At 41.8% G+C, this 144,179-nt stretch overlaps 1 protein-coding gene across 1 annotated transcript; it reads right to left on the reverse strand.

Moving 5' to 3' along the window:
* Window positions 1–9,395: 9,395 nt before the first annotated feature.
* Window positions 9,396–106,190, reverse strand: CLNK (cytokine-dependent hematopoietic cell linker). Its single transcript, XM_008573224.1, has 16 exons — window positions 106,091–106,190; window positions 87,289–87,326; window positions 78,438–78,579; window positions 77,170–77,276; window positions 71,595–71,640; window positions 51,490–51,515; window positions 51,235–51,254; window positions 50,096–50,206; window positions 42,011–42,038; window positions 38,322–38,340; window positions 36,190–36,271; window positions 32,283–32,323; window positions 27,287–27,420; window positions 25,067–25,144; window positions 21,051–21,206; window positions 9,396–9,539 (listed from the first exon to the last, which is right to left on the reverse strand). The coding sequence occupies exons 1-16, from the start codon at window positions 106,188–106,190 to the stop codon at window positions 9,396–9,398; spliced, it is 1,272 nt and encodes a 423-aa protein (XP_008571446.1).
* Between the last annotated feature and the right edge of the window lie 37,989 nt (window positions 106,191–144,179).

Genomic DNA, 144,179 nt, shown 5'->3' on the forward strand with positions numbered 1-144,179 from the left:
ACGCCTCGCTCAGCCAGTGAGCGGGAACCGGTCTGTATGTGGGATCCGAACCCTCGGCGGGAGCGCTGCCGCGCTTCCCAAGCGGTGCACTATAGCAGCAGTGCACCACCGGGCCGGCCCCTAACTTGATTCTCTTTTAAAAAAAACTTTTTGGCTCAGAGAATACAACCTATATATTTCTTTTTCAGTTCTTTATAATTTATTGAGACTTGTTTTAGGTTCCAGGAGATGGTCCTTTTTGGCAAATGTTCTATATGGACTAGGAAAAAGAAATGTGTATTCTTTATTTGTTTTAGAAAGTAGTTCATAAATGACACTTAGGTTTAGTTGGTTGATAATAATGTTAAAATTTTCTATATCCTTATTCTGTTTGCTTATGCTGTCAGTTTCTGAGGATTGTGTGTTAAAATTTCCAACTATCATTATGGTTTTTCCTATCTTTTCTTTGTAGTGCTCTCAATTTTTGCTTTTGAATATTTTTTATTTAAACAGCATTCTGTTTATATTATATGGATTTAATGTCTTATCTCTCTTACATAGTTTCTTCAGCATTCCATATTATATCTCTCCCTTGAGTTCTTTTTTTTTTTTCTTCTTCTGCTTTGTAGCTTTTGTTTAATATCATTATTATTAGGTTTCCTCCAGGGACTTGATTGTTTATATTTGAGTGAGGTGCAAAATTGCAGATTGATACTTGTATGTGTATAAATGGGGTTTTACTGTAGCATGACAGAGTTGGGATCTGGCTCTTGTTGTGGATTGACAACGTGGCAGTATTTGTAGCAGAATTGATCTGTTCCCTTGGTTTAGAGTTATAATTCTGTCTGTTCCTCCTGGAAGCCAAGTGTTTAGGAGGGATTACATTTCTCAACACTTGGAATGAAACTTCCACTTAAACCCCAATTTTCAGCACAGCACTCACCTCCTATTTTCAGGTTTATCGTATATGCCTAATTTAAAATATTTCCTGGAGGTGTATTCTCTGGGTGGCCACCAGAGTCAGGGAGAGAGAGCAGCCTGGCTAAGTAAACATCATCATAAGGAATTGTTATAATCACTGTCAATGAATGCCCCCCTTCCTGCCAGTCTCTTTACCAGCCTTTAAGAGTAAATAGTGACTCCGGTTTGTAAGCCTTTCCAGATTCTTGTAATGGGAATCAGCTTGTTTCTTGTTGAATTTCTTCCTACCAGGCTAATATTTTAGCTTTCTCTGTTTTATTGCTCATTTAATTTTCCTCAACCAAATTTTTGTCAACATCTCTCTTATTCCATTGCCTTTATCCTATGTTCTTGACTTTTCAATTACTTGATTGTGATTATAGTGGATTTTCCAGAGGGATCAAAGATAAGTTCATATTTATCCATATTTTAATTGGAGTCTTACTGCAGTGGGTGCATACATTTTATATTTTACTAAATACCATTATTTTGCTTTCCAAAGTGCTATACTGATTCATGTGCTAACTAGTAGTTGAAAATTTTTATTTCTTCACATCTTCACTAGTCCTCACCAGGTTTTGAGATTATCTGAATCTTTAAATTTGACCAATCTTATGGGTAAAAAGGGCTATGCAATTGTTGTTTAATTACCATTTGTTTGGCTACTGTTGTAGAAGTAGCTGTCACATAAGCACGAAGTCTGGTTATGCTGGCGGGGGATCCTTGGTAATTGTCCTTTACTCTTTCAAGCCTCTCAATAAGCACCAAGGAATGTTCTAGGGTTCATTTCCTCATTTTTCTTTCAGAGATGTTCCACTCCATCTCCTGCTCTGCTCCATTAGGCTCCACGTCATTTGTCCTTAGTGATAGCTCCACCCCCCTGACAGTCTCTTTTGGCATCCTCTGTTAATTCCATCACTGTCCAGCTGTGATAGCCACACAGATAACAAGGCTGAATGTCTTAACTTAAGGGCTGTAAGATTTGTGTGTGCGTGTGTATGTGAATTACTTGTTTACATCCTTTGCTCATACATATTCTGTTGTTTAATTGCCTTTTGACTTTGTCTAATCTTTGTAAACATTTACAATTTTGGTGTAATAAATCTATCCATCTTTCTCCTTATTATTTATGTTTTTGTCTTTTTAAAAACCTTTTCCAGTCCCAAAGTCATAAAAAATTATTAGGCAAAAATACAAGACTCAGTTTAAAGTTTGCTTCTTGTTTACAGCTGTTTGATTCATGTAGACTATATTTTTGTATATGATTCAAGGTGGAGACATAATTGTACTTTTCTTTTGGATGGCGAGTCAGTTTCCCCAGAAACTCTTAATAAATCATCAGTCCTTTCCCCACAGATGCCACCTCTATTGTATTCACTTACTCCTTCAACAGGTAGTCACTGTTTGATTCCCAATGGCCTCAACTAGTGCCCTTAAGACACGAGTACTCAAGGGCCGGCCCGGTGGTGCACTGCTACAGTGCGCCGCTTGGGAGCGTGGTGGCACTCCCACCGAGGGTTCGGATCCCACATACAGACCGGTTCCCGCTCACTGGCTGAGTGAGGCGCGGGAGCAACACCGAGGGTTGTGATACCGTTGCCGGTCCCGGTCCGGTACGGGCGCGACACTGACGGTTGCGATCCGTTGCCGGACACAAAAAAAGACAAAAAGGAAAAAAAAAATTAAGACACGAGTACTCAAAAATAGACTGACAAGTTACTTGTACTTCTAAAGCGTGTGTTCCAAGGGAATCTCTAAAGTCCCTGCCTGAGCATTTCTTCTGGGAAACTTTTCCTTACTACATATTCCCCTTTTCATCCCATTCTTACCTACCAATGTTGTGGTGGTACAAGGGAGAGGATGACCGAGTCCATTGTTCTGCGTTGCATGATTTTGATAACATGCAAATCTTCTTTTCTCAAAAATAGCTTCATTGAGGTATAATTGATATAGAAAAAAATGGACATATTTAATGGGTACAATCTGATGAGTTTGGAAATATGCATACACTTGTGAGACCACCACCATAATTAAGATAATAAACATACCCATCACTTCCAAAAGTTTCCCTCTGCCCCCTCTCCCCACCTTTTTGTGGTAAGAATACTTAGCATGAGATTTACCTTCTTAACAAATTTTTAGGTGTATAATACATTTTCGCTGACTATAGGCAGATCTCTAAAATGTATTCACCTAGTGTAACTAAAACTTTATACACACTGAACAACAGCTCCACATTTCCCCAACCTCCCAGTTCCTGGCAACCACTATTCTTTTTTCTGTTTATATGGGTTTGACTATTTTAGATACCTCATATAAGTGGGGTCATGCAGTATTTGTCCTTCTGTGTCTGGCTTATTTCTCTTAACATAATATCCTCCAGGTTTATACATGTCGTCTCATATAGCACGACTTCCTTCCTTATTAAGTCTGAAGAATATTCCGTTGTACGTATATAACACATTTTAATATATTGATTTGTTGATTTACACTTAGGTTGTTTTCATATCTTGGCTATTGTAAATAATGCCACAGTGAATATGACAGTGCAGATAATTCGAGATCCTGATTTCAGATATTTTGGATATGTACCCAAAAGTGGGATTGCTGAATATGGCAATCCTATTTTTAATTTTTGAAGAAACTAAACTGTTTTCCATAGTGGCTGCACCATTTGACATTCCCACCAAGAGTGTACAGGATTTCAATTGATCCACATCCTTGCCAACATTTATTATCTTTTTTTTTTTTTGATAATGGACAACAGGTATATGAAAGGGGCTCAGCATTACTAATCATCAGGGAAATGCAAACCAAAACCATGGTGAGATGTCATCCTACACCTGTTAAGATGGTTATTACATATATATCTTGACTCAGTCACGGGAATTGTGTCTTTTTAATCTTTATTCCCCAAATCTAGCATGGTGCTCATATGTGAATAACTGGTCTAGAAATGTTGTCCTAAAATTTGACCTAAATATGATTTCAAAAGGGCTTTAAGAATGATAAGGCATGAAACAAACAAAATTAAACTATGTTTTGAATTCCCTTCTTCAGTACTAAGTTACAGAGAAGAGTATATTTTAATTACATATTTGCTTTCACTTAAGTTAGGGTAGCTGTAAATCATGAATGTTCAAAATGAATGTTCATTCATGAATGCTCATGAATGTGCTTATCTAGAACAAATATTACTCTGGATAAAAAAATAGATACACAAATATAATGCTAATGGTATACAATATGGTCTATCATAAAATTTCTGTATGTTTACACATGCACATGATAATGGGCTACATTTGACAATGGGTTAAATTTGATTTCTCCATTAGAAACAATTAGTACAGAGTATTTAACTGATTATAGCTATAATGTCGTTATTCAAACACACACATAACACTTCCCCACTCCCCCAACACACACCAAGATGGGAAGTTTTCTATTAAGTAAGTTTGAGAAAATTTAAAATTTTCTGGTTCAGGACTTTTCAGAGCCAACTCCAAGTAGCTTCATCAAAATATTTAATGTTGGTCCTACCCCACGAACCCTCAGTGATAAGAGATAAAATGGAAATATAACATGGTGATGGGAAACCAACTTAGATTATCTTATTTATTTGTACAATTATTTGTCATCTGTCTAACTTATTCACTGTTATATTTCCAACAGCTGCAATAGTGCTTACCGATGAATAAACATGCAGTATGCAAACAAGTGCTATTACAATATTTTATTAAAGGAGAGGGAGGTATATATTGATCCAGAATGGGAATTATTTAGTCCAAAATAAATGTCTTGAATGCATAGATGCTGTAATTGGATAAAGCTAAAATTCCACTACTCTATTGAGGCCAGGTATCAAGTGACACTTTTTAAACTGAAAATGCGATTAAGAGTTGAAAAGGGATTTAAACACTTTGGAATTTGGGTATGCCAAGCCCAAATCATTGAATTTTTTATATACAGATCCAGTAAAGCAGATAGAAAATAGGAGAATTGTGAATAAGAACCATGGCTCTAGTTACAACTATGTCACTGTAATATATTAGCCAACGAGGCATGATTTTCTTACTTATAAATGCAATAAGAATATTTGCCCTTTCTTCATTACAGATTGTTGTAAGAATCGAATACAATTAAAATACATATATCCTTATTCTTTCTTTCTTTATTTTTATTATTATTATTATTATTTTTTGTCTTTTTCGTGACCGGTAAGGGGATCACAACCCTTGGCTTGGTGTCGCCCGCACCGCTCTCAGCCAGTGAGTGCACAGCCATTCCTATATAGGATCCGAACCCGCGGCGGGAGCATCGCTGCGCTCCCAGCGCCGCACTCTCCCGAGTGTGCCACGGGGTCGGCCCAATCCTTATTCTTTAATAATCTATTACAAGTAACATTTCCTTACTACAGTCAACATTGAAAACAGTGAAAACCAGAATGTCACGGTGGCAGGTGTGGAGCTGGGCCACTTGGGTCTCCCTTAAAAGAACTTGCTAACTAGCAAATTAGTAAACTGCTTCTAGCTGCAGCACCTTCTAGATATGCCCCAGCATTTGAAGGTCAGGTTTCTCTCCAGGGCAGCCTCAGGCAACGACTTAGCATGGTGGGGCACTGAAACCTGGCCATGTCTGACCAACGTGAGACTCTCCGGTATGGGCAATCTTTTCTCTGGATCTCACCGTGGGCTGGCCAAGACTCCCAGAGCTGCGTCTCAGTCTCATGCTTTCTCTACTTCTCCTCTTTCCCTCTGTCTTCTCACAGGTGGCAGTCTGAAAGCTCTCTCTGTCTACCTCTGTTCCTTCTCACCTTTATCTTTTTCAGGCATAAACCTCCAATCAGTGTTTTCACTTTCAACTCGGTCTTTTTTCATTTCTTTTAAAATTTATTTATTTATTAATACTACTATTTTTTTTTACTTTCTAAGATGTTGTGGAGCAGTTGGGGGGGATGGGGAGAGGGGAAGGAGGAGGAAAATAGGGGGGAGGAGGAGGAACAAGGGGGTTGTGGTTGAGGCCCTTGGCACCACACTTATTCTAACAGGGGAGACCAGGGGGCTTCTGGCAGTGGCTCAGTCATTGCTAGGCTGGATGCAGATGTCAGGGGAGTGTAGCCGAAGTCCCTGGCACCCCACCACCCCAGCTAGGGAGCCTGGGGCACTGCCAGTGGTGGCTCAGTGGTCACGGTTGGGCTGGTTGTGGATGTTGGGGATGTGTGGCTGAGGCCCTTGGCTCCCCACTGCCCCAGCTTGGGAGCCTGGGATGCTGTTGTCAGTGGCTCAGTGGTCATGGCCCAGCTGGTTGCTGGCATGGCAGAGCCTGTTGGCCCCATACAGCCTCAGCTCTGTAGCCCAGGGTGCTTCCAGCTTTGGCCTGTTGGTCATCACTGGGCTGGGTGTGGTCATCAGAAGGGTATGGTTGAGGACCGTGGCTGGAAGCCCCTGGACTTCCGGTCCTTCTAGGTTTTATAGGTGTTCTTTGGTGGTGTTAGACCTTTACTGGTTAACATCAAACTTTGTCTCTGATCTGTGGATATTTTGTTTTTTCTTTCAGTTCTCTGTTGGATTATTTACTGTTTCCACCACTTAAACTCTGCACTGGAACTAATTTGTTGTCCTTTGCTTACTTCTAAAATGGGGGAACTTCCTGTGGGGACCAGCACTTCAGCCCTGTAGTTGAGTTAAATTGTTGCTTTGCTGCTGATTCCCTGGAGAAGGCTTTATTTGCAGCTCAGGTTTTAATTGTTGACCTTGTATGTACTTCCAGGTCTTGTGAGTTCCAGTACACCTAGATTATGTGGAAACTCTGGTCTGGGCCTGAGTCTTTTCAGCAAACTGCACCCCCTGCAGTTCTGGATTCCTGAACAGTCTCCACTGAGTGGGCCTGTGCTGATTGGAGGGCAGATCAGCTGTCCTTGCTGTGCCCCAGTGTTCCCCTGGTGGGACCATCTCCCCCACTGCCCACACTCCAAACACTTCCCATGGGACAGGCCATGCACCAGTCTCTTGCTATGACTCACTGGCCTTTGAGCGGCTCCTATTTTCAGTTGTCTGTGGCTCCTTGCTCCTATGTGGGTACACGGGAACACTGTCAGTGGTCTTGCTGGCCTGGGGGCCACCAAGGCCCACCTCTCTCCTGCTGCTTCCAAGCAACTTCATGCTGTGGCTTTTGGCAGCTCTTGATCCATGTGTCACCACCTCAAGTCTTGAAGTGTCCAGGACTCAAAATGATGGGAGCAATCCTTTCTTTCTGTCATCGTGGCTTCGCCTGCCTTCATGAACTCTGTAGGTCTCCAGCTTGGCTGTTGTTGCTTTTTAATAGTTGTTTATTGGTTGATTAGTGGGAGAGAGGGACTCTGGGGACCACCTATTCCACCATCTTGACTGGAAGTCTCAACTCAGTCTGGGAGTCTGAGTTTCAGAAAACCCAAATAACATGGCCCCTCAAATCTCAATCATCTGAAATAACCCTTGTCAGTATTTTGAATTTCATGTTTCTTTTCAGAGATTTTCATGTGTGTAAGCATTGTGAGATTTTAATTTCAAGATGCTTGCTTTTTCTTTCTTTTTCTTGTTAGAACTACATCATGCATTTATGAAGAAGATGTGATAAAGAACCTCTTTGCTAACCACCACCTGACATTTATCTACTTTAACAACAGCAATACTTGAGGAGATTCAGAAACATTTCCTGAGGACACAACATTGAAGATTACAGTGCTGGTGAATTAGTGAATTGGGCAATCTCCCAATAGCTTTTTAGCATGAGGGTCAGATTCTTGCTGCACATGAACCTACAGCCTCTCTGTAGAGTCTGTGTGTCCACACTGGCCTGGACTTGCTGAAGTTCAGTTAAGAGTGACCAGCAACTCTATTACCTTCAGCTCCAACTAGCCTGCTCCTTAGTAGTCAAGCTCTAACTTAAACACTCTTGTTTCTTGGTTCCTATGTAATCCTGTGCAGGCGTACTTTAAGGTAGACTCGGTTGAGTATCAAGAGTTCCAACTTAACAAGGAGACTCTTTATCAACTGCTCCCAATCTAACTTAGAGGCATCACTTCACACTGACCTTGTGAAAAAAGAGCACCTGAACAGGTATTTAGTTGGCAGGTAGATGCTAAGAGCTCTTCCCAGAGAGCATATTGTTTGCTATTTTAGAGAATAGATAGTCCCAGGCATTGTTTATGTTATTTTCATTTGATTCTCTCTTGCCTTTTAATTCTATTTGGCTTCGTTTATACATTAAAGCTACAATTATATCAACCCCCATGAATTTCACACGTAGGCTTTGGTAACATTTGAAGTCATTGTCTACATTAATTTCAACAGTAGCTCTTTTTTTTCACCCTTAACTTACCCCACTACAAGAGTTTATTTATTTTAAGGCGGGTAAATCTGTATTTTCAAATTGTTTCTCTCTCTCTATGTTTTTAAATATAGCTTTTTAACTTGATTTTAAAATTCCACAGGCCAGGGAATGTACCTGGGAAGATGTGCCTGCAGGGGGCGAGGCAAAATAGACTACAATTGGGTTCCCTTATACTGAGTGAGATCAATAACTTCTTTGAGCCTCCACTTCCTCATCTATATTGTGAAATAGGAATAAAACTAAATCCTCTTAACTTTGAGAGGGGAGAATATCATGACATGTGCAATGCTACTGCAATTTGAGGACAGTTCTCTATCTTTGAATGGAAGTTCACAATTGGAATTGTTAAAAAAAACTACTTTCTCCCAGTTCTAAGCTTGCTTTAAGTCTGGAATAGGATATAATCTTCTGAGTTCCTTACTATGAATTTGCTAATTCCATGTGGCTTAAAGCTACGCTAAACAGAGAATGCTGGAGACTGGTTCTGTGGCCATTTCACATCCTAGCAAAAGTATTTCCAATTTCTGTCTCTAAGGTAATATTCACAAGGGCTCTTTCCTATTTTTCTTAATATTCACATTTCTTTCCTATAATTGAATTTCCAGGATTATAAATAAAACAGAGCTAATATTCACCAACGTATTTAGCATGAGGAATCATCCATATATTGCAAATGTGCAAATCCAAACAGTTCTGACATAAAGGCAGCACGGCATCTTGTAAAGGGCATAGACTTGGTAATCTCATATAAATGTGTCATGTGCTGGCTGCAAAAATTTAAGCAATAGCCTCTTGTAACCTTTGTTGCTCATCTATAACATGAACATAATGACCATGTTTATAGCTTTTCCTTTAGAAGATCCTTTTTGAAAGCTAGTTTTTGCTTTTGCATCTTATAAATATTTCCTCTGTGGTTTGGGCTTTCAAAACTATGATTGACTTTCCAGTTTCCATTATAAAATGTTTTTCTTTTCTACAGACTTGATTGTCATCCCTTGAAGCCACAAAAGATAACATTTTGAAATAAATGAAAAATGATAGAAGCATTGATTCACTGTACTGAGGATAAAACAAAGACCAGGCTATCACTGTGAGAAGCGTCTGGTGAGTGTGAGTGGCTGGGTCAGGTAGCACTGTTCCCTGTGCACTCCTGTTTTATCTTTCCCATCAATTAGTATAATAGGAAAATACTTGTAGTGTTCGATGATGTCTTCCACTGAATCAAACTTCTGGAACACAAAAATAAAAATAAAAATAAATAGTTAACGATTTTTTTTTTTTTTTTAAGATGACTGGTAAGGGGATCTCAACCCTTGGCTTGGTGTTGTCAGCACCACGCTCAGCCAGTGAGCAAACCGGCCATCCCTATATAGGATCCAAACCCGTGGCCTTGGTGTTATCAACACTGTACTCTCTCGAGTGAGCCACGGGCTGGCCCCAGATAGTTAATGATTTTTAAAAAATTTTTTGTGTGTCTGCAGGTTAAAGTACAGCTAAGATGCTTTGTTTTGCTTAGGCAAGAGGTGAACTCATTTAACAATTTTTTGTATTGTAAAGGAGTGTCAGAAAGAGTTTTTTTTTTTTCCTGAGGATGTGGCAAACAAGTTCTTAAAAGATGGGTGATAAGAATAAGATAACAAGGGAGAATAAAAGTGGTCCAGCAGACCAAAAGTGAACCCTACGACAGCTCTGTAAGTTTGCTACCCCCAGAGTTTTCCCCAGAATCAGATCACATTGGTCAAGCTCCACTCTGTTGTTGTCACAAATGGGTTAATTACACAGCTGTCAGTCCCGTGGGCTCTCTGTCTCCTCCCTGACCTTACCTCTAACTGTGACCAACCAAAGTGTAGAAGAGTCAGGCTTGAACTTAGTCAATCGGTTAGGTTAGAAGTGCCTGCAGTGAACTTTCCGTCCTGCAAACCTTCTTGTTTTAACAAATTGTAGTATACACAGAAAAAGCGGTGATGACCACAAGGTGGCTGGTAGTCCTTAGCCAATTTAGATTTCTTCCCTGAGCTTCCTGTGAAATAACAAGGTGACTACAGATCTCAATGTTTGTAGAGAAATACAGCTAAAATGCTATGGCAGTTTGATGGAGAGTAGGATTATTTCAGGTTTAGGGGAATCTGGAACGGCTTTGTCAAGGATATAGACTTGTACGTTATGGGTGCTTCTACATAAGTAGACAAGGAGGGTTTAGAGATATTAAAAGCAGAGGATGTACAGAACATGTACAAGGAAGGGTGTTTAGAAGACTGGAGCATATACAGTAATTCTGAGTAGAGGAGCCTGGGTGAGTTCCTGAAGGGGAATATTGAGAGATAACTAGGAAGAGCCTGCTCAACCTACCTCCCATGCCTTAGACAACTTTGATCCTCCTTACAAGCCTGTGATGTAGGCAGGGCAGGTGGAAATATCTTCTCTGAAGGGATAAAAGAATTTCAACGCAGAGAAGTGGACTGACTTGCTCAGAGGTACACAGCTAGAGGGCCAGGAGCAGGAGTGAAGCCACAGTTTTTTGGATGTGTGCTTGTTTTTTCCATTATACAACTTTGCCTATGGTGTGTGAGCTGTGGTGTTCAAAAGACCAGGTAGAGACGGCACAGCCTGAAGGAAGGCAGCCACTCTGGGAGCTACCTTGATTCTACTTGAATTTTGTCTATTCCCTCTGCCCAATGCATCCTAGGTATAGAAATGTTGGAAAGCCTCAGAGACATTCAACAGGTATGACATTGATGGGGTCTGTGTCCTCATGGAGCTTACATTCTGGGGGAGAGGGTGCAGACAGAAAATAACTTCCTATACAAATAATTTTATTTTGGAATAGATGATGTCGGAATTATCAATTCAGGGCTCAAGACTTCGCCAGATCACCCAGGGGTCTTCCCTTGAGGGACACATGTGGCTGCTAGGATGGAAGATTGTCTTTTATTAGAGGAGAACTAAGTTGAAATGGTGGACACCTGTAACCTCCATGGCCATGTGACAGTATCAAGAGCAAACAGGCACCATGCTGTGGGCAAAAATTGGGGGAAGGAAATGTAGGGTAACATTTCTTGACATTAACCAGTCCCTGGTTCTACTGCATTCCTGTCCTCTCTGATTACTTGAGTTAACAAATCTTCCCCTTCGCTCACCTGAGCTCATTTGAGTTGGGTTTTGTTTTTTCATACCAGGAGTCCTAATTAAATCTGTAAGTGACTCACCCCCTCTGAACCTTTTACTGAATTTGTTGCAGAGTTTTCAATGAGATAACCTATGTGTCAGCCTGTCTTAGTTTGTTTGGGCTGCCATAGGAAAATGCTATAAACTTGGTAGCTTATAAACAACAGAAATTTATTTTTCACAGTTCTGGAGGCTGGAAGGTCCAAGATCAAGGTGCCAACAGGTTCAGTGTCTGTGGAGGAACTGCTTCCTGGTTCATAGATGGCACTTTATCACTGAGTCCTCACATGGTGGAAAGGGCAAGGGCCTCTCTGAGTCTCTTTATAAGGGCACTAATCCCATTTGTGATGGCCCCACCCTCATGACCTCATCAGCTCCAAAGGCCCTACTTTCTAATACCATCACCTTGGGGTAGCATTTCAACATATGAATTTTTGGGGGACAGAAACATTTAGACTATAGCATGGTTTCTAAGAGGTTTACAATAAATGAGTTGCTACCTGATGCTAAGGTAAGGTAGTTTCCAATTGTCCAGTGGGGATCATAACTGTTGTACTACAGTAGGGGAGTCACAAAAAAAGGGCCTGTGGAGCCTCAGTGCCTGAGTCCAAGGCCCACGTCTTCCCTCCCAGCTTCTAGCTGTGTGACCTGGGGCAGGTTTCTTATCCTCTCTGTCTCAGTTCCTCTATCTGTGAACATGGCCAGGGACCACCTCTGAGGTTCACTGTGAGGATTATTCAAGCTGGTGCATATATAGCATTTAGAAGAAAGCCTGGTGCATGGCAAGTGCTCAGTAAATGCCAGGCATTGCTATGACTCCTTCTTTCTAGGTTTGCCAAGAACATCATGAAAAAGCAATGAAACCACCAGGAAACTTTATTGACTATTATCGCAAGCCTTTTAGGAAGAAAGGACGTTTCTGCATTTCATTTCCGGTCATGAACTAGGGATAGCATTTTCTTCCTCTTTCTTTGCACTTGGCAGAACAAAAAGTGATTAATAAAGAAACTTTTCATGTAGAACTCTTCTACAAAATTGGTTAAACCACATTGTTAAAAGGCAGTCTTCTTTCCTGGTATTAATTTTCAGAGGGAAAATATTTGCTTCATATCCTTATTCTTGTTTTCTTTAGGATTGTCCCCAAACAATAAATTCAGTATTAATTGTCTTATCAATCTACTACATGGATGACATTTTATATAAAATTGTAATTTTAACAGGCAGTGGGAAGTAAGGCAGGTATAGTTAATTATGATGTCATTTCTTATTTTTGGCTTTGGATGATGAGCCCACAAATGAAATATTGCCCTAAAGAGATTTTAAGAAAATATTATAATTAAGCTCTTACTATTCTATTAAGTTATTTTTTCAGGTGTACAGCAAATATAAGCCTAATATTAGATCTTAAAATCCATGTAAACCTTTTATGTTCATCCTATATACAAACTATAGGCAATGTTTCCTTACCAAAGTTAATACAGCTGTGTGGGTACACAGAAAGATGGGAGTGAGAGAAAGGGAAAAAAGATAGAGAGAGATGCCAAGACAGAGGGAGGAGAAAGAAGCAGACAGGGGACGTGAAGAATAAACCCATGGGTTGTTTGTCTCTGTCTCCTAGTCTTTAAAGTTTAATTAATCAAGTAAAAGTCTATCATAATTTTCAGAAACCTGTATACATTTTTAGAACAAGGAATGTTGTGGTAATCAAAATTGCTCCCTTCTCTGAGCTTTTACAGAGATGTTAGCAAAAATGACAGATAAAACTTAGATGGAGGGCTGATGTTAGGTAGCAGGTGGAGCTGTGTAGGTTGTAAAGGCAGGTGCCTGCCTGGCTGGCTGGGGCCGGTGTCCGACCATTCTCGCTCTTGCTTAGGTGCATGCACAGATGGGCACAGATTAACAGGGTATTTCACTGGGTGGCAGTGACTCCACCTGACTCCGTTCTGCATTCCCATAAGGAGCACTGAGTCTAGTGTAGTGTAGCCATAAAATGAATGACTGTCCAATAAATGAGTAAATGAGCAAAGGGGGCTGAATGCTGCCACCTCCCCCTACATGCCCCACCCCCAATACTTCCATGCTGTAATCCAAGAATCTGTGACTATTACCATACATGTTAAAAGAGTCAATATCATGCTACATCGCAAAGCATGGGATTAATTTAAGGATCATGACAGGCAGAGCTTATCCTAGGTTATCCTGGTTGGCCCCAGAAGCAATTGTGTGTGTCCTTATAAGACAGAAGTGTGAGAGATTATAATCAGAGGAGAAGGGGAGGCCATGGGACCACAGAGGCAGAATCTAGAGTGATGTGACCATAAGCTAAGGAAGCCAACGGTTGCCGACAGCCACCAGAAACTGAGAGAGGCGAGAGAGGCCCGGGAGCTGCCATGACCCCCACGTGCCCCAAGATGCCAGTGCATGCTGGAGCAGGTAGGTGCCGACACGGGACCACCCCAGCCCAGGCAAGTGCACGCTGCCAGAGAGGCCCCTGCAGAGAGGCCTGGGAGCTGCCACGATCACCACACATCCTGAGATGCCCATGCGTGAAAGCAGGTAGGTGCCACTTCTGGACTCCCATCTCAGTCCAGTCCCCATGGCCCAGAGAGGCCTGATCCTCCCACCCACAGGCACTGAGGCAGCTGTACTAAATTGGCAGTCCCAGCAGGATCCTAGCCAAACCATAGGGTTGAATGAATGGACCATGAAATCCCCTGCCACAATGACTAAATGCCAAAGGAAAGATACCAGAAATATGAAAAACCAAGGAAGTACACCACCAAATGGTAATAATAACTCTCAAGCCCTAGATCCCATAGAGCAAGAAGCTCTTGGAATGACTGACAAGGAATTTCGAGTGATAATTCTAAGGAAAGTAAATGAGATACAAGAAAACTCAGTTAAATAACATGATGAAATGAGGAAAAGTATACAGGACCTGAAAGAAGAAATGTACAAGGAAATCAATGCCCTGAAAAAGAATGTAGCAGAGCTTGTGGAGCTGAAGATTCATTCAATGAAATAAAAAACACAACTGAGAGTCTAACCAGCAGGCTTGAAGAAGCAGAGGAGAGAATTTCTGACCTTGAAGATCAGCTTTTTGAAATAACACAGGCAGACCAAAAAAAAAAAAAAAAAAAAAAAAAAAAAAAAAGAAAGAAAAAAGAAAAAAACAGAAAAAAGAATTTAAAACATTGAAAGAAAATCTAAGAGAGATATCAGACAACCTTAAGCCCTCAAATATCCGAATCATGGGTATTCCAGAGGGGAGGAAAAAGGAGATTGCATTGAAAACATATTCAACAAAATAATGGCAAAAAACTTCCAAGGTAGAGGGAAAGACACAGATCTTCAGAAGACACAGATCTTCAGATTCAGGAAGCTCAAAGATCCCCAAATATATTCAACCCAAAAAGATCCTCTCCAAGACATGTTATAGTCAAATTGGCAAAATTCAAAGACAAAGAGAGAATCTTAAAAACTGCAAGAGAAAAGCATCAAGTCACCAATAAGGGAGCCCCAATCAGACTAACATCAGACTTTTCACCACAAACCCTAAAAGCCAGAAAGGAATGGGATGACATATTCAAAATACTAAAAGACAGAGATCACCAGCCAAGAATACTCTACCCTGCAAGGCTATCCTTCCAAAATGAAGGGCAAATAGTATATTTCTCAGACAAACAAAAACTGCAGAAATTCACTGCCACATGACCACCCTTACAAGAAATTCTCAAGGGAGTACTGTGTTTGGTACCCAAAAAGTCACCACTGCCATAAAAACTCAAGAAAAACCACAACCAATTAGTAAAATAAAAATGCTAAAATGAAGAGAAAAAAAAAGTTTATCTATCACCCTAAGAAAGCAACAAATACAGAAGACAAACAGTAAATCAGAAAGAAAGGAACAAAAGACACTTAAGACACCCAAACAAAAATCAATAAAATTCTAGGAGTAAATCAACACTTTTCAACAATAACTCAATGTGAAAGGATTAAATTCCCCACTCAAAAGACACAGACGGACTGACTGGATTAAAGAGATGGACCCAACTATATGCTGCCTTCAAGAGACTCATCTCACCTATAAAGACACACATAGACTAAGAGTGAAAGGATGGAAAAAGATATAGCATGCAAATAGAAATGAAAAACGAGCTGGAGTAGCTATTCTTATATCTAATAAAATAGGCTTTAAACTAAAAACCATAAAAAGAGATAAAGAAGGCCACTATATAATGATAAAAGGACTTATCCATCAAGAAGACATAACAATCATAAATATATACACACAACGTTGGAGCAGCCAGATTTATAAAGCAAACACTATTAGACCTAAAGAAGGAGAGAGACACTAATACCATAATAACAGGGGACCTGAACACTCCACTATCAATATTGGACCGATCATCTAGGCAAAGAATTAGTAGAGAAACACAAGACGTAAACAATACTTTAGACCAATTGGACTTGGCAAATATCTACAGAACATTCCATCCAACAACCTCAGATCATTAGCACATGGAACATTCTCCAGGATAGATAACATGTTAGGTCACAAATCAAGTCTCAACAAATTCAAAAAAATTGGAATTATCCCATGTATTTTTTCAGATCACAGTGCAGATAGATCTACCATATGACCCAGCTATCCCACTGCTGGGAATATACCCAGAGGAATGGAAATCATCAAGTCGAAGGTATACCTGTTCTCCAGTGTTCATTGCAGCACTCTTTACAATAGCCAGGAGTTGGAACCAGCCCAAATGTCCATCATCAGATGAGTGGATAAGGAAAATGTGGTATATCTACACAATGGAATTCTACTCTGCTATAAAAAAGAATGAAATACTCCCATTTGGAACGACATGGATGGACTTAGAGAAAATTATATTAAGTGAAACAAGTCAGGCACAGAAAGAGAAATACCACATGTTCTCACTTATCTGTGGGAGCTAAAAATAATTAAATAAATATACAAACAAACTGGGTGGGGGACAGGATGAAGACCCAACCACAATTCCTTGAAGTTGTTAAGACAAGCGAACAGATATGAGGTTGATGGGAGGGAGCCGGTAGAGGGATGGGGGAGGGAGAATTTGGTAAAGGGATACAAAAATCAATCACATTGTATATTGATAAAATAAAATTAAATTTAAAAAAAAACATGAATCTGGAAGAGGCAAGGAAGGCTTCTCCCCTAGAGTCTCCAGGAGCAGTTTGGTTCTGCTGATACCTTAACTTTGGACTTCTGGACTCCAGAACTCTGAGAAAATAAAGTTCTGTTGTTTTAAGCCACCAAGTTTGTGGTAATTTATGATCACAGCCTTTGGAAACTAATACTATGTGTAATCCCTACATCTGAATTCAGACATGAATTTCTAGCCACATGGCTAACTGAATGACCCATGTACTTAATATACAGCAAAATGGAGCTTCCCAGGTTATTCTTTGCAGATGTGTGTGGGTTTTCTCGCCAGCTGTGCTGAGAGGGGTGCAGACATGCGTGCCTTCCCTGGGCCCCATCCAGGCTCCTCCTGGACTCTTCATGGTCCTGGTGTGAGCTTTCCTATGGTGGGTCACATGGCCCGAATGAAAGTTCTTTCAGGAATCATTTAAGATGAACCAATACTTATTAAGCAACTGCATCTATGTGTCTGTCACTGGATTTACATCTTGTCATCTTACACTCAAAATAACAACCATGCATCATCTGTGTGGTTAAATTGCTGAAATTCTCAGTTAGAAAGATAGCTAAAAAAACACATGAAATCAAAATCATCCTTGAGGGGCCGGCCAGGTGGCGCACTGCTACAGTGCGCCGCTTGGGAAGTGCGATGGCGCTCCCGCCGAGGGTTCGGATCCCACATACAGACCGGCCGCTCACTGGCTGAGCGAGGAGCAGGGGCAACACCGAGGGTTGCGATCCCGTGGCCAGTCCCGGTCCGGTATGGGTGCAACACTGAGGGTTGCGATCCGTTGCCGGTCACGAAAAAAGACAAAAAAAAAAAAAAAAGTTTATCCCAACATTATCCCAAATTATATCAGCATAGAACCCTTACTTCAAGAAGCACTTACTAATACATACAGTATATTATGGAACAAAACACAGTTTAGGAAATGCTGATATAGGGGAAAAGAGCATGGGCTCTGGAGTCTAAAGACACTGCACCACTTTACTAGCTGTGTGACTCTGGGAAAGTTGCTTAATTTCCCTGGGCCTCAGTTTTCTATCTGTAAAATTAAAATAACACCATCCACCTGAGTGCTTGGCACATAAAAGATGGTCAATAAATTATATAGCCCTTCTAATTTTTCATATAATGGTTTATATGTTGGCTTTGTGCCAGCAATGAAAGTTTTATTATATAAAATTTTATTTCTGTTAAAAGTTATATAAAATTCCTTATTTATATAAAATTTATTGTACAAATTTTTATTTACTTAAGTTTTATTATTATAATAAAATGTTTTTCCTCTGAGTGTGTGCAGATGCTGTTTCTTTATTTGAGCACCAGAAGAAGTGGCAGTAGCTGGTTTGCATTTAGCAAGATCTTCCTGTTATCAAATTCTTTTATCTTTGTTTAAAGACATGAGATTCTTCCTCTGCAAGGCAAGGGACTCAGGTGCGAAAGGCCTCTGCTCCTTCACAGGTAAGGCAGGAAAAACCACTTGCAGATTGTAATTTTTCACCCACTGCTTGGCACACAGTAAGCTCCATGTAAGTGGTAATTATCCTGCAACTATACTTCAATTTGCACTGTTCCAGGTTGCTTTCAAAATGCAGAGGATTATGTGCACTGGGTCATAATATTATCTGAGGCCGGATAAAGAAGCCAGTATTTTTGCAAAGTATATTGAATATTTTTGCAAAGTATACTAGATCCCAGCCTTGCCACTGACTAGCTGTGACCTTGGGCCAGTTACTTAACATCTCCGTGCCTCAGTTTCACTGTCTGTTAAATGGATATTGGCAGCACCCACCTCACAGGGTGGCTATGAAGACTGAATAGAAAATGTCAGTCACTAATTGTCAACTGCATAGAATACTGCCTGGGCATAGTGAACCTGTGTGAGTGTTTAACAAATACATGGAAAGGAAACTGTTGTTTGGGGGAGGCACAGGGGGAGGAAATTCCTGAAAAACTCCAAAAGGGGCTTCTTAAAACAGGCATTTGATTCCCCAAGGGGTTCTTGGTGACAGTAATTAGAGCAGGTCATCTGGAAGCTGAGTTGGATCTATGGGCTGCCGTGGGAGGCAGCTCCCTACTTGCCAAGGCAGCTGCTGGCAGTCTGATTCAATGCTGTTACGATGTCATTGCAGTCGCTCTGCTTCCTGCTTTTGTTAGCAGACCAAAGTATGGCATGTCGGGAAAGGAAGCCATAATCGTGCTACAGGTCTCAGTTTTCTCACCAGTGGAAAGGGTTCAATTATGTGTCCCTTCCAGAGCTGTTTCAAGGATCAAATGAGGGAGCAAATTAAAGAGCATCTGGCAGAGGGCCTGGCACATGCAAGGCCACACCATGTCCATTTCTTATATTCTCTGTGGAAGAGGAATCATTAAACCCGAGCATTTAAAAATCATACAGGGTTGCTCTTAAAAATGGGAAATTCTATGAGCTGGAAGAAGCTGTAGAAGCAAAAAGGGAATTGAGCTGGAAAGTCCATTAACCATACGTGTTTGGGGGAACTCTGTCCTAGTTATTAAGATGACTAGGTAATAAGGATGGACATATAATAACTAACATTGATCATGGGCTTCATACATCCCAGGCACTGTTCTGAGTGTTTTACATTAATTAACTTGCCAATCCTTACCACAAAATGAAGAATTGCCCATTTCTCTCTCTAGTGCTGACACAGCACTTAATGTGGTTGTAATTAGCAGATGTATGTGTTACCCTATTTATTCACCTATGCACACACTCATTCCCAAACATTCCTGGGCTGTAGTCAAGGCTGGTAACTGTACCCCCACTGCCCCATCACCTTGCCGGTGAAGACCTCTCCTCTCCACACCATGTGAGATTCCCAGGAAAGGGATCTGGGTCAGACACTGGACTGAAGCTGCAGTTTTATGCAGCCCGCTGATAGGATTTTCACATGTGTGCCTGCCTGAAGCATTTTGGTCTCTCTGGCAATATTCTCTATTTTGATATCTACTGAAAAACAATAGACACCTGTGTGAAAGATCTGGTTTTACACTATATCAGTTTGCTAGGGCTGCCATGCCTAACTACCACAGACTGAGCAGCTTAAACAATGGAAATTTGTTTCTTTTCAATTCTGGAGGCTGAAAGTCCAAGATCATGGTGTTGGAAGGTTTGGTTTCTCCTGAGGCCTCTCTCCTTGGCTTGTAGTTGGCCGTCTTCTCCCTGTGTCCTCACATGGTTTTCCCTCTGTTTGTGTCTGTGTCCTAATCTCCTCTTCTTTTTAAAAAAAACAGTCCTATTAGATTAGGACTCACCCTAGTGACCTCATTTGACCTTAATTACCTCTTCAAAGGCCCTGTCTCCAAATACAGTTACATTCTGAGGTCCTTCAAATGTGTGAATTTTGGGGAGGAGGGGCACAATTCAGGTCACAACACACACCAACAGATAAATTGAGGTCTGAAGATGCTAAATGGAATTAATGAATTATAGAAATCTAGACTTTAAAGAAACATTTACCTTTGAGGAAGTTAAAGCCCAGAGAAGTTGACTGGCCTGAGCTCAAGTCCTTAGTAAATAGTGACTCATAATTAACATTTCCTTCCTTCCTTCCTTCCTTCCTTCCTTCCTTCCTTCCTTCCTTCCTTCCTTCCTCCCCTTATCAAACAAAGAATTGAAAGAGCAGCCTCTCCTTAGCCTCTCATTACCTGTGTGTCTTTAGCCATTTACTTAATTTTTTGAGCCTCAGTTTCCCTACATCTAAGATAGGAACAATCATTATGTCAAATAATTTTTGAGGAATAAAATCACATTATGCAGATGACTAGGCCTGGCACATACATATTCAGTGATGATTTCTTCTTTCTCATTGACTTATTTATGCCATTATTAATGAGTGCTTCAATTGATTTAGTCTTTCACCTCACTGCCCATGAGCATACCTCTGCTGAGGACGGGCATGCTCAACATAGCACCGAATGCTATGATTGAGTTCACGTTATTTTGGGGGCACAATCCTGCATGTGATTAGGATAATTAATGCTAACAGACACTAGAAATGCCTGCAGCGGGAGTTCTGCGCTGAGAAGAAGGAATGTGGCATTAGCTTGGGCATTCATAGAGACTTCCTGGGAGGCAGAATTTAGATGCATTTTGGAGAATGAGTTTTCTTAAACAGGCAAAGCAGGGTGGGTGTGCATGGCATGGTGAGGATTGGCTGCTGGCCTGGTGGGCTGAAGTGTAAAATGTTTCTGGAAGGGGCTAAAAGGGTCAGGTTGCATCCTCCACCTGCAGGGTGACACTCTTTTCTCCTATTCAGTAGTCTGGGGAATATGGAGACAGGACTTGAGCAGTATCCTCCAAACTTTCCCTTTATGTTTTGCTTTTAGCCCGGAAAGGGGAAACAATTAATTTACACGCACCTCATCTCCTCTGAGTCCTGTTCCCAGGGCAAACTGCTGATTCCTCTCCAGGAAGCGGATTTTCACATTGTAGACTTTGTTCCCGTAAAACACCACCAACACGTAGGGTTCTGCTTTGGATTTTCTGGAACAATCTCGGACCAAGAAAGTACCATCCTGAAGCAAAACGATTAATGAGCATCGTCTACAGGCATGCCATTGTCCTGCCCTTCCAGGGGTGGCAACAATAATGTTGGCATGCTTGAGATTCCCACATGGGGTTAGTTTTTAGCAAAGCAGTTGTTTATTCAACTCAATTTATTAAGTTTTTATAGAGTGTCTGTAGTACAAGAGTTCTTGTTATTTTCTGAGATGTGTGCCAGTTGCATCATGACACTCCCTTATTCCAAATCTTCTATCATCCCCTACTGACCGTGCTGTAATGCCTACAACCTTGGCATGAGGTTCGTGGATAAAGGTACTAACCTGTCTTGTGGTTTGATCTCTCATCTCTAGTGCAGCCTCCTGCCTCTTGCTCCTGAGTCCTGGCTGCAGGCCAGCCACTATTTCCTGAAGGCACCATCTACTTTGTGGCTTCCAGCTTTTGTGTGAGCTACCCTTTCTGCATGAAACCCACCTCTTGCCCCTTTAGTGGCATGTTCCTCTTCAACCCTTGATGGTCACACTATTTCTTGTTCTGCCTGATGCTCAGGTATCATTCTAGAGATAGTGGGAGCCACCGCGGGCTTTGAACAGGAGAAGCGTTTAACCTAATAAGTTAGACTTCTCTGTGGAGAGGTGTTCATGTGGGACTAGGGTCCTTGAAAGAGGGGTGGGGCTTTGAAGTCACTGATATCAGAACGAGTGGAGAGACCCTATGAGGGGGGAGGAAATCTAGTCTGGGGTCAGACAAAGACAAGAGCAAGGAAGAAAGAGGAGACAGGAAAGGAATTAAAAAATCAGAGAGGAGGAGAATCAGAAGCTCCAGTGCTCCAGGAGCCAAAGAGCGGTGAGTGAGGTTTTCCAAAGGAAAGTCAACAGTGTCAAATAGTCCTAGGACCGAGAATGGGCCACAGATCAGAAATAATCAGGCGCACTCCGGGGAATAGCTCAGAATGAAGGTCCAGCTGTAAAAGGCTGAGAAATGGCACAATCCTCCTGAACATAAACACGCCTACAGGCTTAGTTTGTGGTTACTGTGTGTCATTTACATGATGAAAAATACTGATGAATTTGTAATTGTAATTGTATGAGTTGTTGCATAGATGGTTATAAGTGATCTATAAAGAACAGGGATTATAGATAATTTATATTTTAATAATTCTATATAATATCTCTATATAGATTATAATATCTATCATGTAGGTGCAGATTATATATAATATCTGTATATAGTTTTATATTATCTGTAATTAATATTTATAGATATATATAATAATGGTATAAACCTATATAACAGTACCTAGTAATACATAAATATACTAAATTTATAAGTGACACTATAGTGATGTTATGATGATGCTGGCAGCTAAGGTGCATTGAGAATTGCCAAGCATTTTACATACATTTGATCTTTACATAACTTTGAGGCAGGTATTTTATTCCCATTTTACAGATAAGGAAATTAGAGTCTAATATCTTAAGTGACTCCCCAAAAGCATAACAATTAGTAAATGAAATACCTACAAGTCAAACCCAGCCTTTCAATACACCAGCCTCTGAATATATCAAATGGGACTGAGGAATGTTCTGGCACTTGTTCTGCCTAAAATGCTCAGCCATACTTGAAGCCTTAATACTGAAGCATGAAACATTGCCACAGGTCAGAAAAGGAGACCAGGCCAAGACTCATGGCCAGTTTGGGGGTTTATCATCTTAAACTCTGCAATGAATTTGTTAAAATGAATCTGGGCAATCCTGCAATTTAAATTAAATTATCTTTTATAAATGGGAAACACATTTTTGACAAAACTAACCAGGACCCACAAAAAGGAAACTATGAAGTCTTTCAACCAAGACTTTGTTTGCTCAGTGCAAAAGGCAGAAACAGGCCCAGGGAAGGGAGAGGAAGGGAGCATTCACTGAGTGCCGAGACATCGCTGGAGGACATCAGGTGACATGCATGTTGCTCTTCCAGGACCATCCACACATAGCTCCTGAAAGCAGATCTTCTAAGAGCAGTTTTTTTGGTTGGAAACAGGGTCATTTGGCTCTGACTATCCAGGAAGAGGAGCCAAGGTTGAAGCCTACCACCCTGTGCTTGCCATTCTACCATGGCAGAGGCCAGCCACGGCTGGATCCCATGGAAAAGGCACAAGCCAGCCACCCATGGCTCCCCATCCCGTGTGGAAATAACCGTGATGGCTGTTAGAGGCCGCTGTGATTTTAAGAGCACTGATCTTGAATACAGGTTCTGCCACCTTCTCCACTTTGTGAACAAGACCTTGGCTTAGCCTCAGTTTCTTCATCTGGGTAATGGGATAATTTCATTTATTTCTTATATGTTTAACATACTTTGTTAGCAGCTATCTCAGTTTCCTACTGCTGCTATAACAAATTGTCATAAACTTAGTGGCTTAAAACGCAAATTTATTCTCTTACAGTTCTGGAGGTAAGAAGTCTAACAAGGATCTCACTGGGCTGACATCAATAGGGGAGAGTGTTTCCATGACTTTCTCAGTTTCTGGAGGCTACCGGAGTTGCTGGCTTGTGATCTCCCCCTCTCCAACCCCATCAGTCTGACCTCTACTTTTATTATCACATCTCCTTTTCTGACTCTGATCCTCCTGCTTTCCTCTTATAAGAACCATTCTGATTATATTGAACCCACACAGATAATCCAGGATAGCCTCCCCATCTCAAGACCCTTAATTTAATCACACCTACAAAGTCCCTTTTGCCATGTAATATGACATGTTCACAGGTTCTGAGTATTAGGGCATGAACATCTTTTGGGGGGCATTATTCTTTTTACTATAGCAAGTTACATATAATTTATTTTATTTAACTTTACAACATCAATTCTGAGAGCTAGGTTTTATTAAATTTATTAGTGACCTATCATTTATTCACCCATCCACTAACTCATTCATTCATTTATTTCTGTATTTTCTCACTTAATTGTAAACATTCTCCTGGTTAGTTAAAGATAAATTTGATATTGCATTACTTTTGAGAGACTTCCCATACCTTCTAAACAATCTAGAATAGTTCTCTGTACATAGTAGTTGCTTAATAATTGTTTGCTCTTTGTGGTGATGATTAGTTATTTGACTTGATCACAGTAGTCCAGTTATTCTCTCTTTTTGGTTATGTGGTAGGTTTGTATCTCCCCACCCCCTTTGAAGTTAGGTTTGGTGTGTGACTTACTTTTTTGATAGGGGAGCAGAGGTGACATAGGTTACTTCTGAGAGGATGTGTTAAGAGCCTTAGTTTGATGGCAGAGGAACACCATTGAGACAGAGCCTCCAGCAGCCTGGATCTACCCACCCAAGCTTGTCTTGAACATAGAGTGCAAGCAAGGAATAAAGCTTTGTTATGCTAAGCAGCTGAGACCTTGGGGTTGTTTATTACTGCAGCATAACCTATGATATGCTGACTATTACTGCATTCACAATCTCTGCTCCTTTCCTGAAGAACTAAGTCATGAAGACCCAACTGTATCTTGGGTAGACGTTTAGTAAGGGGATGAAACTTGAAGAAAGAAGTGAGCACCTTCCCTTGTGACCTCTATTCTCCAGCTTCCACATGTGACCTTCAAAATAGTTCCTTAGGGTTGATTTTACTGTTTTTCATTTTGTGAATAAAGAACCTACACATAAAGGAACTTAGGAACTTGAGAAAGCCAAATAGCTGGTAAGTGGTACAACCAAGCCTCAGAGCTGAAACTCTCCATTTTTAAATCTCCTTTTCAATTAAAACCTCCCCAACACTTAGAAATACAGGGTGATGCAGGAACCACTGCATCAAAGCACACAGCTTGTTATGTCCTATGACCTATGAGGAGAAAACCACCAGATGACTATAGAAGGCGTTACCTTGCTCTCCTTCATTAATGCCTCTTCTACGGCCTGGCGACTGTATTCTCCAATGTACCATTCGTTGTGCTGGACATCCTGCAGTACAGGTTCAATAGTGAATATTTTAGGGCCAAAGGGAAGTCCTAATTATTGATTAACTAATTCAAAATTTAGTTTTGTTTCAATGGTGTCCAATCATAGTTTAATTTGTAGTAGATATTCAGTACATCAAATTTAGTCCTTGAATCCGGAGAAGCCCACAGATGCTTACGGAAAATGAACACAGAAAAAAGTCACTGCAGCTGGAGAATTCTGAAGTTGTCATTGGAAGTAACCAGAAATGACAGTCCATCCACTGAAAAAGGTCCTTCGGCACTACCTTTAGAATAGATAATAAACCCTCCATCTATCAATGCTTTCTGAATCTACACCTGCCGAAAGTGGATGAATATTATTTGTAAAGCCTGTGCTGCCACAGTCCTCATGAGAACAGCAGGGAGGGAGAGACAGGTGCAGGCAGGAGCATCTTTATATCACTTGCCTGGAGTCAGATATGGCAGAGCTTGGATTTGAACCCTTGTCTGTCTGCCTTTCTCCTTGTGTCATGCTGCCTTATTCATACCAATGTTAAATGATTTTAAGTTCTTTTGATTACACAATCCACCATAACAGGGAGAAGAAAGGGAAGAGATGTACCATGGACCTGCGATGCCTGCCCAGGGTTCCAAAGATCATAAATAAATACCCCCCTACATGAGTTCAACAGCTACAAGGCCCTTCCTCATTCAGTATCTCAATACACCCCTATTGCTGTGAAGTAGGCATGTCAGATAGTGTTCACCCTAGTGACAAATGGACAGCAGAGGCTCAGGAAATCAAAATCTGTCACATGGTGGGCAAGAGTTAGAGATATGATGTCAGGTCTTTGGTCTCTTAATTAGATTCTCTGGTTCTCCCAGCATAAACCTACTCAGGTGTGGAATGCTGCAATTACTCTTAAGGCTACTTTCTGTCAATGGTACGTAATATTGTTTTTCTTTATTTGAAAGCAAAAACAGTCAACTTAAAAATATATCATTAAGTAAATATTATTATTGATAGTACATGAATATGTCACAAATCATAAAGATGTATTCAAATAGTTGAAGTTAGGGAAATCCTGATCTAGTCCAAATTGCGCTCATGCCTGTGAGGAGTCCCCAGCTCTGAGAAGGGCTGATCTTGGTAGACATCCAGTTAGAACCCAGGGGTCACGGTGTTCACGAAGAAGGTGGCAGAACTAAAGGAAGCCAGGTGCAAGGAAAAGCGCCATGAAAGAAGTATGTGCAAAGACTTTTCAGAGTCTAACTTAAATGTATGAGACGCCTTTTAGAAATTGGTAGAGATTGAAATAAATATAAAGAAAACAAAAGACTTTTAGGATACTGTAGGAATTATAAGGAATTGACTAGGGATATCCTATATGCTCTGCTTCCACTTGTAAACCTTTGCAAGCTCTGTAGCAGGACACTGTGTAATAGCAGGATACGGGATATAGACCCAGAAGCTGCATATCCTCCAGTGATTTATAATGACAGACTTTAATAAGTAATGTCCCAAGGTGATGGAGGGAAGAGCAAACAAGACACAATGGAAGATTTATCCTCCGATGTAGGTAAATGTAAGTACAAAATGGTCTAAGAAGAACTAATCATAGGGGTGGAGTGTAATGTACAAAGAGACCAGAAATTGATGAAAGACAAACAAGAAAACATCTGTCACATGTTTGCATTTCTCTGCTGTTTATGTCTCCTCTGGGGCAGGAACCATCACCTCTAGCACATTGTCTGGAGTGTAGCAAGTGCTCAATAAATGGTAATCAGACTGTCAACTGAAATGAGTATGTGACAGGTAGATCTTTACTTGGAAAAAGAATTGCAATATGTAAATCCTAGTTAGTTTCCCACAAGATTATTGACATCCCATAAATATAAAACACAGGAATAAATGTCTCTATTAAAAAAACAGAAATAAAATATTTTTTGGATTATTGGAAAAAAACCAATGAGAATCTGGAAATACACAAGTTAAAGAATCTGGTGAAAGAGCAATATAATACACAACAAAACACTCTAAAAAATATTAAAACCTTACAATATAGAGCCAAAAGGAAGACAAAAATAAAACCAAACATAATAATCTCCTTTTGGGCACTGTTCCATAAAGCTCTGTTTAGATAAGGAGAAGTGTCTGTTTTACCTTTTCATGAGACCTCGTGGGGGTAGGTTTTCTCCAGCTTGTATTTTTATAGGGTGGCATATTTTCATGACGGCTGTAGTTGGCTGGAGACTGGCATCTCTGAGGAGAATAGGACTGCATGCTTCTTTTATGATCTGGAAGAGTCAATTCACATTTAAATATGATTTTGTCTCAGATGGTCTCCCTCCGGCATGGAGTTGGTGCTGGTCCCTCCTGCCTGTGTCTGGGGTGACCTTCTGGGTCTGCACCACATCATCTCCCTCTGTGATTGAAGCCCCTCTTGCTTCAGCGTTAGTCGCTTCCCCTCTCTTTCCTAAGGGGACCCGGAGTAATCTTTCAAAATGTAACTCTGATTTTGCTACTCCCCCTGGTGAAAATCCTTCCAGGATTTTCTTTCCACCTGGAAGCAAACCTAAATGTTTTCGTTTTGTTCATAAGGCCTGGACTGGCCTGTCTCTTCTCATTTCTCCATCCTCATCCTTATCTGTTCCCCATCGTACACTCTGTTCAATTTCATGAATGTGCCAAGCTTGTTCCCAACTCAGAAAACGTCTTTTTTTTTTTAATATGAAGAATAACTTTTTAAAAAAAAAATGGAACGTCACTTTTTTAACCTGGAAGAATGACTGATAGGCAACCTATGGTTACTCACACTTGGATATTTGGCAGGTATTTCATAAAAAATGAACAAAGTGAGATTGTCGCTTCATGGAAAACAAGGGGCAGTATTCGTTGCAATTATAAAATTAGACTTTGTAAGTGCAAATTGGAATTTGGGAAAGCTTGCTTTGCCATGGTGACATAACAGCATCCCAACAGGCCGACTTTTCTTTTCTTTTGTCAATAATAGGTCGACTTTTCTAACGAGTTTGGTGATATTACTTGCAAATGTGATTTTTAAAGAATGTTTTATATTAGCATATGTTAATATTGGAATATCTGTTCAAGTCTGTGAACCATTATTTTCCAAGTGGCCAGTGCATGATGATAACAAAATTGTGCCTGGGTAAAATATTAATTCCAGTGCAAGACAGACCAATGGATTTTTAAGTAACAGAACACAAAATTTCATGATAGGGTTTTGATTTCACTTGGCATCTAAGCTTTAAGATACTACCACTTGTCAAATTTTGATATGGTATTTTCTGTATATGCTCCAACCAAAATAACATATTTCCACTGCATGCCTTTATAGTAAAAACTGATAAAAAATAATTTCATAACATTTAGACCATAAGGACAAATTGAATTTTAAGGAAGAATACCAAGCAAAGACATTTGTAAATATGTTGGTAATTTTAAGCAAGCTAACAGACCTAGACTAATGTAAAATAAAATTGACTTTAAAACTTTATTTTAAATTATAGTGAAGCAGTATGCCAAAGGTTATTACTTAAATAGGCATAACTCTATCTTTTCAACATGAATTGAAACAATAAAAACATCCCTTCGACAAGATAACAACCATTATCAGCATTTCCTGTCACTTAGTTTGTATTGCATACATAATAGTGTTCAGTGATTGTGACTTTTTCATGGTATTGTGGCAACTGATTTATTATTTTTTCAACCCTGAGTGCCTTGCTTGAATATTTAAAAAGTCCTACTTGAAAAAAGAGCGCTTGGAAACAGCTATGCTTTTGTAGTCCATTCACAGGAGTTAAATGAAACTAAACAAAACCAACAACTTTGCCATGCAATTTTCCCCTGAAGGCCTGCTTGGATCTTTGTTGAATGAAATTCTGGGCATGTAACCTGCTATAAGCATTTAATTGATTTTGTTCTAAAACAATGAAAGCAGCTAATCTTTGGAAAATTTTTCTTACATGAAATATTGAATTTGAGTTTTATAGCCCCATGAAATAGGACTTTTCTCCTTAGAGAATAGAGGAATGAGAAATAAAGAGATTGACACAGGCAAACAGAAGAACACTGGGGCCAGAACAGTGTAGGTGGTCAAAAACCCTGAAGCAGGGTAGCCTAATAAAAAAGACCTGGGTTGAAAAATCATACTGATATCAATAAGTACTACTATTTAAAAATTCTTATATGAGGAAGGGGAAGGGGAGAAACTGGATAAGGGGTGTAAAGAATAAGTATGATTTGTAACAATGAATATCTAATAAAAATAAATTTAAAAAATAATAAAAAAGATGAAAACGAGGGTCTTCATTGTTAAGACAAAAAATAATAATAAAAGTAAAAATTCTTACGTGGATAAAACTCTTAGCACAGTGCCTGATCCATACTAGCCACTCTGTAAATGCTAGCTGCCAGTGTTGCTAATATTATTAGAGAAAAATAGCTAGATCTAGACCTTTCAGTTGTTAAAATTTCAGAGTATTTTATTTTAAGCAAGTATCTCATACATTTTTATTCTAAAATTTTAATTTACTCTTACAATTAAAGAAATAATTTTATTAAAAAAAGGCATATATTTTAAAGAAAAAGAAAACATTAGCGGACAAAAACTAAAAACAAACTAAAAAGAAAACAAATCATTTATAATTCCAGACTTAGAGAATAATGCTGTTGCTGTTTTGGAGTATAACCAAACCTTTCTGGACCCTCTTCCAACACATAAAAATGTGCGTGTGTGTATATATATATCTATATATACATCCTGAGATCCATTTGCTTAGGCTCCTAATAGTTTAGCTTGAATTCATTTATCAGAAAATTGGAGCCAAGTCTGTTTCTAAAGTAGTAACTGAACTATCAAGAATAACTCATTCTTTTCTCATTTGTAAAGTAAGGATAATAATATTTGCATTCGTAGCGATGTAGATTTACTCTTGTACATGAATGCCCTCACCTGAGGCATTCAAGCCAAAACCAATAAGCTTCAGAGAGCCCATGAGACTTAGAATTCTATGAGCACAGAGGTGGTGTGTTGTTTTCTGTACACCCAATATCGCCAAGTTCTGGTGATCCAGAGATGAATTTTTACCCAATAGAAAAAATTCAAAAATTTTAAAAAGTTCAAAAAGTTGACAAAGGAATGTCAAAGGTGCTTCAGCACTGTTAGTAGAAGGGTGGGGCTGTCTTTATTCTGTATTTTTAGGGCCCAGCCCAATTTTGGGTAGACACCATGTGCTTAGTGGATGTTTGTTGGCTGAAAGAAGAATTAACATTTCCCCTGTCCATCCCAGGCTTCTTTACGCAGCCCTGCCTCCTCTGAAATGAACTGGGAACAATCTACAAGACCACAGTACAAATGATGTTCAACTGGACTCCCATCTGTGAAGGCCATCTTCTTCACTAGCACTTTTATTTCATTCTTTAATTGGTTCTTATTTTTGATTTGTGCATGATTTTGTCTGTCAAGTTAAGACTCTGGATTCCTCTCTAAGTTATAGTTCTACTTTATCATCCCTGCAGCATTAGTAAAATGCCCTTTCTGGACCCATTCAGCACCTGGACCTTCCACCTAGATGCTCCAAATCTTTCATCTTTGTACATGCAGATCTGATCATTAGGACTGTTATTTCTGACATTTGATTCCTAGGGATGGAGTCCATTGGATGAATCACAGACCTCTTTGGCCATCTTTTAATAAAAGCAGCCCTCTTCCAGGAAACTCCTATTGGCAATGTGTACATAGGGGAGATGAGTTTATCAAGCTGGTTTTCCAACCTCAGGCCCACATTGTACATGGCAGAAGGGAAATGAGAGCGTGGTGGAGGCTGTGGAAGCTGCCTTAGATCTACTGAGGTCAGCTGAGTAGGAAGAAGGAATGGGGGTGCAGGAAAGAAGGAAGGATAGAAAATGTATTAGTTGCCTACTAGGTGTCAAGCAGAGGGAGTGTGTGCATATGTATGTTATATTAATATTACTACGTGAGTTAATATTATTGTCATTTGAACATTACGGATGGTGGAGGGTGAAGCTCTATGAAGTAACTTGCGCAAGGCGATCCTCTTGTAGGAAAAGAGGCAGAATTGGGACCAAGGTCAGTAGAGCTCTCATCCTTTCCACTGTACCCCACATGTTTTGCTTCCTGCAGCCCTAAGCCCTCTTTTCTGGCTCAAGAGAGAGAGATGATGGGGCTAGACGAGAACACAGAACTTCCATGGCATATAGAGCAAAGAAAGAAAGACAAATGAACATGACAGATTTAATTTGGGCAAAATACTGTAATATGAATAGTGTCAAAACCCACCACTAACAGTAATATAATACTATATTTATATGCTGCTTTAGACCCTCTACAAATGTGGTAACCTTCTGATTTTTATTTTCACAATCAATTGGTAAGAGGGGTAAATTTTATCTTCTGCATTTCACATATTTCTCTTGAGATAAATCTATATTATACTCCATGAATTAGGAAAAACTAAGTTTGTCAGAAACAACTGCTGGAGAGGATGGGAAACAAGGGGGACTCATAAACTGTTGGTGAGACTAATTGGTGTGTGTACTTTGGAAAATACATCTAGGAAAACTAAAGACATGCAGATCCTAAGATGTAGCATTTCACTGTTAGAAAGAGATTATCATATTGTGTACATGGAAAAAAACTACAATAATGTTCCTAACACAATAATGTTTATAGCAAAATACACTAAAAACTAAGTGATCACATTAATTATGGATCAAAATTATGCCATATTAACATAGTGGAATACAGATTGAACATCTCTAATCTGAAAATCTGAAATCTGAAATGCTCCCAAACCTGAAACTTTTTGAGAACTTGACATGATGCTCAATGGAAATGCTAATTGGAGCATTTGGAATTTTGGAATTTGGAATTTGGAATGCTCAGCCAGTATGTATTTCTGCAAATATTCCCAAATCTGAAACACTTCTGGTCCCAAGCATTCTGGGTAAAGGATACTCAACCTGTACTATCTGTCAATGAAAATGAGCTAATTACATTTATACACATCAACTAAGTGACTTTGAGGTTCACAAAAATTAAGTCACAATGCAGAAATGTCACAGTATAATGACTTACATGTTTATTTATTATTCTCACTTAAAGGGCTCTTACCTCTGTGTTGAACACCGGGGTTGCTCGTCATGAATGAAGAGCTAAAGGAAATGCAAGAATTGAAAGAATGTTAGCATTTCCTTTGGTGGATAAAACTCTACTCCAAAGCAAGGTTAACGATAATGGCCTGAAGTTGCATTTATACAGCACTTTACATTTTACTGAGTACACTAAAAGAATCGTTTGTTGTGTAAGGCACTGGAAGGCTTGCCCTCCTCCTTTCTCAAAACTGGCAAATATTAGATGTGGAACAAATTGACCCCTGTAAGTTCTTTCCATGGCACTTCAGTGGGCACATGTCGTCATTTCAGTGAGCACATGTCATGATTCTTTACTTTTGGAAACCATGAGTTTAGACTTATGTTGTGGTTACAGTCACTATAGAAAATAACATTTGGCAGGTTGGGGCTCATATTCTATAGAAACTGTTTACTTATTGAAGAAGAGTCAGGCAAAGCAAGGAAGAAGAGTATAAAAATCACTTTATTCCTTCTTGAAATGTGAGTTGGGTGAGAAAACTTTGTGGAGGATTATAAGGAAATCCATAAATAAAAGGGATTATAAAAATGTAATATAAAACCATAAAAATAATGATATGCATTTCTAAACACAAAAATGATTTTACCAAGACTGTTATCAATGGCTTTACTTAGCACTTAGCTCAAATTTTCTGGATCATTTTGCATTGTGGTAAACATCTTCAGTATAAGCTCCAGGTGCTCTTACAGTTAAATCTAATTACACAGGACTTGCTGTATACCAAGGATTGTGCTATTGACTAAAGCCTCTGGGTTAATTAAATGAAATTGGACCCTTTCCTGGCACCAATAAAATCAACTGTGTATATGTGTTTTTTGTTATCTCCATGAAAGCCTGGGGTCTTACTGTTTGCTTTGTAGAAGAAAATACTGGCTGATCATCTAGTCACCACATTGTCCCAGCAACACTGGTTAGACTTCTACTGACATCCAGGCTTTTGACTCTTAAAACCAGGATCCCTGTACTAGAAGCCAGTGTACAATTTTGTTAAATGTCTGGGAAACAATAATGAAAAGCAAAATTTCTTTGCTGTCAATTTTCCAGATTTTTAGAAAATGTTGAAAGAACAGGCATAGCTTCTGAGGATATTCTAGGTCTAAAGTACACAATTTGTAAGGATAGAAGCAAAAAAGAAAGAAAAAAGAAAAAGAAAAAACACCCAAAACAACTAAAACTAAAATAAAAACGATGATCCGTTCATCCACCAAATAGGTGTTGAACACTTACTAGGTAGGTGGGATGTTCTGGGGAGGATAAAATGATTAACACATGGCCTCTGCCCTAATGAAGCTCAGGTTATGGAGGGAGGACACAGCTGTTCCATAACCATGATGTAAGGTAAAAGCCACTGTAAAGGTGTGCATAGCATAAGTTCCTGTGGTGGTAGAGCGTCACTTAACCCAGACAAAAATTCTTTGATTCTTGGAAAAGGCTTCCCAGGAGAAATGCTAACTGAGCTGAACCCTGAAGGAAGAATAGGAGAATGAATATGCTCCAGGCAGATGCGACAGCATGTGCAAAGGCTCCGAGGCCAGAAAACATGGCCTATTCTGCAAGAGACCAGAAAGTACTTCCTTCTGAGTACTTTCCTTAGAGCATAGAGATGATCAATATCATTAGATGGCTATTGCAGTAGTTGAGGCAAGTGGTGATGGCGGCTGGTCCGTGCTGAGTGCTGGGGAAATGGATGGATTCAAGACATGTTATGGAAGTACAATTTTTGGAATTGAAAATGGATTGCATAGGGCCGGCCCTGTGGCTCACTTGGGAGAGTGCGGTGCTGGTAGCGCCAAGGCCGCAGGTTCGGATCCTGTATAGGGATGGCCGGTGCACTCACTGGCTGAGCGTGGTGCAGACCACACTGTGCCGAGGGTTGCGATCCCCTTACTGGTCCAAAAAAAGAAAAAAGAAAAGAAAGAAAATGGATTGCATAGGAAATGTGAAGGTGAAAAAGAGATCTTATCATTTACTGAGGTGAGAAAGTTTGTGGGAGGATATGGTTGGTTTAGGAATGAGAGCAGAAACGAAAAGTTCAATTTTCTGCATTATGAGTGTGATGCCTATGGCTTAGCTAAAGGAAAACTGTCCACTGGGAGACTGCATATATGGGTCTGGAGCTGAGAGAGGTGGTTCGGGCAGAAGATGGAGATTTGGGAATTGTCAACATGGGGCTGACATTTGACACTAGGGATGGATATGATTGCCCTGGCCTTTAGTGATAGAAAAGAGGACCTCAGATGAACTCTGAGGAATCCTAACACTTAGAGGTCAGTTTGGGAATAAAATTTCAAAGAGTCTTATGAGAAGCAGGTAGTTAAGAGAGAAGGAAACATCAGAAGATATTGTTTAATAAATTAAACAAACAAGCTGAAATCACATCAAGCTACTACTACGGATATGAGTCCAACTGAAAAGCTCACTATCTTTCACTACAATCTTTCCATTTAGAGGATTGCATTAAGAAACAGTATTATATTGTGATACGGGGAAGAGTCTTGTACAGATCGGGTCTTAAGCAGAGGCCTAATAAGAGCTATGAAGCCACGGTCCTGATCCCCACGGGCCAAAGAGTAAGAACGAAGTTCCTCACGATGCAAAATAGAAAAACCAAGAAAGTGAGCAGGGAAAGGGAATGGGGATGGTGGCCGTGCCTCGATGTGCAGGGCCCAGCGACAGCAATGACAGCCAGCATGTGTTGGGCTCTTGCAGCATGTCTGGCTCTGCTCAAAGCTTCCAGTGTAAGAAAGTGACGTTGTCCAAGTCACACGGTTCATTGTGAAGAAGTCAGGCCGTCTGACTCCAGTAGGTCCTGCCTGACCACTATTCTGTTCTGCCACAAACATGGGGCATTCCCAGTAAATATTTATTGAGTAAATAAAAGGCAGCATTCTAGCCATGGGCAGGCACCAGAGAGAGTCAGGATTCATGTGCTGTGCTTTTAGAATAAAGTCATTATAGGCAGCGTGGGCTACTGAAAAGTGCTTGGGCTTTGAGGCTGGTCTTGACTTCAATGAAAAAGGACTCAGTCTCTCGGGTCTTTTTTTCCTCCTGGGGAATGGATACAAACTATCTCCTGGATTCAGCCTGGTTTTAAGCTAGGGTCTGATGAATGAGTAGGAGTTTTCCAAGTAGGGAGAGGAGCAGGTGTGGGGGAAGTGTTATAGCAGAGGAATAGCACATGCAAATGTCCTGCATTAAGTGACAACGTGGAAGCTGGGGCATCTGATGAGGCTGCCTGCGGAGAGTGAGGCAACAGTGGCGTGAACAAAGATTGGCTCCCACTGGCCTGAGTGGGATCACGAAGGCCTGATAGCACTAGTTTTGGAGGACCTGGCTTTTGCTCGAAGGAAGCCACTACTAACTTAAAGTGACCTTGCTCGGTGAATTACCTGCCTGAGCTTTAGCTCCTTCAGTTCTTCAGATGGGTTAACAGTTGTCATAGTAACCCGATCAAGCGGATATTTAATCAGATAATGTCACTTTCAGCACCTGGCCATCTATAAAATGCTGCTCAAAATTAACTATAAGCTTTGGTGTGGTCATCAACTGAGAATAGTTAGAAACAATGAACTTTTTCCTCCCAAATTGATTAGCATCTATTCCAGTTAATCCTATCCAGTTAATATTCAATTTTTAAAGTCCCCCAAACTTCTCTAACACTCAATCAATCACTTATAAGTTGCAGAAAGAGCCACATTACTCATATTAGACTCAACAACTGCTGTGAGTCACAAGTTTCCCTTGGTCTTCATCATCAGGCTTCAGAAACAAAGACCAAGGATTTTTCCTGTTTCTCAGGAAGTCCTGGTGATCATTATCTGAGACAGCATATGGCCCAGACCCCGGGCTGGAATTCCTGGCTCCTTACCTGGTCATGGCAAGTGGAATGTCTTGAGTATTTTGGTTTTGTGACAGGTGAGATGATTCAGGCTTCATCTGGTGATAAGGAACTGTGTGAAGGAGTGACATAATTTAGTCAGGTTACAAGAGAAAGATGATCAAGGGCCATTAGAAGTCCACTGAAGTACTATAATTTCATCCAAGTAATCTCTGATTATCAGGAAGAGGCTGTCGGTGGTCGGTGGAAACTGTAACCCACGTGTTCTACGACTGTCCAGGTTCCTGAGAATGACTTCTCCCTGAGGCTGTAAAAACTGCTTTCAACATTTACAGTCTTGAACACATCACTGAACTTTCCAGAAATACAGAATATTACTCTGGAAGGCATTTTAGGGATTATTCTAGACCAGCTAATTTAAAAAATTTTTTAGCTTCATTCTTATTCATTCGTACCATTCAATAAATATTTACTGAACACCTACTACAGGACTATCTCTGCCAGAATCTGGGGACACAGTGGAGAAGAAGGCAGACATGGTCCATACATTCTAATAAAAGGACACAGAACATAAGCATGCAAGAAGATTGATAAGAACATTTTAGACTGTAAAAGTGATATAAAGAAAATAAAGTGCTACTCTGAGATGCAGAGTGATTTATGTGTGGCTGAGGAAGGCCTTTCTGAGAGATGACATCGGAGCTGAGATCCCAACGAGGAGGAAGTTAAGCCACAGAACTGTTCTGGATGATGCAGGAGAGCACAGGGCTGGCCCATGCCACCTGCGTTCTCCTACCCTCCTGTGATAGGGCAGGGGGGCCCCAGGATTCTGATGCCAACCAGCAGTTCCCAGCCAGTTACAACCACAAATACATTTTCTCCATTCTTTTCCCTTGATCATCAAGTTTGAAAAGTTCTGCCAACCATACAAACTGGAGTTACTTAGTAATTACACATGCCATTGTCGTCACTGGTTTTTATTTCCTTTTCATCATGGGTAGATTTTAACCAGCTGTTCAGTATTACCAAGGGCACATAATAATACTATGTTATCAAATCCCATAAAACACTGTCTCAGTTGTGGTCATAAGTAATAAAGAAAAGACTGACATGTCTGAATTTTGGGTGTTACTCTGTGCTCTGTCCAAGATTGATCACTAACTGGACACCTTTGATTGGAAGACTGTGATTACTTGAAATGTGAGCCAGTGACTGGTCCATTAATCATTCATCCCATAAAATCATTTCATGTCATTTACCCACACTATCTGCTCCTCTTGAACTGAACAATGTCACATTGTTGCATTGATAATCACTGAAGCTGATGCAACACCACTGAACGTTTTACTTAGGATGTTGACCTTTATTGTGGGAAAGGGCATGATTTTCATTAGGCTTTAAAATTATTTAGAATTGCCAGCTAACCCCCACTCCTCCACCAGCGACCCTTGGGAATTCAAAAACCCATATTAGCCCCTCTTTAAGTTTAACTTCCTCAATATATAGAGAAGAGCAGACTTGAGACCCACAAAGAAAATGCAACTTGACCAAAACCACACAGTGAGTTGGTGGCAGGCCTCTGAGGTCCTGACCCAGTGTTGCTAGGTGAGCTATGCCGTCTCTTACCAAGTCTTTTGACTCTGGACATAATTCATCATTCTAAGTGGATGGAGAACAGTATTTCAGAGGTAGATGTGAAAGTACTACCTGTGTAGCATCCTGCTGTTTAGGATTTGAGTGAGTGTTGGATTGCATGCTTCTATGACAATGACACCAACAGCGTGCACATGTGTATGTGTGTGTGCATGTTCATGGGTGACATCAGAGGCAAAAAGACACCAAGAGCTTTTCGGGAGCAGTGGGTCAATGATGTCTTTTTCAAGGTGGTAGGGGGTGACGGTGTGTCTCCTTTCAATCAGTAGCCTGTGGCTAAAGAAAGACCTCTGGCCCATCCCTGATTTAAGTCACCTTGTTTAGACTAAAGGACTCTGGAATGGACTATGTGGTCCTGAATCAGGAGCACAGCATCATGCACACACACACCCATACATCCCAGGCTTCAACGCAATCAATCCTTTAAAATGATGACTAGCACTATGGATCTAGAAACAGAGCTTATTCCAGTGGCATTAGAATGGTAAGAAGACATGTAAAAAATTCACCTTTTTCTGCTCCAAGGACCTGTATTGAATAAGAAAAAAATAATAATGTTGAATAACTTCTGGTGATACAGAATTTAATAGAGGGCTATGTGTGTTTTTGGAGTATTTAGTAGAGATTAGGCAAAATTTTTGTTAGTATAGATTTTTTAAAAACCTACACACAATTCTCCAAAAGACCTAAGCAAAAATCAAACTTTTATACTGTTTATGTGATGTAACAGACAAGTATATAGTCTGCAGATTGGACTATAAATTGCTTTGGCTCTTCTGGGAAGCAATTCGACCATAGTTATCAAGAACCTTAGAAATACTTATTCTTACCCCAGTAATTCCATCGATGAGACTCTTTTTCTAAGAAACATCATGAAATCTGGACCAATTTCTTTTCAAAGACATTTAGCACATCATTATTTAGAATTTCAAGTCATTGGAAAAAATCTACATGCCCAGATAAGTGAGACTTATTAAGTTGACTTTGGTGCTATATTTGCCCATTGCAAGTATTTATGTAGAGAATGGAACAGATTATACTATAAATATGCCTCAAAGTTACATGAAAAGTTCAGGATAAAAACTGGGCCCATAATGTATGTACATGCTGGTATGTTTCATGTGTATGCATGTGTGTGTGCATATGCAGAAAAAAGGATTTGAAGTAATATGATAAAATATTAATAGAGATTGTGTTTAAGTGATGAGACTAATTTTTTCTTTATAGTTGTTCTAAAATTTTTATTTTATAAAGTGAACATAAAAATATTCACATTATTCTTTTTAAACACAGTCATTTATCTTCTCAAACATTTCATTCTTCATTATGAGAAACTACATGCTTATTAGACTTGCATCCTTGGGTCCCACTCAAGGGTAGAGTCCCTCGAAGAAGCAAAAAGCCTTACAGTGTTTGCTGAAGTGCCTATTTAACTGCAAATAATTTTATGAAGTCCGTCTCATACACTGTATCAGCTGGGGAAGACCTCAGGTATCATCTAGATAAAAACTTTAACCTGGGGGTGGAGGAGGTCATTGAATGGCCCCATGAATCTTATGAAAGAGAAAGCTAAATGTCTTTTTGTTCTCTACAAATACAGGTATTCTTTCCTGGGGTTAGGAGGGTTTATTATATTTTTCATCAAATTATCAAAGGTGTCTGAAGTCCATGAAATGTTGCAAACCATTGATTTACAGATGAGGTCCAGAGAGGTGATGCCATTACCTGGTTCCCACATTATCTTGTGGTGAAGCTGACCCTGAGCCTAGCTCTCCTGACTCCCATTTGCTTCAAAGGTGAGAAACCTTTAGCAACAATTGCTTGGAGAGGCATCGTATGTCTTGTCTGAAGCTAGCCCATAGACAAGGCCTTTTGTTTCAAAGACCTTGCATCCCCCAGGTTTCTGGAAAGAGGACGTATGTTTCATTATGAATAGCAAATCAAAGCAAATCTATAGGCTAAGTAGAAAGGGTAATGAATCCATTCTAATGCGTGGTTTGAAAGTCTCCCCACTGAGTCTTCCTCAGGACTTTGAACCTGGCAGTTCAAAGTGCTCAATCGGAGGCAGCAGCAGTTCTCAGGCTTGTCAAAGGAGCGGGAGGCAGAGCTGTAAATACTGCAGAGAAGCCTCTGGAAGAGCACTTGTTTTATTTCATTGAGACCCCGTCAATTTTTGGCTTGAGGGCTCTGAATTTAAAATCAAATGCAATTAGAAAAGTGCGGTGAACTCTCTCTAGTTTTTCTACCTTAACTTTTTTATTGTTAGAAAAGAAACATATTCAAGTTAAATAGTAATGCCTCCTTTATCATCTCCCTCGGTCCCTCCCTTTCCTCCTCCCTCCCTCCCCCTTCCCTCTCTCCCTCCCCCTCCCTCCCTCCCTCCCTCCTTATTATTTTAGCTCAGAGGTGTCTCTGTATTTTTAAGGCATAGCATCACGGCTGTGGGGAGTAGACCTGGACTTCGGGGTATAGGAGACTGGCCCTATCTTCAGCCAGCTATGGGAACTTTGACAAGTTTCCCACCTTTTTGAGTCTTTATTTTGCTCTTAGGACTTTGTGAGGAGGAGATGAGACCGTGAGTCTCTACTTTCTTTTGAAACTATGAAGTGCCATGTGAATTTGAGTTAGAGCAGGTAGCACATCACTTCTGCTGGAGCAGATTCTAGTCCACAATATAAAATTCAAGCACTTAACACACACACAAGCATGGCATTTGCCCTTTGGGCTTTTGTAATGAAGAAACAGCCTTGAATCTCAGCCAGGCAAACAATGGGGAAAAGACAAGGAGCGCAGATATGTTTTCCCACTAGACCTTGTTGTTCTTTAGATGATATTGACTCCTAGCAGAATGCCAACGAATGTTGCAAAGAGAACTAACCGTCCTGCACACTCCCTGCTGTCTAAAGCTGCCCCCCCCATTTTATTCTTTCTTGTGAGTGATTGGAAGGCATGTTGTCCCCTCAGACTGGCCAGTGAGTCATGGACTTGATGTCCACTTGAGTGGCAGCCAACTACTACTTGAGACACAAAAGCCCCACCCACAGGAAGAAAGGGGTGGAGTCCTGGGTTCTGGCACCTTAGATGTGTAGATTCCCCCAGCAGCTGAGCATCACCCCCACCCTGCTCCTTCCTGGTGGCTTTCAGGAGGTCCAAGAACTCCCAGAAGAGCGTGAGCCTGGTGAAGTCGTCTGCGGAACCAGAGCTGTTCCGTTCTTCCAGAAGTTATGTCTGTTATCCTTCTTGACATGATTGTCTTGTGGATTAGAGGGATTAGAGGTAATAAATGTCTTGTTTGAGTGGCAAGCTAGAAATGCCACTTTTGATTTTAGCAGTCTCATAAAGCCAACAAATAAAAAAGAAAGAAAGAAAAGAAACCAACCTCTGTGGTCTGGATGTAAGAGCATAGGTCAAATACGAAGACAAGAATTGAATCCCTTGGAATCTATTGTGCGTGAGGTGAGGCCATTGGTGGTGTTGGACAGAGACTTTTTGTCGGTCGCCAGTTCACCCACCATCTTCTTGAGGAATCTTCCCTTTTCGGGAAGTGAACACCCTGAGAAGTTCTGCGATAGCTTCATCTCATGTGCCTTTCATGCCATTTGTTGAATTTCTGCCAGTCACTTGGCTGACTGTGCATTTACTTTGACTTGCTTTGACTTTATCACAAAAACTTTGCAAAGAATTGTACCCATCCCTATTTTATGGCTGAGGGGACAGAAAGCGAGGCAGTGGGGGCACCTGCCGAAGTTCATAAAACTAGTAGGTGGTGAACAGGATTCAAACCCGGGTCTGTGTGACTCTGAATCTTGTATCCCTTCTACTCTGCACTCCTGTCTTTCCTGTGAAGAACAGACTCAATGTCAATTGTAGAAAACAATTTCCAACATTTTATTCCTGAAATGCTGGACATTGGAAGCTGTCAGTGGAGGCTTTGTGACTTTCATGTGGGACTAACACGGTCTTCACTGCACCAGTGAACACTGAATGGAGGTGGTGGAAGGTAAGATCTTGGCTTAAAATCTGGATCTTAAGTTGTTTTTAGTTTTCTCACCTTTAAAATAAGGATAATAATGCATTCTGAGCGTTCTATTGTGAGAATTAAGTGTGATAAAGTATCTGAAGCAAATAGAATCTTGCCCATCATAGACAATGCACAAACATCCCCTTCCTTGTTTCTCAGGACAAAATTGCTACTTACCTCACTTAATTCCTTTAAGCTCATCTGTCTGCAAGAAAAAGAAACACAATGTTACATACAATATAGTTCCTAACGACCAAGATAAAATCATTCTGAGCCCTTGCAAACCTTTGGTTACATTTTCATTGCCAGATTAACAGCCAGTAGTCCAGTGAGATATTTATCACTGTTGCATAAAACTAAAGCCAGGTTATTTTTCTCATAATTTTCTGAAGAAAAGAAGTTACGAATGAGTATGAAAGGTGGTGATAGAAGGGACATTAATAAACTTGCCTCTCATTTTAGGAGAATTTAAATGACATCGTCATTCCTCCTGGACATTTCACTTTCCATGTCAAGTTTCATTAGCACAGTCAGACTTATTATTAACTTGTTTTTAAAGCTCTTATTTCTTGCCATGAGAAAATGTAAAGAGATTTAAATATGAAGCTGGCAGGTACAATGGGATCCTAGGAAAGTGTGTGTAAAAGAAAGGATGCTGATAATAAAAGAAGATCTGAGACAGGAAAACCAAACCAAACCAAACCTTGAAACTGAATAGTGGGGAAAGAATTCAACATGAAATATGATAATGTGGATGTGGACAGGTCTCAGAATAAATGCTAAGCCTTTCATTATATTGACAAGTCAATTAACTCCTCTAAACCTCATTTTTTCTCATCTGCAAAACGGCAACAAGAAGTATTCATCTTGGAGGGTTATGGTGAGAATTGCTAGAGATAAAAATGAAAATGCTGAGCACTCAGTGGGCACCACTGTTAGAACGTCATCAAAGTCAGATAAGGAAACTCTGGAGGAAGTGGGGTGAGGGTGCACATTTCATCTACTCAAGTTTGTTGAAGAAAAGACTGGAACTGAAGAATGCCAGAGATTAAGACTGCAACACGAACCTCAGTTGAAGGCTGTTGATCTAGAGTTTTAAGGGTCTGTCTGGATCAGGCAGGATGATCCCAGAAGCTTATGCCACTCAGACAATGTATCCTGGTCTCTGATCTCCATGCAATAGGCAACTGAACCAGGGTTCCACAGTTTTTAACCTTTTACAGTCCATCCGAGATAATACATTTATACCTCCTCTTCCCCTTTTAGCTGGGCAAGTGAGACGACAATGAGATATAATTAGAGGGAATGAAGTAGAACAAACACCCAGAGTATTAATTATTTGAAGGTTAAATTGAGGCTAATCTCAGTGTGTTTAAAGTTTAAGAGACTCTGGTGTACAGGAGATACTGCAAGATTAGCTGTGTGGCTTCCATATAAATGTACAATTAATTTGAGACTTGTGGCTTTAAGTTACCAGAGTCAAGACATGTTCGACTTCATTTGTAAAGAGTTTAAACTGTTTAAGAGAACTTGAATGTTTCTATATTTATACATTCATTAGATTTACAAAAATTGTTCAAGAAAGTTTTACTGGCTAGGATTTAAACCTGCCTGTCAGCATTAGAAGTATTTTAAAATCTAATATGTTAAATGTATAAAAGTATTTCAAATGTTTAAGGAGTTGTAACTGAGTTTGAAAAATAAGCCTATTCTTTTTTTTTGTTTTTTTGTCTTTTTCGTGACTGGTAAGGGAATTGCAACCCTTGGCTTGGTGTCACTTGCACCGCGCTCAGCCAGTGAGCGCACTGGCCATTTCGAACCCGCGGCGGGAGCGTCGCTGCGCTCCCAGTGCTGCACTCTCCCGAGTGTGCCACGGGGCCGGCCCCCAAATAAGCCTATTCTTAACCTATCTAACTCGAGTTAGTAAAACATCTGTTGCAGAACAGGTAGAGTGATTATCTTTTTGTTTAGATAAAAATCACTTGATTTATGAATCAAGCAATATGCTTTATAGATTGAAGTTCGAGGCTTCAAGAAAGCTAGGTTTTGGAATTTGTAATCTTAATAAATTCAATTTTAAGTGAAAACCCAGGTGATTGTAAGAAGTCCTTTCTGTGCAGAGAAGGTTCAGGAACTCTGTTCTCCTTATGTTCAAGTCCCCCCTACAGTACCACATTGCCTCTTCAAGGACATCTTTGAACTTGTAAGTTTGACCACATCTGTCTGCTGGAGATGGCCAATAAAACATGGCCATTAATTGTGTAGAAAAACCTTTTTTCTGCACTTGGTATAAATTTAAGGATATTACCCTTTATCATCAATATAGGCCTTCTTGGGCATCCCTTTGTTTTTGTCTTAGTTTTAAATGAATTGGGTTTGAATTCTTGCTTTGTTGTCTACGGGCTCTGTCCCCTTTAATAAGTTAAATTTTTTTCTCTGAAGCATAGTTTTTCCACCTGTAAAATGGATAAATCCAGACAGTAATAAAGAGGACTGTTGAAATTTCTAAATGAAACAAAGATAAAAGAAAGGTATTTGGAATGAAATAACATTTTACATCTGCAGAACACTTTGATGCTCACACATCTTTTTAAATTAAACTTTTTGTCAGATGTGTATTTTGCAAATATTTTCTCCCACTCTGTTGGTTGTCTTTTAGCTCTGTTAATTGTTTCTTTTGCTGTGCAAAAGCTTTTTAGTTTGATATAGTCCCATTTGTTTATTTTTCCTTTGGTTGCCCGTGCTTTTGGGGTCATATTCATGAAGTCTGTGCCCAGCCCTATTTGCTGAAGGGTTTCTCCTATATTTTCTTTAATAAGTTTTATTGTTTCGGGGTGTATATTTAAATCCTTAATCCATTTTGAGTTGATTTTAGTACAAGGTGAGAGATATGGGTCTAGTTTCAATCTCCTGCAAATGGATAACCAGTTATCCCAGCACCCTTTGCTGAAGAGGGAGTCCCGACCCCAGTGAATAGACTTGATGCCTTTGTCGAAGATCAAATGGCAGTAAGTACGTGGGTTGATTTCTGGGTGCTCTATTCTATTCCATTGATCAGTGTCTCTGTTTTTATACCAGTACCATGCTGTTTTGGTTACTATGGCTTTGTAGTATAGTTTAAAGTCAGGTAGAGTAATACCTCCAGCTTTATTTTTTTTGCTCAGCGTTGCTTTGGCTATTCATGGTCTTTTGTTATTCCAGATAAATAACTGTATAGTTCTTTCCATTTCTGTGAGAAATGTCATAGGAATTTTGATGGGGATTGCATTAAATTTGTAGATAACTTTGGGTAGTATAGTCATTTAGGAAAAAACTTCCTCTTAACTAGAGAATTATTTACATTTCCAAGTGATTGAGAGGAAGATTTAACAACCTCTACTTTTTTTTTTTTTGAAGCTCTTACAACGAGAAAATGGAGGGGACACATCTGGGTGGGAGGGGGAGAGGGAGGAGGGAGGGAAGGGGGGGGGATGGGACACAATAACTAACTACATTGTATATTGACAAAATAAAAATAAAAATAAATTAAAAAAGTAAAAAATAAATAAATAAATAAATTAAACTTTTTATTCTGGGATAATTAGAGATTCCCATGCAGTTGTAAGAAATAGCACAGAGAGTTCCCATGTACCCTCTACCCAATTTCCCCCAATAGCAACATCTTGCAAAACTATAATAATGATAAAATTCACACTTTAAAATCTATAAATGTGAATTTGTATTATACCTTGCCTCTTTTTAAGGACCACCGTACCTTTCTCAGTACCTATATTTTTTTACTTCCCAAATCATCAGAGTATATATTTTTTTGTCACTAAGATTGCTTGAATTGATTGTGATGCCAGCATGGCTGGTTGAAAAGGGAAAGCCATAGTTAAGCCTTAGTTAGACAAATGGGTGTTTTTTTTTTTTGTTTGTTTTTTTAGATATCAGATGCTTTTCTTAAATTATATTTTGGCTGAATCTTGCATCTCGGGCCATTGAGTTTACTGAAGCTTAGTGGGCATATTATGTGCAATGCATACTTTGTATTTCCACATTCTCATCAGTAAATTGTGGATAATAATATCGCTTTCCTCACAGCACTGTTGTAGAACAGAATGTGCCAAACTCACAAAAAGACTCCAAACTGAGCCTGATTTGTAGTCAGAACTCAGAAAATGTTGACTACTCCTATTGTTACTCAGGATGATTTTATCTGGTGTATGGTCTGTGGTATTAAAATTGCAATACATACGTAGCTGGAAAGTTAGTTCCTTTTTAATTCTCTTTCAGATTACGTTAAGGAGAGAGTCTGAATGTGGTGGTTAGTGTATCTTAAACACCACTCTAACATTTTCTTATTTTTTCCTTGTATCAGAGAGAAAATTCCCCAGGCTTAAAGTTTTGGTCTGAAATTGTCTGTATTGAAGTTATTTATGGTAATGTATGTCTTTCTTTTCAGTAAATTTATTTAAGTAAAAAAAAAAAAATGAGCTGAGCAAAAACATATTAAAGACATGAATACTGTAAAAATCATAACAATGCTACATAAATGGTTGAGAATGTCCAAATGACATTCCCCAGACTTCAAAGTTGTCTTCTAGTTTTGAGTCAATGAATGATCTACATGACATTTTTCTTCGATTTGCTTCGATTCGGCGATTGTTTTGTGAAGCCAAGACTTAGCTTTAAAAAGAAGAATGGTGGAGCTGGCAGAGACAAATGTGGCTGAAACACAGCAACTGGAACCACAGCCGCCATCCAGGGTGAGCACAGCCACTGCCAAGGGCTGCAGCTGCCGCTGCCTGCAGTTGATGGAGCTGATTGCCAGATGAAGATCACAGCCTCCACGTCAGGGAGGGCCGTTCACCTCACAAGCCTTACTAGCCCCTGGCAGAAAGGCAGTGGGCACTCTTCTGCAGGGGTGCCCACGGAAGCTCAGTTCTCCAATGTTCCTTCTGTTTTCAGAGCAATAGCCTCATGAGGAATCTGACTATCCATGCAGGATGCACCAAGAGTGAATTTGGAAGCACGGCTCTCTTCCTAAAGCAATACTCTCTTATTTGTGGTGGTATTCCCAGCGTCTCCTACAGGGCTTGGCATGTTTTTGCCCCCTCGACAGTCATATACTAATCCTGTGACTTTGACTGAGTGACCTAACTTCTCTGAACCTTAGAGACATCTGGTCCCCAATGGGTAGGGAAATCATATTAACTGAGCACCATGTGTACCCACCAGGGTGGGTACTGTGCCCTTCTGAGCCTTAGAAAACCATAGGTTATGGGGCTGCTGGAAAGATTCAACATGATACAATGTAATTACACCCTGGAGATGTTTGCAGTGAAGAGATCCAGCATAATTCTCATCACATCTAAAATGATTAACATTAGCTGTAACTACAGAAACCCAGAGATACAAAATGCCAACTTCTAAAGACATTAACACCACTAAGATGGCAGCAGATGGTGACACAACAGGTTGGTGTGATCAGGGCCGTATCTGGCGGTCCAGGGAACACTGTGTTAGACACTGGAAACTTGGGCAAACTTCAGGGGCCTTTGAAGTGTTCATAGCAGATGTGCTCCCAGAACCTGGTTCTCTCCGTGTTCTCAGCCCGGCTGCACATTCAGTTCACCTGGGAGAGCTTTAAAAATACTGATGCCAGGTCCCACTTTGGAGCAATTAAAACAGACACTGGGGATATTACTCTTTAAAAGGCTTTCTAGTTATTTTCATGTAAAGTCAGGATGAGAAACACTGCACTGGAATAGATAGCTTTTATTTCAAGAAAAAACGGGGTTAGGTGTCTAATTCTGCTGGCTACAGACAGGAGGTGCCTGGTAAATGCTTGCCTTTTCTTTCTTCTTCCTTCCTCCCCCTTCCTTCCCTTCCTGCCTTCCTTCTGTCCGTCTTTCTTGTGCTGTGACAGACGTCATTATCCTAGGCACCTTATAGAAATGGCATACCTCCTCATTACAATTCTATCACACGGGGAGTGTTGCCTTCTTTTTCTAACTCAGGAAATCAGGACTCAGAACTGTTCAAGAGTTTCCTGAAACTGTACAGCCATACGTGGCTCAACTGAGATCCAAACCCAGTTCTGTTGCGTCCCAGGATTTTGTAGTTTCCAGCATGAAGAAACAGAAAGAAGATACAAATCTTTACTCTGCATTTAACAACGTCATCTCCTCTGATATGTTATTGGTCCTATTTTCTACTTCCTTACTTCTCTGCAGTTTGACCGGGTCTTAACAAGATAGGCCATTCGATCGGGACTTTAGGGACGGGGCATTTCATATTCCCAGTTCTGATGACACCACTTCATGGGTCTGATGGTCTATTATTATTATTGTGTCGCCTCCCAGTCCCTCACTCTTTGAAAATGGAAATCAAAACAGCACAAATCTGGTGACTCCTAGGCTGCTGAGGTTCTTTGGAAGCTGCAGAAGGAAATACATATTTATTGAGCATCTACGACATGTCAGGCACTGGCCAGGAAACAAAGATGCTGAAATGAGCTAGTTTCTCCTTTTGGGGTGAAAGAGCCAGATTTGCATCTCAGTATATTATACAGGGTGACAAAGGCACCACGGTAAAAAGAGTGTAGTAAGTGTTGGTTATGAACATGTGCCGGCTTGGCACTGTCACGCACTTTATGGGAATCATCTTGTTTAATTCGCACATTAGCCCATGAGGGAGGTGGTAGGTACTGATATTATCCTTACTTTACTGCTGAGAAAAACTTTGGGCTCAGAAAAGGCCAGAATTTTGCTGGGAATTCTAAGGCAGAGTTTCTCAGCCTCCACACTATTAACCTTTGAGCCTCCTTAATCTTTGTGGTGGGGCTCTCCTGTGCCGTGTAGGATGCTTTCGGCATCCCTGGCCTCTACTCTCTAGGTGCCAGGAGCATCCCTCACCTGAGCTGTCACAACGAGAAATGGCTCCAGGCATTGCTAACTGTCCCCTCGGAGGGAGGGGGCAAAGTCACCCCCAGTCGAGAAGCCTGCCCGAAATCTGCCAGTTCACAAGAAGTAGAGTCTAAATTTCAGTTTGAATCCAGACTTGAGAACCTTCCAACCCCAACGTTCCTTCCCAAGGCGTGTGCTGGTCGAGAGGGGGACAGACCAGGGAGGACATTCCCTGGCAGAGAGGAGGGAGAGCGTGCTTCTCAGAAGATGTACATTTGTGTGTGAGGCTGTAAAGGATGGAAAGATGAAGACATTCACCAGACAGTGTAGAGGGAGAAATGGCATTTTAGGCCATTTGATGTCCACCATCAGAGCCGTGATGAATGGGTTTCCCGTAGAACCTCAAAATGAGCCTGGTTTCCTGAATTTTCGTATCCATGAGAAATGCTTCCTGACTAAATAATGCCTGCACCCCGACCTGCTGGCTCCAGCTTGCATCAGGAAAGCACCATTCATTCTGAATAAGAAGGAAATGCTAATCTCTGCTCTGACTTCCAAAATAAGGTGATTTTGGAGATTCAATCTTTCTTGGGGTAAAAACAAATGCTCATTCGAGTTAGTCACATTTTGTGTTTACAGCTGGCTTCCAAATGTCCCACACGTTAAGGAGTGGGGATTCGTCATCAGCCCAATACCAGAGGGTTGCCTGTTAAATATTTATTTGTCAGCAAAGCAATAATGTTTTTGACAAAAGGGTTCTGAAGCATGGCTATATTTCTTCAGCCTGGGTGATGGGAAGCTGAGGATGATATTGATCCTAGAAAAATCTGAACCCTTTTTCATTTTTTATATAATGTCCTGATTCTCTTTTATGGCATTTAACATTTTCTTTAGTAACTACTTCAGGCCTCAAGTGAGCAATTCTTTCAATAACTCAGTTTATTACAAAGAAGCTGTATTTTCTGTAAAGAATCAAACCACAGGTTTCTTTTTTTTTTTTTTTTGTCTTTTTCCGTGTCCGGCAATGGATCACAACCCTCAGTGTCGCCCCTGTACCGGACCGGGACCGGCAACGGGATCGCAACCCTTGGTGTTGCTCCGGTGCCTCGCTCAGCCAGTGAGCGGGAACCGGTCTGTATGTGGGATCCGAACCCTCGGCGGGAGCGCCACCGCGCTTCCCAAGCAGCGCACTGTAGCAGTGCGCCACCGGGGGCAGCCCAAACCACAGGTTTCTAAGACTCTTTCCCCTGCAGGTATAATTGGCCCCACCAGGGGGCCTGTTCAGAGAGGTGACTTATCTGGCTTCCCTTGTCACCCACCCCGTCCCACCACTTCCCAGTCATTTCACTCACAGCCATCACAGATCTCTCACCTGGGCCCTCTCTGGGCTTCGGGAAAGGTGTGTCTCTGAGGGAAAGGTGGCCTGCTGCTCTCCGGCTCGGGGGGCAAGGGCTGGTACTTCTTCAGGAGGGTGACAGGAAGCCTGTGTGAAGAGTCACAGTGGGGCCTGAGATGAGCCGCATGCAGGAGGCTCCTCAGACCCTGGCCTCAGCATCCCCAGCTTTGGAGTGGACGCTTCTTCAGTTTTGGGGTGCTCACCACATTACAGAGCAGCCCAATTCATTGCAGACAGCTTCAAATGTGAGAATATTTATGCTTTTGAGCCTGAATCTATCTCCCTGCAGCTTGCTCTTCAGTCTGGAGCTGTTTTTGCAGAATGTCATATGCGTTTCAATACGCTTCCTGTTTTAGGAGGCCTGGGGAAGATTTGGTAACAGCCTTGTACTCATCCAGACTGGAAGACCTGAGTTGTTAAAACTCCCCAAAGAAATGTGAAAGTGTTTGGAAGTCAAGGAGTGCCTCAGTGGCCCACGTTATTCACCTGCTGACTCCCTCACCCACAAAGTGTGACGCAGAGAGGAAAAGGACAGTCGTTGGCTCGAGATGCTTCCCTCCGGGGGGGAAGAGAGAGAAGTGAAGGATGATCTTCAGAGAGTGTAACTACTGCTATGGCAGGACCCACAGCCTACTGAACTCACAGAAGTGCCCAGCTCAGAGCCTCGGCAGTCAAGTCTGCTATTTTTCCCTCCACATATGTGCATAAATAGAATATTTGTGTCTATATATGTATTGTGTACATATATGCACTTACATAAATATATATTTGTATATTATAAGTCTTTTGAGTACATATCCCAGTCCCAGATGAACCTGGGTATGACAGATATTTACCCATCTGGCAGGTTTCTGTCCTAAACACAGGGTGAGGGGGAAAAAAAAAAAAAAAAAAGGAATAGGGAAGAAATACATTCACCAAGAAATGATGAGTGAAGCTGTATTGAATGGATAACTACAGTGGAATGAATGATTAAATGGTTGAATGAAGCCTCGTTTAATCTTATTAACTCATATTTGTTTTTCAATGTCAAATATGTGTGTTTCTTTTTTTCAAGTGCTGGCACAAATCATCAAAGTATATAACAAAACAAAATAATGTTTTAAATGTCTTACCGAGGAGGTGGTAAAGGAATCTGCAAGAAAAAAGAGAATCAGAAATTAAGTTTATTGTTCTTTGAGCAGGGCCAATGCTCAACAATTTTTTTCTTTCTTTCTTTTTTTTTTTTGGTTTACAAATAGAAATTACAAATGCTGACCAGACTTCTAGGACATATTTTTCAAATGATATTTAAGCCTTTACATTGTCCCCATGTCTGTGCTTCTACAGGGAAGAGTGAGTAACAGGTGCATTTTAATGGCGTCTCTTACCTTGTTCCCCTGGATGAATTTTTCTCCTAAAACATAAGAGGGAACACCAGTGAATTTATGGAAAATGTCATTAAGCACCATTTCTACATATGCTGAAATGGAAACCATTCCTATTTTTAATAATATTGATGATAACGTCAGCTCACATTTGTTGAGATTTTGTTAGGTGCTCAGCATCATGCTAACTCTTTAGTTATGTGGTCTTATTACATCTTCACCCCTGTTCTGTTAATGAAGATACTGAGGCATGCAAAGTTATATACCTCACCTGCAGTCACCCAGCTAGCAAAGATTTCTTTGCATGAGGTGTGATTCCTAAGGTCCTATAGTAACCACTCATTCCTGTTTAGAATTTATGATTTATAAGGTCCGGCCCCGTGGCTCACTTGGGAGAGTGCAGCGCTGGGAGCGCCAAGGCCGTGGGTTCGGATCCTATATAGGGATGGCAGGTGCGCTCACTGGCTGAGCGTGGTGCAGACCACACCGTGCCGAGGGTTGTGATCCCCTTACTGGTCAAAAAAAAAAAAAAAGAATTTATGATATATAAATTACATAAATATTATAATATATATTATTATTAATCCAAGTTCCCGCCTAGTACCTTTATGAGATATCTCCCAGCAGAGGAAATAGCATCACAGATTTTTCCAGGTAAAAGGTTTTTGACAACTTCCCCAACGCTTTTACATCGTGGGTGACAAAACTAAGGACAAACTACATAGAACGATTTTTCAAGACCAAATAACCCTATAAAAAGTCCGAGTAGGTACTGGAACAGATGTTTTCTGAGTTCTACGCAGTTTTATTTCCACGATTCAGTTCAATTCAAAGGTAATTACTGAGCTGCTACTCTGAGCTAAGTATACTACCAGGCAGAGGGGGGGTAAAAAGACAAACACACACGATCCTTCCCCACAAAGGACTCTGCTTCGTTCCAGGATGGTCTGTTTATAAGCCAAGTTCTAGGCTCTGGGGATGTGATGGTGAAGATGACGGAGACTGTCTCTGTTGACATAGGGTTTATACCTAAGGGGTATACATGCATTGAAATCATTAAGAAAAATTTGATGAGATTTTCATGTAGAGAAGGGTATGGTATTAAAGGAATATGTGGGAGACTTAGTCCAGGGTGTCAGAAAAAGCCTCCTTGAGGAAGCAATGTTCACTTTTCTGTAGAAATGGGTGTGGTGTAATAAATGTTATTTTATAGGGTGGTGGGAAAAGTTAATGAGAGAACATGTCTGTTATTGAAGGAGATTCAAACTTCAAGTGAAAACTGGCAGGATGGCTACACACTGAGCATTGTCTCCTCATTTGTGGAACAGAGAGATTGGACTAAATCAGCGTTTTTTAACTATGTGTTGAAGAGCTCCCTGGCCTGCCCTTGGACACCTCGAGGAACATGGGGGCTGGGGGACCGGTGTCTGGCTCAACACCCCATGTCATGGCGGGGGGGGGGGCTTTGCTTCCATCTGCTTCTCATTGGATGTCCTTTTAAGATTTCTTGATGAAAAGTCCAGGGGGCCCCAAGCCACACAATAAAACACAATACAACCTGGGCTGGATGATTTCAACAGCTTTTCCAGGTCTAAAATAATTGCTTCACTGAATAAAATTACCATTCTCCCAGTTTGTTTTCATTTTTAAATGGGTAGCATAGACTTCTTTATATGCATCCATTCTGACTGCAAACAGAAATAATAAGCATTCCTGGCATTATAAAATCATGAGATATGACCCAGGACATAATTCAACAACAATGGCAATGTAGTTAATGTTAGATTTCTGGCTATTTAGATGATTTACCAAAATGCTGAGGCTACATGATGCTGCTGAAGGTACCAAATTAGAAAACATAGAATTAATTTCCCCTCATTTTATTGTTTATTGGCCTTCAGATTTCCCTGGTGGATTATCCTGCTGCTGCTGTTGATGAATTTCCCAGAGAAAATAGATGTCAGCTTTCCAGGAGGTCTTCTTTCATAGCTCCCACTATGTCTATTGGGAATCAATTCAATTCACTGGGGAAAAAATTCAGTGAAGATGCTGAGTTCCTGTAATTCAACAGGAACATTCCATTTATTGTTTCAGAGATATCTATCTGGTTTGCTTTAGTGACTGTGAGTTTGTAAAAAAACATCTATCTTTCTTTTATTCATTGACTTACAATTGAGCACAGAGTATGTGTCAGGCATGGATTCATTTTTAATATATTTATTGATGTAGGTGTTGGGGAATATAATACCAAAAAATAAAGTTGCTTTACCCATGTAACTTACATTCCAGTGGCAGGAGATAGAAAATAAATAGACAATCACAGGTGATGACAAGTGCTATAGAGAAAATGCAGCAGGTAAGGGGAATAGTGGGGAAAGAAGAGTGAGAGATGGGAGTGGGGCTACTAAGTTTTAGACGGGTTTGAGGAGGCATCTCTGGTTAGGTGATGAGATCAGAGGCCTGGGGAAAGGAAGGGAGCATGTTGTGTGGATACCTGGGGAAGAGGATTCCTGAAGGAAGGAATGACAAGTGCAAAGGTCCTGAGGCAGGATGAGCACGAGGGGACGTAGGGCCAGAGAGGTGATGGTGGAGGTGAGAGAGTGCCCAGATCACAAAGGATCTTGAACACGGTGATAAGAACATTGTCTTAACTGTGGTGAGGTTTTTTAAACCACTTTATTCAGGTGTGATTGACAAATATAGATCTTTACCTGTTTAGTGTATACATCTTGATGAATTTGGGGATAAGTATACACCTGTGAAACCATCACCACCATTGGGGCCATACACAAATCCATCACCTCCCTAAGTTTCCTCCTGCCCTCTTTATTATTATTATCATTGTTTTAATTTTTAAATTAATATTATTATTATTTAAATTGTGCATGCTTATGGGTGCAGAGCATTGTTTCAATATGTGCATATATTGTATAATGATCTACTCAGGGTAGGTAGCATAGCCATCACCTAAACATATCATTTATGTGTGGAGATGACGTTCAAGATTCTCTTTTCTAGCCATCTTGAAATACACAATACAGTTTTACTTGCAGTAGTCACCCTGGAGCACCAGAAGCTGTTCCTCCTGTCTCCCTGTGACTTTGCACCAGTGAGCCTCTTCTCCTCGTCCCCCTTTCCTCGCCCCTCCCCAGCCTCTGCTCACCACTATCCCACTCTCTTCTTCCATGTGGACACCTTTTGAGATTCCACTTATGAACGAGACTATGCAGTATTTGTCTTTCTGAGCCTGGCTTACTTCACACGCGCGCGCACACACACACACACACACACACACACACACACACACATTTTTCTTTTTGAAGAACACTTAACATGAAATCTACCTTCTTAGCAAATTTTAAGTATGCAGTACTGTATTGTTAGCTAAAGGCACTATGCTGTGTTTTAATTCTCCAGAACCTATTTATCTTGCATAACTAAAACATATCCTTTAACGTTCACCATCTCATTCCCCCCACTCCTAGCCCCTGGCAACCACCATTCCACTTACTGCTTCTATGAGTTTGACTATTTTAAATTCCACATGTGAGATCATGCACTATGTGTCATATTGAAAAGTGGGGCATGATTACTTAAACTTCATGGGAACTCATGTGTGGAATAAGAGAGTTAATGCACTTCAAGGCACAGTCCTTATTTACCTTAATGCACACCTGTAGTTACCACTATTGTTTTGTGATGGACAATTAGAGGAAAAATGAAAATTTACCTTCTTGATGAAATACATGAATATTCTCAAATGCTGTGGAAAGTTTCCTGTCTGCCAAGCGAGAGGTCCCAAGCAGTGGCTCTTCAAGGTCTTTCCCGTCTTAGAGTTTGAGGAAGAGTTTTTGACTTGGAGAAGGCTGGCACGATCGCCATCTGGTGGCCAAAAGTGTGATTGGCACCATCTGCCCAGAGACTGTCTTGCTTTCATTCATTCTTTTTTTAGTTTCTTTCATTTTTATCTCTCTCTCTCTCTCTCTCTCTCTCTATCATCTATCTATCTATCTATCTATCTATCTATCTATCTATCTATCTATCTATCTATCTATTATGTATATTCATGAGATACAAAGCTGATTATCACCCCTCATGCCCATGATGTGAGGTCCAGATCCATACTGGAAGCATACCCATTACCACAAATTGCATTTGTACCCCATGTCCCACACCCAATTATCTCCAACCTCCCTTTTCCTCCACCTTTCCCCCTCACTCCACTTTGTAGCCCAAAGAATGTTCTCTCTCTCTGCAAGACCTACACACTATTTCTTCCTTCTTTCTCTCTTAGCTCCCACATGTGAGTGAGCACATGCAGTATTTATCCCTCTGTGCTTTGCTTATTTTACTCAACATAAATTTCTCCAGACTCATCCATGTTGTTGAAAATGGGAGTATTTCATTCTTTCTTATGGAAGAGTAGTATTCTATGGTGTATATATACCACAGTTTCCTTATCCAATCCAATCATCCATTGATGGACATTGAGGTTGGTTCCATGTCTTGGCTATTGTACACAGAGCTGCGATGAACATGGGAGTGCAGGTATCCCTTTGACATGATGATTTCCATTCCTCTGGGTATATACCCATAAGTGGGATTGTTGGATCATATGGAAGATCTATCTGTAGTTGTTTGAGAAACCTCCATACTGTTTTCCATAGTGGTTGTACTAATTTACTGTCCCACCAACAGTGCAGAAGTGTTCCCTTGTCCCCACACCCTTGCCAGCATTTGTTATTCACCATCTTTTTGATTCTATCCAGTCTAACTGGGGTGATGTAGTATCTCAGTGTAGTTTTAATTTGCATTTCTCTGATGACTAGTGATGCTGAGAATTTTTTCATGTACCTGTTGGCCATTTGTAGTCTTCCTTTGAAAAATGTCTATTCAGCTCCTTTGCCCATTTTTTAATTGGGTTATTTGGTTTTTTACTGTATAATTGCTTGAGTTCCTTGTATATTCTGGATATTAATCCCTTGTCAGATGCATTATTAGCCAAAATTTTCTCCCACTCTGTAGGCTGTCATTTCACTCTGTTGATTGTTTCCTTTGCTGTGTATAAACTTTTCAGCTTAGTTTGATATAGTCCCATTTGTTTATTTTTTCTTTCATTGCTTGTGCTTTTGGAGTCATGTTCATAAAGCCCATTCCCAGACCTAGTCGCTGAAGTGTTTCACCTGTATTTTCCCTTAGTAGTTTTACAGTTTCAGGTCTTATACCTAAGTCTTTAATCCATTTTGAGTTGATTTTAGTGTATGGTGAGAGGTGCACATCTAGTTTCATTCTTCTGCATATGAATATCCAGTTTTCCCAGCACCACTTGTTGAAGAGCCAGTCTTTTCCCCAGTGTAGATTTTTGTTGCCTTTGTCCAATATCAGATGGCTGTAAGCCTGAGGGGTGATTTCTGGGTTCTTGATTCTACTCCACTTGTCTTAATGTCTATTTTTATACCAGTACCGTGCTGTTTTGTTTACAATAGCTTTGTAGTATAATTTGAAGTCAGGTAGTGTTATGCCTCCAGCTTTATTTTTTTTTCCCCCAGGATTGCTTTGGCTATTCAGGGTTTTGTTGTTCCGTATGAAAGGCAAGATTTTTTTTTTTCCATTTCTGTGAAGAATGTCACATTGGTATTTTGATGGGGATTGCATTGAATCTATTGATTGCTTTGGGTAGTATAGACATTTTCGCAATGTTAATTCTTCCAATCCAAGAGCATGGAATATCTTGCCATCTTTTTGCGTCTTTACTTTCCTCCAGAAGTACTTTGTAGTTCTCATTGTAGAGGTCTTTCACCTCCCTGGTTAAATCGATCCCTAGGTATTTCATTTTATTTTTGGGGGGACAATTGTAAATGGGCTTACCTTCTTTATTTCTCTTTCTGTTAATTCATTATTTGAGTATATAAATGCAATTGATTTGGGGTCATTTATTTTGTATCCTGCAACATTACTGAAGTTATTAACCAGCTCTAGGAGGTTTTTGATAGAGTCTTTATGTTTTTTTTATATATAGTATCATGTCATCTGCAAATAGAGAAAGTTTGACTTCATTTTTTCCAATCTGGATTCCCTTTATTTCTTTCTCTTGCCTGACTGCTCTGGCTAGTACTTCTATGTTTTAGTCCATTTTGTGTTGCTATAACAGAATACCTGAGATTGGGTAATTTATAATGAAGAGAGGTTTATTTGGCTTACGATTCTGGGACAGCTGCATCTGGCATGGGCCTCAGGCTGCTTCTACTCATGGTGGAAAGTGGCAGGGAGCTGGTGGGTACAAGCAGATCACATGGCGAGAGAGGAAGCAAGAGAGAGACAGAGAGGAGGTGCTAGGGTCCTATAAACAACAAGCTCTCGTGGGAATAGAGTAAGAACTCACTCATTAATCCCCCCTCTCCCAGGGAGAGCATTAATCCATTCATGAGGGATCTGCCCCCAGGGCTCAATCAGTTTCCAACACTGCCACATTGGAGATCAAATTTCCACATGAGTTTCAAGGGGACAACACATCCAAACTCCATCACTCTAGTACTGTGTTAAATAGAAGTGGTGAGAATGGACATTCTTGTCTTGTTCCTGTTCTTAAGGGAAAGGCCCTCAGTGGGCTTGTCATAAATGGCTTTTATTGTGTTGAGATATTTTCCTTTTATACCTAATTTGTTGAGAGTCTTTATCATGAAAGGATGTTGAATTTTGTCAAATGCTTTTTCAGCATCTATTGAGATAATTATATATTCTTTGTCCTTGAGTTTGTTGATTTGATGTATCATATTTATTGACTGTCATATGGTGAACCATCCTTGCATATCTGGGATGAATCCCACTTGATCATAGTGTATACTTTTTAAAATATGTTGCTGTATTCTGATTGCTAATATTTTGTTGAGGATTTTTGCATCTAGGTTTATCAAGAATATTGGCCTGTAATTTTCTCTTTTTGTTTTATCTTTATCTGGTTTTGGTATCAGAGTTATGCTGGCCTCATAGAATGAGTTTGGGAGAGTAGCGTCTATTTTAATTGTTTGGAATAGTTTGAGGAGAACTGGTATTAGCTCCTCTTTAAAAGTTTGATAGAATTCAGCTGTAAAACCATCTGGACCTGGACTTTTCTTAGTTGGAAGATTGCTAATTACCACTTCAATATCCTTGCTTGTTATTGATCTGTTCAGGTTTTCTATCTAGTCTTGGTAGTTTGTATGTGTCCAGAAACTTATCAAATCTTCCAGATTTTCATATTTGTTGTCATACTGTTGTTTGTAATAGTCTCTAATGATTCTTTGTATTTCCATGGTATTGGTAATATCTCCCTTTTCATTTCTAATTTTTGTTATTTGGGGCTTCTCTCTTTTTTTTTGTTAACCTAGGTAATGGTTTGTCTATTTTATTTATCTTCTCGAAAAATCAACTTTTGGTTGCATTGACCTTTTCTATTGTTTTTTAGATCTCTATTTCATTTAGTTCTGCTTTGATCTTAATTATTTCTTTCTGTCTACTACTTTTAGGTTTGGATTGTTGTTGTTTTTCAAGTTCTTTGAGGCATAGTGTTAAATTGTTTATTTGAAGTCTTTCTGTTCTCTTGATGTAAGCATTTATTGTAATACATTTGCCTCTTAGTATTGCTTTTCCAGTATCCCACAGATTTTGGTATGATGTAGCTTTATTTTCATTAGTTTCTAGAAATTTTTTGATTTCCTGTTTAATTTCTTCTTGGACCCATAGTTCATTCAAGGAGCCTATTATTTAGTTTCCATGTATTTTTATAGTTCCCAGAGTTTATCTTATTATTATTTTCCAGTTTTAATCCATTATGGTCTGAGAAGATACTTGGAATGATTTCAGTTTTATAAAATTTGCTGAGATTAGATTTGTGATCTAATATGTGGTCTATCATGGAGAATGTTCCATGAGCTGATGAGAAGAAAGTATATTCTTTAGTTGTTAGGTGAAATGTTCTGTATATATCTTCCAGATCTAGTTGGTACGAGGTATAGATTAAATCCTGTGTCTCTTTGTTGACTCATTGCCTGGAAGATCTGTCTCATATGGAGAGAGGGGTGTTCAAATCACCCACTATTAATGTATTAGGGCCTATTTCTTTCTTTAGTTCGGAGTGTTTGCTTTATATATCTGGGTGCTCGAGTGTTGGGTGCATACATGTTTATGATTGTTATGTCTTCTAGCTGTATAGATCCCTCTATCATTATATTGTGGCCTACTTTGTCTCTTTTTATGTTTTTTGGTTTAAACTCTACTTTGTCTGATATAAGGATAGCTACTCCTGCTCATTTTTGGTTTCCCTTTGCATGGTATATCTTTTTCCATCCCTTCCCTTTTAGTCTGTGTGTGTTTCTACAGGTGAGGTGGATCTCTTGGAGACAGCATATACTTGGGTCTAGCTTTTTAATCCAGTCAGTCAGTCTGTCTTTTGAATGGGGAGTTTAGTCCTTTCACATTTAGGGTAGTTATTGACAAGTGTACCTTAATTCCCCTCATTTAATTGCTTTGTGTTTAGATGGTTTAAATATCCTTTGATTATTATTTCCTCTTTTATTTCTCTTCTTCATTGTTAGTTGGAAATTTAAGGTGGGATTATTTAGCTTCTTTTTCTTGCTGGCATTTTTGTTTTAACAGTGGGTTTTGCTCTTTCTTGTATATTTGTGATAGTGATCACCATTATTCAGATTCCAGATGAATGACTCCCTTGAGAAATTCTTGCAGGGCTGGTCATGTAGAGGTGAACTACCACAACTTTTGTCTGTCTGGGAAATACACTATTTCTCCCTTATTTCTGAAGGAGAGCCTTGCTGGGTAAATAATTCTTGGCTGGCACTTTTTTTTTTTTTTTTTTTTAGTATTTTGAATATATCATTCCACTTTCTTCTGGCTTGTAGGGTTTTGGTTGAGAAGTCTGCTGTTAGTCTGATAGGGGTTTCCCTTATAAGTGACCTGACACTTTTCTCTTGCTGCTTGTAGAATTCTCTCTTTGTCTCTGAGCTTTGCAAATTTACTATAATGTGTCTTGGGGAGGATCTTTTTGGTTTGAATCTGTTTGGGGACCTTTGAGCTTCCTGGATCTGAAGGTCTGTATCTCTCCCTATACCTGGAAAGTTTTCTGTTACTATTTCCTTGAATAGATTTTCAATACTTTTTCCTTTCTCCCATTCAGATGTTAGAGCACTTTAGGTTGTCTGCTATCGCTCTTAGATTTTCCTCATTGTTTTTAATTCTTTTTTCCTTTTTTTATGTCTACCTGAGTTATTTCAAAAAGACCATCTTCAAGCTCTGAAATTCTTTCGTCTGCTTGCTCTAGCCTGCTGCTCAGCTTTCAGTTGTGTTTTTTTATTTCACTGAGTGAATCTTTCATTTCTAGGAGTTCTGCTACACTCTTCTTTTTTTCCTTTTTGTCTTTTTTTGTGTCCGGCAACGGATCACAACCCTCAGTGTCGCGCCCGTACCGGACTAGGACTGGCAACGGGAACGCAACCCTCGGTGTTGCCCCCGCACCTCGCTCAGCCAGTGAGTGGGAACCAGTCTGTATGTGGGATCCGAACCCTCGGCGGGAGCGCCACCGCGCTCCCAAGTGGTACACTGTAGCAGTGCGTCACCGGGCCGGCCCACTACACTCTTTTTTAAGGTGTTAATCTTTTTGCAGATTTCCTCCTTCATATTCTGGATATTTTTTCTTGTTTCATTGTGTTCTCTGATTGAGTCTTCCTTTATTTCTTTAAGTTTTCTTAAGATCATTGCTCAGAATTCTTTTTCAGACATTACAAGGATTCCCTGTTCCATGGAGTCTGACATTGGAGCATTATTGTATTCTTTCGGCGGTGTCATTTCTTCTTGTTTATTTGTAGTTCTAGTATTTTTTCACTGATGTTTGGTCATTTGGTAGAGGCTTTGCTTCTTCTATTACACTGAGGTTGGCTGTGGAGGGCCTTGGTTGTTACTGCAGTGGTGAATTGTCTTTGCTTGACAGTAGTTGTGGTGGTGGTTATGTTAAACCACCTTGGGTCCTGTTCCAGAATCTGTGGTCATAGAATGAGCCCCCAGCGCTATGCGGTTCTTCTGGGGTCACCTTGGTGGGTCAGGCCACATGGGGTGGCACTTCCCTCTGGGTCCAAGGAGTGGTGAGGGGTCACCTCTGTCACACGGTTCTGCTGGGCTCACCTTGGCGGGTCAGGCCACTGCTTTCATCCTTAAGACAAGATGGATCTCACATCAGCTGCTAAAGTTATTGCTTTGGGGGACATGAGGTAGTGAGATGAACATAGCATGGCTGCAGAATGTGACGAAGCCTGGTTTGACTACTTCTTTGACTACTTCCTCCACAAAACCATGAGGAAGTTGCCAACTTTATAGTGTTCTGTGATTTTAAAGCAAGGCCTCTTGGAGAAGGAGAAAGTATTAAGTATTAACTGTTTGTGGTGTGTTGGAGTGGGTTGCACCAACTTGCAAAAGCTGGTTCTTAAATTTTCAGAAATTGTGTAAGCCAGTTATTAAATACAGTCATTGTTACAAATAAATTATATAAATGTACACTTAGGTCAAAGTAAAGCCAATAAGTGCTCAAACAAATCACTTCCTAATTATTTTACTAATATTTCTTCTTATTTACCCCCATTGTACCTATGCGGAAATACTACAAAATGGTATCTCTTCCCAGCTCCATGTTCACTAATCACATTGGTGGCTTGAAACCTGCCAAGGTGGGAGTATTTACACCATGGAAATTGGCAAATGCTACAAATCAGTGTTTGACTTATTGTTTTGTTGATTGTCTAGACTTAAAGTTCTGGAGAAAATGCTAATAAAGCAGATTAAATTTAAAAGTGTGTTGTGTCTTTAGCCATTATTTTATAAAAAGTGAAAAACTGAGGAAATATACTTCCTGTATTGAAAAGCTATTATCCAACTCAGCTAAGAAGTTGTTCATGTCATTGTGTCAACTGTAGCCATAGTTTGGCTGCAGGTACAAGAATTTGGCCAAAATCAGCAAAAGCATTTTGTGAGAATAAATTGGTTGTATAGAATTACAATAAAGAATATCATGTCTTTTACTAATATTTTTAAATTGTGTGCTTCATGTCCTTTTATCAGTAAAATTTATAATAACCTTATAAACTATGCATATGCATACTTTTTGCAGTGCTACAGTTGTTAAACATTTATTACTGCTGTGGTCTAGTTTTGGTGCTACAACTATCAAGCTGAGTGACTTACTACAAATTGCTTGACCTCTCTGAGCTTTGGTATCTTGATCTGTGATTTAAAAGCATTGGAAAAGAAGACATGTAGGGGCCAAGAATTTGTTTTTCGACAGAAGGGACAATGACACAGTAGAGTGGTGACAAATGGGATCTTTGAAGTCATCAAGTTGGGTTCTAAGCCCACCTCTGTCACTTACTGAGTAACCTTGGACAAGTTGCTTAAATGCTGTGGGCTTAAGTTTCCATGTTTATAAAATGCAGATAAAACAATCTAGCTCCTTGGATTGTTATAATTAAATAAAATTGTCACGGATTGGATGCCTATCCCCCAACCTGACTGAGGCTTCATCCCCACTGTAACTGTTGAGGGTGGGAAATCCTATTATGGTAATTGCAAGGTGGAGCCTTGAAGAGGTGACTGGATTGTGGGACCTTGTAGTAGTGAATGGATTAATAATGGTTGTCAGGAGCATGGTTCTGAGGGCTTTAAAAAGAGAGTGAATGAGGAGGTTACTGTCTGCTCTACCTTCTTGCAATGTAATACCCTGCCATTACTGAAGTCACCACCAAAGAAAGCCTTCATCAGATATGTTCCCTGGACTTTGGACTTCCTAGCCTCAGAAACTATAAGCAATCAATTTTGTTTTCTTATAAATTACTCAGTTCTGTACATTTTGTTATAAGCAACAGAAATGAACTAATACAAAAAAGATATCTATTTTTCACTTAGCTATCATTCAATTTGTGCTAAATATGTGATACCCTTTATCTATGAAATACAATCATCAAAATCAACACTTTTAGAAACAGACCATTAAGGTAATGTTCTGTAATTAGAGAAATAGACTTTGGACAAAATTGGATAGAACTTGGCCTCAATCACAGTACTTATTGTGCCTAAGAATTTTATGATATATGAAAGCAAACCATTAGGATTTCATTTCTGATGACTAATTATGGAAAAGTACGTAGAAGCAACTTATGATCCAAGTAGCTAGTAATGTATATTTGGCAAGGTCTGTTTGAGAAACCTCTCCAAGTCTGTTGAAACTTTCAGAAATTAATTGCAGCAATAAATTGCTGAAGCCATTCTTTGGGTAGTGGTGGGGAGGGACTAAGTGAGGCAAAGCCAGGGATGTGGGAGGAACCTACCTGCTCTAACAGCTCCTCAAATAAGGTCAGAAAGTACCATTTCTTGGCAACATGTGCTTCAACAACTTTCATGTCAGAGTCAGTGAGGGATATGGGATAGAAACATGTTTCTAGAACAAGCCTCGAGGATCTTTTCTGCTGACCTTGGTGGACTAGGCAGGGTGAAGTGAAGGACAAAGACTGCAGGAGGGGGTGACAGGGACAGTGGGGTGGGTGGATTTCTTTGTATGACTCTTATCCATGGATTCACAAAATGCTGGAGACCATCGAGTTCTACTGTATTTCTACACTGTGATATTAAGGAGCAGCAAAAGAATACACTTTGCCTCAATTTAGAAGCAGAGACAGAGAAGGGGCCGGAAGCAGACTTCTTGACTTAGCCCTCCATTGGCCCCCACGTAATGGGAATGCGTGACCAAGGTCACACATTTGTCTAGAGTTGGTCCCATGACACCTAGCAGACAGGTAATGCTCACCTAATACACCATTAAAATGGGCTAAATTGTGGAATTAATAGATATTTGCCATGCATCTACCATGTACCTGTCATGGTGCTATGTGTTTACTGTAGGGAAAACAATGTTTCATAAACTGTGGTCTTTTTGATTGAGTCTTCTGGCTTATTTTTATACATTCATCTATAGCAGATTTATTTTGCATACTAAAGAACAAACTAGACAGAGCATGTGATGGTTTCAGCCTACAGAGAGAGTCAGGAAAACATTCCAGTGCTGGGAGGAGGGCAGAAGGTAAATGAGGAAGGGAAGAATTCTGAGAGCCATTAGTTCAGTTCCATATGCCTTTGCCAAGTGCCCACATACGTCCATAACTGTGCCATAGGTATTGTGTTGGTTGTCAGCTTCAAAGCAGACAAATACCTTATGATGTGGTTGCTTTTATATAGGTGTGGGCACTTAAACTTAGAGAGGTTAAGCTACTTGTTGTAGGTCTCATATCTGGGGACTGATAAATCTGTGATTTGAACCCAGAACTACTTGTCCCCAAGTCCAGCATTTATGCAACCACATGGCAGCTGCTTCTGAGTGTCAAAAATGAGTTTTCACTTCTGTGAAGTCGTGGTCTCACACCTTAGTCCCATGTCCCTTGCTCTGTGAGGTCGCCCTGGGAGATACAATTCTGTCCCCAAGGCAGACTTAAGAATGCTCTTTTTTGAGTTCTCATGATACTTTTTCTAAGACTCACCAGACTGTGGGCTCCTCCAGACCTAAGGACTTATGTGACTCAATACTAGCTCAGTGCCCTGGCACAAAGTAATTTAAAACAAATTTAAATTACCTTCCACTTCAGCAGCTATTATACAGCATTGTAACTGTTGGTAAACAGGATATGATCCTTCCCTTTTGGGGGACTTATTTTCTGGTTGGGGAAATAGACACATAAACAGAGTGCTTGCTATGGGATGTATGACTTATTGAACAACTAAATAGCCAGCCTTAGTGCTGAGCGCATAATAGGTGCTGAATACTATTGGTTGAATTATGATGAAATTAGGTATAGATGGGTCCCAGTTTACCATGGTTTGACTTCACGATGGTGTGAAAGCCACACGCATTCAGTAGAAACTATGCTTTGAGCACCCATACAGCCATTCCGTCATTCACTTTCAGTACAGTATTTAATAAACTGCATGAGATATTCAACACTTTATTATAAAATAGGCTCCTTGTTGGATGATTTTGCCCAAATGTAGGCTAATGTAAGTGTTCTGGCCATGTTTAAGGTTGGTAAGGCTAAGCTATGATAGTTAAGTGTATCGAATGCATTTTCGACTTCATGATATTTTTGACTTACAAAGAGTTTGTTGGTCATAACCCATCATCAGTTGAGGAGCATTTGTGTATTTTATCTATTTACCAGCTTTTCTCCTGCTTTAAAATCCTCTTTCCTCCCTTTCCATTCAAGCAATTTTTGACATGCCACTTGATGCTTACTACTAGTGGCTTTTATCAATATTGTGATGGAGGATATGGAATTAGAAAAAATAAGCATGGAGGGGAGAGGACAAGCTTGTCAGTCTCCACCATTCTCCAGGGACTGGCCAGGAGAGAAGGGGAGAATATGCAGGGATGGAGGCGAGTTATGTACACAAGGTTTCTGTATATGCGGCTTTCTTTTTTTTTTTTTTCGTGTCCGGCAACGGATCGCAACCCTCAGTGTCGCCCCCGTACCGGACTGGGACCAGCAACGGGATCGCAACCCTCAGTGTTGCACCCGCACCTCGCTCAGCCAGTGAGCGGGAACCGGTCTGTATGTGGTATCCGAACTCTCGGCAGGAGCGGTGCTGCGCTCCCAAGCGGTGTACTGTAGCAGTGCGCCACCGGGCCGGCCCAATGAAACAATTTAACACTGTAACTTTTTTTTTTTTTTTTTTTCTTTTTGTCTTTTTTCGTGACTGGCAACGGATCACAACCCTCAGTGTTGCGCCCGTACTGGACCGGGACCGGCAACGGGATCGCAACCCTCGGTGTTGCTCCTGCACCTCGCTCAGCCAGTGAGCGGCCGGTCTGTATGTGGGATCCGAACCCTCGGCGGGAGCGCCACCTATATGCGACTTTCATAGGTTGGGGACCATCTGCCCCAAAACATGGATCATTTATAACACCCAAAAAATGACTCTGAATGGAGCATGTACTGTGAGCCTAGACCTGAACATAATGCAGGAGTCAGTCTAGACTTTCCTGAAGGGAGTTCTAAGGAGCACAGCCCCAAGAACATGATGATCCGAGAAAGAGCAGGTTCCACGGACACTTGAGCTGTGATTTCTCCATGTCCTGTCCCCTCTTGGAGATCCACAGTGCTCTGAAAAGTTGGGCACAAAGGGATCTATTCACTTGTGTTTAACTCAGTGTTTCTCCAGGTTAGTGCATCCAGAGACCCCTTTTATTTAATATGACTCTCAACATCTTGCACAATTATTTAGTGTCACTGTAGTTTGCACTGCTTAGAGCAAGAAGCAATGGAAGAAGTTGCAGGAAGGAGAGCTGTTCCTTACAATGAGCTGACAGTGAACAGCTGGGTCTGTTCAAGGTGGGTGGGCTGCCTGCGAGAGCCCTAGGCCTGCTCAAGCACCTGTGAGAGATGCTGTGCCTCAGCTACAAGGCAGGGGCTGCAGGATGGAGATTCTGCTATTTTAAAACTCTCGATTAAATAAACAAAATATCCCTTCCATCCTGCTGGCGTGCATGGGAGACATGCAGGCACAGAAGTCGCAGTTTGCCCAGTTTTGAAAGTCCTGCCTCTCAGGACCTCTCAGTCCAGAGCAAACTTGAATGGTTGAGTCTAGTTAACATCTGGAATTACATAGAAAAAAAGGTTATTTTTATTATGCATACATATTAAGTGATTTTGAAATGATTTTGTGGGAAGGTGCATATTTTGTCTATGGAAAGACAGTTCTTGCACATTGAAATTGTTTTAGGAAATTGGGTCTTCATTGGGGACTTATTATTTGAAAGATAAGGATTTTCTTGAAATTCTTTTATCAAATACCTGGTTTTTAATTCTTCTCCTGTTTATGTCTGCCTTGTATTTCTTTATTGAAAAATGCATTTGTTACATCAAGTAGTTATCAGACGCCCTTCCTTTTCTCTGAACCTTATTATTTTCCCTGTGTGGTGGTGAGATAAAATACTGTTCTGTGGTCCCATTAATGAGTGATTTTACAAAGTGTATAGCATTAGCTTTGAATCCAGTATTATAGCAATACCTCTGTTGCTTTTGAGACATGGGTTGTGGCTGAAATAAATGTAAATCTAAAATAGTGAGGGAATAATCTGAAATTTATTTCTGATGAACTCTGTGACCTAAGGCTTGTTATTTTTGTTAATTAATCTGGAGGATACCAAATTCCAGTATTATTGTATGTTTTGCATTGCCATGTTCTGCCACTAGGGGCTAATATCACCTATGAATTCCTGTGTTTGGCACTTAACTGTGTTTGGATGAATGGGTTATCAGAGAACTAGAGGGGAATTTTCAGAATAAATTTTCTACACTAGCAAATACAGTAAAACCCTGGGAACATTAGCATAGCTGAATAAACACTGTCTCTGGTCTTGGCGCTGACTGCTTGCTGTCTGACCTCCAGCAAGCCACTCCCCTTGCTAAATCTTCTGTACAACGAGGGAGTTGAACTAGATTAACTCTAAACTTATTTCTGACTCTAATTTCTTTCTCATCTAAATTTGTCTAAAAGCAAATTACTATAAAGATCTTTTGATGGCATTTTGTGGAATTCTATTTTGCTTCTTTCCACCAAGCTTGTGTTTCTGTGTATACATATTCAGTCTTCTATGCATAATTCTTTTTTTTTTCTTGGATGGTTTATTGCATTTCTTTATAAATTCATTCTTGCACATGGTATGCTTGTCACCTCAAAGGAAATTGGTTTAGAGTTTGTGCTTGGTTCACATCTAGGACAAAGAAAAATGCATTTTAGCCTCCTTCACTGCCAGCTTTGGTTTCTCTAGGAAGCAAAACCACATCATATTTGAAAATTACAGCTATCCCCCCACCTGAAAACGAGATCATTTCTTCTGGATCTGTGGTTAATGCTAGTGGTTCATCACAAACAACTTACATTGTGAACACTTTGCCTCCAAATAAACTTTACCCACTTTTAGGACTGAAAAAGAAAAAAAAAAAAAAAAAAGCCAAGCTTCAGGGAAGATAAGTTTTTAAAATCTGACAGTTTCCAGATAATGTCAGAATATGATTGCAAGAAAAATTACATAAAATGTACATTAACATAAATCTATAACTGCTCAACTTGATGAAAAATATCACCATAAAATTCTGCCATTACTGAGCCAACCAGTATGTTTTTTCTATGACATTTTGTGAGAAGGAATAAATTATCTGAGAATGTGTTTGCATCAAAAATACAGAATTTTGTAATAAACACATAAATCATTCAAGCATTTTCCAGCAAGACGCCTGATCCTAAAAATGGGGGCATTCATATTAATTTCCTCCTTCCAGCCTCCTTCTCTGTGTAGCACCCTAGAGCTCTAGGTGCTGATGGAGAACCATCAATTATGGAAGGGTGGGAAAAAAAGATGTAAAGAAAACTACTCTTGGGCCGGCCCCATGATGCACTCGGGAGAGTGAGGCACTGGGAGTGCAGTGAAGCTCCCGCCGCGGGTTTGGATCCTAAATAGGAATGGCCGGTGCGCTCACTGGCTGAGCACGGTGCGGGTGACATCAAGCCAAGGGTTGCGATCCCCTTACCAGTCACGAAAAAGCCAAAAAAAAAAAAAAAAAGAAAACTACTCTTATTGGAGAAATCTTCCACGTACCTGTCCTCACTCCCAACAACGCTCAGCTCCTGTGAGCCTTGCTTTCACTGAGGTCCTCTCTGCAGTTATAGTCTCAGTTTAATGGGCCTACATTAAAAAACAGTCATATTTTTATAACTATGGTGCTCGTATATCAGCCAACATCTGCTATAAAATAAACAGCTCTAACTTAATCCTGAAAGATATGTCCTGTTGATTTCCCTGAGGAATTGGTTTGCTTTTTTATTATGGCAAATTAATATGACATAAAGGAACTTGCTATTTCTCTTTTATTTATTTATTTGGCAGCTTGCCTGTATGGGGATCCAAACCCATGACCTTGGTGTTACAAGGCTGCACTCTAACCAGCTGAACTAACCGGATGGCCCTCACATAAAGGAACTTGATTCTCTCTTTGCTTAGACTACCAGGAAGCTCACAGGCAAATTAGCAGTTTAATTTTAATAGAATTTAGTGATGTGTGTGCCTGAGGATCCTAAATTTTATTTTTATTTTGATTATGTCACCTATCTATATTTTCTTCTATTTTACTGTTCTAGTTTTTATTAGCTATTTCAGTTTTTTTCCGAACTGAGGCAAAGTGTAGATAAAATACAGATAGATGGATAAGAAGACATATCAATTTGTGGAATAATAGTCAACGAAGCTTCTGTAGTCAAAGAAGTGAGGGTGAATGTCCACAGTGAACTATAAAAAAGGCAGCAGTTGTGAAATCCATTTCTGGTTTCTCCCCAGGCCTCATTTCTCAACGGATGCTTACAAAGCATGCTTTTATGACATTTGTGTATCAAATGATCATGGTGTGGTCTGTGCTTTTGGCCCCCTTCTCTGCCAAGAGGAGGGAAAATACTTTCTCTACATGACCCACCTGGTGTTTCTAAGAAGTGGCATACATCCATTGGTGGAGAAGAGCCTTGTATTGAGTGCTGTGTCCATCAAAGGTATTGCCATTTTTAAGGACTAATGAGGCACTGATGTGACAGCTCCCCTGTGTCTTGGGGTTTAGGAGAGGGATGGAAGGAAGACAGACAGGAGGCCGTGAGGCTGTGCGGGATGCAGGTGAGCGAGAGACAGGGAGTGTTGTCCTTTCCATCCTCTCTCTGCTAATGCAGCTGAAGGAAGTAGACGTAAAGGCCTGCTCGCCCCATATGTTAAATGAGGAAAGCACAGCTCAGAAAGGTTGGGTGTCTCACTTAAGGTCCTGCAGCAAGGGCGTGGCAGAGCCTGGTTTTGCCTCCTCCTGGCTGCGCTTCCTGCTGTGGTTTCTTCCGTTGGCCTCCAGCCTTGTCCCGTGGCACTCTGCTCCCTGCCTCGGAGGCTGACCAGTATAGACGTGGACAGAAGGCTCTGCCGTCTTGTTCTGGTTTGGTCCAGCAATTGAGAAGCCCGAGCAGGAGGGAAGAGGAGGTTGGAGAGAGAGGTCAGGTATCGACTCCCTCAGCCCCCTTCCTTGTGAGGTCCGCCTGGGCTGGTGGTGTCCCTCGACCAATGGTCCAATGGTCACTGTTCCTGTTAAGGGGGCATGCTCCTCGGGGTTTTCAGTGACTGTCTTCTCATCCCTTTGGGTCTGCAGTGGTGACAGCCCTACTGCTGCTAGTGACAGTTCCTGTCTCATTCCTTGTTTGTGTCCAACAGCCCACACACTTCAGTAAATAGTTTCTTTGTGATAAACTTCCTTCAATTACTCTAATTTGAGTGTGCCATCTGTTTCTTGTTGGGACCCTAACTGTCGCACTTTCCCATTAAAGAAGAAGTGGTGTTAGTAATACATTATAGAATATAGCATTAGACAAATAAAGGGCGAATTTGTTATGTTTCAATTATTGGCAAGTGTAAATCATAGGATTGTCATATTTTCCAATTGGACATTGTAAGAGGAGATGGGGCACAGGGGGAAATGTGAGAAGCTATAATGGATGCGATCCAATTAAATTTCTTTGGCTGTCCTCCATTTATGCTTCTAGTGATAGTGAAATTGATTATTTGTTTTTAGGCTCATTCCTCTATTTTCATCTTCAAATTGAGTTGTTTTGCCTAAAGCTTTAAAACCTATTTTTATATTAATTAATCAACATTTTGAAATTAGATTTCTATCTTGTGATTTTTCTGGGGGTATGCTTAGAGAAATAACATAGTTATATAGTTAATGCCATCCGTATGTTTCACAACAATTCCTTTCCAAAATCACACAACTTGAAATACGCGTTTTTGATATCAATTTCTTCATCAATAAGGTAAAAGATCTGATAAAAAAGCATTAGGTGTGTGGGACTCTTTCTAAAATTAGGTAGTTATTTCCTGAGGGGTAATGCAATAGATCACCTTATTTAAGATAACCCATGACTACAAATAAAAACGCAAGAGGATCTTGGAAGCAAAGTAGGTTTTCTCATACTTGTATTTCCAGCTTTTTGTGACATCACTTTACCTTTAACATGTGGGCTTCTGATGTCCTTGGAAATGGGTTTGTCCACCTGTAGAAGACAATGTAGCACCATTACCTCTTAAATTGTGACTATGACACCATCTCACGTCTTGTCACTATCTATGGTTAGATCCCCAAGGATAAGGGCAAAAGTACCTGGACTCGCCATTCTTAGAGACTTCCATACACGTATGGGTGCAGTCAATGTACCCATAGGTGTACCACTGCCAGCAAAGGATGCAGTGGCCTAGGTGGTATTTGGCATAAAAATACTTGGGTTTGAGATCCAACTCTGCCTCTTATTTCTGTGAAACTTTGGAAAAGGCATTTAGCATATTATGAGCTTCAGATTTCTCATCTTTATAATAGAGAAAATATTCAGTCAATTCATTTCACTGGGTTATTATGAAGATCAACACACATGATCAGGTACATGAAAGTGATCAAACACTCAGATCAGAGTGTGGCCTCGTGTGAAACCTGGGTTGGGATTCCACCTCCATCATGCACTGGCTATGAGAACATGGCCATGGGACAAGGTCGCTCAATCTTGTGAGGCTCAAATTCCTCATGTGGGAAAGGGGGACACCTAGGACAAGGGGTGTCACCAATCATGCTGAATGCAGGTGTCATTCATTACTAATATTATTACAGACATTGTGAGCTACTAAGAGCTGTACAATTGGAAGACATGAAGGTGAGGAGATGATGATGTTATAAAGGTGCCCCATGTCTTTGAAAACCTTTAAGAAAGATGAGCAGCAGTCTAGGGCAAGATAGTTGCAACCGACATGAGGAGTCTAGATAATAACTGGTCTTTGTGAGGATTATTAAAGATCCATTTCACAGATAGTTTAATCGCAACATAAACATACAGAACTGATAAGAAGCAACTTGTGGTAATGATGTCCTAACAAAAAAGGATAATCTGCTTGCCATAAAAATCTGATTATTCAAACATTGATTACAAAAGTTAAACTCCCTCTCTATCTGAATTGAGGCCAAGTCCTTATTTAATTTATAAGACAATCTCCCTCCTGGCCAACACTTTGCTCAGGCCTTTCCTACCCTTTTTCTCACATGATTTTTCTGACGTGTAAAAGTTTTCAGAATCAAAATGCAATTGCTTATGATAAAAAACCCCTGACAAATAGAGCTGGGGAAGGCCACGAAGGGGGCCGTTCTCATGCACGCATGCCTGATAACAACAAATATCACCAAAAACTTTGCAAAGCCACAACCTTTCACAGAGCCATTGCAACCTTAATAAAAAAGTACTTTGCAAGGATATCTGCTCAGCAACGGCCTGTCCAAACTCAGACTGGCGTCACCCTTGTTATTCATTCCTGTAGCCAAGAATAATTATCTCCAAACTATTATGTAATTCTCCATTATTTTTTCTTCAAAACTCTTTGTCTTCCTTTTCCTCCCTGAATATGCACATAGTTCAGTACAGCATGTGTATTCTCACTGTAATGCCCTGTTCCCAAATAAATACCATTTTCTTGTAGAGAGCCTCTCTGTCTTTGTTATTTAGGTTGACAGACTTAAAATGTTGAGATTGTAGTTACAAACTCATCTAGCTAAGGAAGAAATTTGTTTTTAATAGGAAGCTACAAAGATAATGTGAAGGAATATAAAGAAATAAGAATGGAGGCTTAAGTTCTGGCGTAGTTGTTTTAGAAAAATCAAATGAGAATTATATTTCCTAAAAAAGAAAAAGGTTCTACTCATGAAGGCTTATCTACATATAAAGGAGGATTATCAGTGATTTTTAGGGAAAGGAAAGGTAAACTTCTTTGCTGAGGATTCTCTGCTCCTTTGTAACCACACCAGAAATTGTGTTTTCAGCCACTGGTCTAATCACTCTGAACTCTTTGTTGTTCCCTGAACGTGCTTTAGGCTCCAGTGATCAGGGTCCTGAAATGCTCCCCTCCCTGTCCAGTGTCCCCCTGTGGGGCTGCAGATTAGTAGCAAAGGAGAACTTTGAAGTCCAGCCTGCAAAAGTATTCTGTGTGAACAGAAATGAAACTGGGGAGAGACTGGGTCTCTTTTCCTATTAAATAGCTATTAATGTTTGAAGATTGAGCTCAAATTATTGAAAGTTTGTTCATTTCCATCCAGTTAACATCTATCAAGAACCTCTTACATAAGGCTCTGTGCTATGTACTGGGGCTAAAATAGTCCCTGTCTTCATAGAAATATTTACCGGCTGATCGCTTTGTGCTGGGCATGGTGCTCTCTGTGTATTATCACAACAGCAATGAGGTTTTCTAGGTAAGACAATGAAGGCTCAGAGAGAGTGACTAACTGACCCAAAGGCACAGAGCTTGTAAAATTGGAGCTATCAAAATGGGGATGATAATGTTTATCTTGCAAGGTTATTTTAAGGATTAAATATCATTCATTCTTTCAGTTCAATCTCTACCAAGAAAAGCTTTCTTAAAAAAATTTTAATTTTTAAGATTTTTTACATCCCTTATCCTGCTGTAATTAGTCTTTCAAAATACTTATCACTCGCCATATTGTCTATTATAATTGTTTATTATTGGTCTCCTTCCATGAGTCTGTAAATTTCATCAGAGGGCATTGGTTGTTGACTGATAAGTCCCCAGAGTGTGTAATTGTGCCTGATCCTGGCAGGCACAAAGACACAGCCCTTGAATGAATTTGTTGAGCCAATGATTGAAGTGTTTAGCTCAGTGCCTGTGTAAAGAGAAAGTGTTTGATATTTCATTTCTCATCTTGCTCCCTCAATTTCCATCAGATATATTCTGTGTAAATGGCATGGCTTGGTCAAATCTGTAGTGTCTTTCTCTTGTTCATATTAACCGAAGCCCTCAAGTTAAATAGATAGACAATATGAACATATAATACACAAGGAATAATGTGAATATTCAAAAGTATGTTTATTTACACTCCCTAACAAATGTGGTACAAACTGAAAAAAAAAAAAAAAAAAAAGACCAGTGAGCCCCTCCCCCCTTTTAAAAAAATTATGATTAAAAAAGTAATAGCCTGTTTTGGTGAGAGTTCTGTGAGGTGGACATTCCCATATAGGACTTCTGGGAGGGTAAATTGAAACAATTTTTTAGTTAGGAAATTTCACAATATATACCCAAAGCTCTTAAAATGTTTTTACTCAATGTTGTAGTACAATAATTAAAAATTCCATAATGGGGTATGCTGTATCTATAAAAAAGTATGCATATGAGTGTTTGTTTAATCACACAGAAAATTATTTTATAACCAGAACTTAATGTGAAAAGAAAAGAAAACCAGGTATATACCACACAACTAGACCTCCTTGGTATGACATATATCTGCACAGAAAATACTGATATGAAATGCACTAAAATGTTATGACTGATAACCCTGCAAACCCAGGAGTGAGTAATTTATATTTTAGGTATTTCTATATTAAGAAAATTAAATGTTGGCAATTGTTTTATTAAAAATAAAATTCTATATATATCTATAAAAATAAAATTCTACAAATATTTGCAAAATATGCATCCAACAAAGGATTACTATCCAGAATATATGATAAACTCAAACAACTTAATAGTAAAAATACAAGTGACCAGATTAAAAAATGGGCAAAGGAGCTGAACAGGCATTTCTCAAAGGAAGACATATGAATGGCCAACAGACACATGAAAAAATGCTCAACATCACTCAGCATCCAGGAAATGCAAATCAAAACCACACTGAGATAGTGTCTCACTCCAGTTATACAGGCTATTATCAGAAAGACAGAGAATGACAAATGCCGGTGAGGATGCAGAGAAAGTGGAACCTTCCTAGGCTGTTGGTGGGGCTGTAATTAGCACAGCCATTATGGAAAATGGTGTGGAGGTTCCTCAAACATCTACAGATAGAACTGCCATATGATCCAGCTATCCCACTGCTGGGTACATACCCAAAGGACTGGAAATTATCATGTTGAAGGGATACCTGTACTCCCATGTTTATTGCAGCTCTATTTACAATAGGCAAGAGTTGGCAGTAACCTAAATGCCCATCATCAGATGAGTGGATAAGGAAACTGTGGTACATCTACACAATGGAATACTACTCTGCTATAAAAAAGAATGAAATATTGCCCTTTGCAGCAACATGGATGAATTTAGAGGAAATTATGTTAAGTGAAATAACCCAGGCACAGAAAGAGAAATACTGCATGTCCTCACTTATATGTGGGAGCTGAAAGAAAGAAAGAAAGAAAGAAAGAAAGAAAGAAAGAAAGAAAGAAAGAAAGAAAGAAAGAAAGAAAGAAAGAAAGAAAGAAAGAAAGAAAAAGAAAGAAAGAAAGAAAAGAAATACAACAAACACAATAATACGTTGAACATTTTAAGAGATGCAAACAGAACTGAAGTTACTGGGGGTGGGAAAGGAGGAGAGAGAAGCGGGGAAAGGGAGGAATTGGTAAAGGGCCACAAAAATCGATTACATTACATAATGATGAATATACTAACTATCCTGATTTGAACATCACATACTGCATACTGTTATTGATATCCAATGCTGTACCCCACAGATATGTACAACCAACTATCTCCCAATAAAAAATAATAATAATTGTACTGGATTGAATTATGTACCCCCCAAACTCATTGAAGCTTGAATTATGTCCCCATGTTTTATGTATTAGAAACTTACCCCCACTGTGACTGTTAAAAGGGTGGGAAATCCTATTATGGTAATTGAAAGGTGGAGCCTTGAAGAGGTGATTGGATTGTAGGACTGTGCAGTAGTGAACGGGTTAAAAATGGTGGTCAAGGGTGTGGTTCTGAGGGCTTTAAAAGAAGCCCCTTCTCTTTCTCTCTAGCTCTCTCTGCTTCCACCATCTTGCAATGTGAGACCCCTGGGTCAAAGTTGCCACCACCAGATGGACTTTGAACTTCCCAGCCTCAGAAAGTGTAAGCAATAAATTGCATTTTTCTTTATAAATCACCCAGTTTCAGGCAGTGCGCCACCGGGCCGGCCCCCAATAATGATATTTTTTTAAAAAGTAGAATAAACTTAATGAAATAAAAAAATAAAATTCTATATAGAACATTTGCATTTATGAGGTATTTTTATAAAATTACCTTTTGTGGCCTCCAAACAGACTTTTGAAATAAGCATGGTAGGGATTTTTATTCCCCTTTTGTAAATGAAGTTACAAACAGGCTCAGAGAAGTTGTGTGAGTTACCTGTTATCACACAGTTAGCAGCTGGTAATGTTGGGCTGAGGATTTGGGCAAAATGATATATTACTATCAGCAAGATGTGAGTTCACATTCTGTCTCTGGAGAATACCACGAACATTAGGTGAGATGTGGGTGTGAATCTCCTTATCCTGATGCCTGGCTCACAGTAAATCTTCATCAAATTGTAATTCTCCTTCCTTCTAGATGCTTACTCCACAGGACCATGATCTTACCAGTCGTGTGAGTCAGTGCCCTGCATCTCACCAAGCTTGACCTGCTCTTTACCTAATGAGATGCCTCAGGGAACGAGAGACAGGGCAGCCCCCAGCTGGTTAGGAAGTGCCCTACGCATGTTTGGTTCACAGGGTCCAGCCTTCACTCACCTCTTTCAGCTTCATCCATGTGTTCCAGGTTTGCCCCTCAATGGGGCACAAGGTCTTGGTGTGTGATGGAGGGGGAGTGTCCATCACATCCTTGAAATAGCGTGTATCTGTGCAAGGGAAAAATATTAAAGTCATACCTCACATGGAATAAGCGCATTACAATCGTCACAATGTAGGTCCAAGGCAAGCAATTCTACTCTGTTAACAGACGAGGTTCAAAGAGGAGAAATTGCCTCTCTCAGTTCACACAAATAAATGCCAGCATCTGAACTTGAATATCCTTCGTTTTCTCATCCACCTGAGAAATCCTACTAATTCTTCAAGATTTAGGCTGTGCCATGCCCTTTAAAAGTCTCCCTAGATCCCACCTACCACGGCTCTCCTTTCCACATCATCCACTTACCATGCTCTGTCACATTTATCTGTTGATCTGTCTGTTTCTGCCACTAGACTGTGAAATTCCTGAGGGTGTGGGTTATGTTTTGTTTGTCTTTTGTGTCCCCTGACCGATCCTAACACGGTAACTGGCACAGAGTAGATGCTCAGTAAATGCTTGTGGGATAAATGAACAAAGGAACATCATCATTATTTACAAGGTGATTCTCCCCAGAGAAACTTCTATAGATGGATTTCAGTGGGTCAGGCCCTCAGAAATCATGAAGGCTTCCTCTTTTCCCTTCCAATGGTGTGTTTTATCTAAGGTTCAGAGAACATGCTGAAGCTGCCCAATATGCCCCAGTTAGAAAGAGAGATGGCTATGAAATTAGGTCTTCCCTAGTCCTAAGTAGTGTGGCTTTACCTCCATGCCCTAATATTACTCAGAGACTGGCTACCTGCAAAAATAAATCAACCAAGTTTAAATGTCTTCCCTTTTACTCGACTCCCCGCTATGCAAACTCCATCTTCACATTTCCCATGTGGCTCACATCCCTGCCTGCCCACCACTAAGACTCAAGAAGAGCATCATAAGGATGACAGTAGGTAAGGAGTTGTAGATCTCTGGCTCCGTGCCAGGTCCTCTGGTGAGAACTCAATGTGTGGCATTCATGTAATCTTCAAGACAACTCTCTGGGATAAATTCTATCATTATAAACCCAATTTTCAGATAGAGAAAGTGAGTTTTAGAGACTTGCTCAAAGCCACATAGCTAGTAAACTTTGGAGACAGTATTTTAACGTAGGTTTAATTCAAAATCCTCCCCTTTAATTACTATGCAATATTGCAGCATGAACATGCATCTTCAGATTTCAGCAGACCCTGAATGTTACCTGCATATTCAGATTCCTTTATAGGCCTGGCTGGTAAAATTTTCATAGGCTGCCACGCCTCTTCCATCTGAAGCTCAGGGTTTTCATAGTCATCATCACTGTGGCCTTTTGCACCATCCCGGACTGCAGGAAAGTCTCTTTCCTAAGTAGGTGGAACATTCAAGTGATTCAAAGGGCTGTGCAGTGTGGGCCAAGATTACAGCTACAGTGCTGGCTGGGGAAGTGATACAGATTCTCTTAGCGGGAGTTAAAGATTTAAGAGTCTGAGGCCTAGGGTTTTAAAAAGGGGTCTAATTCTTGTATTAGACAAAATTCTAAAGATGTCCCCCACATATCCCCTCCCCTGATTATGCAATCAAATACTAATCTAGGTACTGCTATGAAGGGACATAGCCCCTATAGATGTTACTGATTAGCTGACTTTAAAATAGGGAGATTTTCCTGGATTATCTGGGTGGGCCCAGTGTAGTCACATGAGTTCTTAAAATCAGAAAGAGGATGTATTTGCCTATGACATAATCTTATATATAGAAAAGTCTAAAGAATCCAATGAAAATTATTAGAATAAATGATTCAGCAAGGTGTCAGGATACATGGTCAATATATAAAATTCAGTTGTACAGGTGCACCTCCACTTACAATGGGGTGAGATCCTGGTGAGTCCATTGTAAATTGAAAATATCATAAATTGAAAGTGCATTTAATACACCTAACCTACCTCAGAGCTTAGCCTCATCTACCTTAAACATGTAGAATACTTACATCAGCCTACAGTTGGACAAAATTATCTAACAAAAGTTTATTTTATAATAGTGTTGGATATCTCATGTAATTTATTGAGTACTGTACGGAAAGGGAAAAACAGAACAGTTGTATGGTACTTGAAGTACTACTGAATTCACTATCTACTGAACGTGTACTGCTTTCACAGCACCATGAAGTAAAAAAACTGTAAGTTGAACCATTGTAAGTTGGGGACTGTCTGTGTTTCTATATACTAATAATAAACAATTTGAAAATAAAATGAAGAAAACAATTGCATTAGCAATGGAATCAAAAATAATAAAATACGTATGAATAAATTAAACAAAAAAGTGCAAAACTTCTTGTACACTGAAAACTGCAAATCATGTTGAAAATATTTTAAAAAGACCTAAATAAATGGAATGACACTCAGTGTTTATGGATTGAAAAGCTCGATATTGTTGAGATGAGAATACCTTAGCAAATTGGTGTACATATTCAACACAATACCTATCAAAATCCCAGCTACGTTTTTTCCTTTCTTCCTTTTTTTTTTTTGCAGAAATTGACAAGTTAACTCTAAAATTTTTATTGAAATGTAAGGGACCCAAAATAACCAAAACAATCCTGGGGAAAAAAAGGGATAAAGTTGGAGGACTCACAGTTTTTGATTTAAAATTTACTACACAGGTGCAGTAATCAAGACAATGTGGTATTGGCATAAAGATAAACTTATAAATCATTGAGATATAATTTAGATTCCAGAAATAAACACTCACATTTGTGGTCAGTTGATTTTTGAGAAGGGTGCCAAAACAATTCAATGGGGGAAAAGAATAGTCTTAAAAAAATGTTTTCATTGAAACATAATAGATTATACATATTTGTGGGGTTAAGAGTTGACTATCAATACTTGTATACGATCCTTGATGATCAAATCAGGATAATGAGCATGTTCATCATTACAATACATAATCATTCTTTATGTCCATTAACCAATTCTCACTAGCTCCCTGCCCCATCCCCTTTTCCCACCTCTAGTAACCACAGTTCTGTGCTCTCTTTCTGAAAGTTCAATGTATTATTGTAATTTTTTGCTTGTTTCTTTGCTCCCACCTATGAATGAGGACATGTGGTATTTCTCTTTCTGTGCCTGGCTATTTTCACTTAACATAGTTTTCTCCAAGCTTATCCATGTACCTTCAAGTGATAGAATGTCATTCTTTTCTATGGCTGAGCAGCATTCCGTTGAGTATATATACCACATTTTCCTCATCCAGTCATCTGTTCATGAATGTTTAGGTTGGTTCCATATCTTGGCTATTGTAAATAGAGCTGTGACAAACATGAGAGTGCAGGTATCCCTTGGACATGATGATTTCCATTCCTTTGGGTATATATTCAGTAGTGGGATTGTTGAATCATATGGCCGTTCTATCTGTAGTTGTTTGAGAAACCTGCATACTGTTTTCCATAACGGCTGCTAATTTACAATCCTACCAACACTGTAGGAGGGTTCCCCTTTCTCTACATCCTTGCCAGCATTTGTTATTCTCAGTCTTTTTGATAATAACCAGTCTAACTGGGGTAAGATGATATCTCAATGTGGTTTTGATTTGCATTTCTCTGATGCTTAGTAATGTTGAGCATTTTTTCATGTACCTGGTGGCCATTTGTATGTCTTCCTTTGAGAAATGACTGTTCAGCTCCTTTGCCTATTTTTTAATTGGGTTGTTTCTATTTTTACAGTTAAGTTGTTTGAGTTCCTTGTATATTCAAATATTAATCCCTTGTCAGATGTATAGTTTGCAAGTATTTTCTTTTATTCTGTGGGTTGTCTTTTCACATTGGTCCATGCGTTTGCTTCTGTGCCAGGACCATGCTGTTCTGGTTACCCAGAACAAATGGATATCCACATGCACAAGACCGACGTTGAAGCCCTTTTTTACACCCTACTCAAAAATTAACTGCAGGGCTGAGCCCGTGGCACACTAGGGAGAGTGCGGCACTGGGAGCACAGCAGCACTCCCGCCGCGGGTTCGGATCCTATATAGGGATGACCGGTGCACTCACAGCACTCACTGGCTGAGCGCGGTGTGGCCGGTTTCAAAAAGAACAACAACAAAAAAAATTAACTGCAAATGGGCCATATACGTAAATGTATGAGCTAAAACTATAAAACTCTTAAAAGAAATATAGGAGTAAATATTCATGGCTTGGGCAATGGTTTCTTAGCTATGATAGCAAAAGCGCAAGCAACAAAAGACAAAATGGATAAACTGGACTTCATTAAATTAAGAAGTTGTGTGCTTCAAATGACACCATGAGAAAGTGAAAAGACAACAGCATGGAGAAAATATCTGCAATTCACATATCATGTAAGGTGCTTGAATGCAGAATATATAGAAAAACTAATACAACTCAATAATAAAAAGATAAATAACCAAATATAAAAATGGGCAAGATCTGCATGGACATTTCTCCAAAGAAGACATACAAATTATCAATAAGCCCATAAGGAGATGCTCAATATCATTAGCCAATAAATACTTACAAATCAAAATCACAACAAAATACCACTCACACCCACTAGGATGGCTAAATGAGTAAAATAGAAAGGACGGATAATGACAAGTGCTGGAAAGGACGTGGAGACACTGGAACACTTGTGCATGGCTGGTGGTGATGGAATAGGTGCAGCTGCTGTGAAAAACACCTTGGCAGGTCCTCAAACCACAGAGCTAGCACATGACCCGGCAGGTTTACATTACACTAATGTACATGAATGTTCATAGCAGCATTATTCATGACAGTCAAAAAGTGGAAATAACACAAATATTCAACAACTGATGAAGAGATCAATAAAATGTGATATATCCACACATTGTAATTTTATTCAGCAATAAAAAGGAATGAAGGCCTGATACATGCCACATCATGGATGAGGCTTAACATTATGCTAAGTGAAAGAAGTCAATGACAAAAACGACATGTTGTATGATTCCCTTTATATGAAATCTCCAGAATGGAACAATCTATGGAGATAGAAAATAGATTAGTGGGGCTGGGGGAAGCAGGAAATTGGGTATGACTGCTACTGGGTACTTCATTTTGAGATGGCGAAAATGTTCTAACATTGATTGTAGTGATGGTTACACAAAACTCTGAATATACTAAAAACCATTGAATTGTACCCTTTAAATGGGTGAAGTGAATGGCATGTGGATTATATCTCAATAAAGCAGAAAAGCAGAAGAGGGAGGCAGAGGAGTCAGCAGAGAGATGAGGTCGAAGAGGAAGGAAGAGAGATGTGGCAGAAGGGAATTCACAGATTCCCAGTGCAGAAGGCTCTGATGAGCAGTTGCTGGCTCTGAGCTGCACGATCCCATGTGCAAAGTCTAAAGAGAGGCCTCCTGGAGAAAAGGGTGGGTCCCCACCTGACAGCTGGCAAGAAAATGGGGACCACATTTCTACAACTGAGAACAACTGGATTCTGCCAACAACCGGAGTGAACCTGGCAGCAGATTCTTCCCCAGAGCTTCCAAAAGGGAATTCAGCCCAGCCAACACCTTGCTTTTGATCTTGTGAGACCCAGAACAGAGTAAGCAGCTGAGCCATGCTGTGTCCACACTTCTGATCCATCAAAACTGTGCAATAGTAAATGGTTAAGCTGCTGAGTTTGTGTTAATTTGTCATGGCAGCAATAAAAATCTAATGCAATTCTATGGATGTCTGACCTTAAGGGTGGGGCCTCAGGAAGTGAACCACTGTCTGTATATTTTTCTGAAATATGTGACAATATTAAAATTAAAGTGACTGCTTGATGAAATTATGTGCAAAGTTTGACACTCTCACTTTCAAATTCTAATTGATTCAATTGGGTTTTGATGTGAGAGTTCGGGCAAAATTTAGAGTTTAGAAAATTCCATGGATTCGTTTTGCCTCCAAAGTGAATTGGACAACTGACTTTTTTTTATTTCACAGATGGAACCAAGAGACCAGCTTATGGGCTGTTGGTTTTGCACAGTTTCTGAACATTTGAGAGTGAGTAGGTGTCACTGGATTTAAGGACATGAAGACTTTAACGAAAAGGTTAACGTAGTTGCATTAGAGATATGCCTTTGTCCTGAGCCTCAGTTTCTTCGTTTGTAAAATGAGATGATTTTTACCCATATGGACTGTAATGAAGAACACTTGTGAGGAGCTGAGAGCAGCCCCCTCCACCTGGAAACAGGCAAGAAACAGAGCATTCCCCGGGGCCCAAGGCAGGAGCCGAGGACAGCATCCCCTTCCTAGAAGCAGGCAGGGAGCACGCCAAAAACGCCACTTCTACATGGGTGGTCCACCACAGCCACTGCCATAGTCATGGCTGCTGCAAGAGTGGCTTGAAGCCATAGCAGTACCCATAGCTTTGATGCAGGAGGCCTGCCAGACACTTGACTGCTGTGACACAAAGAGAGTCACCAATGGAGACAGGAAAAAAAAGAGGATGTCCCTCTCCTCAAAGCCCCCTCCAGAGTAATAGAAGAAGCAACTGCTCTGTCACGCGGCTGCCGTATTTCTGATTTTAGTAATTCCTGTTTTCTCTTTTTTTTTTCTTGGTCAGTCTAGATAAAGGTTTTGCAAATTTTGTTGATCTTTTTAAAGAATCACTTTTTGGTTTTGTTGATTTTCTTTATAGTTTTTAAATTCCCAATTTCATATATTGCTGTTTTAATCTTTATTATTTCCTATTTACATTTGCTTTCGGTTTAGTTTGCTGTTCTTTTTCTATTTTCTTAAGGTACAAGTTTACATTACTGAGTTGAGATTTTTCTTATTTTTAATATAGGTGTTTACAAGTATAAATTTTCCTCTAAGCACTGCTTGAGCCCTGCATCCTATACATTTCTAAATGTTGTGCTTTCATTTTTTTCTCAAAGTACTCTCTAATTACCCTGTGACTTTTCTTTTTATTGTTTATTTAGAAGAGTGTTGTTTAATTTCCACACAATTGTGAGTTTTCTGAATTTCCTTCTGTTATTTTGGTCAGAGAACATATTTTCTATTATTTTAGTCTTTTTAATTTTATTAAGACTTGTTCTGTGCCCCCAAATAAAATAAAATAAATAATAATAATTAGAGGGTCAAGGGCAGTGCCATTAAACAGCAGTAACCCATCTAAGTCCTATTCCATCACCCTTCTGATACAAACTTCCTGATGATTTTCTTTTCGGGGAAACAAAAATCCTTAATTTTAATCACATCTGAAAAAATCCCCTTTTCTATATAACACAACATATCCACAGCTTCCAGGGATTAGTGGGTCAATATGTTCATCTGGTCATGATTCCACCTACCACGTAGCCCACTTTCTCCCTCTCTCCAGTTACCCTGCTTTATTTTTCTTTCCGGTGTTTACCACAAACCGATGCTGTTTCTTTTACTGTTCACCCTTCTAACTAGATGGTAAATTTCATGAAGTCAGAGATTGTCCTTTTATGCTACTTCAGTAGATTCAGTACATATAGCAGTGGCTGGCAAATAGTAAGTGCTCAATAAATAGTTGGTAAAAGAACAAAAATAAAAACGAAGAAAGTTACCATAAAGAATAGTCTCAGACATTTCTCTTTGGTTCCAGATTATGCTTTGGGTACTGTCACAGGACTGAATGTTTGTATCCTCCCGAATTCCTGTGCTGAAGCTTTAACTCCCAGTATGGCTGTATCTGGAGATGGGGCCTCTAAGGAAGTAATTAAGGTTACATGAGGTCAGAAGGGTGGGGCCTTGATCTGCCCATAAGATTAGTATCCTTATGAGAAGAGATGCCAGAGAGCACAGGCCTTTTTTTTTTTTTGGTTGTTTTTGTTGTTCATGTTTTCAATTTAATTTAATTTAATTTTTATTTTTACTATTTTTATTTTTTATTATTTTTTAAACTTTACTTCTCAGTATACACTGTAGTTATTTTCATGCCCCTGCACCTGTTCCTCTCCACCCCCTCCCCTCCCCCCACCACATCATATCTGTTCAGTTGACTTAACTAGCTAAAGGAATTTTTGTGGTAATTCTGTCCCCCGCCCCACCAATTTGTTTGTGTTTATTTATTTATTTATTTATTTTTAGCTCCCACAAATAAGTGAGAACATGTGGTATTTCTCTTTCTGTGCCTGACTTGTTTCACTTAATATAATTTTCTTTAAGTCCATCCATGTTGTTGCGAATGGCAGTATTTCATTCTTTTTTATAGCAGAGTAGTATTCCATGTGTAGATGTGCCACAGTTTCCTTATCCACTCATCAGATGATGGACATTTGGGCTGGTTCTAACTCTGCAGGTTTTTGCTTTCTCTTGCCATATGTTCATGCACCAAGAAAAGCCCTTGTGAGGACATTGAGAGAAGGTGGCCTTCTGTAACCCAAGGGGAGAGTCCTTACCAACCCTGCCAGCATCTTGATCTTGCACTTCCAAATTTCCAGAACTGTGGGAAATAAATCTCTGTTGTTTAAGCCACCCAGTTATGGTGATCCAAGCAGATTAATGTTAGTACTTAGCAAAGGCTCTGAGTCTAAACATCAGGAATGGCAGGAAAAGGTACCAGTCCACAATAGATTTACTTGCATGTAATTGTCATCAGAGAAGTTCTGGAATCTATATCTATGCATTGGGATCTGGTGCCAGTATCTTGCTGTGTGTAAACAGGCATGCTCCTTTCATTGGCAGAGTTTAATTAAGGAAATGTGTGAAAAGGTTCTATTTGACATTTGCCTCATGATAGGAGCTTAGTACAGGTTAGATCCCTTCCCTCTCTTCGATGTGCTAAGCTGTGGGTAGAGCCGAGTGTCCAGGGCAGAATGAAGCTGTTGGTAGCTGAGCTCCAGGAGGTTTCATCATCCACGTGGCAAAGGAAGGATTGTGTCTGGTGTCAGAACTGCACATGGAAGTGATTTCTGAGCTGGAAAACAGGCCTAGGACTCCTTTGGGGATTTGATAGATGGACACTTGCTGCAAGGGCACCACTTATGCACTGTTATGGCAACTATCAAGGCTTCCCAGGGTGTAGCCTTGTTGGGAAAGTCCTGGACTTGCCAGAAGAACTGAAGATGTGATACTGAACCCTTTTTCCATCCAATCCCCTTGCTAGACTTTGTTGGGTCAGGATGCTATAGGAAGGCCAGGAGGAACAGCAGCTATCACTCCAGGTCTGGAGAGAATATACATCAGACTTCAGAGAGTGCCCCCAGGAGTGAATGCAAATATTTTGGTCTATTTCTCTGCAGAAAAAGTGTGTGTATTTGTATTCTTGGCTCAGAATTCACAGCTTTAATTAAATTATTAAAGAGTACTTCAGAAGTCAAGAGCCAATGATTTTATAGACACATTCTATATATCTACCTGTCTATAGATTTGAAAGTTAAAACTATTTAAATTATATAATTTATAATATGATTACTTGTAAGTATTTGAGTTAGTGTTTTAAATTTTAATCTTTTTCTTTAGTTGTTAAAATTCTTTGTAAATATTGCAAATAGATTCATAAAGTGGATATATCATAACATATTCAACTATTTCTGTGTTATTGAATATTTAGCATAATTCCAATGTGCTGACATTTAAAATACATTATTATAAAATACCAGTAAATGTGTTTAAATATTAGCCCAAATTTTAAGTTAGTTTCTTAGGTTAAACTCCCGACCATGGAATTATTGGTGAATATTGAATATTTTTATATCGCTTAGTTAATATTATAAAATTGCCTTCTAGAAAGTTTGTTTTAATGTAAAATTTCACAATGAGTGTTAGGAAGTGCATTCCTCATAACATATTGGCCAGCACAGTGTGTTGATATTTTCACCTTATCCAGTTTTCACAATGACCATGTAAATTAATTTTTATCTCCATTTTACAGCTAAGGAAAAGGAATACAGTATTATATCCCAAAACTGAAATGCAGTTTTCCTTGCCAGAAGTATGCTGTTTGGAAAAGCTTTTTTCTTCCTTCCTTCCTTCCTTCCTTCCTTTCTTTCTTTTTTTTTTTTTTAATTCACCAAGTACCTTTCAAAAAGCCACTTACTTTGTAAATATCAAAGACTGACACAATAAGATAAGAAAGCAGCTGACTTACGCAATCGGGAAGAGACTCATTAATGGTCTTGTACTGGCCTGCCAATAAAAACAGAGAAAATGTTATTTCATCCACGGTGGTAACACAGAACAGAGAAAAGCCTGGGCCTTTGCTTTTCTCCAGAACTCACATGTTTGTCTCAATTAATTTTTCTTGACTATAATTTTTCAAAAATTACTGAAATGCATAGTTCTTTATTTCCTTTTGCTCTTACAAAACAGGGGAAATGGAAAAGGAGTAAAGAAAATCAAATTCAAACTAAGTAGTGACTATGGAGGCAAGCAGGCTCGCTCTTTCTACAGCAGGTTCAAATTCTCACCGAAAGAGAAACGTGTTAGAAGACCCCCGCATTGATTGCTGGCAAAGTTGTGACTCACCAGTCACCATGAGGTTTGTTTCCCCTTCCCCTCTCTCCTATGGCACAGCATGTTGTATTTGCAATAATGTGTCCACATGTCTGTCTCCGTGAACAGACTCTGAGCATTCTGAGGGCAGGGATTGTATGTATTCTCTTCATCTCCAGGCACAAGGCCCACTGTGCAGCAATGGAGCAATGGAGCATCTTGTTAGGTGTTCGTCGAATAAATAATATTCAGCTGAGGTTTCTCAGTTCCCAACTCCCTCATTTGGACTTGTTTTATGAAAAACTGCCCAAATTCATGCATCCCACTCAGTATTCTATATTTAAAATTTTACCCTCCAATTATGCAAAGTCATTAAAAAACTCACATGACCTGCAGAATTTTTGATTCTTCATATACTTAATTTTTCTAAACTAAATTGTAGTTTTGTGCAATTATTCTGCATGGAGGAGCATTAAAAGGAGGAAATGTTTTTATCACCTTCACTTTATCAGTATATGTGTGAGGCGTTTCTTACGGGTCTCAAGACCAGAAGCTGTGTGCTTCTTGGCAACTGGTTTTCTTTGCTTTAATGAAAAACACCATTTCCGTAAGAGATTTTATTTCCCTTCTTCCTTTGGCTGCTAAGAACTTCAGGACAAATTTCTGAACTGTGTCTAGGGATTGTAGAGGACCGCGTATGGTAGGCATTTCTACATCTGGCTTTATTATTTTCTTACACTTTCGTCATTTTACCCTGAATTCCCTTACCATAACAAAATATGAAATAAATGATCGTGAATTGGGTCCAAATGCCCAAGTCTTCTGTAGGGTGTAATGTGTAAATCAATGAAAGTTTGGCTCAGTAGAAACACGGTTCTCTGGAATTTGCCTAGGACCAGTGTACAGTTAACAGGCCAAAGCTGGTCTCCTTGAAGTAATGAGCGGGAGGAGCAGGATCCTGCTGCACCTGCCCCAGTCCCGGCCCATCCTGGTCATAGGAAGAGCTGCTAAGACTACCCCGACTACCCTCGGGCACTGACACCTTCCTGGCCCAGCACAGTTACATCTCCACTGAGATCCGTGGCAAAGAAACCCACACATTTTCCAATCCCTTCAGAGTAGCGATTTGTACTCTCTCATTAATTGAGTTAAATTAATAAGGTCTCCCACTAAAGACCAGCTAGTCCAGAAGGAGTAAATAAGCTCAGAATTATTGGGGATTTGCCCTGGCTCTCGTCATCCAGAAAAGCAGCTTCACTGTCTAATTCAGAATTCAACTTAATTTTATTTTAGGAAATTGGCCTCATCGAGTGTGGTCATTATACCGACATCCCCATGGAGAGCCGGGGGTTCTCTTTTCACCAAAGGCCAGTGTTCCCTCCTGAGATGCTCCTGGACTTTTCAAATATGCTTTGCACCCTCCTGTGTCTGCCTGAGTTGATCCCTGCTGGAGTCCTCAGCCCTCCCACCTCCCCTTGCTTCCCAAATGCTCAGTGTCCTTTGATATCAGATTTCCCGGCCTCTTGAGGCTTCCCTCTCTGAGCACACGGGCCTGATTAAGCTCATGGAATTGTTAAAGCACTTATTTTCTGTCTCACTCACCATGACACCTTAATAAAAATAGGGAGCATCTGATTACTTCTCTGTTGTGTGCATACATCGCCCTTCTTTAGAGAAGGAATTGTCTGTTATCTCTTTATCTCCCACGGTAGCCATCTGGGTTATCATCAGTGCAGAGTTTTGGAGATGTGATTTTAAAGCGTAGTTCTAAAACTGCACATCAGTTCATGTCATGCATTGTCCAGGAGGCACAGTTCAGATTCTCTGCGTGACCCCGAGAGCCCGGCACAACCTGCTCCTGCTCTGCTTTCTGATCTCATCTCTTTACGGTTTCTTTTGATAAAGATTCTCTCCTGGACCAAGCTCTAGTCAGGTTCCTCTGAACTATCTTTCAATGAGGCCCTCGTTTTTGGGTTCCATCATCTCTGCATTGCCCAATTTGAGCAAGAATCCTGCTAAGTCAGTTTAACCAGAATCCCCCATTCTCTGTGTCTGATCACCTTCTGTGTCTAATCTCGTCGAGTTCCTCATCCTCTGGCATCTCTCAGGTGATGTCTGATCTCCCTGGCCTGCCTTTGGTGAGAATTGTGTTGTCAGGTTAGCCAGAATCTCCCCCTTTACTCCTCATGTTTCCTCTCCACCGACCCCCGCCATGCTCCTTGGCTATAAATTCTCACTTTTTTTTTTAATTGTAGTCTGCGCTGAGGCCAATCTCTCTCCCCTACTGCAGAACCCCATTGAAGCAGCCCCTGTACCTTTCGTGATGGTCCCGGATTAAGTCTGCCCTACTGTGCTTTAACAAACTTCTTCCTTTAACTCTTTCTCACCTCCGAACTCTAATTGCATCAGCCTCTTTTCAAGTCTCTCCAGCACATCAAGCCCCCTCTGCCTCAGAGGCTTCTCATACGTATTCTGGCTCTCTGTCTCTCTCCAGAATGTTCTTTTCTTGGCTCTGCCCATGCCTAGGTCCTTTTGGACCAACAGATTCTGTCTGGAAGTTTCTCTCAACCGGGGGGGCCTTCCTCGACCACCAACCTCATCTAAAAATTACAGAGCCCCCCCCAGCCCTGTTCCTCGTTTCCTCAAGTACCCTATGTGACAGTGAGAGTGTCATACCGAGTGTGCTTAGCAAGCCCCAAGTCCTTTTCTCGTGGGCGCTTGGCTAGGGTACACTTCCCAGCTTGCCCCGAGCAGGGCAGGTGTGGCACTATGGCCCCTGGGACGTGGCGGGTGTGATGGACTCCACTCCAGGCTGGACATACTCTTGTTCTCGCCTCAGTGGCTGGCCAGAGACAGCAGACCCCAAGGCCCTTAGGGATAATGGAAGCCATTGAGTAAAAGGAGAGCGAATGTCAAATGAGCGTTTGGGGAAAGACCTCCTTCAAACCACACTGGATTGTGATCTGAGCAAGAAATTAACCTTTATGTTATTGTAATACTAACATTTGTAGTTTATTCATTATAGATGTTAGTCCTCCCTGGTTAATACATTCTTTTTAGTTTCTCCATAGCATCTAGGAACAAAGACAATCAGTAAAGTATATAGTCACAGGCTGTGGTACCTGCCTTCCCCGAGGAAGTGGCTAGATTTCAGGCCCCTGATCCCTTCTGTAACCCAGTGTACAGCAGAGACTGGCATACAGCAAGTACCCAATAAATGAATACTCAGTTGTCAAATATAGCATGCAGTACAGCAGAAACACCCCAGAACTTCAAGTAGAACCCATTCTCCTTCCTTACTGCGTAAGCTCAAACTTGACAATTCCTCTCGCGGGGCCCTGGATCCTCACCAGTGTGGCCCACCCCAAACCCTACCAGGTCTTTGCATCTTCCTGGAACTGAATGAGAGGTTGACTTCTTAGAGCTGTTTTCTAAATAAAGAAAGGAAGTTGCTCAGTTGCTTTTCACATCACCATCCTGGAAGAGTTCCAGTTGTGCTGTGTGGCTCTGCGGCAGGTCATTCACCACCCCAGACACAGCTCCAGAGAACATTTGACTTCTGCAGGCCTTCAAGGAAGTGTCTTTTTGCAAAGAAAACAACATTCCTTTGGAAGGTATTTTTTTTTTCCCTTTTTGTCTTTTTTACTGACTGGCAACGGGATCGCAATCCTCGGTGTTGCGCCCGCACAGCGCTCAGCCAGTGAGCAGGAACCGGTCTCCACATGGGATCTGAACCCTCGGCGGGAGCGCTGCCATGCTCCCAAGCGCCGCACTCTCCAGTGCGCCACCAGGCTGGCCCGGAAGGTATTTTTAAGAGAGGAGCGAAGATGCGTATGTGTGGTAGAAAGCTCAGGGGGTCTCCTGACATGCAGACGACAATTACCCCAGCCCTATAGCCATCAGCTTGGATGGCTCTTCTCATGCCCACAGAGGGAGAGCCAAGCATGCAGAGAGGTGCATGGCCAATGCCCATCAGTCAGAGGGCCCCTGACCACTGGCTGAAGGCCCACCTTGGGAGCTTAAATAAGAAAAGGAGGGAAGGGAAGCAAAACCCGGGCCCCAGTGCAAACCCATGGAATCAGAATCTTCTTTTGACATAAGCTCCTATGGTGACATGTATTCACCCTGAAGTTTGAGAACCACTGACCTAGAAGCTCTGACTCCCTTCCAACGGCAGATGGGCCGTGCAAATTAGATATAGAGGTTTTCGAATTATTTTCCCTGTAAACACTTATGTGAGCTCAAGTCTTTGGAGATGCAAGGCTGGTGACTTCCTCGATGTCTTCATTTAGTACCTTTACAGGGACAGAGTAGCTGGCTGAGCCCCCAAGGGCTGTTGCTATGGGATATTCACATTCGATGGAAGTCACAGGCTGAAAGAATTCCCAGTGGGCCCCTTGACAAGAATATGCTCATCTGGTGTGAGAAGAGCAGTAAAAATAGGAAACCTGCAGAATTTTAGAACTTTCTACTTCTCTAAGAAAGAAGTCAATTAGCAGGTTTCTCAGACATCCCCAAGCCAGATAAGTTCCCCAAGCAAAACCACTTTATGTTTTCATTTCAGGGCATAGAGAGAGGGGAGAGATATGGTGAGGATTAGAGTTGGCTCCGATCCGGAGGCTGCCAGCAGGACTTATCCATAAATATGTGGTGAAAATAGATAGTGACAGGTCGTGAGCCCCAACTCCCCATCCCTAAGTACTCCATGCCTGCTTCCATCTTTCTCTCTTCTCAGGCACCAGAATCCCTTGCTGTTCTGCCAGGCACATGTACACCTAGACTAAGTTCTACGTGGCTTTCTTGCAGCTATGCATGGCCAGGAGTCCCAGTTTCGGTCAATGGAGTCTAGGTGGAATTCACAATTTCCAGGAAACTTTCTTAAGTTGTCATGCACTTGTTTTTTTCTTTTTCTTCTCATCCTCTGTCCTGTTACCTGGAGCACAGATATCACTACTACAGGGAAGGATGCCACAGGACAGGAGGAGGAGGGTCTCTGAGGACTTCCGGGAGCACAGCTGCCAAAGACCTTCAGGCTGCTTACCTTGGGACTTGACCTTCATGAGGAAAAAAAATAAACATCTATCATGTTTACGTCCCCATGATTTTTAAAAAAATGTCTTCCAGGCATTAATGTTTTGTCTCCTTGTGGAGACCAGCTTTGGAGTTCACCAGTAACATAACAGAGTTGTTGATCAAAGGCGGGAAGAAGGTGACACATATTTCATGGACACTGAATGAAAAGTTCTAAGTTCAGATCCTGGACTGTCACTTTCCAGCCACGTGACCTCAGGCAGAGCTCATCACCTATAAGCCTAGGTTAACAAATGTGAGCTACAGAGTGTGAATAATAATATCTGCTCCAAACAGTGGTTGATACATATTGGTCAATGGAATCTAGGTGGAAATTAACTTACAATTTCCAGAGAATAACTCCCTGGCCCAGTGTCCAATAAAGATGCTGTGTTCTGTCGTTTTCAATTTCAATTTCAGGACCACATCTTTCTCAGTCGACCCAGATCTTTAGCACTGCTTTCAGATATATTTCAGAAAATTGTTCATTATTTAGTGCTCATTTTAAAGCAAAACGTGGCTTTCTCAGCATTCAACTCTGTTGACATCCACCTGCGAATTCTTCATGAGGGGTCTTCAAGTGGGGGTCCCTTCTAGCTATGAGGCACAGGGGTTCCCTGGCCACCATCATCTGGTGACCTCTCATTTAAAGATTGAAAACCTCGAGGACAAAAACTTTTGGTACACACCACTAACAAGCGATTGTGATGGATCTGAGTTCTACTGTACTGATTTCTATTCACACTATCTAATTTCTCTTTGCCTCAGTTTACCCTATTTATACAGTGAGTATAGTAAAATCACTACCCTGCAGCTAAATTAGACAAGTTTGTAAAATGTCTGGCACAAACTAGGGACCCAGTGTCTGTTAATTCTTTCTTTTTTTCTCATCCTCAGATCCTAGGATTCACTGGTGTCATGAGAGAACCAGTATTCAAATTCTGGGCTCCAGACTTACAGCCTTGGGTTCTTTTCTTTAGGCTGTGCTAGCTTCTCAGTTTTTATCTTTTAGGAACTGGAAAGTATTTGGAGACAGAAGGTATCATGCTGACTTCATCTCAGTGTGATGAGAAATCGGATAGTTCACACCCTTTCTCCTGGTAGGTTTCAACTCTAGGACATTTCAATCTGGGATCAACCTGTGTCGGTAGGGAAGGGCTGGGATGGGCTTCCTTACAGTCCTTTGCACTGACTCTGAGCACAGGATCATGACCGTCCACTGAGCTTTGACTGTACGGCTTGTTCTTGGTGAGAAGAAAGGGAAGAGGAAGGGAGAGAGAGAGGGAGGGACGGAAAGGGAGAAAGAGAGAGACAAATATAGATATAGATTATGTAGATGTAGGTACAGCACGCCTGTAGATATTCTATGGAATATCTATGTCTATCTATCTATTTATATATAGAGGGAAATATACACCATGGCACTTAACAATGTTAGTGGAAAAATGGAATCGAAAGAAAACATGAATCTGTCCATGAGCTTTTGGAAGTACGCTCATGTGTGTGTGCGTGTGTATGTGTATATATTTTCACACACACACATAGACATCTATCTATCAATATCTATCTGTCTGTCTATCTATCTATCAATATCTATCTATCAATATCTATCTATCTATAGAGAGATCTGGCTCTCTGGGCATTTAATTTACTTTCTGAATGACGGTCCCCCTAATCTGAAGATTATAAGATTATAATTCCAAGTCATAAATAGTCTAAACTCACAGAAATAGCTACACAGGAGACATTCATTGGGAGGCCGGAGAACAAGATTAATGTCCTCACTGGTGCCCTTGGAAATCCACTTTCCTTTTCTAGTTCTTAATTCCCTCATCTGCAAAGCAGTATTACAACCTCAGACTAGTTGAGTCCCCAGGATTTTTTGTTTTTATTTTCTTTTTAAATAAATCGGTGCCCAAAGCTGGCTATAGTTATTTGTCACATTACAGATAGACTGCAACTTGGTTGAATGACTGGATGGATGAGTGAGTGAACGGGGACAGGTAAGGCAGCTGCCTCAAATCCCATTTCTTGAGTGCTTTTCAGAAATTCAGATGAAATATACTGAGACAGTTGTTTCTGGAGAATTGACAGCAGCTTCTTGGTGGGGATGGTTTTAATAGTTTTCCTTTTTCTTTTTTTTTTGTCCTTAGCCAGTGAGTCTCAAAAGAACATCCCAGAACTATCTCGATTAAAATTATATTGCTAAAAGTAAGGATCCCTTGCCCTCACTATGGTCCTGCCAAAGCATAAATCCTGGGGTAAGCTTGAAAATAAGCATTTTTAACTGTTGTGATTCTAATGAAGACTGAATTTTGAAGACAATTGTGAATCCTTGGGTTTACCAACCTTGGGATGACTTGCAATCCTGCCTTGTGCTTACAGGACCGGTTCAATGCATTGTCCCAGAAGTTCTACTGCCAGCTTTTTGATTTGTTTCTGTCCACCGATATCCCCAGCATCTTGGGGACAGACAGGTGGACACACCAGCCTCTGCTGAATTAGTACAGGCACCGCAACATCTAGAATAGGCCAGCAGGGGGCGCTAGATGCTCACATATTCTGTATTTGCCTTTTCCTCCCTTTAGTCCTAAAAACTTCATTAATTTTTCTTTTAAAAGTGGGAAAAATCAACCTCCAAGACTGTTTTCATTAGAAAACTAGAAATGAAAAGAAAAAAATCAAATATTGCTGAACAAAATGAAATTTCTTGTCAGTTTAATTGAATCAGCCAATATCTATCTGTCTTTATCAGGATTTTTATTGTTTATGGTGACTTAAGACAGAAGGACCCACTTTCTATCTTCTCCAATTTCATTTTTTATTCAGTGGAAGGAGAAAAAAAAATCATGAGTTTATTTTATGGAGAAACATAGCATTGTTCTCTATATAAGCCCTCGAGAAGGTGTTGACGCTGACAGATTGGCCAAGTTTTAATATGTGCCTGTCTTCTCCAGGCCTGGAGTATTTATCTATCTATTTATTTTGATAAATTGTTTTTAGTATACAAAAAATATGCTACTGTAGATCATAAGACGTAGATATGAAAAAAGAAGAGAATTAAAATTACTATAATGTCACCATACCAAGACAACCACTACAGATATTTTATTTTAGACAAAACACTCTCCATCTCTCTCTCTTTCACACACACACACATTATATATAGTCTATGTATATAAAATTACACTGTGCACACTGTTTTCTTGCCTGCTTTTTCACAAAATAACATGCTATCAACATATCCATGCCAATGAATATGCTTCAACATCATTATTTTTAGTGGCTACATAGTATTTTCTCATATGGATACCCCACCATATTTTCAGCTAATCCCATGGTAAAAAATTGCAAACAGCTTGGAGTATCTAGGAATGTTATAAATATCACTGTGGTGAGCCTTCTTTTATATAAATCCTCATACACGTCCTTAATTATATGAGGTCTGTTATATTTTAAAAGTCACTTGCGGAGCTTCATAGATATGCATAGCCTGGGGTGTTGTGGTTTGGTAAGTATTTTTGGCAGGGTATAGATTCACGTGTGTGTGGGCAGGCCTGGGTAGCTTTATCTCAATTGACGTTTTCTTGGTTTTGATTTATTTTCTTTTCCCTGCTTGTGTCTCTAGAATGTTGTTAATGAGATGGAATGCCCACCTGTTAGTTTTTCTCTGCCTTAACCAAGGTGGGCAGCAAGATAGAAGGAAGAAGGGTAAGTAGCGCTGGCTGCTCTATTTTACCCACGTGGCTTGTAATTCACTAGCCACTTTGCAGGACAAGCATCTTTATTCCCCGGCACCACTGCCTTAGGATTTTCTCCAAGACTCCCGTAGATGGCAGGAAGGGATGAGAGGGGCAGGTGGGTGAAGGGGGGCATATCTGATACCAAAGACTCCAATACAATTTGGAAGCATGTACCTTGAGAGAAGGCAACCTTTGTTAGACTTGATGGGAAGTTTAATAAAAACACTATCTCTAAGAGGGATTAGAGCTGGGTGCTTGCTTCCTGTTTAAACTCATACTTTGCGATTTCGCTTTTGCTTTGGTCCAGTTTTCCTCACTGCTGTGTGGGCCCTGCTGAGCGCAGCTTCTGTCTCCAACATACTCAGCAATGAACCTTTCAAATTCATTCGCTGATTCCATAACTCCCCATGATCTGATCTCTTCTTTGCACACTTCCTCTGGACTGTTTCTCAGTTTTTCTGTCTCTTTCCAGTCATTACATCTAGCCACCAGCTTTCCAGGGAACTTCTATGGGACTTTCCCTGAGATAACAACCTTCCAAGATGAATAGTACATACTTTTGCTCCAACTTTAATGAGCTCCTATTAAGTCCTGGTAGCAAGAAATAGGCTCTGTAAAGAGATACAGGAGAAGGGTAAAACATGGTTTCTCAACCACTCATTCACTCAACCCGTATTTTGGGAGAACCTTTTGTGTAGAGTTTAGTTGAATGAACATTAGTGAGTAGCCTCAATACTGGCACTTAGGCAGACTTTACACCTATTTCACAGATGAAAAAGCTCAGGCTCGAAGAGATCTGTTCTTTATCCAAGGCTGCCCAGCTAATATGTTGAGAGCCAAGATTCCTACCAGGTCTGCCAGCTTCCAAAGCTTGCGAGAGTCACAGATCAGCTGTCCCTTGGGAGCTACAGCAGGGAAGGTAGCTGATGTCATTTTGAGCAGGCCAATAGATTGAAAGTAAAACAGAAAGCCAAGCAGACCCATGCCACCTTCCCACCACACTTAGTTGGGAGGCCGACTCACCTGTGGTGCTGTGGAGGCGAGGCCATGACCTACGGCAGAAAAAACAACCAGCGTGAGTGTCAGCTGCTAAGAGTTCACTGACTTGCCCCAAAGGAGGGGGCAGTTCTCAAGGGCCACTTCACAAATCAGCCTATGATATTTCTCTATACTTGAGTTATATAAAGACCTGAAGTTACATATTATTAGAAAGAATATAGAAAATAGAAAAAGGCACGCAGCAGAAAATAAAAATCCACACCACAGATAATATTTTGGTGATTCTCGTGTATGTTTGTATATGTGTGTGTGAAGATGTATGCATATATTTAAACATATATGTATAAAAATAATATAAAAGAATGTATAGGATATGGATGTTAAAAATAAATTCTATATCTTTAAATATTACTAAAACATGATGTTTATTGGCTATTATGTGGATATAATATTGGATATTTATTATGTGACATTTTGGAGAGGGATTTAAGTTCTTGCTAGTTGTGGCTATTATAAATGATGTTGCAATGTACATCCATTCTTGCCTTTTTAATTTAAGCTCTGAATATTTTCATGGACAGACTTATGAAGCGCAGCAAAGGGGCCAAATAGTGAGGACATTCTAGGTGCCTTGTTGTGTATCACTCAGTTGCCTTCTAGAGGGATTGTGCCAATTTATATTAGCTTACACTTTTATCCATAGTGTGTAACATGACCGTCTCTCTGTATGTCACCGCCATTAATCCACATTTTGAAACCACTCTGCCTACATGTCACTTGACTCCTTATTTGACCTGCTTCGCTTCTTTGATGACTAGTGAGATTGAACTTTCACTGTTTTTTAAATGGTTTGGGGCTGTTTGCATTTCTTCTTTGGGAAGCTGTCTGTGCATGTCTTTGTTTTTCAGCAAGGTCTTTCACAGCCACCGTATCCACCCTTGGACAGTATGCTTTGGGAGGTAACTTCTCTCGATTTTCGGGCAACTATCTAAAAAGTCCCAAGGCAGGGGAAAGCTCCAAAGGATGCTGCTTCCGTGAGCTGACTTGTTTGTGTCTTTAACAATCCTTGGCCCTTGCATTACACCTTTCCTCCGAGGCTCTCAAAGTGCGTCACAGGAGCAATTAAGTGAGCATCGCAACACACGTCGGGTGTAAATATTTATGAGGCCTAGTTGGTGGCGCAGAATAGTTAAGAAGTGAGATGTTAGTAACCAGGAGACCACAGCCCACGATTCTAACTTCGCTTTACCATTTTAATCCTCAAAATGACCCTGTGGGGTAGCTGTTACTGTTCCAAAATTACAGAAGAGGAAACAGGGCATTTGAAAGGCTCAACAACTTGCCCAGTCCACAGAGCCACCACGGGTGAGGAATTTGCCACCAGTCTATCTGCTTCCCCAGTCCCTGCTGGCCCCCTGCCCCGGGCCTGTAGGAAGTGGCGAGTCATGTCTCAGAGGCACCGTGCAGCTGCGGCCTCGAAGCCCTTGTGGTTAGCAGTTGGCACCCTTTCAAGTTACTTGAGATTCTGCAGAAATTAACAGTAAATCATCCAGGGAGGAACACATCATTTATCTGGGGTCTGAGAGCTCTCTCTTGACACCTTAAATATATGGCCTCTTCACTGACATCTCGGTCCTTGATTAAGGCCTCAAAAGGCTCCCTAGCCTTGTAACTCATGACTGGTGAAATGGAAATGATATGTTTTTGTGACTGTGGCAAGCCGTGCTATAGATCGAAGGCAGCAGTTCCAATGTGGCAGCATGCAGGTCTGAGCCCAGGGGTTTTGAATACAAGCCCAGTTCTTCCTGGGATCCTAGAAGGAACTTCAGCTTTTAAATTAGGGTCTGGTCTTCTTTTGATCTTGGCCTTGTCTGGATTTTAAAATCAAAGACAGTTAGTGCCAGAAAGCACGTTGGAGATGATGCCAATTAATCCCTTTATAAGTGGGACAACTGGGGCCTACAGCTGCTGGCGTCTTGTTCCAGGTCTCAGACTCTTGGAGACAGAGCTGGGGTCTTCTGACATCTAAAAATAGTGGAAACATAGGGAAAAGGAAAGAACCCATATTTTAGAGCACGTGTCTGGGTTCTGAGCTGGGTTTGACTCTGGGTGGTAGGCTTTTTTTTTTTTAAATATGGGCCAGTTCAGACCATTTACATTTATTTTCACAATTTCTTTTTAGTTTTTAAATTCAACATTCTTTTTTATTTTTTGACATACAAAACCGTACATAGTTGCTGTATACAGCTTGATGAATTTAGAGATAAGTATACACCCTTGAATGGACACATGTTACATGATATCAATCATATGATAAATCTAAAATAGACAAACTCATGGAAGCAGCGTGGAAGGCTGGATGCCAAGGGCTGGCGGTGGGGGTGGGGGTGCGGAGGAGAAAAGGAAGAGGTATTAATTAATCAAAGTGTGAAGAGTTTCAGTTATACAAAAGAAGTACGTCCTAGAGATCTACTGTACGGCATAGTGACTATATTTAGTGACTATAGTAAACAATACTGTATTGCATACTTAAAATTTTGCCAACATGGTAAGTTTATGTTGTGTTCTTATCATACACACATGCAAGGTATAATTATAAATAAAGAGGGCAGAAGGAAACTTTTGGAGGTGATGGATAGATCAATGGCATAGATTTCAGCTGACAGGCATTTCTAGCTCCATATGGCAGATGAAACTAAAACTCAGAAGAGTTAAGCAACTTGCCTAAAGTGGCACAGCAAGCAATTGGCAGACCCAAGATCTGTCCGACTCTAACTCCCTTACCATATACAAGACTATATAGCAGCATGCTAGCCTGCAGAGTCCTGTGCATGGGGGAGCCGATTGTCAGGCTGTCTGAAAGTGGCTTATCTGATCCATGCTGCCTCTCAGGGGAGCCCCGGGTGACGGTGCTCATTCATATGTCATATCCTCTGGGATTATGCACCCTAGGGCTCTCTGTGCGTCAATGCAAGCCAAGTGAATTAGCAGAGGAAGCATCAGCAAAACAGGGAATGGTACTGTTATTCCAGCTGAGGCCGCTGCTGTGAGCCAGATTGCTGGAGAAACAACAGGGGGAGGAGAAGAGGAAGGCTGGAACCAGCCACCATGGGCCTGGGAAGGAGGGCATCAGAGAGGTGTCCTGGACACCACCGTTTTGTCTGGCTGGAATGTGGACATTGTCCTGACTCCAGCAACTGACAAGCTATCTGAAAAGGCTCCTAGGTGAACACTCTGCAGCATGACAGCCCAGGGTGATTAATGAAAGACGCTGCTAGCAAACTTCATGGAGATGTGATGTGCTCTGTCTGCCCATGTGTTAGCAAGCTTCCTCTTGCTGGAGGATGACAAGGATGCACACCGGCTTCCTTTCGTCAGCAGCATCAATAACAGGGCCACGTGCGAATGGGCCATGGCTGGATGGTGTTAGAGCTCGGCAGCCACCCTTCTGCCCTGCCTACCTCCTGCTGCCCTCCACATCTGGGCCGCAGGGGAGCAGGTCTCTTTTCCTCTGCGTTTCTGGCGTGTGTAGGCAGGTGTCAACACTGCAGCAGGAGAGTTCATGGGATATGAAACAAACAAGGTTGACCCTGGAGGCCTGTGGTTTGCAGTGTTTAAGTCTCATTGCAAACTCAGATTTTTAATTCTAAATTATTTTTAATTTTTAATATTATTTAATAATTCAATACATTTAGTGATTTTTAATTTTTAAAGGATGCTACAGTAAACACGTCTCCCTGCTTCTCCCTCCTGCTGCCTGGTGGAAGTGGATCTCATGAAGCAGGCAGGGTGTACTTGTGTTCTGCTTATCCATGGGAACAAAGTTTGGATGGTGTGTTTTTCCAGTCCCATAGAGATGGGACTTGGTCCTGTCTCCAGGGTCAAGCTCCCGGCATGGAGACTAATAACTCATTGTACCCTCGAGTGCCACGTGTGCGGTCCCCTCTGGGTCTCTCCAGGCACTGACTACTAGTCCAGAATTTGGCAGCAAAACCCTTGGGAAATAATCAGGTGATTTCACACTGCCAGACTTCTCCCTCTCCTAAACCTCCAAGATTAACTGGCTCAGCTCCACAGCTCATTTCAAGTTCTGCCCCTGAAATGAAAAGGCTACTCCACAATAAAACTTCCTGGTTTTTGAAAGACAGTTGACAGTTCCAAGAGTTACTAAACTCGCTTTGAATATAATCTGGAGGTAAATGAAGAAGGATTTAAAGTCCCTGCATTCATTCCCTTCTTCCCTTTGTTTGAATGTCTGCACTACGTTGGGAATTGAGCACTTTACAAAAATGATTTCACTCAAACCTAGTAGCTATTCTTGGTGGGCAGCATTTTTATCTCAATTCCAGGGCTATTATAGATTACTAGTGCTGAGTGGGACATTAAAGAATATAAAGTAACCTTGCATTTTTCAGATAGATTGACTGAGGCTGGCTTCTGGAGGACAGTGCTGTGTGTCAGGCCCAGCCTGTCTGATGGCGGGGCCCACATTCCCTCATCTGCACCACTCGGAGGTGGAGGGTTTGCATCCGGGAGCTCGGGAGCTAGTGTTTGAAAATGAATGTGCTCAAAAAATAGGGAACCTGAAGAGACACCCTAGCAGGGCTGTGTCATCCTGGAGGCAGTGTGGAGCTTAGCAAGGCACGTAGTTAAAGAGCTGCGTCTCAGAAAAGTAATGCAGCAGGAATGTATGATTGACTGGAGAGGGAAGGGTGGGGTAGTGACAGCCAGAACAGGAAGCATATTCTTTGCCTCCCATGTGGCCATCAAAGCCCTCCTGTCGTCACTTGGCATGTCCCTGACACCTGTCTAATCACTCACACTTGCATAACTAGATAGAGAGCAACTTGCCTTCTCCGACTTCCTACTTTAGACTCCCAGCTCCTAAAAGGGAGACCTGGCAGCTAACACAGTGCCTGGGGCATGGCCCAGACAAACAAATATGCTGTCCAATGAGCATGAATGAGTGAATGAACGCCATGCTCGCACACACAGGGAAGCACAGGTGAGGGAGCATTCAAGAGTGAGATGGTTCACAGATGCACTGCAGACCAAGTCTGGGTGTCTTCACGGACCTGTCCTATCCCAACAAGGCCAACAGTATCGAGCACATGGAGGGACTTACTCCATGTGTACACACGCGCCACTTAAATCCTCCAGAACAGGCTCTACATATTTGTTGCAGATCCGAGATTAGAGGGGATCTCCCAACCCCACATTGCTTTGAAGCAGATGAAATTCTCCCCCAGGTGGAATCAGACCAAGGCTCATATTTAATAAGTGAATAAAGGGGTTCATTCTCTCTTAAAGGTATCCCTGATTAGTTTAAAGAATCTTCCTCTTATCTATTTTATTTTCATAAAAAATATCTGGGGCATGCAACTCCCTGGAGGGCTCCTGGGGAAAACCCCGCCTGTTTCAGAACCTCCTGGAGCGCACGCCTCCGTAGGTGCTCCTGATGGGTGAGGCCAGCCTGCTGCCACTTCCTCAGAAACCCGTCCTTCCAGGTCCTCTGGAGTTTTTTTTTTTTTTTTTTTTTTTTTTTTTGAGTTCTGGGGCATTTCTTGCTCTAATAAGAAGCTCAGTAAAGCTACAAGGTGGCATGCACATTTGAGATTGGGGAGGGAAGGGGGTGGACAGCCCTTCTGTGTCTGTTGGAAGAGTTAACTCCCACAGCTAGCTTAGCAAGAGGGCCGTGGTATGGAGTGCCAGGGTTGTTTTCAATATTAGTAGAAATAATTATGTCTACTGTTTACCTTACCTCAACTAGCTATCTAGCTTCAGGGAGGTTATTTACCCTTTCTAGGCTGCATTCTTCTCTCCTATAGAGGGAGACTAATGAGTGTGTTTGTTAGGATCCACTGAGAGCTACCATTCAGCTCTTAGAACAGGCCTAGCACACGGCGAGCACCCCACAACTGTTAGCCTATGTCATTTATTGAGAACCTACTACGTTCTGGGCACACAAAAGAGGTTATTCATTTATTCCCCAAACACAGGCGTTGCTGCAGGTTCAGGGATGGACAAAAGAGTCTGCTTTCCCAAACACCATTTCTAAAATGTACGAGGCACTGAAACAGAAAGAGGCTTGTCTGAGGCCACACGGCTAGCAGGCAGGTCAGCTGAGATTGAACCCCGTGCCCAGCGAACTGATCCCACGCTGCAGCCCTGTCCACCAGCAGCGACTCACCTTCATCACCAAATGCTGATCAATATAATTTCTGTGGGGATGAATACATCGGTCTAATAGTTATTAAAGTAAGACAGAACCAAATATGCAGTTTTCAGACATTTCGATTTGATTTATATATCTCAAATACTAATTTACGTTCATATAATACTTTTGCTATAAAATATGCAGTGGTACAGAGATTTGTATGTCTACGGGTTTTTTTTTTTTTTGAGTTTATAAATGGTTTGGAACAGGTTGCAGAAACATCGTCTGTTGCTCTTTTTAATATATCTTGAGCATGCTATGACACATCCTGAAATAATTTGTTTTGGAAAAAAGCACTGCTCTTCTCTCTCTTTTTTTTTTTCCAAATGTAACAGTAAATATTACTTTGATGTATGTAATTGCTTCAACCCTCTCCATTTGAAGGAAGGTTTCTAACCCTTCCATCTCCCATCTCTTGCTATTGTCAAGAAATAACAAAAACGGACTTAAAATGCATTATTCAAATGTATTTAATGTAAACATTAAAGAAGTCTGAGAACAGCCACAAATTTTCCTTTGCTTAAAGTGGTTTTGAAAAATACTTCAAGTATTGTCTTACGAATTCATTCATTCTGCTTAGGGAAGATATTTATTCTGGCATGTCTTAGGATCCCAAACTGCTTATGGTGTCTGGCACATGGGAGGGACTGAAGGATGCTTGGAGGATTGACTTGAGTTGATCTAAATTTGGATGTGAGGATTGATGTATATCATGGAGACCCTCCAATACCACTAGGACTAGAGACCATCCCAGAAGGGCTCGACGACGAAGTCCTGGCTGGTGCAGGAGGGACCGCACAGTGTCTGAGCCTCAGGACATTGCCTCGGGTCAGTCTGCCCATCAGTGCAGAGCTGGGTTTGGTCTCTTGTCAGTCATTTAACCAAGTTAGCACCACATTCTGAGCTTTTCAGCTACTCCATGAGCCCCATGAGGGTAGGACTTTGTCTTTTGTTTCTGCATTTTCAGCAGCCTCTACAAGTCTTGCTGCCATTACTTTTCTGCAACTATTTGTCTCAATTGAAGGTCAAAGAAAAGGAACCATAGAGGCACTTGGCTTTCTCGTCTGCTCGCATGTGAGACCCCAAAGTGGACTTGTGGCCTGGCCCACGTTCCATCATTTAAAACATCCCTGGTACAGGAACGGAAGCCTCCTCCTCAGTGGCTCTCTTGGCTGTTTAGAGACCTGGGGGTGGGAGTGGACATAGGCCTGACCTGCAAAGCCGTGCGGGCGGGGGCTTCCCAGACTAGGCCTGAATCCCACACCTGCTGGCTGTTCAACCCACGCCACATCCCTTCTGCTTTACCTTGGTCCCCATGTAACCTCCGGGTTCACTGCCAGCCGTGTAATCTTATCACACTAACATTTTCTGTGTGTGGGTGATGGTCAGCTTATTTGCTACAGAATCAAAAATTGTACTCCTCTGTTAATAAACAAGCAAATATTCTGACCTATTTTTTGGCGGAGTGAAGTTCTGGAATTTCAAATCACTGGATTCTTCTTTTGTTGTCCTTTTAATGCCCCTGGGATGAAAGAAAATAGATTACAACCAGGAAATAGCAAGAAGCTAGAGGAAAAAATTAATTAAGTGCATTCATTCATGGAAACAACCACCCAGTCAGATTTAAGTAATTAACATCTCACACGTAATTCGAAATCTCTCTTTGCATTTCCACTGGGGGTTAAAAAAAGATGTGTTTAAAATAATTCAATTACTTAAGAAATTTTTTAAATGTAAGAGCTTTATTTTGCAGGGGACAGTAGCCACGGTGGAAGCAGCGCCTCAGTCAAGGTGAGGGTGTGGGCTGCTCTCCTGTGTTGGCAGGTGACCTCGCCACTGTCCCCAAGCTCCACGAGTCTCCTCTGCCTCACCCGTAAAGCCAAGAGCATCAGACTTTTGCTACATGGTTGACGGGAGGCTGTTAAGATACTGAAAGGACAGCAGCCATGAGCCAGACAACGTTCTAGATGCTTTTGCGCTTTAGTTGAATTGGACAAAAATCTAGCAATCATCATCCAATGTGGGAAAGCAAACCATTTAGCAAGAACAACTCTGATTTGAGCCATATTTACTGAACTCCTGCATAATTTAGGCATTCTGCAAAGGCACTTTCTATGAAGAGATTAAATTATTTTAAATTGAGTTAATTTGTTAAAATTCATTAGCTATATTCACTATCATAAAACATCATTGTTATGCATCCCTAGTTCATTTAATTAGCCGAGTTAACCATACTTTCTTTTCTTTTGCAGGCATTTCATTAGCTTTATCAAATGCTGACTGGTGATTTTTCCACGCAAATGCTCCTTGACGACCACCTCGATAGGGCCCCTCCCCACCTCATCCTTGCGGGTCTCTCCACTTGGTCCTCACACTTTCTCTACACCCCCCCCCAACAGGGCACGGTCCCCTCTGTCTTGGATGCCCACTGTCTTTCTTTTTCTCATTCAGCTCCAGTGCCACTTCCTCGGAGCAGCCCTCCTTGACCTCTAAGGCTGGCTCTTTCACGGCCGTTGTCTGAGTTCCCATCTCACGTTTGGTTTGACTGGTAGCTCCTATTCACGTCTGACAACACTGGTGCCCTGCCATCTGCAGGCGAGCAGAGACCTGCAGGGCTGAGCGTCCCCAGGACTGGTCCGTGCCTGGCCCACAGTGGGCCCCAGTGGACACATATGAATATACACGTGACAGAAGGACCCAGGAAACACCTCGTGGTGGCCTGAGGCCCTCTCTCCACCTGGACTTTGTGTGTAGACTATGGAACGCAACATGACCAGTGAACAGTTCAGTGAGTTGCTTGGATATATTTTGTCACTGTGTAAGTTGACCATCTAGAAAGATGACAGCATGTCATCATTACTCATCTCATGTTTTCCTTATTTAACTATTTTGAAATGATTTCATTCTTGTATTATTTCTTGTATTTCACTGTTCCTTTTCTATGCAGGTAAAGCTAGATTCATAAATCTGTATCTGCACCCTGACTTCTCTTCGAAGTCTTAGATGTGAACATCCACCTATTTTCTCGGCCTTTCTACTGGTTAAGTGGATCCAGGCTCCTTTCCTAGGGAGAGGCTCCATTGCTGACGTATTTTCAAACCGGCACTCTGGGCGCTAACCTTGAGTCTTCTTTTTCCTGCTCCTCTATCATGACCATCTTGCTAATTCGTTACCGGATCCTAAGAATCTCATCCCCAAGATGCCTCTCGACTCCATCCCCACTGTTCACCCCATAAGCTACACTCAGTCTTACTCCAGCGTCAATCCCCCAACTGCTTTCCTGGCCTCCCAGGCTCCAATGCATCTACCAAACTGCAGCAAGAACAACCTTTCTAATGAGCAGACGATCGACTTACCTCCCTGTGTGAAAATCCTAACCAGCTCTCCATTCCTGCAGGATAAAATCCAACCCTTAACTGTAAAGCTGAGATTCCTGCTCAGGGCCTTGAATACTATTTCTGTGTTGTGTCCTCAGTTCCTGCTGCTCTGTCTTTCCACCAGGCCCCCCTACACTGTGTCCTTTTTTTTTCCTTCTTCGTTCTTTGTTGATATGCTCCCATATCAATGATCAGATTTTTTTTTTTTTACCTCCTCTGGATCTGGCAAGATACTTCCTATTCTTCAAGGTCAAGTTCAAATATTACCCTCCCCATGAGCTCCTCCCTACTGCTTCCTCTTTGAGTCCCGTCAGTATCTGTGCATGTATTGTCATTTATTCATTTGCTTATGAGTCCATTCAACCATTTACTCAACAAATAGCTATTGGATCTATGCTGCACCAGGCAGTGTGCCAGGCAGTGGGGCACAGTAATGAAAGCAGACAGACGCAGTCTGCCTCATGGAGATTTTATTGGAGTTGGGGAGACAGGCCCTAGACAGGTAAACAGACGACGTTATTTTATCACACTTCTCCATGTGTGCCTATGTGTGTGTTCATGTCCCCTTCAGGGAAGAGCCTCTTGGGGGTAGGGCACGTCCTGGGCATCCTTTTCTCTCCCCGCACACCGGCTAACTGACCCTTGCATGTTCTCAGGAATGTTTGTAGGTAATAAATCGATACGTAGGTAACAGATAGATAAACGGTCTGCCAGTCTGGGTTCGTACATGAACAGTGAACCATGTATTTGATTGCCTACAGTCCTTTGATTTTCTCTGACACCAGGGGAATTCTGATCTGTCCCTGCACTGAGGAGGCCCTCAGTTTCACTGTATCTCTGGATTATGGGCATCACTTTGGTGACCCTGCAGCATGTGCCTAAATGGCTCTAACCAGTCCAATTTTAGGAAGATGGGAAGGATTCTGGGAATTTCTTCAACCTCCTTCTAGAGGCTTCAAAAACCCAACAGCCTGTCAGCTACCTCCACCTTTCTAGATAATCAACTTTGGCCTTTTTAACTTTGAGAAGAGAGTTGAACTCAAATTATCTATTTCATTTCTACAGCTCCCCTCAGTAGTAAGTGGGCAGGCATCCTTCTCAGCTCCACGCTGCAGAAACAGGGCTCCAGAGAGGAGGGGTGACCAGGCTGGGTGGCGGTAGACCCGAGGCTTCACGTCAGGTGGCCAGTCTCCTGCCCAGAGTGTGCCATCTGTGCTGCAGGGGAAGCCAGCATTGGTGACTGCCCACTGCCCAGGGCCAGGCCCTGCTGGAAGCAGCAAAGGAGCACAGGAGAGAGTGGGTGGGGAAGAGAATGGAGGATGGGGAGGAGGAGCTGTTCATCCTACAGTGGGTCACTTCAGAAAAATATTAACAAAGCTCGTAAATAAATAGCCATTCACCTGAACGGTGTGTAGGTAAAGTCTGTTTGTGTTTAACATGCATAAGAGGAGCAACAGGCATTAACAGGTTTCCTCCCTGCCAGGTTTCTCTGCCTTAAATCATTCTTTAGGGGTCAGGTTTTAGAGACACTTATTTCATGTACAATGTTGAACAAATTTTAAAGTCTCAGCCTATCACAAAAATGTTATTAAAGAATGTTAATCATAATAGGTAAATTTGTGTTTTGCAGTAAATCGAGGTCTGACCTTGGACGGAGATGCCCAATTTTCCCAAGTTGGCCATTGCACCTGGGGATGATAGTGCTGTTTATTACAGTCTTATAAGTAAATGTGCATCATTTTACAAGGCCTCAAACATTTGGAACCAGCTGTCCTTCCTGCCGGCCACTCAGCCCATCCCACCCACGTAATAAAATAAATCAAATCAGCATTTTAAAACTGTTGCTCTATTAGCTTGTCACTGTTTCTGGTCAAGTGTCCTCCAGGGAAGCAACACAGGCTAATTATGGCACAGAGAACTCAGCTCATCCCAGAAAAGCTGGATGTGCCATAGGCTTGTGGGGAAACTGAGGCAAAGAGAGTCAGTGGGTCAGCCAATGAGTTGTCCTTGTGATCACCTCTCATTCTGCCGAGAGAAAGCACATCATTCCACATGTCCAGCCTCTTCCTGACTCTTCTCCCAGCTCTTCATGCCCGTCATGTTGCAGCCGTCCTTGATTTCCTTTCCTTCTGCACCTCCCTCCTTCACGCTCAGTCAAAAAAACCCATCCTGTTCTCCTTCACACGTTTTCCGTCTCCACCCCTTCCTTATATTCCCTCTGAAACTGCCCATCTGCAGACCCTCATTGCTTTTCAAGTAGACCGAACAGAAGCCAGTTCAGTGTAGTTGAATCAATATATATCGACTATAGTGTGTTGAATGGTGTGTACCAAAATATGAGGGGACTTCAAAAAGTTCATGGAAAGACTTGTATCTCCAAATTCTATTTTTCTATGAACTGTTTCAAGTGCCGTTTTATGTGTACCTAGATCCTGTGCATGTAACCTTATTTGGGAAAAGTGTCTTTGAAAATGTAACTAAGCTAAGGAGCTTGAGACGAGATCATCCTGGATTAAGGGAGGCCCCAAATCCAATGATAGGTGTCCTTATAAGAGCAAACACAGGAGAGAAGGCTGTGTGAAGGCCCACGTGAAGATGGAGGCAGAGACTGGAGTGGTGCAGCCACAAGCTGAGGAATGCTGGGGCCACCAAGGCTTCCCCTTAGAGCCTTGGAGGGAGCATGAACCAGATACGCTATGATACTTCTGGGCTCTGGAACTGTGAGAGAATAAATGTCTGTTGTTTTAAGCCACCCAATTTCTGGCAATTTGATAATGCAGCCCTGGGAAACTAATACACTGAACATCTAACCTGTCCCAAGGGATGATAAATGAGTCAGAGTCATATTCAAACTGGGATAGTGTAACAGGCGCAATGATAAAAACAAACAAACAAACAAACAACAGCAAAAATACACATGGTCCAGGAATAAAAGGTGGAAGAAGCTGGAGAAATCTTTAAGTGAAAGTGTAGTCAAGGAAGGCTTCCATGAGGTGGTGACACCTGCCGAGGGGTTGAAGGACATACAGAATAGGTGTTTGTCAGACAGGTGACATGGTGAGCTGGAGGGTGGAGACTAAGGAGGGGCAGGCTATTTTGAGGGTTAAAGACACATTTCCCAATCCATCCTGGTCATTCCCCTCTCATTTCTCACCTTTACAGTGGGGTGCTCCCAGCTACACCGAATATGGCAGGTGCAGTCTGACCAGCACAGAAAAGAACAACTAACAATTTATATAAGATTTACAACATACTGGTCACTGTGTGGCGTTTCATACATGCTAGTCCCTCTAATCCTCGCAGCAATCCTACAAGAACGGTCCCATTCAATCCCCAACCCTGTTGAATTTCAGCCCATGCCCTACTCCCCAGGAATGGCCTGGCTGGTATTCTGAAGAGACAGACTCTGAGATGGAAATGATGGTGCAGGAAGTGCTCCTGGTACCAACCCCTGTGGAGGCAGGAGAAAGGAGCAGGGCTGGGCAGAGGGAGAAGCTGGCTGAGATGCCGTCTCAGCAAAGGCCTCGGCAGCCTCCATGGGGAATGACGGATCTTCAGAGCTATCCCACGTTAGGGTGGGAAGGCCAGGCCCTTTGTACCCCTGGGTGGACCCTTCAGTGGATGTGGATGGTCCCAGATGAGGTAACTCCATTCAACCAAGGCAATTCCCATAGAAGATTGAGGAGGAGGCCTGGGTGGAGACTCAGAGTCTAGCAGAAGATCATGTTAGATTCTGACTCCTTTATCTAGTGAGTCTGAGGACCCAAAGTCAAGATGGGCCTTGGCTTTGCTCTTCAGCAGGAAAGAAAGAGAGAGAGAAGGAAGAGGATGGCCTGAAGGCAGGCGTTATTCCCAGGGCAGGTGTCCCCCGGAGGGAGTGAACAAGCAGGGTTGAGGATTTTTCTGAAGCATCAGAGCAAAGCTGGGGTTCTTGGGGATGTCACATGCCAGGACCTGGATGCCAGACACTGTGCACGCACTCGTGATGCCCAACCCAGAAGAAGAGATGGCCACACAGAGCCTCCTTGTCATCACTTTTTTAAAATTTTGGATTTGAATCTATTGACCTAGGGCCTATTCTCTCAAGCTCACAAAATCCCACCACGCATTCCCTACTACCTTACATTTTTGTATTAGCCGACTGGGCCCTGAAGATCCGAGCTGGTGACAGAGGAATTAGACAGGACAATCCAGTTGATCGGTAATGAACTGACCACAGTGAGACAGTGTCATTGCTCTTCCTCACCTGTTTCACTACCTGTCCAGTACCATAGTGTGCTGGTTAAATTTTTGGGTCTACTTGGCTGGGCTATGGTGCCCGGTGGTGGGGTCAGACATCGGTCTAGATGTGGCTGTGAAATTATTTCTTAGAAGTAATAACATTTAAATTAGTTGACTTTGCGTAAGGTGGATGACCCTTCATAACGTGGGTGGTCCTCACTCAATCAGTGGAGGGCCCTAAGAGCAAAGACTGAGGTTTCCTGCAGAAAAAGGGATTCTGCCTCAAGACTGCAACACAGGCAGCCTGCCTGGGTTTCCAGCCTGCTGTCCTGTGGAATTTGGATTCAAGACTGTGACATCGACTCCTCCTGAATCTCCAGCCTGCCCTGCAGATTTCAGACTTGCCAGCCCCACAGTCTTGTGAGCCAATCTTTTAAAATAAATCTCTCTTGCGTGAGCTCTCTCTCTTTCCTCTTCAATTCAATTCAACGGAAACATCTCGAGTGCCTACTGTGTGCTAGACAAAGAGATGAGTTTATGTGGCTTTCCCACAATCTTCGCTCTCAAGGATCTCACAGCCAAGCAAGAGACAGGCCTGAGCACAATGTCAGTGCTAATGGAGGACAGGAACCACTCTGAACATCCAGAGGGGACAGTAACATCTGAGGAGTTCCCGGGAACCCGGCTTGTCTTGAGCACCCTCAGGAGGGCTCCTCTCTGCTCCATCCTCCACCCTCCCAGACCCACCCCCACTCTGCGGGATGCCCTCTGTGCACACCCAGATCCCCCCAACAGAGTCGCTCACCACCCCCTTGCTCTCTAATTGCCAGGACTGTGGAGCTGTCCCCAGCTCTTCCTCCCCTGCGTTCCTCAGCAGCTACCCCAACCTGGCAGGACAAGTTATACTGTGGTGGCCCAGCAATAAAAGCCACTTTCCAAAAAATAGAAGCTTTAGGGCTCTGAGAGATGCAGTTAAGTCTATCACCCAGTGGTGCCTGACTCAGGAGGTGGTGTCTGGGCCAGAGGCCACAGGGCCTGGTGTCCTTTTAAGCAGGGAATACAACTTCCCATCCCAGTCCCTCTCTCCTGCTCTTTGTGACATCAGCAGGAAGGCGTGTGTGAGTGAGGGACGGGCTGGGGCACCTCCTGTGCACGCTCTCTCTCTCTCTCTCACACACACACACACACACACACACACACACACACACACACACACACACACACACCCTGCCCAACTTGGTGGTGGTGTTTATCTGGAGAATCCTACTGCACATCTTACAGATTCAGTCACTGGAGAGAGAGAAGAGAAAGGAAACATCTTTAACAGGTGGCAGGTGCCTCTTTTGCTGCAGACACTATCCTAGGTGAGCTGATTTAATCCTCACAAACCCCCAGATGAGATACTCATGATGTCCTCATTTTACAGGTGGGGAAACTGAGGCTCGGGCTCCACTCATTGAGATCCTGTAGCTGAACATATCTCACTTCAGAACCTGCTCCCTCACCAAACAGACTCCACAGACAACAGATATTTCCCTCCACACCACACTGAGTGTCTGAGAAACAGGAGGAAGAGGTGCACCCAGGAGAGTTTTGGTGCTCAAGGTTCCTGTGTGTTGAGCAGGACTTTCAGCAGGTTTCTGCTGGGAAGAGCAGGGATGTGAGAGAAAGTCCTACCAGTTGCCATGGCTCTGCCATTGGATGCTCTCTCTGCCCTGCTTGGGTCATACTGGTCTGAGCTGTCACTGAGATACAGTGGGTGCTATTATCTATGGGACAAGGTCTAGTCACCTGATCTGGGCTGTTGCCGTGAAGCCATGTCTTCCTGTCTCAGGGGAAGCTACGTTTGCTGGGGAGCAGACACTGAATTTAAGGCATGATTTCAAGCCCTACTCAGAGACTGGAATGCTATGAGGCACTGTAACCACTGTGCACACCAGGAAACCACAGGCCACCGGGTTTTGAGGCTGTTTCTGTCCTGCCTGGCAATACATTTATAGCAGGGAAGTGAGGGGAATGGCTGGGGTATAAGACAGACATATTTTGAAGCAGCTTCAGTGTTGGGGCATTGCTCAGAGGGTCATTTACAAATCTTGCCCGAAGTCTCTCACTTCTTATGTTCATAGCAACCATCCTGGACAACGATTGCAGGGACAGCCAGTTGAAAGGGAATGAGAGCTTGGCTGGAAGACTCGGGTTTGGGCCTGTTTCACTGACTCATTGCATCATTTCAACTAAACCACTTAACTATTCTGGGCTCTGGTTATGTTATCTGTAAAATCAGAGGGTGGGACTAGTTGGTGTCATTCATGATGAATTATTATTGGCTATATCTTGAGCACTTTCCTGTTCCTGCATTAAACAGAGAGGAATAAAAACCCGAAAGTCCAGTGGAAAAGTCCTAAAAACCATGTCCTAAGAGAGATGTGCATATGGAACTGCCTAAGAGAACCTGAGGAAGGATTAATTCAAGTGTCCCCTGCTTACTGAAGTCCCCTTGGTCTTTCACCTGGACCCCTCCAAGAACTCCTTAATTGGTCTCCTTGACATTAATCCCTTTCTACTCAAAGATCCCTTACAATTTTGTCTCAGTCAGCATTTCAACTCTTCAGTTGTGTTTTACAACCCACATTCCAGGAAAACTGAAGGTCTTGCTAGGCTGAAATAGAGCAGGTTGAAAGGCTGTTTGTGCATCCCCCACCTATGATTCCACCACTCTCTCATCCTCTTCTTCCCTGTCTCAACATCTTCCAACACTCCTTGGTCTTCTGGCACCAGCGTAGATGCCGTCTTTACCAACAATCTTTCCCAGACATGCCTAGGCAGCTGAAACCTGTTCCCTCTTGAACTAGAATGGTGCTGCTTGCTCTCTCCTAGGTGAACGACAGCCATGTCTTCCATGTCCACACCCCCATCCTGGAACCTACCCTTCTGCTCCTGCACCCTCTTTGACTCTTCCTGAAAGGTTCCATCTTAGGCTCGTGGAAACAAAGTCCTCTCAAACCTCAAGTCCTTTACTGAATTTAATTGAAGTTAGGAAGCAAATCCTGGTTTCATCCTCAGGCCAAATATTTACTGAGCAGCTACTATGGGCTGGGAATTGTATTAGCCCTCGTCTGAGTCAGTTCAGGCTGCTGTAACAAGTTACCATAGGCTGGGGGGCTTAAACAGCAAACATTTATTCCTCATAGTTCTAGGGTCTAGGGGCTGGCAAGTCCACGACTGAGGTGCTGGCAGTCTGGTGTCTAGCAAGGGCCCACTCCCTGGTTTGCAGATGGCAGTCTTATTGCGTCCTAACATGGCCAAGAGAAGAATTCTTCCTCCCATTTCTTTTTATAGAGGCACTAATCCCATTCATGTCGACTCCATCCTCAGGTCCTAATTACCTCCCAAAGGCCCCACCTCCTAATACCATCTTCGTGGATTAGGATTTCAACAGATGGATTTTGGGGGACACAAACATTCATTCCACAACAGGCCTGGGAACACAGGTGTCCTCGTGATACTGGCAGCCAGGTAAGCAGGAACCAAGCCTGTGAGCAGGGACTCCCATCTCTCTGCCTTTCTTTTTTCCCTCAGTTTCCTACCTTTGTTTACTCTTGATCTGAATGGCTACCTGGTTTCAGGACAATCTACTTGGATTTTACCTGATTTTCCTTTTTGCACAGCTCTGACTGCTGCCTACTGGATTTACACCTGCTGAGAGCCTCTCTCTGGTCAGGAGGTAGCGCCCTCCTCTCTGGGCCTCCTTCAGCCCCTGGGGTCCACCTGGGTGGAACCCCTTTCTTCAGCTTCTCCTGACTCAGAGAGAGGCCAGGGTTCTCTGCTGAAATGGATCAGGCTTAGATTTTCAGGGACTGCCACCCACGTGGTCATCATTTGTGAGCACATATTCAACCAAAACTCTGAGATTCCTGACAGCTAGGACCACTGGTCAATCCCCTCACACAGAAGAGCAGCAGAGGAAATATGTATACATGAGAAGACCCACAGATGGAGGCAGGTATCTCTCAAGGAATATCTAATTCTTATTTTCTAAGGCAGAAAATGGATACAGAATATTCTAAAATAGACCAGCTCTGCCTGTGGGTTGCAGGTGCAGAGTGGAGGATGGTGTCTAATTTTAGCGTCTTCATTTCCTAGAATTACTGCCTCAAATAATCTCAGAGCATGGGGCCGGGTGGAAAAATAGATATCTGCTCCAACCTGCTTCAACCTGGTAATTTTACAAATGGATAAATTAGGTCCAGAGAAGTGAAATGACGCACCTAAGCTAACAAGATGCTGACAAAGAGAAGGTTCCACTGCAGCTTCCTGGGGCCATGTGAGGTACGTGCTCTTATCTGGCCTTGGCTTTCCTAGTACTTGTCTTCCCATTAGGCCTCATGAATGCCTTTTATTTTTATTTATTTTATTTTATTTTTTTTTCCTTTTTGTCTTTTTTACTGGCCGGTAACGGGATTGCAACCCTCGGTGTTAAGCCCGCGCCGCGCTCAGCCAGTGAACGGGAACCGGTCACCACATGGGATCCGAACCCTTGGCGGGAGCGCCACCGCACTCTCAAGCGGCGCACTCTCCAGTGCGCCACCGGGCCGGCCCATGAATGCCTTTTAAATGAATGCTTCCCTTTCTCTTTTTAATCTTTTTGAGGAGAGGAATAGAGAAAGACAGAATAAGTAAGTAAGTAAATAAATAAATAAAGATAATCTAATTTAGAAAATAAGAAAATAGTTCTGAATGCTTGATGTTCATGTTTCAAGAAATTCCATAACACCTTTTCCCTCTCTTCTTTTTTGCTTAAATTTTGATTCAGCAAAAAGAAATAAGGGAGCCTAGACAAAGAAAATCTTTACATCCCATCTTTTCAAATGCTTTCTCCTTTCTTTTCTGTGTCTTGATTGTCAGGGAGTGTAGCTTCTAATAGACCATCAATGTATGTAATAAGCAAATACAATAACAACAGTGATTTACCCTTTTTATAGGTCCATAGATGTGCTCATAGTGGAATTTAATTTACAGATGGTCATGCCTGAAAGATTCTGGATGTGTAACAGAAGACAACATGAAAAAAGCAATATGCATGTTTTCAAAAAACCCTCAGAACAAAACTTGATTCCTGCCGGGCGAGTATACATCCAATCAAACACCCAAGGAAAGAGAACCTAAGGGACCTCGTCCTGAGCTCTGCAGGGATGCCATGGAGGGGCCTCATGCTGAGAGCTCAGGAAGGGCTTGCAGAGAATGAGGAGCCCCAAGAAAACAGCCTTTCCTCCATCTCCTGATCCAACACTTTCTGACTACAGAAAGTCCAAAGAAAAGAAGGGAAATCGAGGCAGACACAGGAAACGGGAAGAGGAAGGGAAGGTCCAACAGAGTGCAGGTGCTGGGGGTGGCCCCCGTGCTCTCCTCCAGAGATCTCCAGTGACCTCTGCCGTCATCTGTCCAATTCACCTGACATGTTGCACCCAAGACCCTCTGAAATCTGGGGCTCCCACTGTCTGAGGCTATAGTCCCTCTCCTGAAGCTAGCACACAGGCCTTTTGCTGTCTGGTCCTCACATTCTCTTTACTGTTCTCTCTCTGCAGACCCCACTTTGCATCCGAAGGGCATGAACAATTGGCCCGTCCCTGAATGGGCCTGGTCTCTCAAATCTCTGTCTGTAAGCAGAGAGAATGCAATATAAACCTCTCCCACTTCCCATAACATCTCTGATGAAAAGGTCCACAGATGAACACTGAATGCAACTTTTTTTCTTCCAGACCCATCTCATTTTATCCCCTCAGCAACTGAGTACAGAGAAAGCAAAAAGAACCTGCCCACATCTCTCAGTGAAAAAATGACATTTACTATATTTCCCTATTCATAGTACAGGACCCCACCCACAGGAAGGGTTCAACACAGGTTGGCTTAAAGTGATAGAGCTGAGCTTTAGGACAAGGTCTGTCCAACATCATGGTTCTGAGGAGGAAGTGTGAGTTTGAAATCAGTCCCTAAAACAAAGAGTAATGGGCAAATTGACTGTGAAAGATACTGCTTACACGGTGTCTTAGTATGTGTCAACCACTCTTCTCATTTTTTTTCTTTTGATAGCGTTTTGGAAGAAGCCTTATTTCTACTTCACAGATAGGGAAACAGAAGCCCAGAGAGGCAAAGTATATTGCCTGCAGCTACACAGCTGTAAGTGCAGAGTGGGATTCAATTTTGAGGCCCATCTGATTCAAAGATCATTTCTTTCTATTGCATCATGCTGGATTTCAGGGAAACAGAGTGGACAGGACCCCAGATTTACCCTAGGCTTTACCTGCTGTTCTTTGTACCCAGTTGCTTCCCCATGCTGAAGAGCTCTGAGTTGTAGCAGATCTATCTTATGTCATCTGGCGACACTGGTTTTCAAAGCACTTATCAAAAGATAATAAAACCCAGTGTCAAGCTAGGGCTTAGGGTTCACAAACCCTTCAAAGCCCATTGTACAGACTGGGTCACAAACCTCTCACATACAAGTCCACGAGCTAGGTAGTAGGAAAAGATCCTGGGAACCGTAGGTAAAAAATTAATAGGCCTTATTCAGAGCTAGGAGCAGCCATCCTAGTGGCCTCCCAGAGCGTCCTGAGGGGCACCATGTATCAGAGCCATTAGTCCTTTATACTTAAGTCCATAACCCAGGACACCTGGGTGTCCATATGCAATTACATTAGATAATAACCAAGGAACACCTGGGTGCACGTGCATATTTAAATCAAATGCTCAGCAAGATTCTGAACATCTGAGAGGCCCTGACCATTTTCGTATATTTTCCCTACACTCAGTAAGCCAGGGTTCGAACTAGCATTATAATACATGCTCTCATCTGTGCTTCCCAGGGACTCTTTAATAGCATCATGTGGCACTTGGGGCATTTAGGTTTTGCTATATTTTGAGAACATTATGAGAATTAAATGAGATAATGCATGCAAATTGCTTAGAGCAGTGCTTGGGACAGAACCAGTCATCAATAAATGTTTAGGCTGGAAATCTTTTTCAAAATTAATTCAACAACCCATATTTTTCCTTGGTGCACAGTATGGGCCATGAATTGTTCTCAGTGCTCAGAACATACAGTATCAGTGAACAAAACCAAGTTTCTGTTTTCTACTGAACAGTGCAGAAAAGGCCCTCTGTCCATGCAACAGAGAAGGCCAATGACGACAGTGAACAGAATGAGTCAGGAATGTGTGTGGTATGTTAGCAGGTGATGAGGTGCTCTGGAAGAACAGAAGAGCAGGTGGGGGGATCAGAGTGCCAGTGGGTTGGGCTGGCAGGTGTGAATATTCCCAGTGGTGGTCAAAGTGGACCTCACTGAGAAGGTGAGAACAGGGAAAGGCACCATGTGCATCAGCTCTGGGGTATCTGCAGGTATTTCCTACAGGAAGAGGGCCCAGGCCCAGGGGACAACTGGAGCAGAAGCCTGAAGGCAGGAGTGTGACTAAGAAGTGTGTCAAGGCAAGGAGGCCCATGTGGGTGAACAGGAGAGAGTGCAGGGATGGACTGGGAAGCTGGTCCAAGAGCTTATGGGGAAATCAGGGCAGATGCATTGAGGCCCTGCAGTCATCAAGAGGCCTCAAAAGAAATCAATTAAGCTCCAAATAACTGTGACACATGGCAGGGTCTTAGGAAGAGGAACACAGTGACATCAATTACGTTTCCACAGGATCTTTCTGATGCTGTCTGGAGAATAGATGTGTTGTTGGGGGATAAAACAGAAGCAGAGAGACCTGTGGGAAGCTGCTGTAGTAACCCAAGCAGGAGGTGATGCTAGCTAGGTCCAGGGTGGGAGCCCAGGAGGTGCTGTTATCCTAGTAACAGTGACTTAGACCTTAGTAGTCTCCTGTGTCACCTGTTTTAGCTCCACCCACAAAATTAATCTCTTGTAAATGTCTGTTTCCCTGCATACCATCAAAAAAGCAAGTTTTCTAACATTTCATATTTCCCCTGTTCACTTTGCATAGTTTATCTAATTACTTGGCTTTGTCTTTGATGGCCTGCTGGAGAGGTTCTTTCCCTCCTGGAGCATGGACCAGAGACTTGGAGAGCCGGGGGCTGATCAAGTGCCCCAAAAGCCCAGGCCACCCTTGGTGGCGACTGCCACACCACCTGGAGAATTGGAGAGCCATCTCTGGCTGATTGTGTGTTTGCCCTCTCCAGACCTAAATTTCTCCAGCTGTAGAATAAGAATTTAAGTAGTTTGAATACTGAAATTCTTCTGACTCAAACTTCAATGGATTCAGTGATTAAATTTTCCCCCTGCAGATGTCCAGGTGAGATGACTGCATGGGGCCTTCTGGTGGGGAATTTTTTGTGGGCTATTAGACATCCTGGGATGGTACCTAGTACTCTGATGAGTGACTCAAAGAATAGTAAATGCTATCATTATAAGGAACCCAGGTGATTTGGGAATGTTAGACATATTCACTTAGAGCCCTGGTTCCCTTAAGGTAAAGTTAATCCCCTATTCTACAGATGTTTATGATGCTCTGTGTCCCCAGGAACCCTCCTCAGTAGACTTCTGCTTTTCTTTTCCAGAAGGTTGAATATCATGGGGGTTAAGAGCATGGAATTTGGAATCAGCTAAGAGGCAGTGTCTGCTTTTCAGTCTAGGCAGTTGTATTCCTTGATAGTCAAAGCGTGGTCCCTGGACCAGCAGCATCACCCAAGAGCTGGTTAGAAATGCAGAATTTCAGGCACCACACCAGACCTACTGAACCCAAATCTGCATTGTAACAAGAGGCCATAGGATCTGTGTGAACATTCAGGTCAGAGAAGGTTTATGTGATCCCTTTGTGATTCATTTTTCCTCTCTGCAAAATGAAGCCAGTAATAACACTTCGTCAGACTATTGTGAGGATCAAATGAGTTAAAACACGAAAAGTCTTGTTGGCTATTACTTCCTATGAATACCCACCCCCCTAATCAGAGAGGTTGTCTGGTCCCTGTCAGTTCTGGGTACAGTGATGACAGAAATTAGAAGAGTGAATGGGGGCCAGTGGTATTCTCCATGCACCCACCCCAGGTATAGACCCCCAGGAGTTACGATGGGGCAGATGAGGGTGCGAGCTTATAGTTCTTGAGTAGGTTCACTGTCATGGTGCTGGCCACTTTGTCAATCTTCACAGTGATGCTATGATGAAGCTACAATCATCCCTGCTTTACAAATAAGGAAATGAGTCTCTGAAGTCAAATCACTTTCTCACAATAACCTAGTAAATAGCAGTGTTCAGGTAAATCCCCATGTCCTTTAACTAAAAGTCTGATATGAAGGAGGCATTTCTCATCAGACCTGCATGGGGAGGAAGCAGGTAAGCAGGGGCTAGCCTTGGTTATCAGTGGCCTGCTGGAGCTGGCTCATACTGGTACAGAAGAGCTGATTTCCGCATTAAAATTTCAAAAATTTTGCTCACCAGTTGTTAAACACAGTCATTATTAAAAATTAAATTATATGAAATTACAATTGAATAAATTATATTATAAGCAAAGGTAATAAACACACAAAATGCATCACTTCTTAGTTATCCTATTTTGCTGTTATCTATGGTCTTGATGCTATTTAGCTCTATTGTATCTGTATGGTGGAGTAGGGTGGGAATGTGCTCCTGTGCATCTCTTCCCAACTCTGCCTCTAATGATGTCACATTAGTAGCCTGACACTGGCCATAGTGGGGAGTATTTACACCACAGAAACTGGCACAGACTAGAAGCTGCTCACATCCCTGATGATCAGGTAAAGTTCTCCCATTTCTTTGTTTCACTTGCATTTTACACTATAACATAAAGGAAAACACCAACCAATACCCATGTCAGAACTGTGCTCATTTGTCAATAGCAAGCATCAGTTTGCTGAGGATGTAAGAGTTCAGCCAAAATCAATAAAATCATTCTTTGAGAATCAATTGGCTCTAAGGAATCTACAATAAAGAGTACACATCTTTTATATCAGCAACATTCACAATAAACTTGTGTACATGTGTATGCATACATTGTTTTCCAGAGAGTTGTTTGTTAAATATTTACTAAAATTTCCCAGAACACCACTGGCTGATCCACCTTGAACCACGGCCAGTTGTAGTGTCCTGTGGTAGAATAAGCTCAGCTTGGGGGCCAGAAATGGCTAGTGCACAGCACACCTAGAATTGGGCCCTGGGTTTTCAGCTTGGGACAATGGTCTTACTGCTCTGAGCCTGTGTTCCTCATCTTGAAAGTGGGAAAACTGACCATGTCCTTGCAGATGCGCTGGGAGGCTGGGTGCACAGTAAAAGTTTATATTCTATTCTCTCTTGAAGTATGTGAACCCAGGAAGGACAAAATCCCATAGAAATTCCCTCCTTTATCTTAATGTACATGTGTGTTAAGAGACTTTCCTTAACTTTTCCCTAATGTGCTAATGTATTCAATATTTGTTTTGCTGTTCTCCAAGTTCAGCTCCCTGCATCTATTGTTTATAGCTGGGTGAGCTGTAAACCCAGGGCAGATCTAAGCTCAATTATCCTTTTCTCTTTTCCCCCTAAAGAATCTTTGTTGACAGGATTGATGCAAGTGAAAGGAGAGAAAAGATCCAAAATCCCCTTATGAACTACAAAGGAATATTTAATTTTAAGGTATGGGTTTCTCATCAAAGGGAGTACAAGCTGCCCATTTAAAATTTCTTTCCTACTTCGATCTCTTTCTGCACTGGGCACTTAGTAGGTACCTGAAGCTGTCTGGTAAATTAAACTGTATTTAGATAATAGTTAACCTTTACTTTTAATGCTGAGAGCATTAAAAACAAAGGCTTTAAACACTGATGACTGAGCCAACCCAGCCTTTTGAAGCTTATGGTCTGACTTCCCAGTAACTCTACTGTCATTTTGTTTTCCCCGCACCGCATGGTCAGAAAAGGGAAAAAAAGAGGGGAAAAGGCCTCATTATTTCTCTGGCAGGCTTACTATGTGGTTCAAACCCTTCATTTCTCTTTGGCTCTGAGTGCAATCAGGAGAGAAAGAACAGATCTTGTTTTTATTTTTCATCCTGCCTGCCGGGAGTAGTGAGAGTGGGGTACGTTTCTCATGTCAGAATCACTAGCGTTTTAGTTTAGTTGGTGAGCAGAGAAAATGAGCTCCTTTGAAAGAATCAAGATTCTGAACACAGTTTCTTACAAAGTGAAATGTGGGTTTACCATACAGCCCAGCAATTCCAGTCTTAGGTATCTACCCAAGAGAGATGAAAATATGTGTCCATACAAAGACTTGTAAATTCGTATTCTTAACAGTATAAGAGTCCCCAGTGAAAAACAACCTACGTGCTCGTCAATTGGTGCATGGGTTGAAAAATGGGGTACATTCACGCAATGGAATAGTATTTAGCAATAAAGAGAAATGAACTATTACACATGCTAGAGTATCATCAAATCTCAAAAACATCATGTTAAGTGAAAGAAATCAGACTCAAGAGACTAGATATCTTATGATTCCATTTACATGAAATGTCCAGACAAGTAAATCCATAGAGTCAGAAAGTAGATTGATAGTTGCCTGGGGAAGTGAGTGGGGCGTGGGAAACTGGGGTTTACAGTGAGTGGCCATGAGAAATCTTATTGGGGTGATGGAAATGTTCTAAAAGTGACTTATGGTGATGATTATACAACTTCGTAACTTTACTAAAGAAGTCATTGAATTGTATACTTTGAAAGAAATGAATTATATGCCGTATAAGATATACTTAAATAAATTTATATTTAGAAGGAGGTTCAGGAGAAAAGTCCTTGTTAACCAGTGTCCTCTGGCTTTGCTCAGTCACCAGTGAAGGTCTCAGCCGTCTTTGCTCACAGAAGAGCTGTGAGTAGCCTGTGTCCGTACCACGGCTGCTCACCTCTGCTGAAACCTAATGAAACATTAGTCCCTCGGAAGTGGTGCCCGCAGATAGGTGAGCACCCCTGCACCAAGTGCTGTAATTCATGCTAACAGTGCTCAGCTATCTCCGAAGGCAATCACGGGGGCCTTTTCATGCTAGATTAGAGTTAAGCATAGTAATCACCTGCTAGGAAAATAAACTCACTCTGGTTTTGGGAGCTTTGTGTTTTTAAACTGGTCAGGCTCCTTGAACTGCTGCCAGCATACCAGGAGACAGATGGAGTCTTTGGGTCTGTGTTTTGGTAATAATGACACGGTCAACCTTGTTGGAAATGAAACTCAGTGTTATGGGTTGCCATCCCTCTCAGAGCACCTTGGCTGCTCTCTGTGTGTGGCGGTGTCCTCCCTAATTAGTTATTAGAATTAGCTTCATTTTTGCAAGAGACACAGACGTGGGGGTTGGGTGGAGGGATGAGGGGCGGAAAAAGAAAACAAAGAAAAGGAAATAAAAGGGAAAGGAAAAGGGACTTCCAGCAATATGAATAGGTGGGAATAGATCTCTATAATCCTCAGAAAACAAACCAACCAAAATCCCACAATGAATAACGAGGTGTTTAGCTCAGTGTGCCGTATGATCTGCAGGTAGAGTTGACAGTAGCCTTCCCAGCATCTTGTGGAGCTGGCATTCTTATTTCCATTTTGCAGATGAAGAAACTGAGGCTAGAGGGTGGAATACCCTGCCCCAATCACAGAGCGGTAAGTGGCAGCTGCCTACCTGACATATTCCTGTGTGGCTCAGAGCCCCAGGGTTCTTTCCTCTGCCTCGATATTTGCTAGGGAATTCCCAATGGTACAGAAAGAGAGGACCTGGATAAATAGCCCCAGGGTTCTTTTCACACAAGAACAGGAGAAATCTGCAGCCTGGTCTTCCTCCTCCTGGTCTTCACTGCCAAGTGAGGAGTTCTGCATATTAAGAAAAGGGAAGTGTACTGGGAAAACACCCGCATCCTTATTTCCACCCCCTTTTCTCAGAACCTTTGCCCTCACACCTCCTCATGGTGAAAATGAAAGACTCAAAGTCCAAAAATGAGAAGCTGCAAACCTAAGCCACACGACTCGGCAGCAGTCACAACGGCCTCCATTCCTGACACGCACCCTTTTACCAGGAGGTAAAGTTGTCCCTTCATTCAGGACCAGCTGCTTCATCCTTTTCAGTGGGGCTTTGGCATCCAGAGTATGCATCAATATCAGAAACCATCACTTGTAAAGTCGCCTCACTCAGGCACTGACTGTCAAACAATCGTCATTGATTTTATCTGAAGCTGCTCAGTGGGTCTCCCTTATAACCTCACTGTCCAGTCCCCTTACATTCCACCCTGAAGGTGACATTCACTCCACCCGTGGCATGTAGCACCTCATATCCATAAGGTTTCTCTTGTGCAGGCTGTAGGGCTCCCCTACACGTCCTCAGCCAGTTGGCTCTTTCTCTTCTCTCAAAACCGAGTTCTGTACTGTGTTCTTCAGCATGTCATATCTGCCTGCCCCTGTTCCTTGGCCCCTAGCGATCACGGTGCCCTGCGCTTACTTCTGTCAAAATGTTTGTAGTCCTGTAGCAGCCAGCTTCTCACCCATCTGTCCCTTGAAACACAATAGAAACATCTTTCTGGAGAGGACAGAATAAGATCAAATATCTCCAGACAGGGAGGTTCTTGAGGGCAGAGACTGTATCTTACTTAGCTTCTAATTCCCAGCCCCAAGTTACTGGCAGATAATTGATTGTAGAATATAAATGGATGAAGTCTATTGCTCAATCTGAGAAAGCTAAGTTTCACTAGGTTCTTTCCAGTTTGGGGTTCAGGATGTCTCCTTTGAGTCAAGAGCATATTCTTTGATGGAGCCATTGCCAAAAATTTGGCATATGTCTGAATCCAACCAGATCTAGGTATGAGCCACAAATATTATTAGGCACTGGAATCTCTAGCCCTTGAATTCGTTCTATCCTTAGATTCCCTAAACCAAGGCCAGACTCATTGTTATTACTCTATCCTCACCGGGAAGACATTAAGAACAAAATTTCAAGAAAAGGATTATGCACATATTAAAAAACAAAGGACAACTCACTTTCTGGCCCATGGCTCCTCAGTGAACTTTCTTTGTGTGCTGCAAAAAATTTCCCAACTGAAGCCTATTGTCCCGTGATTAGACACTGGGGCTCCACAGGTAAGAGATGAACAATTCTAAGGGTAATTGAACACCACAAATTTTCACAGTAGAAACACGGAGCCATCTAGCCCAGGCATTTCTGTGATTGCAATGCTGAGAAAATGCACGCTGTTAAGTGGTTCTCAAATCACTCTTTCATCTGAGCAAAACAGGACTTGGTATTTGCAGTCTAGGTCATAAAAGCAAGTGGTTTTGGAACAATGGCTGCTTAGAGACTAGGGAAGAAAGTTTTTGTTTGGAAATTGGAATCCTTAAAAACTAGGCACCAAAAACTTCAAGAAGAAAATACTTAAGTGTCTTTAAGCTTTTTGCACCACTATCTCGTAAACACTGTGTGGATTGTAAGGGTCACGGCAGCCTGAACCCAGGCTTGTAACAGGTATTGTTCCCACTATACAGATGGGGAAATTGAGGCTGCCATCACATAGCTTAAAACGGGTGACATTAAGAAGCAAACATGGGTCACCTATGTTTTCTCCAGACAAATATGTTACTTTGTTCATTCTTGGGTCTGTCTAAAGATGTGAAAGAAGTGTGATCTGCCTTTGAGAACTTGCAGTTCATAAAGAGACATAATGGGCTACCACAGCTCATGGCTGATTGGAACACAGGCCCTGACCAAGGAAAGAGGGTCTTGGAGCAACCACGGCTGATGCGATGCAGGGTGGAGCAGGGCCTCCACACCACAGCAAGGAGTCTCCACATACCTGCTGGAGGTTTTCACCAGCTCTTTATTGAGAAGGAGCATGACTTTGGTATTAAAACCCGCTGGCATGGTTTGTTGGAAGGAATGGCAGTGCAAATGCTTCCAAAATCTACACTACAAAATTTGCCCATCTTAAGTATATAATTCAATGATTATTATCATGTAAATGTATTTGTTTGCTTGGGCTGCTGTAACAGAATACTATAGACTGGGTGACTTAAACAATAAACATCTATTCCTCACAGTTCTGGAGGTTGGGAGTCCGAGACCAGGGTGCCAGCATGGTCAAGTTCTTGTTGAAGGCCCCTTCCTGGTTGACAGACAGCTGCTTTCTTGCTGCATCCTCATATGGTGGGCAGAGAGAGCTCTGGTCCCTTCATTCCATTACATAGGTGACAATCCTGCTGTGGGGGCTTTATCCCTCTGACCTCATCCAAACCCAGTGAACTCCCAAAGTCCCTGCCTCCAAATACAATCACGTTGGGGATCAGGGCTTCAACATATGAATTTTGGGTGACACAGCAATCAATCCATAGCAGCATATTAGACATCAATAAAGCTTTTAAAATATTAACAAAAAAAATCTACGTTATATACAGTTCTCATTCCAAAGAACAGGTCCCCCTTAATGCAATTAACTTATTGATTGTCTTTGTGAGTAAGCTTCTAACTTAACAAATCCCTCTATAGATTTCAGAGATAGATATCTGGGTTGGAAAGGGTTAACAGAATATTAGCTCCAAACACAGAGTATGCAAAACCAGAGAAGCAGCCTTTCTAGGGAATGGTCCTTTAGTACAGCTTTGCTCATTTCTCTTTTAACAAATATTTTTTGATCCTCTTCTCAGAGCTTCTGGGTAATATGTTGGTCAGAATAAGAGTGCTGGGGTCAATTTTAGCCCCGAATCTTGTGGTTGTGTGGACTTAGGCAATGTCACCACACATTTCTAAGCCTCAGGTTCCTTGTCTATAAATCAGATGCAGGACCAGTATCTACTTTATTGACTACTTGGGATGACTACATGAGATGGTGCCTGACGTATTACAATGTTTACGGGAATTAGATATATATATACATACATATATGTATGAGATAAATACATTTTATATATTATTATTTTTAAGTGTCAGGCACACAGTTTATATGACACTTTAGAAATTTGTGCCCTGACCTCTAGGGCCTCCCAATTCAGAGGGAGAAATAGGCAAATAAACAACTAATTCCATTTCAGTGTAAAAAGTGCTCAGATGGTGGAAAATTCAGTTGCTACAGAAAGGGAACCAACCCTAGAGAACCTTCTGTGGAACCCCAAGTCAGGATGACGATATCTAGTCTTAAAGGATCAGAAATGTACAAAAAGGAAGAAGGATGTAAAGTGTAGACACGTGAAGAGGGGAAGGAAATGTGTCCAACGTTCTAGGTAGCAAGGTACATGTTTTACTTGAAATGTTGAGATGTCTTGAATTCAAGACTTGAATTCCCATGAAATGAGAATGTCCCAGTGATTATGGCAACCCAGCGTTTCGGAGCACTTTCTCTTTTTTCCATCCCTAGGTGGAAAAATAAATAGCCTGAGAGGTTTGGGTTTACATCATTTAAACAACCCGGAGCACTAGAGCTGGAGAGACTGGATAGATTTTGGAACAGGTAAGTGCTAATGTGCCACGCTGAATCCTGATCTCAAGACATGTTAAGAAATGGGCAATCCATAAAGAGAAGCCACCTAGTTAGTGTGGGGTAGTTTTGTTGAACCCACTGGATGGCAAGCACAACAGGCATAATTCCTGCAGGACTTCTCACGACTTCTAATAAGCATCGTGAAACTCAACAGAGAGAGTTTGCTCTGCTTCCCACATTATTTCCTCATGAAACAACTCACTTTATTCTTCTGCAGAATCGTGATGACTAGTGTTTTGAGGATCACGCATCAGGAAATGCTGCTTCTGTGTAAATGCCTCGCATCATGGTTCTGAGGAAACGGACCCACAGCGTGGAAGTGACCAGCTCGACATTGCCACACTAGCTGGGGGAAATGCAGGCTGGACTCAGGTCCCTACTACACTGATTACAGGGCAGAGTTTGTGATGTCTTTCTTGGTAGTTTCCAAGAAGAAAGAAGTACAGTAGTTTTACTGGGCAGGAGGACGATAACCATTATATATTGTGAATGTAAACATGTCTTTTATCCCCAAAGCCCCAGGCCCACAAGGGACACAGCAGCATTCCTCTCCGAGATGCCTCTGACAAGATCTCCCATCTATGGAGCTGTAAAACCACCAAAGATTTTCAACAGACCAATTAACCAGGCCCTGGGGATGTCCGACAGGATTTGAGTGTTGCTATCACAGGGGAACATTAACCAACGTAATTGAAAGCCGAGCTGTCTTCCGCTCTGTGCAGGGAGCCGTTGGCATGCGGAGGGAGGCCGTGCAGGCGAACGGGACAGCCGACGCCACCGGGAGGTCACTTCAGCAATCTGCGTTTGCTCTTCTAGTGGTCGCTTCCACCCTGAGCTTGGCCCTCCTGGGTTCATCTCTCTCGTTCCAACGGACTGCTCCCTTTAGACCCAGTGAGATTACTCATGGGCTTTGGGAATACGGACCACAAGTCAGTTATTGTACTAAAGGTATGTGTGTGTGCACATGCTGGTGTGTAAGAGGGACAGAGGGAGGCACAGAGAGTCAGAGGCAGAGGGACAGAGAGAGACAGAGGGACAGAGACAGAGAGACAGAGGGACAGACAGAGACAGAGAGACAGAAAGAGACAGAGAGAGGCAGAAAGACATAGACACAGGGACAGAGAGAGTCAGAGAGTCAGAGGCAGAGAGGCAGAGACAGAGGGACAGAGAGAGACAGAGAGACAGAGACAGAGGGACAGAGGGACGGACAGAGACAGACAGACAGAAAGACACAAAGACAGAAAGAGACACAGACAGAGAGAGGCAGAAAGAGGCAGAAAGACATAGACACAGGGACAGAGACACAGGGATATAGAAAGAGACAGAGACAGAGAGAGACAGAGGGACAGAGAGAGACAGGAGTGCCAAAACCGAGCCTCCTCCTCCTGTGGACTCTACAGCAGGCCTGCTACCACTCAGACTCCTGCTGCCATACCTGAGGCCAGGGCTCTAATCTGGGGGAGAAGGGTCCTCTAGACAAGGGAAGGAAGCCATTGTTTGTGACCTACACTGTACCAGGAACATTCACTTTAGCTGCCCTTTAGCTTCAGCTTCACAGAAGGATCTGGGTGTGGCAATGATTATTCTCATCTTCCAGCTGCGGGGACTGAATCCAGGGGGACTTCCTTGATTTGCCCACCTACTCCGACTGGTCACTGGTGGCGCTGGCTTCCACCTGGGTCCTCCTGCCCCCAGAGCTCATGCCCTTTCCATGGCACAGCAGCCAGTCACCTGGGGCCAGCTCTGCCTCACTCCCTGCAGTCCTGGGACAAGCCCTGGGTCTCAGTTTCTCCATCTGTAAGAGGAGGCGTCCTAGATGTCTGGATTTTGGACAGCTCCTGCCTCCACCTTTCTGTTTCTCACTCATTCCCTCCTCATCCTCCTCGTTCACTGACTCACCCGCCCATCTTACTTCCTCTGAATCTCATGAATGCGCTTTCATTTACTCACATCAAGTTCTTTCTTTTCTCCTATGACATCTGGAAAAAGTCAGCTCTCTCCTCTTTCCTCCCCCCTTCTCTTTCTTTTTTTAATTGGGTTTTAAGTTTATAATTATTTTATTTTATTTTATATACTTTTTTACTTTTGTCTTTTTTCGTGACCGGTAATGGGATTGCAACCCTCAGTGTCGTGCCCGCACCGCGCTCAACCAGTGAGCAGACCGGTCTCTATATGGGATCTGAACCCTCGGCAGGAACGCTGCCACGCTCCCAAGCACCACACTCTACCGAGTGAGCCACCGGGCTGGCCCTATAATTATTTTTTAATACACATTTATATTTATATATTTTATATATAAAATTATTTTAAATAAGTTTATATTTATTTTTATTATGAAATTAATACATGGACATTGGAAACATTGAGAAAATAAGTACGAGGGAAAACAGGAAAATAAAAAACATGCAATACATGCAGTACAAATTTTGACATATGTCATTTATAACACGCACACACAGAAGTGATCTTTTGTGATCTAAATGTACCCCATGGAATCGTATCTGGTAGCTGCATCACAGTTCACAACATTGCTGTTATAATGTATTTTAGCAACTTCCCGCATTCATAGTGACAGTGTGTGTTTAAGGCTTGATATGCAAAATGTTGCCACATCTGGAATTTGCTTCTGGTTCTCACACTTACTGTTCATGTGTTCTTTGACCTCCCTGCCTCAGTTTCCTCACCTGCAAAACAGAGAGCTTTTCTGTCATGTTTCCTCCACAGAACTAGCACTTGAACCCTGCTCTCATGGGATCCCTTTACCCCTGCTCTGTACAGCTCACCCAACTTACTCTGACATCAGCAGAGAAGTCAGAGGAATATCAGACGTCCAGGGCAGCATTTCCTTCCTTTACAAAGGACTTATACTTTTTTTTTCCCTTTGAAGCTGTTGGCAAGAAGGTTGATATCTACAGAGAATGGGTTTCATTTTGTTTGTTTGTTTTTTTACTGATGAAAACAGGGACTTTACGGAGACCTCTCCCAGGGGCCAAAACTAGCCACCGGACTTTGGAGCTGGAAGCTGTCCAAGGTGCGGGAACACCATTATCTCCACCATGCAGAAGAGGAAGCGATAACACACACCTCCACATTTCTCTGCTCCAAGCCCCTGAGAGTGCCCGGTATTCTGGGACTTCAGAGTCTGGTAAAAATTAGAATCCTTCCTTCGTAACCTTTCCCTCTTCTCTGTCTGGTTTTTGGAGGAAATAATACTTTTAAAAAGTCATTAACCATGTAAGCTTCTGTATGGTTACCTATTTAATAGCATTGACATAATTTTCTATTTAATAACATAGAGTATTAAGTTGGGCCTGATGCACTGATTTGAACAATATTGCCACTTGGGGCCATGGTTGGACTAGTAGCGGGTCATGTGTGGCTCAGCTGGATAGTCTTTCTTGGGCTGGTGACCTCATCCTTACACTGTGGGGTGACTGCTAACTGCTCCTACTTTCATCCTTTTTGGGAGGATTGTCTTTGACTGACAAGAGCCATCTGGCTTAGTGATGCCGGAGAGGTTGGGTTTCCTGCTCCCACCCTATGTGCATCCTCATCAGAGGTCAGAGAGCTCCTCACCTCTGGGTTGCACAACCTTTGTGCTACGGCTTCTGTTCCAGGGTGCCCTGCAGAGTGAGGCTCTGGCCAGATCTCTCCATAACTGTCTTTTCCACTCCTGTATCCCTCCTTCCCCTTCAGGGTTCTCCTGTAATCACCCCCTCCATAAATTTCTCACACAAGAATCCAGGTTTAAGGCTGTGTTGCTAGAGAGATTGAAATGGGGCACAAGGTTTAGCAGATGACCCTGAGATCAATTTAAGCAGACCACTCCCTCTGACTTGGACACTAATCTCTTAACTGGCACTCCCACATCCCCTCTTGGCCCCTCCAATCTGTTTCCAGGAAGCAGCCTATGGAAATTTTTTTTAAAAAAAAATTGTGTATCTCTTTATGTTAATCCATGCCTAAAATCTTTTAATATCTTTTTTTTCTTGGATCAAGAACCACATAGACCTACATGGCCTAGTCTTCGACAGTTTTTGAAGGCTTACCCCAATCTTCCTCACTAACTCAGGCCATACTGACCTTTTCATTTCCTCAAAAAGGCCACTCTTCCTTCGAATTCAAGGTCTTTCTCCATGTAGTTCCCAAAGATGAGGTTTGTTTATTTTTCTACTCTTTGCTTAGTTTTTCGATTGTCTTTCAGATTTCACCTCAAGGCTACATTCCAACTCAAATGAAATCAACAGCCCTTCTCATAAGTCATCCTGTACTTACCATAGTCAGTAAATATTTACCTGTGAGATTATTTACTTTTTTCTTCTCTGAATTAATGTTAAAGTTGTAGGGTGGGGTCTGTTTCTCTTTCCTCACCAGGATATGAAAGTCCCTAGCCTGATACTGGGCACGTTGAGAATGGCACAGAGGACAAAACCCTGAGGGCGCAGGGGTTTTGGAGGCAGGTGGAGACAGGCTTGCCTCCTAGCTCCCTGGGACAAACTGTGTGGTCTTGGCCTCTGTCTCCTACCCTTTCAGTGAAGACAACGCCTGCTTCCCTCACAGGCCTGCATGAAGGATCTTGCTCAACAAATGGTGAGTTTTGTTAAAGCTGGCCTGGCCTGGGCTTTCAGGAAAAAGGGTGGGGGACTTTGCATGTTTACCCATGAAGGGACCACCCAGACCAGAGTATCACAAGCCCAAGTAGGGCTTGAGGAAACAAGCCTTTCTAGCTGCAGAGCTCATGGTGGTGAGGAGACCAAGAGCCACCAGCCTGACTGCTCATTGGGAACGCCTTTTAGAGAGAAAGAGCCACAGTTTGTTCAGGACTTACAGAATTAGAGCCTCCACAAGGGAGGTCCAGGGACTCATTTTTTTCAAAACTTCAAAAATATCCCATGAATCTCTGAAAATAAAAAGAACAAAACCTCCCCCCATCTCCACCTGGGGCTTCTGATGCCGCTAGCCAACCTCAGTTCATGCATGCATGCTGTTTGAGCACCACCCTACCGCAAAACTTCTGAGGACCTGGAGAATAAAGAATATCCACAACACTGACAATAATTAAGGGATCAACCAGAGAATGGCCCCACTATGCGCCCACTCTAGGAAACTGAATTATTTTCTGTGAAAATTCCTCAGCCTTGTGGATCTAAATATTGTAGATCTGAATTGCATTGGGTTTGTTTCTCGTTCATTTTGCTCCTGAGCTTGCTGATTTCTTTCGAACAACTTTGCCTTTGTGTAGCACTTGAGGGCTGTGACATTCTGTGACACACATTCAGCCCTGCTTGGACTCTGTGGTCATTCCCTGAGATAAGCAGAGAGGCTCTCATTACCCTCATCATACAGAGGAAAAAACGGAGATCCGATGAGCTCCAGGGACCAGCCCAAGCTCTCACAACCGGCAGGAGGCAGAGCTGGATTCCAACCTGCACCTACTTATCTAGGAATTCCGGGTTATTTCCATCCTTTACTCTCACTGTACGCTGAGCCCTGGGACATGTGTTATGGATTCTGAAATTATGGAGACACTATCTCTCCAGATAAGCTGTGAACTCTAGGGAGGCAGGAACCAATAAACTCAATTCTAGCAGCATAGTGGGAGGTGGAAGGCCTGTCTTCCTTTCCCCTAGTTCAGCTCATTCCCATTCCCTACCTATGCAACCTGAGTATCTCTTCTTCTCATTCATTCATTCATTTATTAATCTATTCTTTCATTCGTTTATAAATGTATACACTTCTTCAGTAATTATACCAATAAACCATTATTTACGTGGTTCCTCCCACCGGCCAGGCACTGTGCCAGGTGCTATTGCCCTAACTATGCCATGGTGGGCAGCCTCTTGTAACAGGTAAGCAGGGTGGAGGGTGGTGTTTCCCTTATGATACCAGGATACTCATCCCCATGCGCAGTTGCTGAATAAGAGAATAAATGGGTGGACAAATGAATAGGGCTGTAATGATGGTATTTACAGAAGGTATAGAGAAGAAGCACAATAGAAGAGACTCCCTCACTCTCTGCAACACAACAGCAGTGGTGCCAAAGGCCAGCACTGCTTTAGGGATCAGTGTTTCCTGCTCCACTGTCACAGCTTAATGAAAGCCTTCTTTTTTGGCCTCCCATTCCCTCCTGCTCCTCTGATGCCTAGTGGTCTTTGGGTCAACATGATAAAGTCAGCCCCTGAAGAACTCTACAGGATATAAGCAGAGTCTGAGTGACCCCTGCCCAGAGCATATTGATTGAAAAGCATTTCCAAGCTGCCTAAGGTACGCATCCTCTCTCATAAAGGCTGGGCCCTCTAGTTGCCTTCGTAGGAAATCATTTAATTGTGTTCTGTTCTAGGATGGGCAACACTGGGTCGGCAGAAGGCTGGAAACCAGAGATGGGTGGGAGAAGAGATGTTGCCTCTGCCCCAGATTCTCAAAGAAAAAGGAAAGAAAATGGCAGAAGAGGAAAAAATCACAATCACAGGGAGCTACAATTTTTTCAGATCATTGTTTTGTCTGAAAGTAAGATGAGAACACTTGGGGGATAGATAGGTAGATAGATCTAGATAGATATATACAACGGTCATGACCTGAGGGTGAGGGGCTTATGATTTCACCCGAGCAATTGTCACAGCATCTCACGCACATCAGTCATCCAACTTTCTTTTAGTATCTACAACCTTGGCATGGCTATTTGTGGACTATTTGTTTCCTCTCCCACATTGTAATGCCACGAGGGCAGAAGCATCTCTCTTAGTGCATCGCCACGTCTCTGTGTCTAGCCCAGTGCCTGACAATCACTTTTTCTCATCTCTTGCTAAATGCTGTTGGTGCACATGGGCCACACTTTTCAAACACAACAGATTCACTGTCTTCCAGAACGTCCCTACTTTTGGAAAGGTCATGCCACACATCCATGTGACATTTGTTGTTTTTATTCACTTTTCAGATGATAATTCTCAATTTTTATTTCCACCATTTTCAAGGCTCTCACCACTTGTGCATTCATCACATACTAGGAACTAAATACTATTTACAAAATACCTCAAACTTTGGCCCAAATATGCAAATACGACTGCATCACTCCCAACAGAGGCATTTTAAATCTGGAACTTCCTTTCATTTACAGAATTAAAGCTAAAATTTCTTAAGTGGAGGCATGTACCTTCTCTCAGGTAGAGAGTGTTATCATTTGTGTGTTATTAAGATCACCCTCTTCATCAGCTTTGTAGGTGGGTGTGGCTTTCTCTGAGGATCTGATGCAAGCCAGCATGTACTGAGTACTTACTATGTGCCAGTAGGAGTGCAATTGGGCTGAAAGATGTGTAAATATGAGAAGCAGACAGAATCCATCTCACATAATGGTGATAGGATTGGCAATCACAGTACAATTAGTGCTAGACATTGTTATGCCTTTTTATATACAATATTTCATTTGCTGCCTGTGTCAACCTTTTGAGGTTGGTTGTACTGGAAAAGGTTAAAGAATTTCGGGCACTCAGTCTCATAATGATGCCAGCTATGTGCTGACTTTATGTGTTCCCATTAATACTTAGGTCAACCAGTGAGGTCAGAATTAGAACTCTCATTTTACGGGCAGGGAAAACGAGACCCAGAGTAGTAAAGCTACCTGTCCGATCACTCAGGTAGAGCTGGGTCCAGACTGACAGTCTCACCTGAACCCGACCCTTAATTATCACATGGCACATCTTCTCCTTGGCCAGGGCTTGCTTCTTTAAAGTGCCAGAGCTCAGAGAGGGCGATAGAGACCACCAGGGTCATCGGGAAAGCCCTCTGAGAAGAGAGGAGACACTGAGGAGAGGCTAGGGGAGGAAGACTGAATATTTGCCCTGAAAATGTGGCCTTCCAGAAGCTTCAGATATAAAAGGAGACAGCTGGGAGGTCACTTTGAGAGGTGTCCGACACGTTAGCCCCGGGTCAGTAGGTAGGCCAAGAGACCCCACTGTCTCGTGGCCAACTTGCTGTGCACACTTGGCCCTTTGCAATCTGGGGACTGAAGCTGAAGTTAATTAGTTCTATTTACTGCGTTTGCCTGTCATTTCCCCTGCAACTCAAGCTTCATGCCTTCTACCTCTCCACATCTGATCTAAGGAAAGAGAAAATAACCCTGCAGCCTGGATTCTGCCTACTGGGCTCTCGCTCTCTCGGAAAGACTGTGCACTAATTACTCTAAGTGCTTCCGGCTGCCCTGCTGTTTTTCAGAGGCACCTCTGCGTTTCCAGCTTTCCCGATCAAACTGGTTTTGTGAAATACTTGTCACTGCTCAGCCTTCTGAAGCTTTTCAGCTTCCTTCCTATGCAGACCTCCTGGAGAACTGTTTGACTTTTCCCTTCAGGTTCATTCAGATTAGCGAAAGTCATTAGAGACGAAGGAGGATCTGAGAATATCATTGCAGGAAGAAACTTTGGTAAAATGCACAGTTGGATTGGGTAATCTTCAGGAAAGAGACTGAGGCCCAGAGCAAGAAAGGGCCTTGCTCTAGCACACAGCTCCTTAGTTGAAGGGGGGTGGGGGGAGGGGCAGGGGGAACATAGCTCTCTTGACTCCAAATCTAGAGCTTTTCCCATCATTACAGCCTTTTGGCTATTCCTCCTTGTAAAAGAGAAGATGATCCTGTGAGGCTTTGTCTAATCTGGTTTTTAGATTGATGACAATTTTTCTAACTGGTAAAGTGCTATATTAATGAATGAATGAATTATTATTTGACCAAAACTTAGTGAGAGAAGTTAGGTGCTACGACAGTTTTTTGAGGCTTCCTAATTTTCCTGAGTTCCTGACTTTCTGTAGTGGACACTTGTTGCTCTTTTTGACAGCCTCATTGTGCATTGTGACCAGCAACTTCCCCAACCAGGCAGGGCTCCCAGGCACATGAACTGCCTCCCCTGACAAAGAATGGTCAGGCGATCCAGCCTGGCAATCAAATCTCTCATTTCTTAGGGTAGTGAGTGATTGGTCTTGTCCAGCCCTGACACTGTCCTCTTGGCAGGAATTCAGGTGTGCTCTGGAAAAGAGAGAACGGGACTTTTCTTTCCTCTGGGAGAGTATGTTCTGCAGGTGATAGATGCTTAGACACTGTTGGCCATTTTTTGCCTCATGTGGAAAGAGACCATATGAAAATAAAGCTAATACTAAGGAGGACGGAGCAAGGAGACAGGGCAAGAGAGGGTGACCCACTGACTTTTTTTTTGTTCTTGTATATCTGTCTGATCTAGACCAATTCTAGAATCCCCCAGTTTGATAAGCCAATTCCTTTTGTGGCTTAAATGGGTTTGAATGGGTTCTTATTCCATCTTAAAGATGAAGAAACTAAAAATCTTATAAGTTAAATACCTTGCCCAAAGTCACATGGTTAGGTGATGGCAGGTTGGACTTGAAAGTAATGCCTGTCTCCAAAGCCCACGTTCTTTCTTCTATACGAGGTTGTTCTGCATAGCATCAGGCATTGTGAGAAATGCTGCTAGAGACATGCAAAGGGGACGTAAGACATTGTCCTTGCAAGTCGGGGGAGAGATGCGCAAACCACTAACTCCCATACTGAAGCAGACTCTATGCACACAGTATATGGTATATGATCTGTGATGGTTAATAGTAGGTGTCAACTTGACTAGATTAAGGAATACCTAGAAACTTGGTAAAGCATTATTTTTGGGTGTTGCCTATAAGGGCATTCCCAGAGGAGATTATCATGTAAGCCTGAGTGGACTGGGTGGGAAAGATTCACACTCAATATGGGCAGGCACCATCCAATCTGCAGGAGGCCTGGAGAAAAGAAAAACAGAGGAAAAAGTGAATCTCTCACTCTACTGCTGGAGCTGGGACACATTCTTCTCTCCTGTCTATGGCCATCAGAGCTCAAGACTCTTCAGCCTTTGGGTTCCAGGAATTACAACAGTGGCACCTCTGGGCCCTCAGGACTTTGGCCTCAGACGGAGAATCACACCATCAGCTTCCCCCGTTCTGAGGCTTCTGGACTTGAACTGAGTCATGCTATGGGCATCCAGTTTGCAGCGGCTATTGTGGGACTTCTCAGCCTTCACAATCATGTGAGACAATTCCCCTAATAAATCCCCACTCATATATTTATGTACATATCCTATTGCTTCTGTCTCTCTGGAGAACCCTGACCAACCCATGATCCATGGGAATACAGAGGCAGGAGGGAGTAATTCTGGTCAAAAGTGAGTGGGGAGACTTCTCAAGCAGTGTCATAGGGCGAATTGTGTCCTCCAGAAAGATATGCTGACATCCTAACCCCTGGTTCCTGTGAATGTGAATTTTTTGGAAATGGGGTCTTTGCAGATGTAATTAAGATATAAGTTGAGTTGATCCTGGAGTAGGGTGGGTCTTTAATTCAACGATTGGTGTCTTTACAAGAAGAGAAGAGACATGGATTCACATACACATGCAAGAAGAACTCCGTGTGAAGACAGACACGCAGAGGGGAGACAGCCACGTGATCATGAGGCAGAGACTGGAGCGGTGCAGCTGCAAGTCAGGGATGCTGAGAGTTGCCAGCACCCATCGGAAGGCAGGAGAGTGTGGCCCTGCTGACAACTCTGATTTTGAACTTCTGGTCTCCAGAATGGTGAGACAATACATTCCTGCTGTTTTAAACCACCCACCGATTTGTGGTAATTTGTTATGACAGCTTTAGAAAACTGATATAAGCAGATGCACCTAACAGGACCCTGAGGCCTGAGTGGCATTGAGCAGAGGGGAGGGCATGGCAGAGGGGTCAACAACATGCCAAGGCCTGGAGACAGCTCTGCCCACACAGGTGCTGCCGTGTGGGGCAGGGATCCCAGGTGCCCATTGGAGACAGACCACATGGGCTGCCAAGAAGGCAATGGGAACAGCAAATAAATATTTTTGCTTCATCCTCTGGATTCTGTGAGTGTTGCTCATCTGTAAGTGAGATTTATTTCTGATAATGAACTATAATGACACATGAGTTTATTGTTTGTTGAAGGTCCACAGGCTTCCCTACCCTTCCTGGCCTCCTTGCAGTAAGGCAGGGTCATGCATCTAGTTCAGACAGTGGGGTGTGGGCAAAAGAGAATGTATGGTGCCCCCTTAGCTTGCCTTCCCCTGCCTCTGGAGATGTGCTACAAAACATGAGACTGAATCCCTGTATCGCTGCCCATAAGGGATCTGCCCTGGAGAACTGCTGGACTTAAAACAAACTATTTGTGAACAAAATAATACACCTATATGCAGTAAGCAACTGATTTTTCTGGGGTTAGTTCCTGTAACAAATTGACACATACTTCAGATGTTTTGGGGAAAGAACATCACAATTACACGTATGCCGCTCCTCTCCAAACTCCCAGCTCTTGGAACACGTTATTCCTTTTGACTGTCCACTCCCTTGTGCAGCCTCTTACATACGTCAAGCACTCATTGAATTAGTCAGAAGATTAAAGCTGGAATGAGTTTGGGGTTATCTAGCTCAATTCCTTGATTTTAACCAACCTTTCCCTGCAAGCCAGTGGCGGATCCAGACCAAGGCCTGAGTCTCCTTCATTGAGCCCTTGTAGTGGATTGAATTATGTCCCTCCAAAACTCCCTGAAGCTTGAATTGTGTCCCCCAAGTTTTGTGTATTAGAAACTTAGCCTCCACTGTGATTGTTAAGAGGGTGGGAGATCCTATTATGGTAATTGAAAGGTGGAGCCTTGAAGAGGTGACTGGATTGTAGGACTGTGCAGTAGTGAATGGATTAAAAATGGTGGTCAGGGATCTGGTTCTGAGGGCTTTAAAAGAAGAGGAGAGTCTGTCTGTCTGTCTTTCTCTCTCTGCTCTCTCTGCTTCCACTATCTTGCAATGTGAGACCCCTGGGTCACTGTTGCCACCACCAGATGGACTTTGGACTTCTCAGCCTCAGAAACTGTAAGCAATAAAATTCATTTTCTTTATAAATCACCCAGTTCAGTGTACTTTGTTATAGCGACAAAAATGGACAACTCTACACCACTGCCTGCCATTTAGTCTGTCTTTGTACCCACCAGTGCACCTGGAGAACACACATTGCAGGTAGACATTTGCATAATGAAGGCTGTTGTCCTTTATTGAAAATTTGTAACCACCCAGGAAAGTTTTACTATTAAATGTGACTTATACGTAGGGTGACCATGTAACACATTATATATGTCCAGATGCTTGTGAGAGTGAAAGCGGATACTATTAATAATTACTCTGGGAAAACAGTGTGAACCTGAACTGTCTTGGGCAAATTGTGATGCTTGGTCATTCCGACCAGAGGTGGCTTTGGTGAAAAGTGGGTAATAGGATGAAGTTATGACGTGGAATTTGCCCAGGACTGAGGAGCCTAGGAGCTAGTGTTTGTGACCTAGCATTATTAATTATAAACTTTGTGAACTTGAACAAACCACTTTGCTTCCTGAGGTTTCAGTTGCTCATCTTTAAAGTAGGAGTAATGATGAATCCTCACAACACTTCATAGAAATGAGTGTGAAAGTGGTACATTAATTGTACAAAGCTAATGCTCCTTAGGTGCTGTTGTGGCTGTTGACATTAGTGTTGTTATGACTGCTGCTCCTCAGTGAATTAAAGCTGGGTTCTCCACCTGGGCTTTTTGCTAGAATCATCTGGGAAGATTTATCAAATAAATGCTATATTAGTTTGCTTGAGCTGCCATATCAAAGAACCACAGACTGGGTGGCTTAAACACCAGCAATTTATTATCTCACAATTCTGGAGGCTAGAAGTCTGAGATCAAAGTTTCTTCTGAGGTCTCTCTCCTTGGATTGTAGCTAAATGTCTGATCCCTGTGTCTTCACATGGTCTTCCTTCTGTACACATCTGTGTCCAAATTTCTTCTTTTCATATGGACATCAGTCATGTTGAATTAGGACCACCCTAATGGCCTCATGTTAAATTAGTTTCCTCTTTAAAAACCCTGTCTCTAAATACAGTCACATTCAGAGGTGTTTGAGGTTAGACTTTCCACATATATATTTTTGGGGACACAATTTAGCCCAAAACAGATGCTTTCCCTACCTCTGGAAATGCTGGTATTCAAGGCCAAAAACCATTGTATCAAAGAGATTTCAAGAATACTCTGTTATAACACAAAGGTCAAGGGTCCAGATTTGTGTACTGGCCATCCATCCAAACAAAATAAAAGAACAACAACAAAAGAATACTCTTGATCTGGTGAGTTAGAGACATTTCTGGACAATAGAAAGCACAGTCTAGCATCCAATTTTGAACCCTTTCTTGCACTGCTGAGTAGGGCTGCATGAAACTGGCTGAACGATGCTGAGCCCTTTCCCCAGCCAGCCCTCTCCTATTGGTGATGGGAAATGGTTTAGACAGGATGCCCTAGCACTGACAACACAAATAATACTTTATCAGTGGCTTTGGCTCATTGTGCAAACCACTTTCTCTGCTCAGGTGGTGATCAGCTGGCTTCACGGCTTGCATGTGCCCTGCTGGACTGGGTGGGAGGGGGCTGCTTGTAGCTCCCCAGCTTGGGAGCCAGCCAATGGCACGAGACTCTCCAGTGAGATCCCAGTGGGATCTTTTCTGAACTTCAGTTTCCTCCTCTATAAAATGGAAGACTTTCTGCATCATGTAACTCACGAAGTTGTCATGGAGAAGAAATAAGACTATGAACTTATAGTTTCTAGATCTTCAGTATGCAATGTGGTAGTCACATGTCTACTTGACTATTTAAATGAAAATTAATTGAAAATAATAAATAAGAATTCAGTTCCTCAGCCATACTAGTCACATTTTAAGTTCTCAATATCCACCTGTGGCAAATGGCTACCATATTGGACAGTGCAGGTTTAGAACATTCTCATCATCACAGAGTGCTTCACAAATCTTCCCTCAGGAAAGAAATTGCTAGTACCCAGGGGAAACACTGGAGGCTCCACAATGTTAAGCTGCCTCTTCTGTGTCACACGCAAAACGGAGTAACTGAGACTCAACTCTAGAACAGCCCAATTTTTAAAGTCTGGGCTCTGTTTCACTGTCCCACATTACCTCCTATTTTCAGCTTAATGATGGACTATTTTTCTTCAGTCAAGAGAGTGAACAACACTGTAGTCGAACTTGCAGGTGATGGGTGAGCTTTTGACTTCTGGAACCTCTGCTGGTGAGGTTATCCAGGGCATTGCTGCACTGGGCAAGACACTGGACTAAAATCTTAAAGAGGTCTTATTGATCTCTCTCTTCCTCTCTTGCTTTCTCTCCCTGTCTCTATTTCTCTGTCTCTTTCTCCCTCTCCGTCCCACACACACTTGCACATACTCACACACATTGTATATTATAATTCTTCCTCTGTTACTACCTGCTGCACATGCTGAAGGAAGCTGCATAAACATTCTTCACTTCCACTCCCTTAATAAAACAGCGACCCTATTGCCGGGCTATTAGTTCACATCAGCAGACTTAAGATGCAGACTACAAAGAGCTGTGCAAGCGTGAGCTGCTACTGTTGTTCTTTCTCTTCCATCGTTGTGCTTCTCCCTTCTTAAAAGCGCTGCAGGCTCCTGCTTCCCCGCCCAAAACTGTCCTCGTAGCAAGAACTATAAACAGCAATGTGAAACCCACTTACAGGCAGATGAAAAGCAGATGCTGGAAGCCAGCAGGAAGTGCTCACCTGGGAGCCTGCCCTTCCAACTTCACAGGCAGAACTTTGCTACAGCTGGAAGTGAAACCACAGCTAAGGGGAGCTCATGGCAGCTGTCTTTGGAAGCTTGCCCAGCCCCAACCTCCGAGCATGTCAGGGCTATTTTTCATGTGAAAAAAAAATGTATGGTTTTTTGCCTTGGGTGTCTTGAAGCTCTGAGGAAATAAGATTGAGTTTTCAAGCATGATTCAGACTCTTAAGTAGAGAGGAATTGCCCTCCTGAGGAATGGCTAGAGTGGGTACTTGGGAGCTTGGCTGGGGGTGTGCGGTGGGGCTCCCTGAGTGGGGTTTCACTGGTCTCCTGAGGCTGGAGGACTGGGATGGGGGTGTGGGTGCTGCAATGGCATTATCAGAGTTATGCTGGTTGAAACAAGACTCAGTAGAGGGAGAGAGACAGGTGGTTCTCATCGTCTGGGTTACAGATAATCTCTGTCTGCACTAAGGGTTCAGCACGACTTCAGCAGAAACAAGAGTTTACGTGGAGTGGAGGGTAAACTGCAGATACAACTCTCACTCCAGTTGATCCCCCCCTGCCCTTGGGGTGGAGTCCAAACACTACGCCAAGACTCACTGTAGTGGATACTATGATGTGCTGCCCAGATCCCCCTCCGGAACTGAAAAGTTTATTCCTCCAGCTGTCGGGATTGCTGCTTGTAGATAGCTTTCAGCTGTTGGGCCTCTTCATCTGAATGAATGAATAAGTGAATGAATGAATAAATGATGAAAATGCCTCCTTCAAGTACATCATCCATTAATTTGGCATTCTCAAAACTGAGACAATAATAACTAACACTTGAGAATTTTGTAAGCAGATTTTGGAAAAAAGTCCAAGGTAAAAATAAGAGTAAAAATAAGCAAATCTGGCATATATATATACAGTCCTTTAACATTTTTAGCTTATACTGCCATATGCATTCTGACTTCATCTTTAGTTCCTCCTGCCATGTACCTGACACATGTCCCAGAGTTGTTCTGTGACATGCAGAGATGGCCAAGACATAGCACTTGCTCTCAGGGAGATTCTGAAGAAGATGCAGAGGCAAGATGAATAAATGTAAAGTGAGAGTGAACAGGAACAGAGAGGATGTCCTATGAAGCCTGAAAGAATAAGGGACACATTTTCGCTGGAGAATCATTTAATTTACATCCTAAAGAAGGACCCTCTGGGGAGAAAAATTCATTTCAGACAGAGCAGGCCACCAGGATAAAATCAGGGAGGAAATAACGAAGGGGAGAGAAGACAGATTACATATGCATTAGAAGGAAAAATCAAGTTGTCTGACTTTGCTAGTGTGAGTCTTGGAACTGCCACCAGTGGCACCTGTATGCACTTGGGTAAGTCATGGAATTTTTGCACTTCAGCTTCTCCATCTGCATAATGGAAGGGGGAAAAGCAAATAAAACAATGCAAAAAAACATGATCTGACCTATCTCACTGGGATGCACTGTCATTTAATATCTGGGAAGCTTGGGAAGTCACCTAACTTCTTTAATCCTCAGTTGACTCAACACTGAAATGGGAATAATTATGTTTGCGCTCATATTCTTATAGAGAATGCTGCTGAAAAGAATATCAAAAACAGTGAACCCTGCATGACATTTAAAATGTCAAATGCTGCAAAGCTGTAGGTTACCACTTTTTAATGTTTATTTTAGAAAGTATCTGGTAAACCCATATTAATAGATGACAGATGTATTTATTTAGCACAAAACAGGCTGTATGTAAAGACACATACATGTAGACAAAGAAACAGGCAAATGGACAAACATAGTGACACTTAAAATTGAG

The sequence above is a fragment of the Galeopterus variegatus genome, unplaced genomic scaffold (genome assembly GCF_000696425.1).
Source record: "Galeopterus variegatus unplaced genomic scaffold, G_variegatus-3.0.2 Scaffold51, whole genome shotgun sequence".
In the NCBI taxonomy this organism is placed as follows: domain Eukaryota; kingdom Metazoa; phylum Chordata; class Mammalia; order Dermoptera; family Cynocephalidae; genus Galeopterus; species Galeopterus variegatus.

Coding starts and splice junctions, on each gene's coding strand:
- CLNK (XM_008573224.1), bottom strand. CDS start 106,190: ATGGGAACTCAGACAACGGCCGTGAAAGAGCCAGCCTTAGAGGTCAAG. Junction 71,641..77,169: donor CATGGATGAAGCTGAAAGAG/GTGAGTGAAGGC, acceptor TGTCTTCTACAG/GTGGACAAACCCATTTCCAA. Junction 9,540..21,050: donor CAGGACTCAGAGGAGATGAG/GTGCGTGTAAAT, acceptor TTTGTGTTCCAG/AAGTTTGATTCAGTGGAAGA.